Raw genomic sequence first — 144,179 nt, forward strand, 5'->3', positions numbered from 1 at the left:
TTGGCGCGAAGGAAATTATTTATTGGCAATTTCTTTAACTATCTATCAAATGTTAGGAAAACTTAGTCTGGTAATATGGGGATTATTGACATGTGTATTAACAGAATAAATGATTGGAAGAACTGAGCGTGAAGATTAGTTACTCCGTCAATTAGTTGTACCTGTCTATCTGCAGCCCCCCCACTCCATCCACGAACAGGTGGATGCTGTTGAAAATCGCAAAGAGCGAACACAAACACACAGAGGGAGGACAAGAGCAAGAGCTGTCATCCTGACTTTCAGATGAAGTGGGGGATTAGGATGAAGGTGAAAGCATGCTGAGGACCATGGTGACAGCAGATGAAGGGAGATAGCGCAAACTCTCGTGGAATTCACAAGCATTCATAGGCAGAGTTTGGGGGTTGGGGGGGCTTGAGGGGTTGCTACGAGAGAGCCGGAGCATTTGAGGTACCGTACATTTCATCACAAAATGTCAATAGTAATGATTGAGTAAGTTTTCGCTGCAGAGAAAATTGCATTTTGGAAAAGATCTGAAAGGTTAAATATGCTTTTCAGATGACAAAGTCCTCCAGGGAGCATAACAGATTGTTGACAATCCCTCTCTGTTTTGAACTGTTATGAAATGCACAGCATGTGTGTGTGTGTGTGTGTGTGTGTGTGTGTGTGTGTGTGTGTGTGTGTGTGTGTGTGTGTGTGTGTGTGTGTGTGTGTGTGTGTGTGTGTGTGTGTGTGTGTGTGTGTGTGTGTGTGTGTGTGAGTGTGTGGGACCAGAAACCAGGAACTCCACCAGTCACCACCACTGACAACACTGATATTAATACCAGAAATGATGTCTTACAAATTACAGCTTGTGCTCAGGATATTCTTGTGTGTACGCATGTGTGTGCGTCTCATATGTCGTTGGGGTGTTATGGCTGTGCAGGAATGTGCGTGTGTTTCAGTGTGTATCTTCTCCTCCCGGGTCTAGCTGCGGTGGTCCCGCGGCACCAGCCATTCGTCCTTCCACAGACACGCTGACTAGGCCAGCCTGGTCTCAGGTATCTCCACTAACCTCTCCTTTGTCCTGCCTTAAAATAGGCTCTTTTGTCTGCTGTTTTCTGCAGGTCATTGTGAGGAGCGCTTCTTAGTGTCAGCTTTAATTCACACTGTAACCTTAGCCGAGATGCCTCCCAACTATCCACGCTGCCTGCCTGGCATTCAGCTGCTCCTTGGAGAGCTGAGGCAGCATTAACCCCCCTTCCAATAACTGCACCCAAGGGACGACTTGCAAACTTTGTTGCTTAAATATTTAAATAGCCCTTTAATTGACATCCGACGGACCTCACCCAGAGCTCCAGCCTAAGAAGGAGCTCTGTGAACATAAGAGAAAATGCTGGTGATTTGAATATAGTACTTGTTTTATCAAATAACCAAAGCTAAAATTGATCACTTCAAATTGATCTGTGTTGATTTGGTTTTAGTGCTTCTGTCTTCTCTTTGAGGCAATTTTTTAAATGGCAGCAGGAAGAAAAGTGAGCTTGTTTTCAGTCAAACAGGTCGATTTCCTTACCTCTGAATGACACTGACTGCAGCTAAGCAGCTTGCATCGACAGTGTTTTTATAACCCTCGACCTTAGAATAAACTGACGTCCAAAATGGCTTTAATTAAAGGAACCTCAGTGCAAATTACAACAACAAAACCATTTGATGGGAATCGTGCAGTGGGTAATGTGAAATAGAGTTGCACATGAAGGAAATGCACCAAAAAAGTCAACATCGTGGTATTTTTCTCTTCGGAGCTTAACCTAAGGTCTCAGCTGGGGAGATGCAGCCCCTGGGCTCTGTCCGCCTGTCTACTCTGGAGAGGAGGAGAAACAACAGGAGCAAAGGGAAAAGAGACTCATATTAAAACAGCAAACATCATAACCTGATATCGGCACTCAGCTGGGGTCCGCTTCACTTCTGCAGTCTCTGTTTATCTCTCCTGGGAGGGTGCAATCTATCTATAAGGGCTTCCTTAAACTATCTCCATGGCTAAAAATAAATCAGAAATACAGTATAGATGCTGTCAGGAAGTTAAAAAAGTGATCCGGTGGAAATTATATCCTTGTTTTTCAGATTTCAGTGAGAAACATGTTAAGCTAGCTTTCTGGCCGAGTAACTATTTAGTGATGCAAAGTTGCAAAGGGAAATATCTAACGGAAAAACATTAAATCTCAACGTTGATCAGCTCACTGTAAATGTTGCCTGTAAAGCAATGTCCCACAATGTCAACCCTGTGTGACATCTATACTAATAAGACTTTATAGTCAAAATATGATCACTATTATTCATGTCTATATTAACTAGAGTCAATTTCAACTTGGTGGTCACATGTGCCACTTATCAGTCTCAAGGGATGAGTCTTGCAATTATCTAAATTATTGTCAGAAAAAATCCCATCACAAGACCAAAAGCTAACAAAGCATTACTCTGTAACTCATTTGTTTCTAAATACCTTCCCTGTCAGGCTGAGTAATGTCGTTAAACAGCTAGGTCCCGAAGTAACGGTAAACAAATCTGAGTATATTTTGCATTTGTTGGGCACTATTGGCCGCTGCGGATTAAAACACACAATCTGAGGCCTCTAATGAGGCCGATGCATTACAGTGGCCGTGTTCTTTGTAAATGAAGAACCATGTCACCTAAAGTGCGTAATAGTATTTCAACGCAATAGAGTGTATGGCAGAAATGTACAAGTTGCAGCCTTTTACTAAAGATACCAGGATACGTTTATTGTTGGTTTTGGTCATTTTGGTTTTGTCACAATACTTATACTGCAAATACCAAACAACAACTCTGGCCAGCTTTAATCTAGGACCAGCTGAATTCTTGCCACCGTACATATTTTTTTTTTGTTTTGTTCTTATAATATATAAACACAACCAAGTCAGGACATATTCAGCTGATTTTAAATGTGCACCAATTGTGACAAGATAGTAGATTTAGATGTAAATCAGGTGCCAGTAAGAAACCACAGCGAGGTAGAGTTTCCCCCTGACAAGCGAGAGCGGAGATGTCTTGAAGAATGGAGTGGAGGTTTGTGGGAGCCCGTCTCGGCCCAGTTCCCCTGCTCAGCTCACATTCTCCGGGTGAACCCGTGTCCCGGGGCCAGTTGGGCGGCACAGTCTCATGTCTCAAGTCCTCACAGTTCACTGGGCCCTTTAAAGTGAGCACACCCACCAGGGGCCCTCAGGACTACAAAAACTACAAACACTGGGCTGTCCAGGCTCCTATCTAAGGCACACAGATGCACACTTGCATGCACACACGCACACACGCACGCACACACGCACACACACACACACACACACACACACACACACACACACACACACACACACACACACACACACACACACACACACACACACACACACACACACACACACACACACACACACACACACACACACACACACACACACACACACACACACACCAACTGTTAACAGCCTATTTATCTTAGATACAATGGAGAGACAATAGCAAAGACAAAGATATTATCTGCATCGGTTGTTAGCAGCATGGGTTTGTATGTTTGCCCTGAAGTGGAAGTCAGTTTTCGGCTATATTCATCTTATATTTTTTATAACATTTCTTTTGAGAAGAGATCCTGAGATGGTTATGCGAGAGAAATGTCAGAGAGCGGATCAGTTTACAGACACGGCACACTCCGGTGAACATACGCACTGAGATCAAAGCAACCTCTTTGCCTACCGCAGTGCATCCCCAACAGATCTGACAAAGTGCCCCCATTGTGTGACCCTGACCCATTACTGATAATGGATCGCCTCCAGAACCTCCCCCTCGGAGGCCGAACCGGTCCAGCACACGGAGCTGCGGTCGGCGCTCCGAGGAGAGCACATTGATGAACACACATGATATGACTTGTCAACTTTCATGCACTATGACAGCCTCAAACAGACTGGGAGCAAAGTGGAGTTTTTCTTTCTCTTCGGCATCCCTCTAAAAGAATGTGACTCTTAGATCTCAACGTGTGTGAATAAGACTCCTTCCATCATGATTCATTTCTAAACACGCTTTTGCTACAACTCTGTAGTTATTTTAACACTTCAAAGACAAAGAACAATTGCCAAGTTTTTGATATTTATGCTACAGCAGCAATGCACAGGATTTGGCTTCTGTCCGAGCTATTTCTTCCACTTGCTACAGAAGAAACCCACTCATCTGTGACCGCTCAGTTGTTTAAAATATATTTTTTTCATTTAGTTAGTCAGCAAATTGTTCCAAATGCCAAATGTGGTGTCACTTTGTGTCATTATGACGTATGTAACCTAACTATTTGTACTTGAACAAATTAGTCATCAGTTTAAGTTTGACATTTAAGTGGTGTGCTTGGGTGTTTTGTTATTTAAGACAGCAAATATAGGCACACACCCATTCTCATGTATAAATATTTACACAAACACATTGTGTTCCTCTATTCTGCCATGTCCATAGCCTCAGGCATGTTCTCAGTCCCTCCCTCCCTCATAATTACTTTGGTGATCAAGGTTAGAGCAGTGGTAGAGCACACTAACCCTTTAACCTTCTGTGAACTCTCCCATTAGTCCACCTTGGAAGCCGATGCACGGTGTCAAACACTGTCGCCCACAACAAGACGCTGAATTAGTCTTGGCATGAATCTAAGAGACATCTCCAAAGGGCCGCCTGGGCCTCCACGTGAATCAGACGGTGCGGCATGAGACAGCGGGAGCGTTAGGGGGTCAAAAATGCAGCGTTATCAAACAACCCCCACTTTCCTCTGACCCCCTGCCTGGGCTTACAGAAACAGGACAGACTCCCACAACGCACCCTGCCATTCTGTCAGCCCGAGGGCTCCTCCAGACAGCTCAGGAATTCAAGGAGAGGGATCCAACAAGGTCTACAGCTGGGAGGAGAATTTCTACCATCCTCTGTTTTGGCCCTCTTATTGTCTGGCACTGGCATCCCGGTGTTCCCTGTCTGGCTTTGTTGTCCTCCCAGAGCAGTGTTTTGATATTGTTTTTGCTCAAGGGCAGCGGTCATGTGTGACATCTGAGTTTGACAGAAAATGCAAACAGCGATCATCATAAAAGTTCAATCTGAAAACTGTCTGACAAACAAAGGGATGAAAGGGACCTCTGTTATTAGCAATTGTGTTAATCATAATGATATCACCACACTGTTATTAAAGATATAACCACATCATTAGTTTAGCTTTTATAGTGTGGTTTAGCAGCTGTCCTAGCATCACTGTTTCCTAAAATGTACTTAATCTACATCGCATGGCCAGAACTTCTCTGGAGGCTTTGGGAGAACTAAGTGATCAGTCCAGGGGGCAACCATCTTTTACATCCTGTTCCAGCTTTGTTCCAGGCACTACACTGAATATCTTCCAGGGGGCACTATTGAGCTAAGAGACAGACACACATGAGCCAGAGAGAAACACTTAAGAAGGCTGAACATGGAGGTTAAACGTAAATAATCAAAACCCTATTGATAATTTTCAGCATGTATATATATTTTAAACATTTATACTATTTCAGCAGCTGAAATTAGTATCGGAATCCGCTTATTCACATCATAGCCTTCATCATTTCACTAAAACAACTTTGCTGAGATATAAGCTTGGCTTTCTTCCATAGAGCAGAGTGAAGAAGTTTGCTAAGTAAAACGCTTGGGTGCGACTGTATGTATCTGGGAGCACTGATCAGATCCAGCACACTCATAACGCAATAAATTCACGCCAAATTGTTGCTTAGCTTAAGAACATAATTGCTCATTTGACAAGCATGACAAGTCTCTTAAAGATACATTTTTGGAAGAGCTATAAATGATTTGACATCTCTACTCTTTGAAGTTGTAATGGGTTAAGAGAAAAGGGCAGGGGGGGGATTGATGTGATGGAGCTTTTATATTAAATTATATGAAAGAAAATTAAAAACCCAACAACAAAATTAGACAGCAAATATTAATTTTTATCTAGGGGACATTCAAATGGGCCTTGCTAGAAAAACCTGTTTAAATCACAATCTGAGGAGAGATAAAAGATTGAACCAATCATTGTCACTGCTGCATCTGAAAATCAGCTTGGCAGCAGCTCGGTGACACGATGAAAGGAGAGTCCACAGCTGAGGCCATAGTGTTGCCGTCACACAGACTTTAGGCTGCCTGATGGACAGATCAGATGGACTGGGCAGATATTAGGAGTGGGAGTAGGATATGACTGGGATACAGATGAGGCTTGTCAGAGCGGGGGTGGTGGTTGAAGTGGAGATGGGGGGTGGGGGTTCATATCCAGGGAGACTGGGCGAGCAGCAGTATGCAGGTGGTGGCTGGCTGGTGCTCCTCAGCTGGGCTTGCCGCCAGCTTGGCCCCTGGGTGCCCCGCTTTGAATTCAGTCCTTTGTGCTGCCCCAGGGAGGTCAGACAAATTCATGTCTCATCATACACTGAGATAGCAATGATACAGGGTAATGACTCAGCTGCAATTTCAACCCTGTCGCCTCGGCAGTAGAAAATATTCATCAAAACAGCTTATCTGATGTGTGAACAGCTTATAGATTGTTTCTTAAATAAATATTCTTATGTATTTTAGATGACCTTAATTGCATGTTTTTAATATGAGTTGAAATCACCAGCAACATCTTTGTATGCCGTCACCAAAAGCATATATTTTAATATAAAGACAATGTGTGTTACATGTGATATTTAATATAATCTAGACAATTTCAGCCTTTCGAATCAATTCATTGCTGCTCTGCTTGGTCAATTGAATTAACAAATGGATATTTTTTTAAGAAACCAGTCAAATATTTCCTCACTGTAATGTTGCCACATGCCAAACTGTTTAATTAGTGGAATTGTAATTTCAGTAAAATATGCAAGCAGGCATTTTAATCTGTCAGTAAATTGAGATTTCTTTTTTAATCTGATTTAAACGCTGACATCTTCTTCACTGATAAACTTGCCCGGATACTTCAACAGGCAGACAGCACACATACACACACAAAGTATTTTATACGTTTTTCTTTTCTTTTTTGGAGGCGCAGTGCGTCAGTGGCCTGGGTGGCGGCCTATTTAGACCCAAGTCAGACTAGTGGACAGGCTCTAATGAGAAGCAGGAGCAGTGAGGTGGGAGTGGGACTGGCTCTAAGGGAGGGTCACACGGGGTTAACTATCAAAGATGAGTGCAAACCTATCCCTGTGGAAAAGACTCAGAAGAAAACATCAGCCTGCACATGCTAAGCTCCCCAAACTGGGAGTTCCTCAGCCTAATTAATCCAAGACACAACCCCCCCCCCCCCCCTCCTACAACCGAAAAAATATTGTTGCTTTACTCAACAGAGGAGTGAATGCTTACACACTTTAATGTCATGGTCACTTAACTTGAAGACATTTCTTAGCCCATGCTGTTCATTTTGATCAACTTTGATTGTGCCAGAGAGAAAACAGCAAATAAGCTTTAAAGTAATCACATTATTAGCTGATCATCACTGGTTTCACTAAAAGAAAGGAAACATATTTGTGTATAAATATTGAGTGAAAAAATATCTCGAAGAAAGAATAAAGTACATATGGTTAACCTCATAAAAAAAAAAAATGTATCATTGGAGTTGGAAAGATTTGTGTGGGTATATTGAGAAACACCCAGCACATTTTGGCAAACCACATTGTGATAGACAGTTAAAAACCCCATTGAAAAATAAAGACAGATGTGGAAGTTAAGAATTAGGTTTGTAAGAAACAGTGCCTACAATGAAGTTGTCTAGACGGCTAATTTTTATGATGAAAAACGGTCCAATGTACAATACGCAACACAGTGAATCCTACCAAGTTTACCCCAATTTGTCATACGTATATTGCAAGAATCCTGCAGTAATTTAACCTTTCGTTTGGTTAACATGTAATTCCTAGTTAAGCTCAAAGCTAGAAGCTGTCAACACAAGGCTGATTGTTGCTACTGTTTAAATCTTTATTCTCAAACATTTTCATCAAGAAATTGAAAGAATTTAAATCAAACCTATGCATCATGTTCATTAGCATTGTAGATGTTTCTGCAGCTCACTTATGTAAGACTTGAGCAAGAATACAGCTGTTGACACAATACTGGTTAAACTACTGCAGCATTTCCGATTACATTTATTAACCAATTGCATCACACCTAAAACATTTCAAATGTTTTAATAATGAGAATACAGGCCGTAGCTACACATGCACTAACCTCATAGCCGCTATCTTAATTTGCAATTGATCCTATCTCCCCTGTTAGCCTCTTGCTGCAACCCTCGCAATGAGAACCCTTCATCACAGTAACACATTAGTTTCCCTCCACTTGTCCAGACAAGGATTTCACTGGTAATGGCCCTGTAATGGTCTACAGGTCTTTGGGCATTGGCTTTAAAGCTACATTATTGAACAGTCACTTCTTGACTGACAATTTGTGTACAGCTGACGAAATTGCAAAGCGGCAACTGGAACTGTCCGCTCAATCAGCCAAATTGAACCCAGGAACCGCCAAGAATGAGACTGATGAAAGAGAGAGTAAAAGCCTCGCAAGAAGACATGTCAGAAGGCCAGAATCAGTTCAACAGACAGGACTCTGTCAGCTATCACGATCTGGAACAGGCTAGCTTTCAGTTGCCTCGGAGCAAACACAAAGCTTTCTGTTCAGACATGCAGAATGTTTTTCGCACCTCCTTTCATAAAAAATATAACAGACAATAATCATTAACTGATTAGATTCGTAAGAAGACAATTAAGGACAATGTTTCCGGTGTCCAATTCTACGATACGGATTAGGAACCCCTCGTAAAAACGTGGCTTAGTTTTGACAGTTTACAACATTCTTACTGATCTAGATACGTAAGCACTCCAACAAATCCGCTCAGATTACTTTATTGTTATAGACCGGGGCTCCTCCTGCTGAGATCATTTACTGTTTTGGATTGTTTTCTGCAGGAGTCATGCTGAAATTCAAGCTCCCAGGCATCATGTATTAATCCGGTTTGATCACTGTGATGCCATTTGCTGGAGGATCTTTGTCGTGCACACTAAAGATGGCTGGCACCTGTCTCTGCAGATGCAGCCACTTCAGCGGCACCCCACGTGTACTTTGCATATTTATGTTTTAATTGTATTACAACCCGCATGGTCTATTAATGTTGTTCTGTTCCAATTGCTGGAGTGACACAAATATGCCATGTTTCCCGTCAGCTCTGGTTTGTTTCTGTTTGCTCAAACATGCAGCATAGAAAAGAGAATGTAAAAGGCTGTTGTGCTATTCTGCAAATTGGAATAAATAAAACTCACAAGTGCCTTGCAGTGTTAAAATAAATAATATCCGTGTGAATTGTAAATCATAGGCTCACCTCAAGATGTCATACCAGAATGAGGGGAAGCCAGACTCATACGTTTCTTTTTGGAATGGTTCATATTGTCTTTGAAGATGAATCACTTTGCACCTCCCTTGAATGACATTGAAGTGGTGTATATCTATTATCTCCTGCATCATCCGAGACAGTTTGAACACAAAGTGTGGACCGAGAGGATGGAATCCAATGAACCCAAGGCAAGTTGACGAGAAAACGTCAAGAAGAGACACGTACACCTTCAAAGGGCAAGCCACAGGCAAGGGTTTGTGGGTAGGTTTCTGCTGTGTACAATGGCAGCTCTCTGTCAGGGCTTGCTGCCTCCTCCTGAGCCTCCAGTTCCAAAACAGCCGAAGAAGAAAATCAGGGTCAATCCTTCAATCTGACGCCTGACACCACTGCTGCATGGCTCAAAATGCTCTTTTTGAGTCTGGAGTTATGAAATAATGAAACCATTTTATCAACATTTACAGACATACAGAACAACAACTTAAAGCAATATTCTGTCATTTTGAGGTAAAGCTTATTCACTTTCTTTCAGAGAGTTAGTTGCCGTAGATTGATACTACTCACGTGTTTTCGTTAACTTTAAGGCCACTGCAAAGATTACACTGCAGATTAAACTAGAAATATTGCTTTAAAACGTAATATTTAGATGCACTGGAAAGAGGATTTTAGTACCTTTGGAAAAAACAAGGCTAACTCTTTCCCTTTGTTTTCAGTATTTATGCTAAGCTATGCTAACTGGTTGTTGGCGATTACCTTTCATTTACTTTTAAGAAACGTTGTAATCTTCTTGTTTAACTCTTGACGTGTACCAAAACAAGACTATTTCTAAATATGTTGAAATATTATTTTAAACATGCTCAACAAATGATTCATGCTCATATGCATATAAATCAAACAACAGTAGGCCTACTCACTTTCAAAAAGGGCTTTTTTTTCAGAAAGCCACAGTATTAAGCTATGAATTTGGCAATGAAAGTATTTCATAACAGAGTTGTACTTATTCTATTATAATGCCCTGCTCAGTGGTTAGCGCTCAACGCCATAGAGCTGGTCACGTCTCGCTTGTCAGCAGAGGAAGTCAACAGAGAGGCTTCGTTGAGGCGGGCACCGTTGGTCTGATGACATGTATGAAGGTGGGGGCGAGGAACATGTGAAGTCAGATACTGCCGTACCATCATGGGAGTCAGCTAGTCGGTGCCCGGAGGAAGCCCGGAGGAAGCCCAAGACACGAGGACCCGGAGATTCAGAAGCCTATTCAGACGCGCCACAGCCAACGTCTGGCTGCACCAAGCAGGAGCTCTGAGAAACCCGAGCCCAGCGCAGAGACGCACATGCTGATATGCACAGCAGAGAGGAGTGCACCGGCTGTGGCGAGGGCAGAGCTGAAGCTGGGATTAGGCCAGATATTACTCCTTTCAAAAAACTCCACAGTACACGGCTGTGTTCAGCTCTGGTGGCTCCACTTAGCTGACTGACTGTAGTGTAATCAATATTTACTCATAACGGCCACACTGGGAGGTCACGACCTTTGGTGTTCGTGACTGGTTGTAATCTTGAGTTAGAGCTCATAGATCTATCAAAGAGAAGAAAAACATTACTCTCTCTGTACAATTACAATAGAGCGTTTAATGACAACAAAATATCTATTGCTTGTAAGATATATCGTAGCTCCGCTCCACTTAAATTCACAATCAGTGAAAACCTGTTTGCATTTTATTTATCTGTTCAAACCGTCAGTGAGTTCTTCTACTGGTGGCTAGGCCTTAAAGGTCACGCTGTGTTTATTACACCCTACAATTCATCTCTAAATCCATCTTCATTAAACACAGAGCAGGGACAATGGCCTTCCTTGCACTTTCAACACTTAACCTCACCATGCACAACAATATTGTAAAAGTGCAAATCTCTCTCCAAAATGGCCCCACAGTTAATAATTAAGCTGTGACATTTGGGAGAGACACCAAAAAATCCATATGGTGAAATTTACTAACCTTTTGAAAAGCTAGCCAGAGGAGGCTGTTCATCTGCAGGTTTATTTGGGTCGTTTTAGTCCTTATAATAAAACTGTCAAAACCACACCAAAAGGCCGGTCTGTTGGACAAAGGATGATTGCCTGCTGTTAACTGGAGGAGAGCACGAGGCTAATCAATGCACTCCAAATCAAAGCTCTATTAAGGGAGCTCCATGTCTCTTGGGGGGGATTGGACAGAACGACACAACTGACAAATGATATTCATATGTAACATTATGGATTATAATTGTCGTGATGAACTGGTAATCATGTTGGTTCTTGCTACAATAAAAAAGGTCACAATAGGGCAGAGTAGCAGAGACCGCTGTCTTCTGAAAACACTGATTATCAAGTTAGAACGGGTCATGCAGGAGGTCAAATGTGGCCCAGCGGTCATTAGATGATCTCTGTGCAATAGCACTCACTAGATACTGATTTACAGTTTTATAAAGATCGCTGGGATTGGGAATCACTAGATTGGATCTAATTTATATAAACAAAGAAAAAGTATAGACTTCATTTATAAATTGCAACCTGAAGGTCAAGCTTTATTTTCAGAGCGAATGTCTTGTAAGTCGTTAATGGCCTCCAGAAAGTCTCTCATTTGAGTCATTAGAGGAATATAATAAATAGGGCATACATGACAGGAAATGTGCCAAATACAGAATTCCTAGCAGTTTGGTTAAGCCCTCACTGGCTGTTGACTTTCAGATTTACTGTCCACACTGAACCCTCAGCGTACACTGCCGGTGATTTATAGCCTCACAGGTGAGTTCTGTCGAAACATCCAGGGCTTAAATGTACAGCTCAGGGCTCACCTTGTCCTGCACCGTGTCCCACAACCAGAGCTAATGTTTTTAAGCCATGTGTGAGCCAGAACAGACTGCCTCCTCTCCTCTTCAAGTTCATCCAGAAACAGAAAGAAGGAGTTACTCTGAATTCAAACAAGCTTTCAGATTATACTGATAAAATTCTCTTTTACATGCAAAAATGTTTTGGGGAGAGAGGAGTGTAACATAAATGGGGATCTTTATTGACACGATTAAATTGCTGGGTATCCTGAACTGCATTGCGCACTCTCGTACAGCTCTTGTGGTAAATATGATTACTGCTTTTATCTGCCTCAGTGACTGATTGAATTATTTCCTCTGGTTTGACATTTGCACACCCATGCTACACACTGATGAATACAAGTTGGTGTTGTTAATTTGCCAGAAGGTAACTTAAGTCAAGGAGTAGTTTTAAGCCAGCAGGTATCAGGTTACTGTGCATGTCATGAAGTGTACACATGTCAGTACTAATTACAAATCACCCTTTATATGTTCTGATTGCTCTATGCTGTCATTGAGTCCCTTTTCCAAGAGGAATTACATGTGAGCATACATGATTAATTTAACTACGCAGTATTACACCATTGCCAACCTGGAGCTGATATACTGGTTATAACGGCAGGATGTGTGCTTGAACTCAATTTTTTGAGAGCTTTATAGGATCTAATATCACTTTGCTGTTTGCTAAAATACTGAACCAAGGACTGATCAAATAAACACCATATTTACGTTTTTGTTTTCCATGTTTTTTAAGCCATACCTGGATGACATGTATGTCAGTAGGCAGACCACAACTTTAGTCCACATTGAAATATCTTAAGAAATATGGGATGGATTTCCATAAAGCTTCCAACAGACATTAATAGTTCCCAGATAATTTATCCCCCGACTTTTCCTCCATCGCTGCCATAAAGTTCACATTTGTGGTTTTGAATGTAATTTCTCCATAAATATGGTATGGCTAGTCATTAGCACCAACCCTCTTGCCCCCCTCAGACTGAGTGATGCAAAATTAAATCAACATTAATAGCGCAATCCTCCGATCAGAATTTACCCATGCAAAACTCTCCCATTAGCTTCAGTTGTGCATTATGTTGGATGCTAATTTACAAACATTAGCATCCTAACAAGCTTAACTATGGTCATCATGGGGAACAGTATAACTAAACATCAGCATGTTAGCATGCTAATATTTAGCATTTAGCTAAATGATTGCTGTGCTGAAAAATAAAGCCGAACAGAGCTGCTTGGGAATTCTATTGAATTCAATGCTACATACAATTTTACCACGTCGTATTTTAGTAGAAATGGGAGGAAGCAAGTAGTGTTTGCTAAAACATATCAAACCAACGAAACATAACGTTGTTTTATTTTAGGAATTTATTGCAGAAAAAAGGGAATTTTCCCAGTTTTTCTTGGAAAGATATTATACACGTGTGTAATTATTCTTTGATTTGATTAATAGACTTGAAATGTTTAGTTTGTAGCACACTGTTATACCTACATATGATAACATATCATGACATTGCTCAATTGCCAGATGAAATGGTAAATTCAAAGTCCACGGCGTCTTAGGTAGAGAGTGCAGGAATTGGATTCCAACATCAAGGGAGAGGCTCCTGGAGGTTAGGAGTGCTGGCTTGTGTTAGACCTTAAGGTCATCATTCCTTCGACTAATGCCCCTGGCATCACCTTCCTTCTTGACTTCAAACACCCTGGCTGCATTCCTAGACCATGTACCAATAAGCACTAATAATGCAGAAAAATGAAAACCAAAACAGATGGGTTCCAATAGTGGTTGGGATTACTGAGCCCTATCCAGGGCTCTATCTGCACCCCCTGGGCACTGAGAGGTGAATCCCATACCATCTTTTTCTCAGCACGGGAACAGAGGTAGGAGTTGGAAGAAAATGTTGCAATATGTTTACGCATGTACCAAAAGAAAATATACGGAGAGGTTCAAATGGTCACTGGAATACATATATTGGATCTGATAAATTCCTTGATTTTGGCATTTCTTTGCATTTTTATGAATTACAAGATTTTGTTTGTTACTATTCCACTCTATAAGCAGTGTCCAAACGTCTGTATCAATTGTGGTATTTCATGAAAATAGTTTCCTTCTGTGGGATCAATAATGTAACAGTAAACCACTGTTACTACATCTATGTTGGACAAACAATGCCTCATACCATGGCAGCCTTGTTTTGTACTGCTGACTGACACAATAAAGCAGCGCACTGCTGTGAGGACATGCTTGGATATTTGGCCGCGAACCCTCTCTATGGTCGAAACCGCAGCATAGTCTGTCATTTGATTATGCACAAGCCCTCAAGGCTCAAAGAATATGTGTCAGACGTTGGTTAAAAGTCTCCCTTAACAATTAACCACACACCATGGAAAATGCCCAACGAAAACACCCAAAACGCTCCCCCCGCTGCCACTGGGGACTAGCTGTGAACTCCTGTGAACTCTGTGAAATCATGAGAAGAAATCTAGACTGTACTGAACCCACATACGTCTGAGTGTCTTTGGCCCTTCCAAAGCAGCAATTAATTGGGCTTGGTTTGTTCAAAAATGTAAGATTGGTCTGTTATAAATGTGATGTTGAGAAATGACAATTGGGATAGGCAATTACATGAACAGTAAATTCAAAACAATGGGTATTTCAAAATAAAAGCGTGTCTCTTAATGAGTCACTCCCTGATTGATTTAGTGTGGAGTGATGTTGCTTTCTCCTCTGCTACTGTCTAAGATTATTCGTTTAGGTCATGCTGTGCTTTTATGGGGCGTCTGGTGAGAATTTTGCTTTAAATTACCCCGAATAACAAATCAGGCTCCCTATGTTTTTCATGGGCAGGGCAGGAGAAGCGAACAGTTAAGAGAGAAAATGAATCACAAACCTCCAATTGTGTCTCAGGTGGAACATTTCAGGATTTTGGTTATCTAATGAAAATATTGTCACTAGACTCATTTCCTATGCGGTGCCAGAACGGCAGAAGAGTAAATGTGTGAACAGTTTACTGAAGGTCGACTCTTAACTCGCTGTGAATTTGTGTGTGTGTGTGTCTGCAGCTCGGGTTTCGGCACGACTGTTTTCCTACCGAGGCCACACTTACCTCAACCTCTAAGTGTCGTCTTTGGCCGATCCACATCCAAGTGCCAGAGAACAAGCAGTGACATATTCACTTATTGGCCCCTTTTAGTTTGGCAAATTTAAGGTTTTGATCAGAAAAAGTGGACAGGAGGTGAGAAAAAGTCAGGGAGGGCACACAGGCGTAGAGTGTGGTATAAATGGTGAGTAAAATGCATCCAGGAAAATTATCTTTTACAATGTCTACTCCATGTGATGCTCTGTAAGAGCATGAGTCAAGTCAAAGCCTGGATATGTTGGGAACATGTACAGTTGGGCAAAAAAGTATTTAGTCAGCCACAAATTGTGCAAGTTCTCCCACTTAAAAAGATGAGAGGCCTGTAATTTTCATCCTAGGTATACCTCAACTATGATAGACAAAATGAGAAAAAAAAAAATCAGAAAATCACATCGTCTGATTTTTAAAGAATTGATTTGCAAATTATGGTGGAAAATTTGGTCAATAACAAAAGTTAATCTCAATACTTTGTTATATACCCTTTGTTGGCAATGACAGAGGTCAAACGTTTTCTGTAAGTCTTCACAAGGTTTTCACACACTGTTGCTGGTATTTTGGCCCATTCCTCCATGCAGATCTCCTCTAGAGCAGTGATGTTTTGGGGCTGTCGCTGGGCAACACAGACTTTCAACTCCCTCCAAAGATTTTCTATGGGGTCTGGAGACTGGCTAGGCCACTCCAGGACCTTAAAATGCTTCTTAGGAAGCCACTCCTTCGTTGCCCGGGCGGTGTGTTTGGGATCATTGTCATGCTGAAAGACGCAGCCACGTTTCATCTTCAATGCCCTTGCTGATGGAAGGAGGTTGTCACTCAAAATCTCACGATACATGGCCCCACTCATTCTTTCCTTTACACGGATCAGTCGTCCTGGTCCCTTTGCAGAAAAACAGCCCCAAAGCATGATGTTTCCACCCCCATGTTTCACAGTAGGTATGGTGTTCTTTGGATGCAACTCAGCATTCTTTCTCCTCCAAACACGTCTAGTTGAGTTTTTACCAAAAAGTTCTCTTTTGGTTTCATCTGACCATATGACATTCTCCCAATCCTCTTCTGGATCATCTAAATGCGCTCTAGCAAACTTCAGACGGGCCTGGACATGTACTGGCTTAAGCAGGGGGACACGTCTGGCACTGCAGGATTTGAGTCCCTGGCGGCGTAGTGTGTTACTGATGGTAGCCTTTGTCCCAGCTCTCTGCAGGTCATTGACTAGGTCCCCCCGTCTGGTTCTGGGATTTTTGCTCACCGTTCTTGTGATCATTTTGACCCCACGGGGTGAGATCTTGCGTGGAGCCCCAGATCGAGGGAGATTATCAGTGGTCTTGTATGTCTTCCATTTTCTAATAATTGCTCCCACAGTTGATTTCTTCACACCAAGCTGCTTACCTATTGCAGATTCAGTCTTCCCAGCCTGGTGCAGGTCTACAATTTCGTTTCTGGTGTCCTTTGACAGCTCTTTGGTCTTGGCCATAGTGGAGTTTGGAGTGTGACTGTTTGAGGTTGTGGACAGGTGTCTTTTATACTGATAACGAGTTCAAACAGGTGCCATTAATACAGTTAACAAGTGGAGGACAGAGAAGGCTCTTAAAGAAGAAGTTACAGGTCTGTGAGAGCCAGAAATCTTGTTTGTTTGTAGGTGACCAAAAACTTATTTTCCACCATAATTTGCAAATAAATTCTTTAAAAATCAGACAATGTGATTTTCTGGATTTTGTGTTCTCATTTTGTCTCTCATAGTTGAGGTATACCTAGGATGAAAAGGCCTCTCTCATCTTTTTAAGTGAGAGAACTTGCAGAATTGGTGGCTGACTAAATACTTTTTTGCCCCACTGTATGTACACAGAAATCAAATATATATTATAGATAACTCAATAGCTCCATGTTTGGAACTAATGTTATGTTGACGGCACTTCTGGTGGGGAAGGTAAGTGTTTTTTCCAACATGTCGAAGCGTGATTCATGATACTGTATATGATGGTTTTTTTTATCTTATCAGACATTTTTATAATTATACAACTTAGTTTAACTTATAAGTTATAACCTTGGTTTGTTTTTCTCTTTGTTACTACTTTGTTAACAACTCTAAAGTTACCGATAAAGTTTTCATGAAACTTATGTGACACATTTTTCATTTATGGGAAGGCCTTCGCTGAGGTCTGTGCCCTCTCAGTGCCACTCTTATTACTTTTAGAGTTAGGTTTCCATGGTGGTGATCAAAACATTATTATAAAAATAACTGTGTTGTCAGACTTGATGATATACCATCTTCCCTGTTTCTCCTTTCACTAATGAAGATCATCTTGATTTTTTATCCTGGACAATTTCATGTTATCTCAACTGGGTGACTACACACTTATATTTACTTTACCTATTGTATTACAAACAACACCATATGTACTGTATATACAACTCAGGCAATCATGGGTTTTTCTGTTTAGAACGGAAATTTGTATGTAAAAACATTATATATATTTTCGCAAACTCATCATATGAGAGGATTTATAGTTTTCAGTATAATTATCACATTTCCACTACGATGTCAGCAGCAGCACCTTCTGTCCTCGTATACACCTAAACACCTCTCTGTAAGCTCACCTGGCTTGCACTGAAAAGGGAGGGGTTCAAACCAATTGTACTGTCTATTCCGTGCAAACACAATGTGTGTGGAGCAGCCCCATCCATGTTTACTGTAAATGGGAGCCTTTGTCATGTCTGTTTACTCAACTAACTTTAATCCACATGTATACTAGAAACCTGGTGCAAAATCATTCATTGTCCACATAAATCTGAATTAAAGTTAGACACATATGCACACAGCAGGCAGACAGATAGTGAGTGTTCACCATGAAATGCTCTTCTTACATCTCCTACGAGGTGACATAAGATAATGAGGGCAAGGTAATAACAGTCGCAAGCACTTTTTTATTATTGTTGGGTTTGATCCATTTTTTTATTATTTTGCACACTCAAAAAAATCGTATCCAATTGTCTTCCAGACTAAAATGATGTCACTGCACAGTGTTTCAGGGGAAATTCGCCTACTGGTGTGACAAGTTAAGATAAATGGCAGTGTAACATTGCCAACAAGTCCAACACCTGGCTGTCAGATTGAAGACTTGATAGCAGAGATATACTGTATGTCCCAGACTGCGCTCACAGATATGACAATTTAATGCCCTCCTTCTGCGCAGCCAAGGTTATTAAACCCTTCGATGAGACTGACATTAGGACTATAGTGAGTCATGGTAACAGAACTTCATGTACTGTTTATCTGCATGGGCATGTGACTACGCAGACAGTGGGTGGAAGCTTGCCTGGTCACATTTAGGAGCTGTCAGAGAGATGAAGGAGCACCCAGATGGTACTTCCAAGCAGCCGCCCGACAGGCCCTCGGGTTGTAGGTGGGGTTTGCTCTGTAGTCGTGCAGCTGTATTGGTCTGTCACCTGAACTTCTCCCCGACTTCACCCTCACTACATGTACATGTTTCTGTCTTGGTGTTCTCTTACACACTAGTCATTCCTTGGAACTGTTACAAGTTTTGAATTATTATGAGTTCAACTGTTGTATTTACAAAATGTGCTGCATGCTAATGGTTATGTAAGGCTAAATGAACTTGCAGCTCAAGGCTAAAAACAACAGTGCTAACATGCTATAATGTCAACCAAGTCTCACGGCATTTCGTGTTATAGTCACGACATTTAATCTATTGATTCGTGTTCACCAACACGATTTCCCCATTTTTTTCGTGTCACACAGAACGATTTTAAAAGCAATGTACTTCTGGGTCATTCCAGAATTGGAGGACATTTCATGTCCCCCATATACAAAATCTAATAAACCATGCCCCAAAAGCTAAAACATGCACTTGTTGTGTTAAATATACTTGTCTTGAGACAAGATGCATATAAAGTTGTAGAAAAAGTGGTTCCAAAATATTATTTAAAATATCAAATAACTCTCGAACACCCCCTAAAATGGCCCTTTTCTCTTGTCCCAGCTTCTTGGTGACCAACTTGCATGTCAAATATAACATTTCAAATAGGGTTTTTATTTACTTTTGTTGGTATTATTCTATTGACATACGTCTCTTGTAATGGTAAAATCAATTTGATAAATCATTAACACATTTTAAATAAAAGTAATCTTGCACAGAAGGTGTGTCCCTCAACATGCGTGCAACCCTGTTACCGAAACCTTTTTAGCTTGGCAGAGGAGGTGAAAAAACTGTTTGTCACATGACACAGTGGAAAGTACCTCAGCAAGCCATGTGCTACTACCATGGGTAGACCAAAACTAAGTCCTCTCTTTTATTTGTAATATTTCCAATCTTGTCACTCTTGAAGGAGTCTGGCACTCATACAAACGCAACCCTGTTACTCACATTATGAGATTAAAACAAATTAATTTCAAATGTATCTTTCTTAAATATCTAGTGTGTGTCCATTCCTTGACAATAGCATTACACAGGGTTGCCAACTTTGGGTACCTGGCTGGAGTGAGATTTTGATGGGTTTAATTACACATATGCGCACTAAATGACTGCTATCGTGTCAGCAGCGGGACCTTAGCATATATATAGGATATATACAATATATACAAATACACAATATTGGACACAGACTATAAAGGGAACAAAGTTTAATTCACTAACGGAAGTCAAACACATGTTTGTTTCCACTGTTTTATTGTGTGCCTTTCGCAATAAGCAATTAATTGACTTATCGTACGATAAATAAAAATGAACTCGATAAATTGCCATTTACATGAGGATGTGACTAGCAGTTTGAAAGGATGTACTTGAATTATTATTATATATTATCATTATGTCAGTGGTCTAAAGTGGTCATACAACGGTGCCGACAATATTATCGTTTATCGCAATCATTTCCGGGAAAATGTATCCAACAAAAATAATTATCGTGAGAGGCCTATACATGAAACACACACACACAAACAAATCTACAGACTTACTCCAAACTGCCAAATATATTAATTAACACACTCTCACTCTCATATACTCTTTGACTCTATTCTGGCCTAGTAGAACAATAAGCAGCAGACTTTTACTTTTTTATAATTTCTACTGGATCTTAGATCTGCGCATTCGCAATACGGGTCGGTCGGGGATTGACCAACCGGCTCCCACTGCTCTGCTGTCTGTTAACGTTGTTAAAGAGCAACTTCCAGGTAAAAGACACCTGTGAATAAATGTGTAGGAAAATGATGAATACACTAGATTTTCAAAAAAATATACAGAAATATACACTACAGTGACATCTGTCCGTCGTTTTTGTAAGAAATGTTCACTTCCGCATAAAAAAGCCTCGGTGGGTGGTGGTGGGGGCGGATCGACAGCTCGAGCAGCTGTCAACTCAACATTATAAATAACCAACCAAAAACGATCGCCGGTTAATCTTGTTTTTGGCTTGAGAATAGTTTGGGCAGCGTGAGAGCGTGAGATTGAGAGTGAAAGTGTGTGTCACACGCCAGATGCGTGAGAGTTGGCAACCCTGCATTACATTGTGCAGCTAGCATTAATTCCTGAGGTAAAAGCTAAAATTAGCATTGATTTGCAACCCTGTTACTATAATTAGAGTAACAGGGTTAATTCTTCAGTGGAAAATATACATTTGATGCCTTAGCTGGGCAAATCACTTTTTATTATCTGTTTTTCCTACATAACAAAAAATAATAAGATAAAAGGTTCATTTTTCAAAAATGTTGGTGTCTAAATTGTCCTCCAATTCTGGAATGACCCTTCTATTGGTAGTGTTTTTCGTGCCTGCAACACGTACCTTTGTCCGGTCGGGTCTTGGAAGACCGGAAGCTGCGTGGTTCATAAAAACATGTTCTTACCCAGAGCCTCAAAAATACTGAAATCTTTTTTTCCTTCTAATATGTTATTATTTTCTAAATAACGCACTGTTATTTACTCAACAATAACACACAATTATCCTTGTTTTTATTTATTTGTTTGATTCCATAATCTCTGTTTTTTTTGCCTTCTGTCCAGAGCCATATAGAATAGAATACAATTCTATGGCGCTGCATCCGTCAGGAACTGAATTTCAAAATAAAATAACCGGAAACAGATACACAGCCACTGAACTGATTACCCAAGATCCTCAGCTACTTATGGTTTAAGCTCGATGATTTGGATTGTTTAGCCGCAATGCACGTTGGGATATGGTGTTTATGCAATATGAAATCCGAAAAACGTTTTAAAAAAAGAAAATAATACTTTATTCCGAATGTGCTTGCTTTTCTCTTTGGAAGTCATCACATAACGGCATTGTAATACATGGTTTGGCTTCATTAAATATGACACATCTGCCGTAGTTCTCTAATATAGAGCCCTGATTAGAAGACTTCCAGACAAACTGGAAGAAATGCCACTGAAACTGAATATGTGATGTGAATCATAAATATATCAGCAATTAAACAATATCTTCAATTTCTCTTCACACAATACGTCTCCTTGCAGTATCAACATTAATTTGGCTGACTTTTATATTTGATCCAATTTGTAGATAGGTTATATTTACACCATCAGCACAGCTGAAAAGGAATAGTTTTTAAATATATTGCTGATTTTCTTTGAATATAAGAATTTAAATACTGAGCCTGAAATAATATGGCAATATGTTGTAGAATTATGTGAAAACATGAATAAAACTACACATCTTCAGATGTTGTACATACATAAGTGTCCTACACTAATAATAAAAAGTTAGTATGGCTGTGTGTACCTTGTGTGCACCGCCTAGTGGTTAAAGCATGTTATTGAATTATTGTTTTAATGTGTTATATTTGATGAAAAAAATATTAAGAGTACATACTTTCATAGGGGGAAAGTAGAAGGTCTGTGATAGAAATATAGAATATAAAAAATCAAGAAGATACTATAAGTGATCTCTACAATAAAACAGTTTGTGCAGGATGTACAAATATATTAATAGGAAGATGTGCAAAACAGAAAAAACGAATTAACCTTTATTCAAACATTAAATAATACTTTTTTTTAAAGGTCTTCTTTTAAATAAGAAAAAAGCTTTAGGGGCATCTACAGATAAATATTAAGCCTGACAAAGTGCTTAACGTCTAATATATTACTTTCCAGCAATGTTAACTATGTTGAAGCACTTATTTTAACTGATATTATACATATTAATTATACTCTTATGTATGTAGAAAAGTATAAGAACTGTGCAGAATATGACAGTTTATTGGTGGAGGTATACACACACATATTGATACATGTCTTGTAATGCACTGTTGAGGAACCTGCGACCCAAGTTTTTCATTCATTGCATAACTTCAACATAGTTGTGTATATGATATGTCAATAAACCTTTGAAAATCTTGAAAGGGATGTGCAAAATATCCATTATATACAGTCTTTAATGAACTATTAGTAGAGAATAACGAGTAATGAATATACTTTGTAGGGATCTGCAGATACATGTTTAGTCTTCACAAGCACCAACTATCAAATATCTCGCCTGATTGTTGGCACTTGACAATCACCTTCTCTGAATTTTACTCAGGTGTAACTAAAGTCTGATTTAAGGGTTGTTTATATTTCACATCATTAATCAGAATCTGCAAAGTAACTAAAATAAATGTAGTGGTGTCTGCCGTGGTTTCGTTCCATTTCAAAATAAAAAATAATTGGATGGCCTACCTGCCTGTCAGCCTTCCATCTCGTGCACAACATTATCTCGTGTGCGCGTTCTTGTGTGTTGGAGGAGGGGCTCTGTAAGGAAATCTGAAGGAAGGGGCAGGTTTTTTTTCGGCTGCGTAGTTTCAAATTCTAGCGTATTCGAGCTGGTTTCTCCATTCTTACATACCTAACCTACCTTTAAGTGTAACAGCATAGTCTGTAGTTGGCGGTGCTTGATATGGAAGTGTTTGCTGCACTGTTAAAGGTTACTAAAGGTATGTGTTTTACATAATCTGCCCCGGGAAATGTAAACCAAACAAACACGGCAACCAGTTAGAAACTTTGTCTTATATTTCACAAATATGGTTGTAAAACATTTAGCCATGCAATTGCTGAATATGTCTTCATTTCCGATTGACTATGTTAGTTTAAACCTTTTTCTTGGACTTCCCAGAGGTGGTGAGTGCCATTTAAATGGTTTATGAGGTTAAGTTGACTCTTAAAATAATTATGTACTCAGTCGTGTGCTTTTGACTTTGAAAATGATAAAAAAAAAAAAAAGTTTGTTGCTCCAAATATAATGTTTATTGGTCATGATACCTCTCATAGCTATTTAGATCAGTTTCATATTTAAAACTCTTTTGAGAAACATAAATATTAGTATATATATTAGTATTAATCAATTGAGGTACAATAGCGCTAAACACATAGCACAGCGTTTAGTGTTGTGCTGTTGCCCATTCTCTTGGCACCATGAATGTCTGTTCCTTCATTTCATAGTAATCCATCCAATAGTATACTGACCCAGAGACTGACATTGTAATCCCTAAAGCCATGTTGTAAGAATGGCAAACAAATCCATAAGCATTGATTTGAGAATACATGTAAGCAGGTGATATTTATGAGTTCCAAATGTTCCCATATGAATGATGAATGAACCACTCAATGCCATATTTAATGTTATCAGGAGAAAGACATTGTTTATTCATCAAACCAGTCAACTTTGGTCAATTAGCAACTTTAACATTTTGAGAATGCACATATGACAGTGACAACAAAAGGTTTATGGTCTGTACGAAATAAATAGCAACATTGCTCATTTACAGCTTGGCTGAAGAAAAAACAAAACAAAAGGGTTAATCTTCATATTAAAAAGGCATACAGATGAGTTGTAACACTCATGATCTCACTAATTGCTCAACAAAAAAATGCTCTCCTTTTTAAATAAAGCTTTTCAGTTTTAATATGCACCTTCAAGAGCCTGTTATAGTTAAATAAATAGAATGCTTTCCATTTTGTAACATGCACATCCAATTTGCCTGGGGAAAGTATTTACACTTCACTGATCCTACATGTCCAACCAATTCTCCACCTTTTTTCTCCTAAACAATTCTGCCTCTCCACAAACTCTCATACATACACAAATGTACAGTCACTCTTGCAGACATGCTGCACCTATTTACTATTAACACAATATCTAAGCCTATGGAAAGTGATCAAAATGCTAACAGTGAACATGGGAATCCATGTAGTGTAAAGAAGAAACAGTCCAAATACCACATCTTTACCGGGGGCTTACAAAAAGATTTAGTTTACAACTGATCATGCACTGTATAAATTCACTGTGTGATTTGGTATTGAGAGTGTGTAATCAGTGGCTTCAATATCTACTTGTTTTCTTTAAGTGAACAAAGAAAAGACCTCCTGTGAAAGATAAGCACTCCTACCGAATAATCTAACAATATTTTTAGTCTTTCCCCCCAGGAATCGTCACCGTCCTACAACAAGTGGTTTTACTATCTTTGAGTAAGCTTCAGCACATAACCAGGAGCTACTGCAGGGTTTTTTCTGTCGTGTCCGTGTTGGTGTAGAAACTCCTGGCCATCACGCTTCAGGTTTGAGATGGGCAGTTTATTCTGTGCTGATGGGTTTCACTCTTCTATTTCATGATGCAAAGTAAGAGTTCTGCATGGAGTAGAGGCGGTCGATGGGGTTCCCCGCGCGGGCCTGCATGGAGTTGACGTCCGACGAGGCCATGAAGCAGTCACTGAGGCTGGTTAAAGACGTGTCGCTGTCTATGTCATGGAATGCAGAATCGTTACCTGCGGACACACACAGATAGCTGTCAGGCTGGTGGCAGAGGTGTCATTCAAAGAAACACAACAACACCCCGCTCTCACTGGAAAATCAATGCAACCTCGTATTTCAGATTTATAGCAGCGTTGGGAAATTATAATTACTAATAGTCACTTTGAGAAATGGCTGTTGTGTGTCATCACAATTTGGAGTGCGGTTTTGTTCGATATCAAAGCTCACTTTTTGCTGCCCTCGATGGGACAATTGCGGTCTATGAGGGCGCATGTAAACAAGGGGCATCCTCCTAAAAGATCTGGTTAATAGCAACTGCTTCTGCCTTTCATAAAACCTCAACATGTTATTTCTCTGGAGGGAATAGTTAACTTTATTACACTCTGGATCTTAATGATAGTGTGCACAAAATGGGGACAGTGTTTTGAGACATATCTTTTAATGCCTTGCCAATATTGTTCTTTTCCCCAAACCAAAGCAGTGATGAGACTGGGGATTTGGGCTCTTACTACCGAGATGAACTAAATGGAGGCAAATTATAAGGAAGTTATGAACTTCAGGAAATGGTCCCTTTGGGGCTTGTTGAGGACATCGCTCAGAAATGTGTTATTCCAGTTACATCCTGTGGACTAACACTTCAATTGACTGATTCTCCCTCGCCTCTTTTGCATTTTAATTATTACACGGAAATCAGAGACTTGTTGTTGTCCCATTAGCTCACACAACCCTTAATCATCATCTGGATTGCACTTTATCTCAAGCTGTCCACACTGACCACATGTTCTTACCACCATTGGAAAACATCAGCAGTAACAGGGCATGTCTCAGAAGTGGAGGCAGGGAGTTAAAACCATATTAAACATATTGGAAAATGAACTTCAAAACCCACTAGCTTATGAGTATGCTTGTGTTATCTCATGTGGGAGGAGAAGCTGCTCGTACGGCTCTGTGAGCGGCTTAAATCAGGGGAGCTGCGGCCTGAACACATGTCCCACACTGGGGAGCTATGAGGTTGATCAAGGGACAGGCATGTGCGTGATTTTTAGAGCAGGAGTGGGTGTTTCTTTCTTTTTTTGTTGGTAGAGGGGGGTTAGAGTTGGTTGGATGCTCACCATATGGGTTCATGTGGTCCCCGGGCATCTGGGGGGGGGTGAGCCCCTGTTGGAACGGGTCTGTGCTGTAACCGTTCTGATCCATGGCGACCAGCTGCTGCTGCGGAGCCAGCGGTGTGAAGGAGTTCATCATCCCCTCCATCCGATTGGACATTACCTCTGCAAGGTAAAGATGGGGAAAATATTAGAAAAAGAACCTTGGATGAGTCTGCAAATATAAAATGCAGCTACGCACATGGGCAAAAAAACCAGGGGGAAAACTCGAGGACAGCATTTTCAGCCTGGACATGTTTTTCTTCATGCCTGGGAATTAAATATCTTCAAATTCACATAAATCTGAGTTTCTGTTTTGCTCTTTTTCTGGTCTGAGATAGCCATAACTCCCTCCAAATACCTGGCTTGCTTGCCTGTTAGTATTTCCATGGAAACCTACAGTAGTCTTTCCTGTGGCTTCTCCCATAATTCCTTTAACAAACACAGCTCTTGGTTAACTGACTTGTGAGAAGGACACAAAACTCTTGTGGCTTCATCACTGGAGCCCATCCCCCGCCCTGCGCTTTCCTTTGCAGTGGCTTTGCAAAATGACGTCCGCCATTTATTTATTTTGGCTTCTGGACAGAATTTATGACTTGTTTTTGATATAAAGTGTTCTTGTTTACCCACAGTGACATATTTATAATGTGTCATTCAGTGTAATTATTCAATTTCGGAGCGCTCTTTTCCCACAACACATTTGATGACACCCCAACAGAACACAAGGAATAGAAGAAGCTCTTATTGTTGCTATCAGTGTTTTCCATGTTAATGCTGTTTAGCAGTCACCAGAAAAAGCACTGTAACTGTCAATATTTAAAATGATATATTGCATTGATACAAGAAAAAGTGTACCTAGAAATATTAGCATTCTGGGCAGAAATAATTAATGCCATAATCCATGAATGTCTCCACATCACATTGCATACTTGACAACCATTGGCTTCCACTTGTGACATCCCAAAATGTGCTCAAACTCAGATTTAAAATGAGCACAGATACACTTTCTTCTTTACAATAATCAAACAAACTGAGAAAAGGGGGACTTTGTGAAAAGATAAAAAAGTTTCCCAGAGAAGGAGATTTGAGACAATGAGCCTCCGTTGTGTGTGCAGGGTAAGTACAGTGTTGTACCTTGGCCAAGTCTCTGCGAATTCTGTTGTTCTTGTTGTTGCTGCTGTCTTCTGGCCAACTTCTTCATCTGAAACGGAGGAGTTAGAATTGTAAGGAACCCCCAAAACTAACATGCGCTCTTTAATTTAAAAAGGATGCTCCTCTCTGTTCACCCTCAAATGAACCGTACCAAATCTGTATCTGAGTGCACTTCATTGTCAAGTATCAAAGGTTTTCACAAGATAATAATCTGAAAAGAGGAGGGCGTAGACATTTAATGCGAGTGAGCGAGATTTGCAACTCTTTTTACATTTGAAAAGGAATGCAGTGATAAGTTTAACACACATAGTTGTGGTGATTTATTAGCTGGGCTCTGAGATGGAACAAGGCTGTTGTGTCTAATTCCTCCCGTGTTAGCAGCTCTCACCTTAGCTCTCTGGTTCTGAAACCACACCTGCACCACCCGAACGCTGAGTCCTGTCTCTGCAGCCAGCGTCTCCCTCACCTGAAAGCATCAAGAGAAAAGATTTCCAGCATCACACGACAAAACAAACCCCTCCACAACACACTGAAATACTTTGCCTCCTTAACATCTATTCCACATTTCCCCGATCAGCCTCTTTGATTTGCTTTGATTTCATTGAAGGTTGAATGAATGCAGTGGTCTTATGGACCTCTTGGTTATTGCCTCTTCAAAGCCTTGGACCGGGTGCAGTGCCTGTTTCAGGGCCCGGGCTTTGGAGGCAGCTCTCCTATCTCAGTATGACATTTGGTGCAGGCGGTCTGCGTTACACCAGCCTGCCTCGGCTAACACAGAACAGAATGCTGCTCGCCACTTCAAAGCGCAGCTCTGAGGTGGGGGAGATTTTTTTAATTTGAGAATTTTATTTCTGAAACTACTGTAGGGCTCGTGGTCGGCATCTACAGTAAACCTCCATTACCCTAAATTCAGACCATGCAGACCTTTTTTTATATCTTCTTGATGGGATTATTTGAGCTTTTTCTTACCTTTCTGCAGGGTTTTGAGGACACCTCGAAGGAAGCCTTGAAGGCCCGTCTCTGTTGAGTGGTCAGGATGGTTCGTGGTCTTTTGGGCCTCCTTGGATCCTTCCCATCATCCGACTTGCTCTGGCTTCCTATGCCTTTCTCCTGCTTGATGTCCAACTCCTCATCGTCACTTTTCTCTGCAGAGAGAGTCATTTTTCCATGTCATGAGTACAAGCTGGAACCGACTACACCCTTTCAGTCAGTGACAGTCTGCTAATAAATATATTCTCGCTTTATGCTATTTCGGGAGATTCACACACCAGAAGTGCATAATCAAAGGAGACACATGTGTTTTTGATACTTTGTTATCAATTTATTACAAAACGGAAAAGGCTGTATGTACGATTAACCTTACAGAAGTCTTGGAGAGCCAAATGAAATATGTACATATGTCACTGAGCCGGACTGTGCGCCATGTGTAATTTATTGCCCTCAGCTTTGTCTGATTTACACTAAATCAATCTCTGATAAGAATACTACATCAAGTGCAACATGGAAAAGGCAATGCTAGTACATGTGGGAAATGTATCTCCCATGAAACAGCAAGAAAACCCATTTTTTAAAATTATATTTCAGACGTTAAAATAATGACAACTTTCAATGGCTAGATTTGTACTGTCAGCAGCAGGATATTACAGTTTTGGGTAGTAGAGAATAGTAATCTTAAATCTTTGTCATTTTTATGCCGCTATCCTACAACGTGCCATTAAAACATGGTAATAACTTGTTGTTGTTGGATTTCTGTTATTAAAACAATTACTGTTAGTTTATTTGTATACATTAAAGTCAGCCTCACTGAAGCTATTACATCTAATAAATATAATGCTCTCCCAGAACAACTCATTAATTTAAGAGTTATTCTTAAGTGAAGACGCCGATTCTGTGTTTTGATTAGGAGTACGAAAGAGTACGAAAACAATATGTTACTTGTTACTCACTGCAGCTCGAGAAATGGGAGTATTCTTAAATATCTTCGCTTCCAATTAAATTGTTTGTGACGTGACATATAGTTTGAAATACATCACTTAGATCCGCATTAGTAGTGGGCAAATGCATCACTGTGTCAGTTGCCACAAAAGCCACAAAGTTCTGTAAACATAACATCAAAAATATTCAAATATCCATAAAAAAGGGTCTCAAAATCTAACCCAGCAGTGTTGTTGATGAATCCTAATGATCCTTTGGGGTCTGGGGGCTGTAAGGAGAGGCACACATGATGGCTCAGTATCTCCGGTTATCTGGTTCTGATAAGTATCTGTATTTTTCGTCCAAAACCTACATTTCGTCTGCGGCATGCCGGGGTTAACCACTGTTCATGTCAACATTCTGAAATCTGGAGACATGCTCAAAAGAGATGCCTGCGATGCACCGGGACACAACATAACGAAGAAGACGCAGAGCAAATATTCCCACAAGTTGACAAAAGTTGACACAAGCACAGATGTATTTGACAAATTCCCCCCGCTTTTGTGCATGTTTAAATGTGAGCCAGATGGTAGTGAACAGTGAGGCTTGGCGAGATGCCTCATTGTGTGTGGAGGCTATAGGCGAGGAACACTAGAGCTGATAAGAGCCGAGGCGCAGGCTTTCTGCAGAAAGGCCCCAAATCCCTCTGTCACTCACCGCGATACAGTGATTTAATTCTTTCCAGCACCAGATCCTGCCCACGCATGGAGAGCCATTAATACAGGGTGGATCGGCTCTGTCCTGTTTCCACTTCCTACTGTATCATACTGTAAACCCACGCTCCCCCTACAAAATCTGCCATTGAAAAGCTGCAGATGGAGCCATGTTTTAGAAGTTTTGACTGCCTGGTCTGCACGGGAGATCTCTTTTTAACTTATTATTTATTGACCTTTTTTGTCAACACATGGACTTTGCTCAAAATAACTATTAACGAACAAAGTTCTTTTAATATAAAGTTTAAATAATATAAAACTAAGAAACATGCCTTAATTAAATCTAAAATCTGTTTTTAATTGATTTTTAAATACAAGATAAATAAAAAATGGACAGATTAAAAAAAAAGTCCAAATCATTATCAAAAATAATGTAAAACTCATTTAAAGAGCAACTTGCAGGTTTTTTTTTTACTACATTTATGCTTAACCTTGCCTGAAAATTACAATTAAAAATGTTAATGCAGGACTTGATATGTTTTACAAGACATAAGGGCAGGAATTCAGAGGAAAAGGAGCCGTTTTGAGCTCTGCTACTAAAAACTGCTTTTTTTAAACGTCATACGTCAAATGCGTCATATTACGTCACATGGGGGAGTTAACTTTCTCATACTCGTTCTCTGCCCAATCCGCGGTAGTAGTTGGTAGTTGGTTTGAGCGGTTGTGATTTAGTGAGCTGGTATTTTTTCGGTAATTTTACATTGCATTTCACCATTTGTAATCATGGTGAGCTGGAGTTTGCAGGTTGCACAAACTCAAGCCTGTCAGGGCATCGAGTCCACAGTTTCCCTCACGGGAAAAGGACCGGAGCTAGCTTTCGTTCCTGGGTGCGTTCTGCATCCACCTCCCTGCAGCACATACTCTCCACAGCTTTATCAGGAAACCGTATTACACCTCTCTCCCCCCTTCGCTGCTCTCTCTCTCCCCCCTTCGCTGCTCTCTCTCCCCTCCGTTACACGGCACCGTAAGACGTAGTGGAGACGTGTGGAGTTGCATTAGGTAACGCTGGTAACGCTGTGGTGGCTGTACTGCTCCAGCCGTCTCCTTTGTGTTTGTTTGTTTCCCCCTGTCTGTGTTGTTTGTGTGTGCGTGGCGGCTGTCACTCCTGGCTCCCGGCTCAACCTCCACTCACCTGCTGCAATCAGCTGTGCACCCTCCCCGACTACACACCTGCTTTCCATCAAGCCATTTACAATGACATATCAACGGAGGCTCCACAACCTTTCTCCGCCAGATCGTCAAGTATCAGCCGTATCTCGCGTCTCTCCTCCGGTACACAGCACCGTAGTGTGGAGTTGCATTAGGTAACGCGAGATACGACTGATACTTGCGCATTAGTTTCTGTTATGGATCAGTATCAACAGTCCTGCCAGTAACGTTACTATATTATCAATGCTACTTTAGTTATAGCCTGATATATGATAGCTAACTTTACAATGTTGTTATGTGACGTTAGCTAACATTCTGTAGCTAACGCCGGTCACTCACCAAGACAGCTGCCCTGTTCTCCACTGGTTCTCCACACACCACAGCTCAATTTCTCTCCGATGGCCGTTATTTTTTCTAATCCTTGGCTGCTCCTGGTCTCTTGGACGCCTAGCAGGCTCATAATTATAATCATATGCATTCGAATATATATTTTCAACCTCTTCTGTGTCAAAACTAGCATTGTGATCCATGTTTATTCATACGCTAGACTGGCCGCTCTCCCCCATGTCACGTCACACGCGGGAGGTCACGTGCGGAGGCTTTTTTATGCGGAAGGGAAAATGTCTTACTAAAACGACGCCAGATGACACTGTAGTGTATATTTCTGTATATTTTTGGGAAAATCTAGTGTATTCATCATTTTCCTACACATTTATTCACTCGTGTCTCTAACCTGCAAGTTGCTCTTTAAAGGTGGGGTGGGTAAGTTTGAGAAACCGGTTCGAGATACAATCTTTGTTATATTCCATGGAATGCTCTTAATATCCCGATAGCAATGAATATCTTAAGTGCTTTGACAAAAAATCCATAAAAAAATGTAATCTGTGGAAGCCGTAGTAGGCTACTGTAAAAAGCACAACCAATCATTTTAGCCTGTCAGCCTTCCATCTGTGCACAAACTTATCTCGTGCCTTCATTGGTCATGTGCGCGTTCGTGTGTGTTGGAGGAGGGGCTCTGTAAGGAAGTGGCAGATTTTTTCCGGCTGTATATTTCGAAATTCTAGCGCACTGAAACCCAAAATGACCTACCCCACCTTTAAATATTAGTCATATCAAAAAGGGATGGATACCATTTTAATTTAAAAATAAATAAACTGAAAAAAGAAATGTGAGATCTATGAATAATCTTAAATATTAAGCAATTGAACAACTAGCTTAGGGAAATACAAATATCTCACCTCTTTAAGTATTACTAACTAAAATCAGTCACAGTTTAGATACATGATGGTGCATGTCTATGTTGGCCCCCACTGAGATGGAGCAGAGCATACAGAATACAACACGCGGGTGCCATATGATGGTGGCACCCCGGTGTTGTTCTCACTCTTGTGTGAGAGGGTGCAGAGCGCTCACCTGAGTCTGAGTCATCGGGGCTAACCGAGCTGAGTAAGTCCTTCTCCCTCTCGTAGTCGATCTTGCACAGCAGCTGGCCTTCCTTCAGGACAAACTCATCGCCCTTCCTCAGCTGCCGGTCGCACACGCAGCAGCAGAAGCAGTTCAGGTGGTACACGCACTCCAGGGCGCGCATCACAAACTCTGTAGGGGCGATTTTCTCCAGGCAGCCGCTGCACTTGGTCGCAAACAACCTATTGAACAAGAGAAAAAGATGATTAGAGCTTTCATCCTTTTGTAATTGTAAAGTTAGGTTAAAGAAATAAAATGCATTGTTGTTCAGTTCAGTACACTAAGGGTTTTGTTGCTCAAGCTTTCCTTGGTGTGTTTTGACCACTAGCTAGTTTCTAGATAGATAATATCGTGCAGCTACTGAAACTCTACTCTTCATGTGCTTCTATCACAGTCTAGCATTTGTCAGTACCCTACAATTGCTAAATGTGGCCACATTGGCTGCTGTTCACCTAAAGTTACTGATAAAGTAACTGTAGCCTTGATTGGTTATTTCACAATTTCAGATTTTCACTAAATAATTATTATGGCCAAAATAATTCACGATGACTAGACTTTTTAAATATCTATAAAAAAATGTAGAAATATAATTATAGGGGCATCGGGGGAGGGAGACAGAGCTGAAATGAAAGGACACAGACAATAAACAAGCTTAAATATAGATGATATTTTCTAATGTTAAGTGCATCTTAACATTATATAAATATATGCTTTTTAAAATATCCCAGTAATTAACTATCTGTATCACGACACAGAACAGAAACGAAAAGCCATATGATGCATCATTCCTGTGGCTTTATTTTGAGTTACCCATCGAGGGTTTTTGACAAAGAGTCAAATTGGCTCGCCCAGCCTGTGGGCAGCCAGGGAGGTGACTCCTTCTGGCAGCAGCTCATCTGTTAAAATGTTCTAGGGTGGGCCTGACACCACGTCATTCCAAAAGAGCCCAGTCATAGGCACCCAAACCCCCTCACTAGTATAAAAAAAGAGTCTGGATCGTGTTTCATTGCAGTAATCACTGAAACCTGATGATCCCAATCAAGCCTTTGCTGACAATGTACACGTTTCTTTCATATCCACAACACTCTAAATGCATCAGATATCATATCGGAGACTGTGATTCATTGCTGACTACTGGGCTGCCCTGGGCTCTGTTCATATTTCATCTTACTGTCTAAAATCATGCCCCCATGGCGCAAGACTGCCTTTATCACCATTTCCTAGACAACACCTCCATCTTCTTTTATATCCTTTCAGGAAGATGTTTGCATTGTTTTATTGGCGACTGAGAGGCATTTAATTTGTTCCGTGTTGTTCAGAAGAAGCCACATTAAGTGGAGCAAGAAGGCAGGGAGTGTGGTTGATCTTGTCCAGCCGTAAAGCTGGATTTATTAGCGGCCTCTTTGTTTGCCCTGGTCTGGAAGACAGCTGGCAACCGCCTATCTATTTGTGGTGAACATCTATTTCATTGTGCAAGGGAGTGAGGCAGCGAGAGGAGCAATTGACATCATGTGCTGGTTCGGGGCAGGGATGAGCGATAGTGATGAATATAATGTGTAAATATGAGCGGAGGGAAACCAAAGGTTGGTTTTGTTATGGTAATGTTGTTATAGGTGCTGATTGAGTACTGATACGGTGTGTGCCTGTGTGTTCACACATGTGTGTATGAGCAGCTGTATGCATGCTGGAAACAAGACAGTGTGGCTTTTGTTGTTGTCTATGCTTTCTAAAATGATGAATCATCCGATCAGCAAATAATGTCATGTTATTTGAATTACGTCACATCAATTGATAGGTTATTAACTAGTTTCATATTTTATGATCACCACCTGTATCTGCTGCAGAATAAACGGCAGTTATAGCCTCCAATTTTATTTTTTAAGCATCACAAAGCGGCATAATAACAGAGATATCAAAAGCTAGCACCCCTCAGGGTTCACACAATCCTTTAATCTTTCATTTATTACAATAAGTTAAGACGATTATTATTACTAACTATGGAAAAACCTCAAGGATAATCCCTTGAAAACAGAACATTTGGCATGTTTCTCAAACAAGCAGCGTTCTAGTTTAAGTGACCTGCCAACCAGGATCTGTCTTCTAAACAAACTTCCAAGTTTGGATGCCAAAAAACTAAAGTCAAGAACAACACTTACTCATAAAATGTATCTGACCCAAATTTAAAAAAGGAAATCATACATGGACACACTCATGTAAAGATAATATTCAGGGACTTGTTTCCTAGTTTTTAGAGGGATTAGTGTGCTACATGCTGGGATCAGGGGAAAGAGGTGATGAATCTGTCAAGACGAGTTCCCAGCTCTAACTCTTATGTTTAGCTCATGATTGCCGGCTTAGGACTAAGAAAGAGAGCAAAAGTTGAGGAAATGACTTGTTAGCGCGGGTTTGATACGTCCAGGGCTCCGCATTCACCTACGACCGCTCTCTCAAATCTTCTCATCTAGATGAAAACATTCTCATTCAGCCCTTTTTCCTTTCTTCTTTCTCCTCGCCGCGTCTAATCTTGTAAGCCATTATTTTTCTATTTCCCCTCTCTGTCACTTTGCATTATTTTTGGTGCTGTAATTCCTATTCGTCCCTTCTGGAATCTTCCTGTCCTGCTTTGTCCTCGGGTCTAATCCGGACTTTCTGCCTGTTTTCAGTCCCCGGTCCCCATTCTCCGCGGGATTCAGATGGAATAGCCATGCATGACGCCCCTTCTATGGCAACCACACCTCCACAGGAAGGCAACGGCGACTTTTCGGATGGGCAGAGAAGGCCTTTGAGAAGCTGGCAGCAGAAGTAAATCCTTCTCTAAGGAACAAGGAGAATTAGCAGGGAGCAGTGGACTAGGGATTTAACCCTACCCCTCTCCTTTGAAAGGCACAGTCAGTCCCACTCCTGCGGCTAGCCACAATCAAACAGAGGAGGAGTGGGGAGGTGGCAGTGGGGAGAGGAGAACACAAACTCCCTGAATGACACAAGCAGTGGATTGTGGAGGAGCCTAATCCCACTTTAATACCTTTCCAAGTTCGGCTGCTAAAGAATGCTCTTTAAAACAACACCACTGTGTGAGCAGTGAAGGTTGACCAGGGGGAGGCAAGCCATTCAGCCTCCCGAACATTACCTGATTAGTGGTTTGAGCACTGGGCCTGTGCGTAAGATGTAAATGATTATTTTATATATAGAAAAACATAACGTTAGTGGAAAAGGAGACTTCACAGCTCTCTGTAAAGCGCCACTGGGATATTACAGATATCAAAGTCCTGTAGGTGTGAGTGGAATAAGACTTAAAGTGATTTAGGTGAGCCTTTACCACGTTCTGACTCTACTTGATCCCAGTGACCCATCACACTAAGACCTGTATTCACCTAAAATCCACTTTCTGGACATTCAGCTGTTTGGGTAACATGACTCCCGGTGTCGCAGAGGCAGGCTCAAAGACACCACAAAGAAGACCACCAGCGGGACAACCCACGTCCCCCAGCTCTCGCTTTTTCCTCCTCCCACACCTGAGCGCACAGATCAAGTGATGAGACTCTTCCTGTGTGGATCAATGGCCGCATCACAAGCGGAGAGAAGTGTCAATATTTACCCTGGGCCTCCCCACAACTGGACTCATAAACGTAGAAAAAAAAGCCAATCTCAGCACATACCTCCCTCCCAGAGGAATCATTACGTCCCTCTTTTTAATCCTGTGTCCACATACCTGTAATCCCTTGCTGTTCTTTCTCGCGTTATCTATGGTTCTCTCTTCCTCTCAGTGACAGATTATCACACTGTTGAGGCTCGTAAAGCTACAAGCTGTGTTTTTAGCAAATGCATAAAAAAAACACAGACAAAAAGGAATAAAAACGCATGGAGACAAAAGCCAACAGAGACCGACGGTTATTTTGTCTGATGAACACTTCACCCAGGCCAAGTGCAGCTGAGAGACTTCTACCTCTCTGCTCTTCTTCTTTCCTCTCTTTTTCAGGCACTTTTGAGAACTATGCTCTCTCCCTTTGAACAGATTATGGGCAACTTAAAGTGTGACAACATCTTAAGCTCTCACCACATGTTGCCAATGATTTGCCTTCTACAGACATTACATTTAATGCTTCTGCCGCAGTGATAAGCATCAGGAAGACTGGGCGGGATAAAAGAAACTCAGAAGAATAAGGAGAGAAGAAGAAGAAGGGGGGGGGGGAGAAGTGGGGAGAGTATGGAGCTGCTTATGGCTCTCGATAATCATGCTACATTTAGCAACACATGCAACAGTCTCACCTACTCCCCTTTTTCTATTGAACAACACTCGGAGAAACACTATAACAATTAAGGGAAGAATAGCTCGGGCTATTATGTCACCGCATCCCTTCAAAGACAGAGGGGATGAGGATTACCCCGGCAGCAGCTGTAAGCTATTACTTTGAAGATAGGCTCTCGTGTTTGAGCAGGAAACCTGTGGCCATGCCAATCACGGCCGAGGTGAGAGATGAGGGCTGGGAGGCAGGTCCGACGAGGGCCTCCGGGCAGGACGAAGGGCATGTGGAGCACTCGGTCAACCGCGCACGCCTGATACTTCCTGACTACATTTCGAATCAGGCCTTTCCTAGCATTTGAGCATAGGTGATTTTGAAGTCTTTACAGAGTAGTTGGAAGTTGGAGGGAAATAGTTGATCACAATCCTTGCATTTATATTGTGTGTAAAAACCTTAAAGTAGTGGTGAACGCACTTTTTTGCCGGGATTTATAATTAAAAGTTTGTAACCAACAATCATTTATTCGATAGTCAGTTAGCTTAGCTTGGCATAAAGACTGGAAGATAACTCGAGCTAACTAAATAACCAGCATGGCACATTACCACCATTGGCCCTTTTTACACTTAGACTTTTCTACGGATTAAACAAATGAGATAAAGCACTTTAAAATAAATCTTTGTAGGGCTGTTTCCCAGTTTCCCGTCTTTATGCTAAGCTAAGCTAACTGTCTGCTGTCTGTAGCTTTATATATTCCAAACAGATGTAAGAGTGGTATTGATCTTCTCCTCTATTTGAAGGCAACACAGCCTATTTCTTAAGATCCCAAATATTCTGATATTTGACTACATTTGAATGAATAGCTTATTTTTCGTTCCAACATTTCAGGTGGGATCTTGTTCTCTGGAAAGAAAACAAACAAATCCATCTCAAAGAGGCAGAAAAAGGAATTGTTAAACAGCCACTTCTCAGCTCCTCGTGAGACACGCCTCGTGTGTGAAATGGTTCTTAGAATCAGCATCAAGAGCTTCAGAGCTTTAGAGGAAAACATTTGATGCCCAGATGTTGGAGGCAAACCTTTTAAATTCTAACATCATGAAAATGACTTTGTTATGTATGGTCCTGTTGTCCTCTAGAAGCAGCCAACACTAGACGCTGACCACACCGGTCTAAAAATAGCAACCTGAATTTAATACAAGTGTTTGATTGCTTGCAGAGGGACAGATGATAACAGGACTCTCCTAACGTTTTACTTCATCACAGTGAAAAAGCTTTCATTCTTTTTTCGCAATGAACTTTCAGTCCAGGTGAAAAGCCCAGTACGGAAAAGTGGGGCAGATAATGCTGTCTCTAAATGATCTCAGTAGCTGACCTTGTTTCATAGTATCAGCATTTCTCTTCGGAGCAAAGATTCATGGAGAGTAATGAAGCCAAATAAAAAGTGCCATCCTTCTGCTCCCAAGGGCCAGCTCCAGTCAGCTCTAAAAGCTGCTTAATCACCATCCCGTGCTTACTACATTAGCATAATAATGGCCTTTAAATTGAGGCTCTTTGTTTTTTAATTAAACTCCCAGCAGGTAAAAGTAAAACACATTAACGGGAGATGTGTACACCACTAATGGCCCAAAGGTGCCTTCTTCATCACACGGCTCTGGCCACAGGGTTCTGCTTGTTCCCCGCACTGAAGCGCAGCAACGGGCTGCCTGCGAGCTCACAGGGGAGGAATGAGACGAGCAGATTGCACTTGGCATAGCAAAGATAATAGCGGAGACGTGTTCGATGTGTGAGTGTATGCATACGCACCTGCCCTACATCTCAGAGGGAGCGCAGTTAGTACAAGCTGCTGAGCAGAGTTATAGTGAACACTGGGTTACAGTTAGTCTGGAGTGAGGTGTTTCCAGAATCGTCTATCCCACACGTCCGCTATTGTGAAAATAAATATGGCCACTTTATTTCTATGGCAGCATGAGCTCCTATGCGCTGGAATGTGCGGCTCCTCAGACGAGTCCCCGGCCAGACAGACATCCCAGGCATATCTGTACATAACGCCATACCGCACAGCTGCACAAAGAAATCCTAACCCTTAAGTCGTTATTCAAATGATCTCATTCCAGGAGGCTGTGTTTCCCAGATTACTCAACAGTTGAAATACAGTTTGGAGAGGAAGAGGTGCTCATGAGTATCCTAACTGACTCAATAGCCTAAAAGACATAGTGTGCAGATATCTCATGATTTTTAAAGCAAATGTGTGAAGGTGTAAATTACCCTGCTGTCAAACTAAATGAAATATGGGGAATATACTGCGTATGATAATGCTACCCTAACAACACAGTCCAAACTGCATGTTCTTGCAAAGCTCCAGGAGCGACAGAGGTATGCCAAGAATTGTCTTGCAGCTTCAAGCGACCCAAACGCTTCTCCTTTACATGTATCTGCTAATGAGCCTCTAGGAAAACAGCGTGGAAATAATCCTCCCCAGCCACACAGGTAGAACAAAGCTCATGGAGTGAAAAGGACAGTGTGTTGGGCAGCAGAGGAGGCTAAGTACACAGCTAAATACAAGAGTAAGCAGGCAGGCACACATGATGCTGTTTGGACAGCTGCTGTTCCTGAGTATGTAAAATGAGTGCAACATCGCATTTAAGCTCAGCTTTTAGAGCTCACAACAAACAATACTCCGAGCAACAGCATCAGCGACTGGAAAGATGAATGTTTTTTTGCATTCTGCTTATTTATTTTTTTACCTGTTCCCAAAGTGGAGTTGATCCCTAAACAAATAAATGACAGGACTGTGAATTACAAGGCTGTTATAAAGTGCTCAGCTCTGCCTTTTGTCACTCCGGTAAGTGAAGCAGTTTGTAAGGGCCATCACCGCTGGAGACCTGACATGTTTACAATGCGGTGCCTCTAAAAAGCAAGACGCCAAGAACAGAGGTAAAAAAAAAATCCCCCGTTAAGCACCCGTAAACTCTTCTGTAAAATCATCTGCACCCATTTTATATATTTCTTTACAATTCTATCGCTGGGCCTCCCTTTGCTTTGCCCTTTCCTAGCTAATCTGCGTGAGGTGAAGCAGAGCCCAACATCGACAAACCACTGCGAGTGATTGCCGCCTCAGAAAGAGCTGGGAGAGCTGAGAGAGTGATGGCTACAATACGTGTAATGGCTATCACATGTTACAGAGCTACGGCTGACTGTAACTGCCCACAGATACACAACATTTATCCTTATTTTTTACTAATGGGACTCAGGACTACAAATTCTCTTGAGGATATAAAAACAATTATGATCTCATGTCTAAATAACTAGTCCTCAAAGGGTTAATTGTGAAATAAGTAATGCTAAGATACTTTACTTTCTTTATTGTAAGAAAATAAATGGACTCATCTTACTAGATTCAGAGCTGGAACGGTTAAAAAACAACATTTGGATTGGAGGGCTTTATAATTACTATTGACCTAGAGGTTCTGGGTCTAAGAAATAAAACAAACAGTAATATGAGGTCTTCTAAAGCACAAGTCTGCAAATATGCAAAGACAGGGTCTGGTGGAGAGCATCACGCTTTGGCTTCTTTTCTCCGCTCCTAATCTGTGGGCCTACACAATATTAAGACGGCTTTGGAGCCACTTGTGACCCAGCTGTGCACTAATGAAAAATTCCACAGCTCTGTGCAGAGGCCAATGGAGCTTGACCCCTTTCCACCCTGAACCAAGCAATGTCCATCTTGAGGAGTTTACCAGGGCTGAAAGATACTGGATTAATAGGTAGCAAAGGAGAAAGGGAGACAATCTGGGAAAGACTGAAAAAAGAGCCCTTGTGTGTTTCCCCCTTCTTCTCTTCCTCCAATCTTTAGTATATTGGTGTGAAGTAAAGTGTTTGCCCAGGTTTTAATGGGCGAGAGATGATCTGGAGATCATTGTGATGGAGGCTGGTTGTATGAGAGGGCTCTATTTATTTAACAGAGATTCAGTCTAAGCCCAAAATTAGTTTGCAGGGGGAACAGAATGAGAGGCGACCGGGAATTAGAGGATGTTCACAAGATCCGGATTCATGTGTCTGTGATCCCACTCCCCTTGATTCTCTGTCTCTGCGTCTTAACCGAGACAAAAGAAAGAAGACCCGGCTGAAGTCTGCCGACTAGATATACAGGATATACAGTGAGCAATTATAGAGTAATGTACACCATGTTAACTACTCACATATAGGTCAATAAACAGTGGTCGTTTTTATAAGGATGTATATGTTTTGGTCTGGTATGTCTTTCATTATCTGTTCCTTTTGAGTTTTTTGCATTTATTTATCCGCATTAAAACATAATTTAATGAACACCAACTCTTCTCCTTTAGTTGCAGCCACACAGACACATAGTCATTCAGATAACATCTAAGAAAATAGCAAAGAAATTTAGAGGAAAAAAATACACAAGATTTATAATGGAAATGGTGCAAATAAAATGCCTCTTTGATGACAGTGTCTCATTTTAAGGGAAATAATGAGGAACAGTTTAAAAATAAGACATCACATCTCAAAATAAGATAATGTTGGCATTTGAAAGACTGCGTCAAATGAGCAGGATCAATACCGATCATTTCACCTAGGCCAATCTTAACTGCAAACTTAAACCCTCATCAAAACAAATGATAATAATCCTCGTCTATAGGAGCATCCAAATAATTAAAGCTCTTGAATTGCCACATACTTTAAAAGATGAGTCCATCTTTGATACCCCTGAGGGAATAGACTACAGAGCTAAATAAGGGATGGGGAGGGCGGGGGTGAGAGAAAATGAAAAAGGGAAAGCAAATGAAAAATAAACATTGTTATTGAAAGACAGGATGCTTTAAGACCCGGGGGCCAGGGATTAACATTCAGATTAGCATTCAAATAATATATTTGAATTTGTGATCAGCAGTCCTCTTCAAAGAGCTAAATCCCAAGATTAGCAGGTGTTATGCTAAAAAGCTGTGTTTTTTTGTCAGGAACGTAGCTACACTAGCCAAACAAATATGTCTTTCAGTGAGAGGGGGCTGGCATGGATGTATGGCTGTAACCATGGCGACGGACTGGTAGTTAGGAGCCTTGGAGAGGGTGCAGTGTTGGAATGTGTCAAACAGACAGAGGGGCGCACAGACGCCGCAGAGCAAACCAAAAACCTGCTGTTTCACTAAAGACCATCCGCTACATTACGGAGACCACCTACAAATTCCAGGGTTCTTTGGGTCGGCCGGGAGAGAAAGGTCATTTTGCATCAGTATTATTATTTCTTTTTTAATATAGGCTTTCCCACTTGGTATGATTTAAGAGCGCCTGGCTGAGGGAGTCAAACATAAAAGTGATGAATGTCTATTAGATGAATACAAAATGATAAACCTCTGCTAAAAGAATCTCATTGCGTTCAACAAAATGCCAAATGCTCCTCGTTGTATCTACCCCATCTCTCTTATTATAGAAATGTTTTAAAATATACTGGAAACAAGAGAAAAATCTACCACATTCTGTAAAAATGTTGTTAAAAATAAATCCAATTACATTTATCTGATGTCTTGTTTAAGGTATGGTATATTCATTTATTTACATTTATTTTTTATTAAAAGTAGACAATTGTTCTTTTATATTAAAGGATTATGGCTTATTAAGGATTATTTATATATTATAATTACATAGACTAACAGATACAAACGATATTTGTGATATCTGAAATACATATATATTAAAAAATATATATTATTTAAACTCTCCCTTGAATAAGTAGAGTAAAATGCTTCTAATTATTAGAAAATATAATATATATAAAATTACAATGGTATTATCTTATTATAACAATCATATAATAAAATAATATAATCTAGGAATATGAGTACTTGTATGTGTTTTTAAATACATAAAACGTGTTCAATTGCACTCAAGTGGAATAGTTCGTGCAGAAAAATGTATCTATTTAATTTTCACTATTGCTATTTTTACTTAAGTATTGAATCTAAATATCTTTATCACTGACCAAAGCAGACCAATTAAATAAAGGTATACTTGAACATTAACTGCAGACTCATATGCCTCCTTCATTTATATTTCTGTTGCTACTTGTCATTTATTTGTATTCTTTTTATGGTTATGCATACTCACAGATTAAAATCATAAACTTCTTTACTTTTTTCCCCTTGTGTTATCTTTGAAGAACCACCTGCAGCAATGAATCTGTTGATGATTTCAACATTGTTACCTACAATATGCATTCCACCCTCGGTGCAAAGAGCCCTATAAGAACAATAAAATAATTGTGTGGACTTGCTGCAACCTGCATTGTGTACGTGGGTGTTTGTGTGTTAAATCTTGAAAGGGAAATTCTCTCACAATCGCAGCAGCTAATGTTACTGTGGAACTATTTTGTTCATGTCTTTTGCCTGAGGAGGTCTGGCACAGTCGTCTGTAACCTTTTTTGCTCTTTCTCTCTGCTTTCCACAGCCGTTCACACCGCATGTGTCTGTCATGTGGTTGGTGGAGTATAACATCTTATCTCTCCAACTGGAAAAGAACAGGTTCGGCAAAATTCCCTTTTCTCCGCGTAGAGCCTTAAAGGCACAGAATGGAGGAGCATGGCACGGCACGTCTGGCCTCTCCACAAACCCAACCGACAGTATCTGCATGGCCCTGCGGCGCTAACTTCCAGACAACTCACACCCTTTAGTGACTGCATTGTGACCCCTAACAGAGCACTGACAGGGTTTGTGTTCCCTTTGCTTTATAAAGGACGGGACTCAATTAATTGACATTGTCGTGAAGCCCGCAGAGATACAGGTGCCTCGACTCGGATGATTCAAACATATAAAGCATGGTTAACCGGCATGATATGAATTCTCCAGAGAGCGTGATGCAGCTGTAGTTATGCATATCTCGCCTATCTCACTGGTGCCCCTGCCACTCATTGTGCACATGATCGGGCCGATATGGATGCGTATTTGTCTTTAGATGTGATGACAATGTCCCCCGCCGCAGTGACACCCGTGGCCAGCCCCTTCAGAAAAAGGAAAAAGGTTTGTATTCACCCTCCGATTTTACACTCTCTTTAGCCCACGGAGTGTCTTTGTGTGGCGGGGAGCAGTCCCATTCTCTGTGGCTGTCTGAAAAAGCAGCTGTTTCTATAATGCTGTGGCAGCACTTTATGTTGCAGAATGATAAATGAAGGGGAAGAGGCAGATCTGAGGTGCAGCTGAAGCGCACACACGCAGAAACAATGGCATAGGAGGGCCTGTGCACTACATGGATATGCTCTCTACCGCCTCTCTCTTTCAACACACACACACACACACACACACACACACACACACACACACACACACACACACACACACACACACACACACACACACACACACACACACACACACACACACACACACACACACACACACACACACACACACACACACACACACACACACACACACACACAGGTTAGACTCCTGGAGCTAACTCTTAGCTAGAGGTTATGAGAGCGTGTTGAAACAGGGGGGGCTAACCGACTGACACGTCCCACCAGTCCCAGTCAGACCCAGGGGACAGAGAGGTTGTGGTCCCCGTCCCACCGGGACCTGTCGCTCCTCTGGCCTCGGGGCAGTCATCTTCCTCTCCGCCACCGACCTAATGACAGAGCCTGCAGGCCTCATCACTCCACCCCCTGCTCCACGCTCCTCTCGCCCCGTTGTCCTACCCAGGTGCCTGTCAGAGGGGTGTCTGCTCCGTGACTGGTGTAGCCGCTCACATAAAGGCCCCCCCCCCTCCTCCTCCCGCCGTGCCTCCTCCCCATAGCCCCGGGCTCAGCCTTTCATTTTGAAGTGGCGCAGGCCAGCTCTGCACCAGCCTGGGCCCTCGGCCTGCAGCCTGCTCCATTGTTTGGCCTCAGAGAAAGACTATTATTTCAACTCAATTTACTGTGAGTAAACACTGAGCGATAAGGCCCCCTGTCCTATCCCTCACACACACACACATGCTTCTCTGATCTCTCCCTCCCTTACCGTGGGCTGTAATATACACTGCCAACAAATCACTGCTCTCTGCCCATTGCCATCACTGGCTTTAGAATGGAGCTTACTAATTCACTTTCCAACACAGACCAGAGGACAGGCCTCATGTGTTGCAGAATATGGCTCCACCACCGCGTGGCATTTAAAGGGGCTTGTGACCCTATGGTGGGCTGTTATAAATTCTAAAAAACAGCATTCTCACATCTTTACTAGACTATTCACATGCTAAACCTATTCAGATACAAATATGCAAGGATCCAAACTGGGATTCAGTGCTGTGAGAGTTTATTAAAACACAGCATTTTAATCACAGTCGGCATCAGTAATATCAAAGACGAGCCGTTTGATGAATGATCAGCTGAATAATCATGATGGTAGCTTTTTGTGTTTCGAAGACAATGGACATGGAGTGACTCACAGCTGCAGGAATGAGACATGGTGGCCAAGTGTATAGTGAATTAGACTTGGAGGGAAATTCTTTACAGATAAATGTGACCTTGGTGTAATTTTTCAGTCTGTAGCACCTCTTTTGCTTTGAAAAAAACCCCTGTTTGTTTGTTTTCCATTGTTTCACCACAGAAAAGCCCTCGATCCCACTTCAGTGTGAGAACCTGCACTATGTCTTAATTATACAGAATTATCAGGCATCTTTAAATAGCAGTCGTTTGCACTGTCTCCGCCTTATGTGGCTAATATAATTATTGGGAGCCTACTTTATCTTAGGCAGAAAGAGGCTGACACAGTAGCACAAACTAATGTGATAAAAGCTTAGCATATCACGGGTTGATTCGAGGATTTTAAAGGTAAGTGTTTATGACAAGGTAATAATGCCTCATGCAAAAGGCTGGCCTGTAAATTGGTTAGTTAAGGCATGATGGATGAGGGGGAGCCTAACCTTATTTCCAATAGAGCCTCTTGATTTCTAGAGCTGTGGATAATGAATTTGATTTAATTAGACCATCCCTCATCTAATTAAAAGTGGGAGGAATCTGACCCTGTGTGTAGTCTTAAAACGGGCCATTCTTCCAACCATATGGACATAAAGGAGCAAATTCAGCATTTTGAAAAAAAAATAAAAAAGCTTTGTTAAAGATTCATCACATTAGCACATAACTATTTATCCAACCCATCCATTATGAAATAAGTATCACAACATAATAAATAAAAGAATATGATTATTGTGTGAAATAAAAACAAACTACCAGCCAATTAAGAATGGAGTTGAGAAGATGGTACTAGGGATTAGGCAACAGCTATAAAGGTCCAATTAAAGTAGTGATTCATCATCAGATTATTAATGAAGCTGGTGAGGGTCCTCCGCAGTATTGGTAATGGGCTGCTTGGCCTATCTTCCGCCTAAACCCTCTGGGTAGACCTGCTCCTTACACTGCCAAGGTAATCTCTTTAAAGGCCAAGGAGACCCCGCCCACCCGGCCCCCAAAGGCTCCCTCTAGTTGCTCCCACCGCCTGCTATACTCTGCGTTTCACCTCACAGGCTTGACAACTCTCATTATGACTCCAACTTTTCTAGGCTTCACCTTGGAGAAAAAACACAAACTCTCTCAACTTGATCATTCTGACAGCCCCGGGTGTTGTATTTGTCATCCTTCGACTAACTGGACGTGCTCGCGAGAGCCGGGGATTCTGAGGAGAAATGATGTAAAAGTTCAAATATCCGAAGCCAGCTCTGATTCGCTTCCGGCTCAGATGATGTCAACGGGTGGGTGGGAGGATAATATCCCTATTAAAAACTGTTTGCGTATACTGGAAATCCTTACAATACTTATCATTGACAATCCATCCCCTAATGCCCCCTTGTAGGCTGAAGAACCACAACACACTAGCCCATAGATGCTTAGGTAGCCAACAACACTGCAGATCCAATTACCTGTAATACACACTTCAGTTTATCTCAGTCCCAGTCATTATCTAAATTGCCGACATATTATTAGGGTACCTGCTTGAGAAGTGTGTGTGTGTTTCTCTTTGTCTCCTAATAGGGCCCAAAGGGAGGGTTGTTTTGAATGTAACCCTCAGCAGGCTTTAAAGAAATAGGCTTTATAACTGTTTTCCAAAACAAAGGCATGCGGGAAGCACAGAACACTTCACCATTATGCACCAAACACAAACGTATCTGTCATGACATGGTGAGTGGTGGAATCAGGAGATTAATTATGTGATTGTGTAGAAAGGAGCCGGGCCCTCAGTTGGAGTAGTCCCTCATTACATTACTGCGGGCCTCCAGAGGCACCCAATTGACTTCGGAGGCACACAGCTCCTCCATGTAAGACCCACACTGATTGAGGAGTGTGACAACTATTAAAGGTTGATTTTGCATGCCCTTATAATCGTGCAACTCCAGCGTAATACGTGCAGGTGAGAACCAAACCCTTGAGGTTAAAAGCCCTTATTTTGTGCTCATTTGGCAGTCACTCTGAATTTAATTTGATTGACACTAAATCCTTATTCTCTTAATTATAACCACTCTGCGTTTACATTTTTTCTTCATGAGATTTTGTTTTTTCAAAGTCAACGTGGGCTAAAAGAAAAAGCTAAATTCCTTTGAAACCATAAATAATCCTGGAGCATTATATATCAAATGCAATTTATTTTAAAAGCAGCAGATTGCATTGCTTTTAACTGCCAACATTCCTCTTCAGATTATAGATATTAAGAAAAAATAATACTCCAAGAGGAAAGAACCTCAAACTGCCATCATGTGTTGGTTGCATCAAGAGTTAGTAGGGAATACTTTCCTTTTCTCTTTGTTCACCAGTCACTATCTTTTGTTCAATGTTGGCATTTATTTAATGAGCAGACCAGCGCTGAGACTGTCACAAGCCCACCAAGAGAGAACCGAAGGCCGATCGCACCTCGCATCATTCAAATCACGTCCATGCAAGTGAGATGTACTCCTGACACTGTCCGCTCCTCGGAGAGCGATATATGCAATTGCAGAAAAGCTGCGGCTAGAAAATGTCTCATCCATAGGGACGCTCACAAGCAATAACACACCATATGAGAGACAGACAGCTAGATTGAATAGAGAGACAGCTAGACAGGCAGAGATCAAGTCCAATCCCGCTCCCGTCATCTGGCTGTACGCTCACAGGTCAGGCTTAGATAATCTAATTCCTGGGCTTTTCCCACAAAAAGCCAAGTGCCACTCAGGAGAAGTGGCAGGGAGAGAGAGAGAGGGCTTTTGGGAAGTGGCTGTGGAGAGGGTGGTGGTGGTGGTGGGCTTGAATAATTATGAATCAGGGAGCTTAACCTTCTGGGGAGTTAATTTGAAGAGCACTGGGGATAGGGGAGTGGTACTCTTTATTTCCCAGGGGTGCCCCTAATGCCATTGTGAGGGAATGGAGAGATCAGGACACGCAGCAATATCGTGTCTGTTAGCCACCATATGACGAGCTGACCCCGGAGCCGCGCTGCACAATCACACCTGCCGTCGTCAGGGCTAATTTGTTAAACATATCAATAGCGCTCTGCTGGTCTTTTATCTGCCACACCGGACCATTGATTCAGCCGCCGCAGTGAGTGACAACACCCGACTCCCCTTTGACTTCACCGCCTCATCCTCTCCGCCTACACACACATCAAACCACTAGCGCTCTATAAACTGGAGTTTTTCTTTTTGGGCAAGAGAAAAAAAGTTGGATGATAATCAAAGCACAGATAAATAAATCAATTTAATATCCATTGGCACGCTTGCCAATCGGCAGAGATACTACCAACTAACTATTAACATCACATTGTTGTTCCCAGCCCAAATGCACAGTAAGCAGTGAGAGACACAAAATAAAAGAACGAGGGAAGACAAAGAGAGGATAGAGACACAGAGCGAGGGTTAGATAAATCACAGCATGCAGAGAAATGATACTTTGCAGCCCTTGGCTTTGCGAGAGCTGGAATTTCTTTATTTGCAGCGGGGGCCTCTGTCCGGGCTCTCACCAGGAGAGTCTCCTGTCATGTTTGCAAGCATGGAGGTTGAGAGATCGGTTGGCTCGCTGCTGGCTGGCAGAAAGAGCCTGTTGTGTGGCAGCAGCAGCCTATGGCAGCACAGGGCTCCACATCTGGATCCAGTTTGCAGGGAGCACACTCACACAGGCCTGACTCTGCCAAGGGGAATCTCAACCCTTTGATTCCTACTCCCATGGCCCGCTCTAATTGTCATCCCTCATTATTTAGTCAAAGGTGGAGGGATGAATCATAAACTATTACAGAGAAATGACATTTCCTGCTCCGAAAGAAATCCTCCTCAGCCTCACTCCCCCTCTCATCCCAGCTGATAAGGACAATGAATTTCAAACACGGCTGGAGTGCAAACATCTCTCAGCTCTGCTCATATCATTCATTCGGCCGAGAGGGTCTGCGTTATTCTGAAACCACAAGTGATGCAAGAAGGGAAAAGGCGAAAGTCGATTGATTTGAAGACAGTCAATTTGAGAGGGGATGTTAGCTGTCAGGAGAAATCAAAAATCAAAAATAAAAGCTTGTGTTGAAATGGGCACTCACAGTAGCTATTATTGGGATTAGTGGAAATAAAAGCAATGTGTTTTCTGCTGTCAAGTACATATAGCAATACAATACATGAGAACTTCATAAAGATTTGTCATGCATCAGAAATCGTAACTGTGTCTGCATTACAACGCTCATAATTGATAGCAAGTACAGACAGAATAAATGCAGTGCAATGTATGGAGCATCTTTGCATGGCTTGAAATAATCCTCGTATTCTATAAAGGTTATCATAAATGTAACCGACACTATAACTTTCAAATACCTGTTCAGAATACTAAAAAAAAAAAAAATGGAATCTAAATTCAAAAAACGTATCATTCATCGTTTGGAGACACACCAAATAGATTGTTCAATTGACAAAGAGTAAGATAAACCAATAATCCCCAAAAATATTGGGGTATCACAAACACACAATAATGCTATGCTCTCGTCACAGCAACAGACAAGTAAAGCTGATAATCTGGCCAGTAATGCCAGGTATGTGTCTGAGAGCACAGGGTCAAATGTGATCGGAGAATACGCCAAACATACCGCTGTTTTTGAAGTGTGTCATTGTTTGTTTTGGAAACTCAATTATGCGTGAATGTGTCCTGTGTTTACAGGTGTTTGAGTGTGAGACGTGCCCTGTGCTTTACCTCTGGAGCAGAATGTGTGTTCTACTTTCTGTGACACATGACAGCATCTGTCTGTCATTCAGCCTCTCAGCCATAGAGAACTGTAGTGACGACGGATCATTTAATCCTTTTCAAGATCATTTAATCTGAAATGGATAGGAAGTCGTGGGATAAAGCTCCTCAAATAAAGCTCTCCTCTATCGGGGCTTTCTCTACCATGACCAGGTTTCAGCATAATGTACTACCTACTGTACACTGAATGAGAGAGATGTGTATCTTCTCTCTCACACTGCTTTGACTCTTATTTGATAGCGGCCATCATTCACTCATCACCGGCTAGATGAGCCATTATTCCTAGTGAATGTTAAGCCTACCATCAGATTAAGCAGTCTCTGATTTCAGTACTAATTGTGCACGTCCACTTAAGAAGCTGACAGCTTGGCGAATGAGGAGGCTTGCAGGCCTCGGCGGCACGACACTCATCCATCACAGCCTAACCGATTGCATCTCTCTGAAGGCTCAACACGCTAACACCATTAGCTCTACTGCTGGGCATCTAACTAGCACATCACTCACACGGCTACATGCTAACAGCATTACGGCTAATGCTGCCCCTCTAACTAACACATCCGTCATAGGGCTAGAAATCCTACGGCTCTACAGAAACACGTGGAGCCTCTCTCCGAGACAATCGCCCGCATTATTTTCCCTCTGTTACTTCTCTTGCTCTGCTGCTAATACGCTCATTTGTCTCGGAAGACGCTGAATGCCACTGAAAGAAAGTTGTTTTGATTCGGGTTTCATCCTGCCCACAACATATCTGGGCGTATGGTGAGAATACGCATGCCTCTGTGAAGGGAGCCATTCAAATCCGATTATGATTTCATATTTCACTAAGACAGTACCACTAGGATGATTTTTAATTAGAACCAGAATCAGTAAAAAGAATGGGGCATGGAGACAATAAAATGAAGAATGCATTCATCCATGCAATGATTCTCAAGCTTTATTTAAGATCTGTGCCAATGTGCTAACAGCATTAATGAAGTTATAAAGAATTATGAGGGGAAATCAAATTTGCCTCGCCACTTGAGCGCCACTAAAATGCCAAACAATAAACTACCAGATTGCAAATTAGATCAGTAAAAATATCAAACACATTGCGGTGCAGGAAAATCCATAATTGCATTTAGTGCCTGGCCTCTCCTGGGGGAAGAGACACTAAAGATCATCAGCAGGCTACACGGGAGCCGCTATTGACAGAGCGGTAAAAATCGACAGGCTAACTAAATAAACACTCCAGGCTCCATTAAATATTCAACGGCTGAGATTTGACAGTCTAGCGTGCCTGCCTCTCCCCATCGCCTCCATTGGCTTCTCTCTGCAGCACATCTTCTCCCTGTCTCCCCTCCTCCTCCTCCACCCCCCCTCTCCTCTTCCCCCTCCTCTCCCCTGTGACTCCTGACAGCAATAAATGATGCGGTGCCTGAGGGCGCTGCTCCAGTGGGAGACCTGGAAGGATAGAGCAGGAGAGCAAAAGAAATAAAGGGTAGACAGCCTATGACCAATGGCCATTAAGCAAGGACTGAGACAGGACCCTATGACATCCGCTGACACCCCACCCCCTCCACACACTCTCATTCTCTCACACACACTGCTACAAACCTGATACACCACAGCCTGCTCTCTCCATTTTGTTGTTTATGTTCTAATACCACGAAGACAGCTGAGCCAGAAAGCCGTAAAGCTGTATACATAGAACAGTACGAAGGTGGTTTCCTCTTTCATTCTGCTAACTTAATCACAGTTTATCCCGCATCTTTGAAACAAAAGTGGCACCTAGAAGGGGGTGAAAATCCCCTCCACTCACATGCCATCTAACCTCCTGGAGCCCCCCCGACAAGATCATATGCATTCATCTGGCGAGCCGAGCCGACGTTATGCAAATGAGAGAAGACAGTGTTATTGTGTGAGGAATATCAATGGAGTAATTACTGTTCCATGTCGGGCTATTGGCCCTCCGCTGCCGCGCCCAGCCAGCTCGCTTCATCTCTCAGCCGCTTTCTCAGGGGAGAGATGAGCGGCGTGCTCTGGAGAGCAGAGCTAATAATGGCAGCACGGATACAGGCAGGGCTTAGACGAGCCCCGGGGTCCTGAGCCGCAGACTGCTAAACGTTGCAGGGGTCTCAGGAGAGCCCCCCAGCAAAGATGAAATGATTAAAAAACCACCCAACCTGACTGACAAGCTGACCGGCCACCTATAACTCTTCATGGGTTGGGTCAAACCACCAGCGCTCGCCTCAATCATAACAGCAGGTGACCTTTTTGGACATTAGCTGGCTGCCTGACAATGATTCTTAATAGAGAGGAGAAAGACAAAAAAGCAATATTGGCAGATGAGGAAATGTTCCAGTTAGCTAACCAGCAGAAATTTGCTCACTGACACACAACAAGTTGAATAACAAATCAAATGGATTGAAGGGATTTGTAAATGAAAGGAATTGATAAGAGGTAAATACAGAATGATCATGTATGTACTTTGCTTTCACTGTGAGTCATAATTATCTGGTCTGCCTTCTTTTAAGTGTCTTGGCAGCCGTCCAATGAAAGAACTCCTCCGGCAGGTAGGTGTCATTGATTTTAAAGCTCAAATTTGTTGGGGTGTTAGACAAAGCACTCCCCTCAACGTGTGAAAGTGTCAACTGCCTGTAACATGTCAACTTTATCCTCTTTTACATGTGAGGGATTGTCTAATAAATACAAATGCTAAGAGGCCACAAGTTCACTTGACGGGGAGAAGGCAGCGCAAAGCGGAACTTCAAAGCATGACGGCTGGTACAGGCCCTGGAGCTGAGAATTAACATACCAAGCAGGAGGAATGTGTCTCCCACACACCTTAGTGAAGAGCAACCTAATCACTTTTGTTTTCCAAAAAAAAGAAAAGAAGAAAGTCTCAAATTCCTTTACTGCATATTTGTTTGCAAGAAAATCAAGTTTTGAGACATTAGCACAGAATTCCATGTGCATCAAGCGAAGCTGAATTTACTGAATGATTTCACGTGAAAGAAAAAGTAAACTAATATCTAGAATGGACTTTCTTTTCTTCTTTTTGTTGATATGATTACAGTTTCATTTTTCATTTAAGTTAAATGTTAGGGATATGGCACTGAATCTTAATTATTTGTTATCAAGATGCACACATGCTTTAATAATATTTCAAGATTTTACAGGGACATTATTGCCATTTCACATCAATATTAGGATCCAAATAAAAATAAAAACACCTACCTTTCTTATTTAAAGAGTGAAACTTAAGGCTCCACCTTCATCTCCACACCAATTACTTGTATACAGTCCATTTGTTGTGCTACAATGGGAAAATGCTGATGTTTTAACCTCAACCAGATAACATCTTAAAATCAAAAACACATCTGTCTGCACTTTCTAAAAACTGTCATGATTTGGGGCGTTGTGTTACATGACAGGGGCCGGATGAAAAAGGAGGCTCTTGTGCTGCACTTGTACCTTCACGCCATTTCCAGGTCAGGTGCCCCCCACACCTCATTCATTTTAGCAGGCAAGGACCAGTTTATCTCCAAACTTATCTTCAAAGTAATAATTCCAACTTAAAGCTGCAGCCTCCAGCAAATGACTGGATAGGACGGGCCCGGATGGTACACCACGCCCACTCCTACACACACTTCACTGGAAATAAAACATGTCTGACCACTTTAGAAGGTGCTCATGAAGTGGCCTAACCTGATTTGAATGTGACCACATTAACATAATTCAAACATGAATCATCTTCCCTAAGATCTGAGAGTAAAAAGCGATTACTAATTATGTAATCTGGCTCTGAAGTCGGGGATTCAGGGTTTGTTTTTGAACCTCGCTAAAACAGTGGAGAAGCACCAGAGAGAAGCCGAACTGAGCCATACACGAAGCTCTCGCATGCGGCAAAATGCTTTTTTCTTAGGAAACACAGATAATCATTTTTACCAACAAACCAAGACATTTGACTGAGAATGAAAAACACAATTTTCATCTAACCGGTTGGAAGATAATAAAAGCTCAAAATAGAGTGCACAAAAAAAAGATATAATTAACATTTGTAATGTGAAATGCTTCTCTATCTTTATCGCAGGTATTGTTCTCATAACTTAAATGTTCTGTTTTTCCCAGTGATAAAGAGCAGCCCAACAGAAACCTACCTCTCCCTGACATGATTTCTGCATCTCATAAATCTAATTGTATGACTAACTGGCTCTTTTGTTTATTATTCCTGCTCCTTTGCCTAACGTCCTTTCAACAGAGCTTTGATCCTGCTAACCTTAAGGATCCTCACCATAAACACTTACCTTCCGAAGACATTTTTATTACCCCAAAGCTCGATGCCCGGCATCTGCGCCGAAGTTCAGCAACAGATAAAACTTGCCAGTTACCAGCAAGGGCAAAGAGTACAAGATACTCTTTGGAGGAATGTTTTTAAACTCCTCCATCACCCTCTGGTTATGGCTTTGGACTGTTGTGGTCTGTAGATTTAGCATGCAGAGACCTAATGCATGGCTTTTTATCTATTTAAACATGTGACTATCTTACCATAGTAAAATAAAATCCCCACAAAGCCCCATGTTTTGGATTGCAAAGGACCACTCTGATGTCATCCTAGACCATAAGAACATCACATTATTCCATTTCAAGCTTCAAATGGAGCTGATTTCCAGCCAGATGAATCAAAATGCATGCTATTTTCGGTAAGATACTGATTATCAAGATCTAATATGTAAACAGAAAAGCATACAAACCCTGCATGTCTGAGCATACAAACACATGAACCACCCGTGAACACTAGATCGCTGCCAGTGATGTTTCTTTGAGCTGGAGACCACAGGAATTGTTTATCACTGTGGATCAGAGTGACTAATCAGAAGCAGGCTTTTCTTCTTGAACCTGTGCGAGGTCGAGATGTTTCCTCATCTCACACTGAGAGACGTACGTGCCACGGCATGACCTACCCCTCTCCTCCTCCTCCTCCTCCTCCTCCTGAGAACGTCTCCAAACCAAGCCTCACATCCAAAGGGACACTCTGTGATGTTATGCTATCCCAGCAAGACTACAAACATCCCTGCTGTGGGGAAGTAGAACGCAAGGAACCGTGGCTTACTCGAGACAAATGTTCCCATTCGTTCTGGTTTATTAATCCCGAGTTCAAACTTAGGTATATCAAAGACACAAACGAATAATTAGGGGGAAATACAAAAATGAGCTAAGGGAACGCAATGTGATTGCTAGGCAAAGTAAGAGTTTCCATTAGCTTTTGCCAAAGTACCATTAAATGTTATGGGCTCATGAAGGCCCACAGAGCATGTTGGTCAGCACAGTGGGAGTATGACATCTTACACTGTGCAGGGCCTCATTCTGGACCATGCAGACAGCTTCAAAAGAACTTCACCGTAAGGAAAAACAGTCAGTAGGCCATAACCACACGGCAAAAAGCACAACTCACAACAACATAAAGGTAGACTGACTCAGCCTCGGGGAGAACGTTGATGTATTAAAGTTTGTCTGCCACATTTATTTGATACAAACGAAAACAAGCTAATCATAATATCCAGACGAGACTAAGTGCTGTTAACGGAGAGAAACATACTGACTCCCACAGAAATAACGACACAGAGCCAAAGTGATAGAAGTGATGGACCTCTGTTACCCATGAGGGATGTTTCAAAGCCACTCGAAGGCTTGTCAGTGCAGTTTATTACTTCCTTGAAATATCTGTAAAAGAGGAACCATTGAGCAAAAGAAAACTGTTTAAGAGCTGGGGGTGTAAATCTTTTTTTATGCTGCTGATCCCAGTGTTAGTGCCGCTTCCAGAAACCGCTCGCTGTTTCTCTTTCCCTACGGTTCCCTCATTACGCATCGTCTAGGAGAAATGGCTACCTTTTGTCTTTGCCTTCTCAAATATTGCAAAGTACAAGCGGTTTTCGAAGTTATAACTGCAGGGGCTGTGTCTGCCAAGAGTCTGTCGCCCCCCTCCACCCTTCTTTATTTCTGTGGCTGCTGGTGAAGAGAAGCCATGTCACAAAGCCAAAGTTGTGACATAGAGAGGCATGCTGTTGTAGTATAAACTTGATATGGATATTTGTGATACCGCAAGAACAGCTAACAGTGGGTTGTGATGGCTACTGCATGACTAACGCTCGCTAGTCAATGTTGATCAAGGAATCTTCATTCTGATGAGGAAACCTTTTTCTTCTCTCTGTATTTTCCTCCAGTAAGGATAGAGTGTGACCAGAGTACTGAAGCCCTCAATTCTCCCCCAGGTTAGGTTAGTTCCTGGTGGGATGTTTTTGTGAGGAGAGGCCACTTCTCTTTCTTATCTTCCTGTCATCTCTGTGGGACGGCAGGGCACGACTCCTTCTCTGGCTCCAGAACCACAGGCTTCCCCTGGACACCAAACCGCCGCTCCACACTGGATGTAGTCTCTGAGAGGCGGGTTGTTTAGGGTGTGTCAAAGCTTATTAGCGCCACAATGTTTGAAAAAAACAGAGCTGGGCGAAACACTATTTGCGAAATAGGTTTTTATGGGTTGTTTCGTTGGTCTTAAGTGCCAGCAGCGCAGGGTTTACCACACGAGGCAGAACATTTTGGACAATGACAAGGAAGTATGTGAAGGATTTTTTGTGATAGACGGCTAAAAGTATCTTAATTTTTCTGTTCTGGTGAACCACATCCCACCACTATTTGGATTGGATAAAATAAATGACACTAAACAAACTTGATACAACCATTATTCTGGGGAAGAAGTTGGTGCTTGTGTGTAAGGCTATCATATTACCAACCCCTAAATCAGTGGTTCTTAAAACTCGCACAGCACCTTCAGATGAACTCCTGTACCCCCTCAGTGACATTACCCATCATGCTTCAAATGTGTTCTTATGAATACATTTAAAATGTTATAATATTCAACTATTAATGATACAGAAGTGGATATAATATTGGCTGAAACCTGTATTTTTCACATTATTGAGCTGTTTGTGATTTGGTTGATTTAGTTAAGTAGACCCATAAACATCATTCAATAATTGTTATATAACTTTTAGCTAACACACCAGCCAGTTGAGGTGGTTCGGGCACCTAGTAAGGATGCCACCTGGGCGCCTCCCTAGGGAGGTGTTCCAGGCACGTCCAGCTGGGAAGAGACCAAGGGGTAGACCTAGGACCAGGTGGAGGGATTATATCTCTTCTCTGGCCTGGGAGCGCCTTGGGATCCCCCAGTCAGAGCTGGTTGATGTGGCCAGGGAAAAGAAAGTTTGGGGCTCTCTGCTGGAACTGCTACCCCCGCGACCCGACCACAGATAAGCGAGAGAAGATGGATGGATGGATGGATGGATGGATAGCTAACACATTCTAGAGTTTTTCCATTAGGTTCAGTTATTCATCTTAGTACATTGCTTTTAGCTAACTATTTGACTGGTTTATACAGTACTTTTAGCTATTTATTTAACAGTTGAAACATTATCTTTAGCTAAGTACTTCAACTGTTGACACTAAGCTAGCTATTTGAACTACTTTAAGCCAACTTTTCCCACTGTTTTTGTAATGCTTATAGATAAGATTTGTAACTGCTTAACCATTACTTTCAGCAAACCGTTTCAGCTTCTCTGCAACTAGTTTTCACATTCTCTTATTCACAAAATGTGGTGTTAAAATGTTGTATCTTCTAAATATGTGGATATAGAAATGGTAATTTCTGTATTTATTTATTTTTAATTGCATGAGCTACTCAACAATCTTTCCACAAACCCTCTGGTAACTGTTGAATTATCCCCTGGGTTGGGAATCACCAAGACATAACACTTAACACTGTTTACTGCCAGTAATGATGACTGTTTAGAAGCCCTATACACCTTATAATCACTATTATACAAGCAAACGAAGTATATGTAGTTAAATAGAGATTACACAATTTAAAAAGAAAGACAGAAAGCATAACTCTTTCCTATGTATGAGTTGTGGTTAAGCTAAAACCTATAATAAAATCATGAATGGCAGCGTGTGTGTAGATAGTCCCTCACATAGACATACTTGTGGGTAATAAGAAAAACATACAGTGCGTACTGAGGCGCAAAACCTGCATGCAGTGTGGAGAATGTTAATAAGGATTATGGCTAATGTACTTATAATATTCTTCTCAAAGGCCAAGGGTATTTTACCACTGTCTTTGAAGAGGCCAAGGCTTCTGCCAAGCAACACCAACGTTCATGTTGATGTTGTGGGAAGAAAGATTCTCTGTGTCAAATTTAAAACTCAAAAGAAAGTGCTGCTTACAAAATCGGAAACCTCTAAGAGGCACAGATAGAAATTCCTTCCCTGTCAGACAGAATGAGGCTGAAAGTGCTGTAATAATTTTCGAACATGTATGCCATAAAGAAGAGGGTGATGCCAGAGAACGTGCTTTGACCCTGCCGACCTTGCGCCTGCTGCCTGGCCTCTGGTTAGTGTAAGCAGCATCCACCTGAAAGCTACCAGAGGCCTTCATGTGTGTATGTGAAGTTTCCATGGAGAGATGGACCAATTAATCTGATTATAGTCACAAATCCTCCGACATGTGTAAGCTTGTCTGCAGCCATGTGCCGTACAGATGTGTGTCCATGTGTGTTGGCATGTTTGTACCTGTGTGTGTATCAGATAATGTGATCCACACATGGTGAGTCAAGGTATGGCGCCATGTACTGTACTATATATGCACAATATCAGAATTTTGGCAGAACAAATATATCACCCACAAGATTTTATAAATGATTTGAGTGACATTTTCAAACATTCATCAATATGATAAATGGGAATTGGGCTTTCCAGTAAGAAACGGTTGCAAGGGAGCTGTAACTGAATGCAAAGACACGCTGTGGCTGAGTAGCCGCTCCTCGGAAGTCGGAAAGCGACAGTTAAAAGTACCTGAAATGAAATACTGGGTGTAATAGTAAACCATCTGTCAAAGCTTTCGCGGTCTGTTTAAAAACACAACACCCGAGCACTTAAGGGTTTTAAACAGCCCCTTTTCATTGGCATGGTTATGAATATGCCTATTCTGAGAGTGATCCTTTCATTTTCAGACAAGGGATCTGAGTCAGTCACAGCTCGGCGTATGTTTGTGCCACTGACTGCAGCCTGCGCGGAGGGGCGGGTGGAAGTAGAACGAGGAGCTGACAGACAGGTCCTGATACTGCACTTCCACCACAGGCCAATCCCCAGCTAACCCCTGTGCTGACAGCCAGGATGTAGCACTCATCCACAGGCCACAGCCCAAGCTCTGGGGCCCAGGAAAAGGAGAGCACGGAGAGCAGGGAGAAGGCCGGCTTGCTGATGATAGAAAGAGGGGGCGGCCGGTGGTTTGGGTGGCACGCACTGCTTTCTGCCTCCGGAGCAGCACGACCAAGAGGAGAATCCACAGACTGCGTCGCCTGCCAAAAGCATGTCCAATGCTTGGCCGAGTGTCAGACCCACTACACACACATATGGCTGCACACATGCAGGCCCATTCACAGAGGAATGCTAAAAAACATGATTAAATGCTTAGCGGTGCTATAAGATACCATTGGATAAATTGTATTCAGAAACTGAAAAATAAAATAAAATAAAGACACATTCACGCCACAAACACTCAAAGTGACAATGTTCCTAAAACCAGATTTTCTGGTTACTTAAAAGTGAGACGATCCAGCTTAGACATAACATATGACTTCGCATTTCAAAGAGGGCTATTACTGACAGTACGAGTCACCGAAAACATTCATCCAGTTAAAATTGCGCAGGCAGTCCTAAGATACTGTGTAGTTTAGCCTCCCGAGATGTAATTGATAACATGACCCCATCAAAACTTCAGCTCTCTGATATTTGTTGCGAGTCTTAGAAGAACCCGAAGACTGCAGGTCAATAAATAATGTAGTCCTAGGCCGTGCTGCGCAGGAGCACAGAGGAGTGATGAAGGTTGAGAGGCCACCGGTGACCCCGGCTGCACGCTGCGAGAGGGTCCGCTCAGAGCCAGGGCTGTCTCTCCAGCTGGGTTCACAACACAACGTTGGAGCTCTGGTTTCAGAGCACGACTCCGGCCTGGGGCTGGCGCTCCCCTGTGAGGCCGGGCATGCAGGGCCAACGTTCAGGCAGACAGACACGCTAGGGGTCAGTCCACCCACCCACTCTCCGGAGGAGGCAGCGACAAGCACAGAGGTGAGCAAAGACTGATTGTTTTAACTGCTGAGTTTGGGTTTGCATGAAGCCTCAGTCATGCTGCAGCTATTTCTGTTCAATGGGGTTTCCAGCCAACTGGCCCAAGAGGCAGATTCTGTGCATGAATGATGTGCTCTGAGGCCATGAGGTGGAATCAAACAATACTACACTCGAGGAGAACATTTAGATGAATGGAGCAAACAACTGAGCCTTCACCTGCAGCAACACATTTTTCTTACCAAAGCAACCGAATAGAAAATCTCCATTCGCTGAGAGCGCTGTGAAATGCACCAAAACCACTGAGAAAAATCGTTATGTTTTATTCCCTTATTCATCCCTTTCATAGACACCTGATCATTTTGAGTCGTGGAATTTCCCAAGAAGACGTATTGTAGCAGCTTTCTGGGAAACATTAATATCCAACCGGCAGAGGAAAGACAAAGGGAGAGGAGAAGGGATCAGGGGGGGTACAGCAGGGGGGTGAGGTACAGACGATCAGTATCAGGGCACAGTACCTGATGATAAAATGCCTCTTCTATTGCAACACTTTCCAACCCCCCTTTGCCACCGGTTTCTGCAGAACATGACGTGTGTGTTACAGCTGTCCTGTGGGACTAGTGGTGGGTGTCGGGATAAGACCCTGGGATGGACAGTCATCTTCTCTGCACACACTCCCCTGTCATCAGGACTGCGCTGCACATTCTCCACATCTGCCTTGCCTTACACCTCTCAGCCCTGCACTTACCAAGCCCCCATCATATCTGCCTCCCTCCCACGTCTCCACTCCCCCATCAGGATCATCCAAATATTTCCCCTCGCTGCTTTTTGAAGCTTCCATAGGTCACGGGACCTCATGCACAAATCACGCTGGCTGGCCGTGGGGGGGCTGGTCAGAGAGGAGGAGAGTGAGTCCAACGCATAGAAACCCAATCCGTACTGTTTTCATTCGGGGGTTATTTTTCTTGCCAAGACAGCCATCACCAATCAGCGGCGGGTTTCTAACAGCGAGTTTAGGGAGCTCTCGCTGTGGATGCTGGCCCTGGCAGCCGATTTCAACCATATTCCCCAGCCACGCCAGGGGGAAGAGACGGAGAGTAAATTCAGAGAGCCTGACAGCCTGCAACGGTTTAACATGGGGGTTAGCCCCAAATACATAGCTCTGGGTTTATGTTGATGGATGGATAACTAAATCCATCTCATTGTTTGCAATAAAACATAGATGTTAGTTTTTACACTGTGCAACCACACTTGCCATGGTGCGGAATTACGATCAGGGACAAAATTCAGCCAGCCACCAGTTTTGGAGCTTGTATATTTCAGATGAATAATAACAAACTCAAATACACGAGGATAATAAAAGACTCAAGTCAGCTCTACAGTGTGTGGGCACAGGAGGTTCAATAACTAATGCAGAATGTTCGTAAGCCCTCCAACCAGGCCGGTAAACAGGACAGACAGAGTGGGATGAGCCAGTGAAGACCTTCTCTCCCTCCCTTCCTCCCTCCCACCTGCAGAGCACACCAGCTCAGGGTGAGAGGAGAATGCTGGGCAGGAATCTGCAAGTGCTGGTTAAAGTAATCACATTGGTTTCACTGCATCTGATCTGCAGTCTAACAGACTTCCAAACAGTTGAATGAGTAAATAAAGTGCCCCAGGGGACTCCCGCTGGAGATGGATTACCACAAGGGTGCACACACAAAAGGAGCTGAAGCCCCACAACCCGATGTGAGCCGCAGACAAAAGCCTAGCGTTGGACCTCGACCAGGGAACCGGCAAACTTTATTAATCTCATCCTAGACTGAACCTCCTGCTATTGCAGTCCCATGCACTCGCAGACCTGCTCTGCTGTGGGCAGGTACACACTCTGAAATACTTGTGTGTGTGGTTGGGCGCGTAAGTGGCAGAATATATGTATTTGTACATGAGATGGTGTAGTCATGATTGTGTGCATTTGCTTGAACAAACATTTCAACATACTGTAGATGCACAAATGTGGGTCTGTGTGCGCATGAGTGTGTATGCGTCCGCTCGAGTGCAAAGACCACATAGGATGAGTCTCATGCTCACTTGGCTGTGGAGGCCGGGTCTGGAGGGGACTAAGGGCCGTGGCATTCTGCAGTCCCATCCCACCCCGGCCCCATTCTTCCCTTTTTCTGGGCCTGACACAAATAAAAGGATTAGGAGCCCCCGTTTCCGTCAGACCCTCCATTGAAGACAAAGCTCTGACCAGCTTAGTGTCACACTTAATGATAAAAGTGCAAATCTCTGTCAGTCACTTTGGGCAGGAATACCGGTATTTGGGGGCTAATCTCATTTGATGAAGATTAAAAGGGGTGAAAAAAAGACAAAGAATTGTGGTTTGACTTATCTGTACAAGAATCTATACTGCTGAAATGCAGACATGCAGCAACTAAGATGAGGTGCTGTAATGTATCATTAAAATGAGGCATTGGGAAAAGGCTTATATTAGAGACAAAGAAAGAAAGGAGCAGAGAGAGGAAGCAAGTGTACACACACACACACACGCACATACACATGCGCCCACACCCTCACAGAAAGCTGGGGTGTATGTAGACAAACAGCACAGCTCTGCCCATTCCCAAGTACAGCTAGAATGTGTGACGTGAGTGTGAGAGTAAGCCTTGGGCACACAACAGTCTGAATGCAGCACTTGCCACTATGATGCCAGTCCTCTCAAGTGTATCTGTGAAAAGCCTACGTGTTGGAAAAACATTCCAGAGTGGGATCACATATACACAGTGGGGGCCAGCAGCGATACTGCGAGCCAGCAGCAGAGGCCATGTCTCAATTTCTCATGCACGTTCGACCAGGCTGCCTGGAGGAACAAGAGTGGGCTGTTTCCAAACCATAGAAGTAGAATGAGAAGAACAGATATGAAATGTGATCAAAATCCTGGGAATGTGCGCAATTATTATTCAAATGTTTTATTGGACACACCGTAAATGATATTCGGAATGAATAATTTCATTGCAGCAGAAATCCAACCAGTAAAAAAGAAAAGTGATTTAAACATGTAATCTGGCAAATTGAATTTGAAAACATTTGCTGAGTGTGTGTATTCCTCAGCTGGCTACTTTAAGACAGCTTTTACAGTATTTCACAGATTTAGCCAAAATCTAATTTGTAAATTGCATTTAATGGTTTGTGGTTGCCTTCCCTTTTTTGTTATGAAGAGTTGTCATGCTGTGAAAATAAACCTGAAGGCTCGTGGACTTGGTGCCAGTAATGAAAATCACTACATTGCCGAGCCGAGGGCTTTCTCTCCACCGTCACTGATTAGCATTCCCGATTGACTGACATGTCCCACTGGCTGCCTAACAGCCGGCTTTAGGAGATGAGGTTCAATTGTGGCTACCAACAAATTGCATGCTTGAGTTCCTCTGCACCCCTCCGCTATCATCCAGTGTAATGTGAGCACACCAGGCAGATCCCTGAGCAGATCCTTCTCCTCCCCTGAACTACAGCCCCCCCCCCCCCCCGCACAAAGCCACAGAGACCTCTTTCCACATCCCTCGCCACCAGTCCGGCCTCTAAAGTGGTGATGGGCATTACCGTGGCTGAGCCTCTGTGGCTTCCCAGAGCATCCTGCAAAGTGCTTTCTGTTCCAACTGCAGCTACATCGAAGACACACTAGGATACTTATAGCCCCCCCACACACACAAACACACTCTGGTCCGACTCATATCTAATAAAACATACGGCAGAAAATAATACAAAATAAAACTTGATTATATCACCTGATTTCATAACATGATATTTCACTTGAATAAAAATCATTAAGTGAATGCAAACGGAAGTATTTTGAAGCGGGTATAGATGTAGCTGGTGTACAATTTATAACGGCACCATTCATACACACAAGCATTGGTGTAAAACGATATGTTTAGATCAAATATTTATTACTCAAAGAGCTATTTGTAGGAACCGGAAATGACAACAAACTGAGAATCCAAGATGCGGCTAGTGATGCAAATAAATAGCACTCCAACAGGTCCGTTAAGGGTCTAAATATGCTGGGGAGGGGGGACAGTTAGCAAACCATGAGATGACAGATGATGCATCCTAGTACGCTGCTGGGACAGGCCGAGCCATGTTGACATAAAACCCAATACTTCCTTACCGAGGAACGGGGCCAGCTTCAGCTAGCTCCTTGCCGAGCACTAAAAATCCCAGCAAGCTGAAGCAATATTATCCGGCTTAATGTTTCTAACATTAGATTTGTCTCTCTGTAGAGGTCCATTTTTTATTCACCCAGGAGAAGTTGCTAAAGACACATTTGTATCCTTTTTAGGGAGAATAAAAAGAAGAAAGAAAGAAAGGATAGCTGAAAGTATAGCACAAAGGAACGTACTCCCCGAGTCCAGAGCTGCTTCTGAATACTTTAGCAGGACTGAGGACACTCTTTAATTAACTGCAAAACTACCCGGGTGCATTGACAACACAAAGTACATCCTTTTTTTATTTATATTTTACTTCGGTGTGCGTATGAGCGTTCACAAAGTACCAGGCCACACGGGAGTGCCCTACAGAGAGTAAAACACACACTCGGTGAGCTAACACAGAAACCCAGCCGTCAGCATCTATCCGGCACACACTGCTGCAGAGTCCCAAGCACAGCTAATTAAAAAACAACAATTTCACAGGAGGGCACTCCAAACAGTTCTAAAAAGCACCTCTCAGCACACCGGGGGATCGTCCCGCATACACGGGAGGTGAGACAGGTTCTGGGAGCTCAGCTTTTTATGGCTTCATCACACTGGCTTTTTTCTACTACTCACACTACCGTGACCTGAATTTTAATTTTGCTTACGGCATGTGAATTAAGAAATGTAGAACAATCTCCATGCGGACTTGTTTGGATTCTAAAATAACATTTTACAAGACAGTAAAGCAAATACAAATAAAACAGGTGTGGAATGTGAGGTCTTTATGCATAATGTAGTTTAGTTAATGTTATGTTTTGTAGATGGAGCCCATGGCATTTTCTAACAAGCAGTCCATTACAGGGGTGTTGTCGAACACTTCGGTCCAATGATAGGCCTTATTACATGGCTCCTTTCAAAGCATCTGCTTGGTTAGAGGAAAGGTCTCCCTGAGGAAAGGATCTCCCTCCTCCTAATGATGTATAATTGACCTCCCAACACCAGGGCACAACAAACTCTCTCAGGGTGGTGTAATTCCACTCTACTTTTTACATACCGCCCGTCTCGTTGGAGCTTGTTCCTCCTCTACTGCTATGGCTCCCGTCCAACTGACAGCTCTGCCTATTTGCCTTCAAATCTATATGACTTGTTCTCAAATACTCTCAAAATACATTGAATTCTATTTCCCTCTATATAAAAAAAAACATTCCATTTTTTTTTATCCCTTAATCTTCAAACCATCTAAATGATTCCTTTTTGCAAATTCACATAACGACAGAGAGGATAAACAAAGGTCAGCTGCATGGGGGAAAAAAGCAGAAGACAATATAATCCAATCTTGTTACTATATAATTGCACTGTATGGAGCGAGATGCGTTAAACTGTGTTGGTGGGAGTTTTAATAACACAGTACACAATTGTTTCCCCTGTCTGCACTTAAACCTGTTCCAAAGGTGCGAAAAAAACACTGCTTGCCAATTCCTTGATTTATTATAGCTAGTGAGAGCTGATTACGGGGCATGAATCAGCTGCTGTAGGAATGTAATTAGGCACGGAGACCTCTGTAAGGGTAGGAGCTCTCCTCACAGCCCAGAGCAGTTTGTGGCCTGACAAATGCATCTTAAATGGGTGTCATAAAAGTCAAAAAGGTGCCAATTACATCTTTAAGTATCCCATCAATGCAAATGGAATAAACAAGAAAAAAGGGGATACTTGTGTCTGTGTGATGGAGAAATCCTGCAGCTAGCATTTAACCTGGGAGGGGTAGAAGAAGAAAAAATAAGTAGGGGGAAGGAGGGTGAAGAATTAAAAGATGTGATGAATAACAGTGTGTGAAGCAGGACGTCGCCCAGCAGGTTGTTGTGTTTGGCTGGCCTGATCGCACTTGCCACACACAAGCTCATATAGCATTTAAAATAAAGCAGAGAAAATGGTCAGTTATATGCCAAATATGGCACAGTAAAAGCACATCAGAAAATAGCAGGAAAGAGTGGAAGAAAAAAAGATCTCTGTATGTTTATGTCCTCTCTTTTCTAACTCCAAACTAATTAAAAAAGCAAACTACAAATGGAGAGAGCAGTAACAGGCATGAGGAAGAGATCCTTCCCTCTGCCGGACTGTCTCAGCTTCCAGCCACCTCTGAGCCGTGACGCCGAGGCTCTGGTATCCCATAGTTACTGCTATGAATTTTCCATTGTTATCAGCCGACTACACTCCTGTCACAAAGCTGGATGAATGGCACGCATGGCAATAGATGTAACTCTTTGTTGCGTGCAAGGTATCTAGCAGAGAGCCATAATGTCCCGGTAATCGAAGTAGAATTGTTAAAAAGGCCGGACACAAAAAGCTGAAAATGTAGTGACAAGCATGAAAAGCGCTCATGCAATGAGAAACACAAGGAACCCCAGGGCCCCTCAAGGGCCCAAACAGCAACCCTCAGCATTGTTGTTCTTTTACTTAGCCTCAATATTTGCCTCACTATATCTGCCATCTCTGCAGGTTTTATGTGATAATTTACTAACTCAATTGACTAATTTATGTTACTCCATGGCTAATGCCTAATGCTTCTCCATATTTAATTCATTGGTGTGATTTACTAAAAACAAAAATCACAAGGGTATAATTTCTACTTTATTGTTATTTATCTATAATTTATGGAATTATTATTTTCGTGACTGTATTAATAATGTTTTATTTATTGTGTTGAAATAGATGAAAGGATCAAACTGACAATATTCACCTGAACACATTGCAATCATCACACTCCAGCAATTTAACACAAAATAAGTTTAATTTTCTTTAAATGTTTTCAAACTGTGAAACTTAAATTTAAAATTGAATTATGAATGCCTTCGAAGTTGTTGGAGTGTGTGTGTGTGTGTTGAGGTCAGTCGCGCGTGCAAATTCCTAAACTTCCAATTGTTTTATTTTTTTAAAATTCTAAATAAATCCCCGTTTGCGTATTTTGCTCGCAGGTACATTTAACTCAAATGCAGTAAAAAGCGAAGAAATATTTTTCATTAAGCCATTCAATTGTTGCCATGTCTTTTATGCCGCACGTAAAACCATCTATTAACCAATGAAATAAATAAGCCTGAAACACAAATAAAAAACAGCATGAAATAAAATAAAATAAAAAAAAGCCCAAAACCAAATGAAAAACACGATAAAATGACAACGGTAAAATAAGTTAAGCAAACTCAAAACAATTAGCATTCAAGGCAAATAAAGGCATCGGATTTTTATAATTTGGGTTGATGGGAGAAAAAAAAATCTAAAATACGCTGTAAGCACCATGAAAAAAAGAACATAAATTAAGTTTCCATATTTTGAAAGAATCGAAAACGGATGATGGTGATGGGGGAAGGCCACAGAGGCTAATGCAACCAGGAAATACCGGACTGAGGGCGGAATAAGAAAATACAAACCCGAGAATGAACGCCTGCACATTCTCGGGCCTGAGTGGGATCACATCGTTTTGTTAGAAATATGCTCGTTGCGCAGACACAAATGTGGAAATATCGTGGGCCAATATGACAATAAGAAAGCATGACGTTAGTTCATGACCGGTAATGCCGAACGTCCTCCAGCCATGCAGCGTGCAGCAGACATTTCCATGTCACACTTATTATTCAAAGGGTAGAACAATATAAAATAAGAGAAAGCTCAGATTGAATTTCACTTATTTACTGTGACTCTTATTTTTAGGATTTTACAGGAAACTTATATTTAACTCCGGCATAAGAAGCAATGTCAACAGGTTATTTATATCATACCTCCATATTGGTAGATATTTTTGTTTTACACCATTACATCTTGTAGAAATAATATGACTTCACACTGCATTTTTGCAATGTGAATGACCCACAAGGCCTCCAGGTTAACCAACTAAATCACGTTGTTATGGGGGGATTTTTGTTTGTTTTAAATCACTGCACAACAACCAAAGCAATCTGAAGAAATGCAGACAGGAACAGCATGAGATTGTGCTTACTGTTGGTAGTCGTGTTTGCAGTAAAGTTTCCTTTCTCTGAAGTAACAGCTGGTGGTGAGGGGCTGTTGACACACGGTGCACTGCAAACACTCCTCGTGCCATGAGGAATCGTTGACTCTCATCAGGAAGCGGTCAGAGATGGGACGCTGGCACCCTTCACACACGGAGGGATGGTGACAGTCAGTCCCTGAAAAAACGGAAGAGGAGTTTGAGGCCCGTCAGAAAACAGAGAAGGCCTGAGTCAAGGACTGTCATTTCGCGATAAAACTCCATAAAGACTGCGTATAAAGAAATAAACTAGGATGTATGGTGTCGTATCAAATTAAAAAGCTGGATTTATTGGATACATTTGAATTGTCTTACCAATAAGGGTGCAGATCACAAAACGACTCCAGCCTCTAGATGTCTTTTATAATTCAATTAAAATAAAACTACAACTTGTTCATCATTATCTGTAGTTTTATCCTTTGGCATGCGTAAAAATTAACTTTTCATGATGTCGGGAAACAAAAATGCAGTGGGCATTCATCGTAATGGCATCCAGACAGTAATAACAGTGTTGCGTTTCACTCTGCATAATTCAGAGTGATTTGCTGAAGTTTAATCAGAGGAAATAAGACTCACCGAGCATGACTCCGAGCGTGGCTTGTCCCGATCGCAGGGGATGATCTTCAATTTTTATGCCGTCCAGCATGATGCACGTCTCGGGCGGTTGTCGCGCGGAGAGGCGCTCCAGTGACACCAGACCTGTTGCAATATGATCCATAAGAATACGGTCAGACCTGACAAGAGAAATCCCGGGAACACAAAGCTGTCTGCAGGCACAGAGAAGACGGTGTGGGCTGAAACTTGTTGAAACCGCCTGAGTTTCCGTGTGACACTCAGCTCGGTGGAGGAAAAACTAGAAAAGGAGCTTATGAAATGCAAAAACTCGACTGAGATGCTCGCATTAGTTAAAAAGGTGGAGGAAGCGCACAGAAATCCCCGATGTGTCAAAAGAAGCGTGGAGAGACAGAAAGGACACACTTAACGTGGATAAAAACTCTCGACAGTCACCTGTTATGATCAGAGGACTGAGGAAGCTTTATCTGCTCGCCCTCAAGCCGACGGGAGAAAGGAAGCTGCACAATGTCTTCACGGAATAACAGTTTAGTTCAAGGCGGAAAGAAGAAGCAACCAAACTTGACAACAAATCCAAAAATACGAGAGTGTGTATGTAGATGTCCCGGCTGTAACTCTTTGGAAGCAACAGAGGCGGTTGGCTGGTTGTGCCCTGTCGCTGCAAAAGTCTGAGATCGAGATTGAAGCGAGTGGATCCTCCCACTCCTGCATGCATGGCTACACTTTTTTCATTCCCCCATTCACTGCCATTGGGATGCTATTGGAGAAGAGTACAGTGCGCTGCACACAGTCCAATAACAACACACACATGGAGAGAAGCGTAAAAGAAAGAGCAGAGAGAGAAGACTGATATTGTACACAGGTTTTGGCTCCACATCAAAGCCACAAAGCAATTAAACATGGTAATACAAATAACAAAAAGCAAAAACTTATAATAACAACACACCTAGAATGATTTATTAAGCGAAATGTTCCATTGTAATACTGTAATGGGATGTGATTATTTAGCCAACAATTCACTTAAAACAAATATTGAATTTAGAGGATTTACCTTGTATATTCATCATGAATTAATGGTTATATTTCCGCCACATTGTGACAAACACAGATCGGCATCACATGCCCTGCTTGCTCTTTTGTGTATTGTTTCCTGTGAAGGCTGCTGTCCCTTTCAGACGGTGCACCTGGCGATCAGCGGTGATAACAGCACGAGCCAGGGCCATCCATCTTTAGGGAAGGAACAAGCATTAATAATAGTATTACAAACTATTATAGTGATACAAAAAATAATTATAATATCAACAGGCTTTTGCTGTATTTATTTTCGCAGGATACCCGGCAACTGGCTATATATTTTATTATGTTGGGAATTTCAAATAAACCCAATGCAAATACAATACAAACACAAGAATAATTTATGTAAGATATTTATATTTAAAAACAAACATTTAAAAATGTATACATATAATTTATCGGTCTTGGAGGTTTAATATATGCATTTTCTAGACGTTTTTAAAGGTGCGGAGGAGGGGTGCACTGAGGCCTGTGTGATATCACATCCGTGCGATGCTGCATGAGAGACACATTGTTATTAAAATATATATAAATAGCTAGACCGAGGGATGGACACCTCGAAGACGGGACATATGAACACAGAAAGCAGTATGATCAGATCACCTCATAACCTTTATTTTAATTCGAATACAATAACCTGCGGCCCAGTTAAAGACAAACGACAGCAACAGTAATTATCCTAATAATACAAACACATATTATCAATATTAAATATTATAACAAGATGCTGGAAACGATATCAAGAACATTCTTAGTTTATAGTTATTGTAAGACAGACTTTTGAAAGGAATACAAAAATAAATGTATTTCATTTTCTTCAGAATTATCCAAAGTGTCTGCGCAGCGTTTACCTCCAAGCCATGGGCCTTTCTGTTGTTCTTGATGTCCTCTGTGGAGCATCCGGGCGATGACCTGTAGCCCAGTTTGGAAAACACACAGCAGACTGTTGGCGTTGCCCTCTGCCGTTCACACAGAGAATAGCTGAGGGTATCTAAAAGATACAGAGCAGTCATATTTTCACCTCACCTTTTTAGAATTATATTACTATCACATAAACGCTCAAAGCCTATATAAATAGAGAATAAATATTGAATTTATGTATTTTCTTTCATTAAAAGAAACACTGTTCTGGTAAAATCAGTCCATACCTGCCAGTCATGAAGTCATCCAACCCCGGCTTAGCTGTTTTTCTTCTATTTCCAGCACTTCTATCAGCATGGGGTCAATTACCTCCGCCAAGCACTATATTGGATTATCTTCCCACTAAGAAGCATTACGAGCTGAACACTATCAATACAAAATAATCAATACACTTTTATAAACATATTATGAAGCTCGTTTCCCCCCTGTTCTCCTCCCTTCCCCCGTTCATTGTGCAGTTTTCAGCAGGGTCACTGATGTGAATGAGGACATCAAACATTCATTCAATAAATCAATCCGCCAACTTTTAGCCGGCGGTGTTTTAATGAGCCTCTACATGACAGGCCCTCCCTCGCCTGACAAACGTTGCAGCAGGTGTGCAGTACCGAAAGCAATGGTCTGCAAAAGTTAACCAATTTACTTTAAAGTAACCAGAACTGTTGCATCCATCGGAAAGGTAAGAGACCATTATAATGCGCCATTATGGCAATGCACATTCCTGCAACAGGCTGTGATTTAGATTAGTTTCCATAGTGAGTGTGTTTACTCTCAATATTAGGACAGAAATATGAGGTTTTAAATGCAAAAAAAAGTAAATTATTTCGGAAAAGCGAGAATATGATGCTGCATTTGAGCGTAAATTATAATCGGATTTTACTAAAGCAGTAATGTATGCTAAATTGCAAAAAGAAAACGAAGGCATCTACTATCAGTAATGCCTATAGCTATTCATGTTTTAACACAAGTAATTCGCCATTATTAATAAATGTAGGCCTGTTGTGAAAAAATAAATAATTATACAACTGAAACTAAATATATTACAACGATGAATACATCCAATTATTAAATGGATTCGTTACTTTTAAATCTCAACCGAACAAACGCATCAATCAAATTGAATGATGTGTATAAACATAGACAATCTTTCAACTTTAATTACATTAACATCACGCTGTTTATAAGCCACGCAGGATCCATTCATTCTCCAACCCAGAGAACAACTCACTGTCAGGCCTCCAACACGCCCGCAGGCTATAATCAATGCATTGCAAAAATAAATAAATACAAATCAAAGAAAATAATTATTCTCAACATAAATCCAAAATATTTCAAATGAAATATGTGGAATTTAATTATCACTGAATATATGCCATTTATTTATTTGTTGTTGCTTGAGCTGAAATAAGCGTTTTATTTTTAAATGAGCAAAAATATAAGCATTTTAAAAATATACCAGTGAAAATGGGAAGAACTCTTAACATCCTCAAAGGAGAAACTGAGCAAAGACATACTGGCTCCCTAAATTGCATGGCAGGAGGACTTTGATAGTTAACTGACTTTGATCTTTTAATGAGTGTTTCTAAACTCTCCATGATGCTTGTTTTAAAGCTCGAATGAAAGAAAAGAAAAATCCAGGCTCCTTTCATTTGTTTGCCGAGTTGCACTTGAGCATCTTAAAAAACAAGAGAGCAGTTTCTCATGCTACATTTAACGAATGGAGAGGAAGTGGTGTTTATTATTCTGCTCTTATCCTGCACATATCGTTTGTGTAAAAAGGGCTTTCCTCATGAAGTCATCGGAGCCGCTAACCGATCCGGGATCAGCAGTGACGCTTATTGAAGGTTTGGACGTCGGCTATTTGCGAGAAATTAACTGTAATGTTATCTTTTTTTCTTCTTTTTTCTAAGTGTTAATGTTTTCTGCACAGTTGCTTTCCTATCTTTAAAACTGAATATTGTTATACAAACTGTGATTTCACACAGGAAGCAAACGCAGTGCACTGCTGTAATAACACATATGGGATGAGATGCAGGGCCCCACAGGCCTAAGGGTCCCTGAATACCAAAGTAGCCTACAACAACTGGTTTGGATTTTTAATTTAAATCACAAATATGGTCCATCTAATTATGTACATTTTTAAGCGTTATTTATATATTTGAATGATCTTGAATGCACATATGCACACAAGATAAACATTTGTTTGGACATCTCATCCCCTTCTTTGCTCTCACTCACATATTTCTGCTTTTATTCGCTTGGACCACACGGCCCATTTTACCGACACAGCCAAAAAAAATGATACTGCAGGATAATCCCAACTCCCCCAGGATTAGGCCAAAGTATAATACAGCACTGTCAACCCATGGCTAGATTTGTTTATGTTATGATTTATTGGATTCAGCTCCCTTTTTCCCCCCCACTGACAAATTTATTGAGTTCCTGACAGATAGCCTGACAGAGCCCTGTGTGACAGCGAGCTGACATACAAGTTTGAAATGTGAGTCTGAGAACTCTGTTTACCTTTATTTATGGAGTTTTTTTAAAGACACAAAGCAAAACTGAACTTTAATTTAATTTACAAGAGATTTAATAATAGAGCCCGGACTATAAACACTTAAAACAGTTACATTCAGCCTCAACCTGTAGTAGCCTACTGATATGATCACTGCTTTAAATAATTATGACAAATCAATAATTATGAATTGGAAATCATCTAAATGTACAAAAAACAACAACCGTTATAGATTTAATCAATTGAATGTTATTTATTGAAAGTTGAGTTGCTATGTTTGAAATAGGGTAAATAATAAATGTAATCTGATAGATTGACTTCTAAGTGTTTTTCTTTCTATTGTATCTCAAGAAAATACCTTAATAATCCCTAAGAATCACAAAGGAAAGCACATGTTTAAATCCCTCCATCTCCTGTTTGTGAAATATATTTAAAACGAATCCCTCAATTGTATAAAGTGCTTTGATAATAATAAAAGAAAGAAGGAATAATAATCATAACCATTTCATGAAAATCTGGTCAAAAGTAAAACTGGTTAAAAGGCATTTTCTTCTAAAAGTAGCCTATTCCATTTTCTGGCCATTTTAGAAAGTCTCATCATCCACATACTCTTAATAACACACTCTCCTCAGAAACACTGAGACAGTGATCCGGGAGTCAGTCAGATTAATGCTCCTGCTCCCCTGACTAGTCTAAACACATTAACTTCAGTTGTTTGCGGATGTTACCCGAAACAGCGAAAACCCACTATCTGAATTACAATATCACCCCCTGCTGGACAAACCCAGGCAGTACAAATCACTCCAATAACTTCTGTTATAATTTAACAATACCACAAAATAAAGAAATACAATTGTGTAAAGAATGGAGAGATGTACTACTACTGTAAATGATATACATACATTATTAAACAAATTAGCATTACTCTATTCTTTCAATTATTACCATGTTGCTAGTGTTTGTCAAACTTTCAACTCATTACTGGATTTGTTTTTAATAATATACATTATGTTAAAGGAGGTAAATGTTTGTCAAAATATGCTCTCTTATAATAAAGTAATAATCCAAAATGATCAGAACAAAAATAATTTCAGTATTTTTTTCATTCTTTATCTCAGACACTATAACATACATGCAGGAATTCACATCATTTGTATTACACATATTAACTTCCCCACTTAATTCTTATGTAACTACTTTTTACGATGATAATAATTCAAACACCATGTCCTGAATTTCCACTCCTGACTTTGTATTTGCTGTTATTGAAACAATTCTTAAGATATAAGTTATCCAACGTTTTCTTAAAAAAAGTTTTTAAAAAAAGGACATTTGCCTACTAATTATGAATGGACGTTTTTTTCTTAAACCTGTTAATTGGACATCTCTAACATTGAAATGCAAAAAAAACGTTTACAACAAAGTGTAATAATAGATGTTTAACTATGTTTTTAATATGTTACTCATAGTATTTGCATTTGTATTTAGATGTAATGTTCCTCTCCTTAGGTTGTGTGAGTGTGATAGTGTTTTTTATTTGCCATTTTTCGTCCTTTTGTCCGGCTATTCATCTTGTTAATCTTGACTTGCATTGTGCACTTTTTGTTTTGTGATCAAATTAAATTAAAAAAACATATGTACATCATAGATTAAATATACATGTATATTTTTCTCATATAAATTTGTAGATGAAAAGATGTACTCAGCACTTTCAGTATAATTTGTCTGCGATAACGATGCCTTTTCGCTTTTGGTTCAGTATTCTTAAATCTGTAATGACAACCATCTTTCGAAAAAATATATACCTACATTTGCAGTAAAAAAAAGTATATATTAATAGTTAAACAAACTTTATTTAATTTATTATTATTATATTATATTATTTATTATCGTAAGAACTGTTTGTGTTTATTCACCATTTCCATATTATTAGACAATGTCAAAATGACCTTTCTCCTTATCATATTTTATTTGCTTGAAGTTAATTACATTTTTTTCCACCGCAGCTTCTTGTGGCTAAGTAAAGAACACTAAAATGTAAATTAGAGTTTTTTCTGAATTGTGTCATGCAATTAAAAAACCCAAACAAATATAAAATGTTTTGTTAAAACCCAACGAAGAATTTTATTTTTTCCAGGGGATTATCTTCAAAACATTTAAAAGAAAGTGGTTCAAAGTTGGATTGCAGATGGCACCAGATGATACTTTATGAAAGCCAGCAATAACACAATCTGTTGATCCTGTGATGTGGGGATCTCCCCTTCCCTTCTGTTGCACTTCACACACAGACGATGGCCCAACAAGTCTGCATGAGAGCCTAAGTTCTTTAGACACATGAGGAACAACTTATTGCAAGGGAATTTAAAGTAAATTAAACCGTGCTCTTCAAATGTCACACACCCACATGAATTTGAACTTTCTCTAACTCTTCAATGAGCGGCTAAAGAATATTAAATCTTTCCCAACAAGCACCATTTAACATCAATCACAGAGGTGCTGGGCGGAGGAGCGACACGGAAACACAACAAATGTTTGGCCTCTGAAAAAAGGATACAAAAAAATGTTGGTTTGTGGGTAAAAGAGACATATAGCATCATGTCACAGCGGGATACGTGGCATTTGTTGTAACATGTCTGTTTCCATCGTTAGGAAAAGTGACTTGAAAGATTTGCAGCTCCTTTAATCAGACGATCATGGTATTCAGTGGATTTGTCTCCGCAAAAATAATGTTTCCTCTGACGGAAAAGAAAGTGGAGGCTTCAGGAGGCCAGGAGCATGATTTTAGGAAGTGTGCCATTAACAACAAGCGTAGGCCTTCGCCCGCCGCTCCTCATGTGGAATGTATAAGTTCTGTGGCCGCTGAATAAATCGCATGTGCTCGCAGACTTTTGACGATGAAGTAGTGAAAGATATTCTAAAAACATCTATGCATATGCTGGCTGATTTTGAGCTCACATTGAATGGTTTTCATCGCAAACAAAATGTGGGGAATCAATAAAACCTGGTTCCAGCATCAATACATGTGTTATATGTGCCGTCTGAACAATGACACGGACAAAAAATATGAAGCAATAAAAAACATTCAATATAATCAAACATCTGTATATGTGTGAGTTTTGTCCTCAGTCAAACACGCTGGATGTGTTTGGTGTGTACTGAACGCGAGAGTATGCTTGTGTGTGTCATTAATCGGCTGCACTTCAGAGAAAAAGGTAGAAATCCATCCAGATGTTCTGCAGCTGGGTGGATCTGGTAGTGAAGATCTAGACAGCATCTGTCACAGGCCAACATTTCTAATCTGTCCTGAACATTAGGCAGAGAGCACTAAAAAAACAACCGGCCGCATGTGCCGCTCAGTTCACAATGTGCTGCCCGCCGGCTCGAAAGTTTGGCCTCAAGAAAGTAGAAAATAAACCGAGAAAAACTAAAAATATTTATAAAAACTATGAAGTGAAGAAGCATTTTTAACTATTCCTCTGTACTGCTTCTGAACCCTTCTCCTGAGTGCGGCTGCCAAACTTTTATAAAGCTAAGCGAGGGCTAACTGAAGTTATTAGGGCAGAGTGCCTGAGGCTAAAGACCAGCGCTTTGAACTGGAGGGTCCAGCAGAGCTTAGTGAGGTCAAGATCTGTCACACAGCTAGCAGAACTAACATCGCACCGCTCTGGACCCGCGTTTTCTTCAAAGAACTTCAGCTGTGCATTAAATAGAAAGAAACATTTTGTATTGGAGCTACCGTTTCGCAATCCTATTTATATCATAGCAATTCAACATGTAATGACAGACTACAGACGTTGAAAAAATCCAACCTGTTTACACAAGATGCAACCCTATAAACACACTCTATATTTAGTTATAGCTGTTGCTGCTACCACAAGATACTTCTTGAACTTTTGGAAGTTTACTTTTCTAACGTTGCCATACTACAGCGTTTCAGAGCTACCTTGGATGTGTTAAGCTAACATTCTCAGTTAGGGAACTGTGGGAATCACTCCTAGCTGACCTTGATGGTCTCTAGATACCCCCCTTCCTGGGTTCATGTGCCTAGTTACCAGTTGGTCAACCTCGTGCCCTGTGAACTGACCCTGTCCTCCCTGCGAGGTTTGAAAGAAAAAGAAACCCAATCCTTCGGGGAGCGCTCCGACTAACAAGAAAACTGCTGGCCCGAATCTCTCAGAAGTGCTGTGTTTTCCCACTGGACCACTTTCAGCTTAATAAACATCTTAACTAGCCAGAGGTCCCACGGGAGCTGCTGGGAAATCCTCTGGGCAGCCAGAGCTCAGGAGTTGGCCCTTTATTGCATCCAGGTGGCTGTTAAAAAATGCTAGCCGGTCCTAAATGTCCAATAAAATGCAAGTGGCACCTTCGGGGGTGGACAGGGTCAGTGCACCTGTCTGTGGACGAAAGCTGCCCTCACTCCCTCTTGTCCAATCAGTTTGATGTCACACTCTGCACTGTGTTGTGCCACAATCATACCCAAGGTAGCCTTTCTGAGCGGGCCTAACACACACCGGCACAGGGGCCAATGAGGGACTAAGCCAGAGCAGTCATAGAGATGCAAACTGACTAAAATAATAAATAAAACAACCAAAAACAGATTCAAAACAGGCACGAAGAGACACACAACTACGTCAAAGAAGAAAAAATGACTTGAATTATATACTAAGCGGGACAAAAAGAACAACAATGACATGCAAAACAACCATAAGGAGACACAAACTGAACCAAAACTGATGCAGAAACACCCACCAAAAGTCACAAAACAACCACAAAAGATGGTCACTTTGTCTTTGTCACAAAAGACAAAGTGACCGCAGAAACAGAAAAAAAACGACTTCGAGACACAAAAAACTACAAGCATGTGTTAGCCATGTTTGTAGTTGTTCTCGTCGGGATGTCTTGCTCCTATGTAGGCGTGCGGGGGTCTTTAAAATGTCTGTTCCCAGGGGCCCATTGTCTCAAAATCTGTCCATGGCTGTTAGCGAAACTATCTTCTAAAACATATTCAGAAGAGAAAGACCATTTTCCTGTTGTCATGAGGTCCCCATCCGATGAATTCCAAACCTTTCATCCTGTTGAATAAATGCACAGCTAACTGGTAAATTAGGGGGATGCTAGATGTAATTATGCCCAATCACTTCCCGTTTGTTTACGACCCCTTCACACGTATGTGAACAGTGGCAGCAGCCTCCCTTCATCTGCCCAGCCTGTCCAAAGGGAGAGTTAATTGTCCCGCAGGTTGTGGAGAGACCTGGACGGTGTATTGGGCCTTTGATCTGACTTGAAAGGAGTTAATTGATTTCTGTGTTACAAGGGAAGAAAAAAAAAAAAGAGATGCTTGCTGGTCATTTCACAACATGTGCAGGAATATCTGAGAGGGGAAGGGAGGGAGGGGATGAAGAGAGAGATCACCTCACACCCGACTCCATCCTTGCTCAATTACAATAATTTGACTCACATGGGCAGGCCGCCATGGCGGAGAGAGAGAGGGGAGGAGAGGGGATCCCTGCTCGGGGAGATCACTCATCTTACCTCGAGCTGTGGTACAGAAAGACAGATTTGATGTGAGGCTCTCCTTGGAGCGCTGCCCAGGGGGTTGTCAAGGTGGCGGGTTCCGAGAAGACCACACGTCCAACCTCTCACTCTGACATTTGATGATGTCAGCGTAGAACAAGACACTACAGACTGTAGGAGGTAACTGGTGAATGGCAGAGTAAGTGTTTCGCTGCCTGTGTCTCTGTTTCTTTCAATATTGATTTTTCTTACAAAACCTTTCCTGTTTAAGGTCATGGAAGGTTTACCCTGTCCCAGCATGCACTTGGCCGAAGGAATCACATTGTGTTTCCTGTTTTTTCTTGTTATGAAAATAGGAATAATGTGAACATTAGCCTTTACATCTTCTGTCAATGTGATTTGCTGCATCACCTGCCTGAGAGTCTGTTCACCACGGGTCCAGGTCTGGTCTGTTTGACAGGTTTCCTGCCTTCACTCCTTCACCTCTCTCTCTCTCTGGTCACCCCTGCTCAGGGGGAAACGGGGCTGTCAGAGGGAGAGTGGCAGGCTAAGCCTGTCTTAACACAGCACCTCAAACCACCTCATAAATACAGGCTTCCTTTTCCAATTTCCAAGCGGCCCATCCACCTCTGTCTACATGCTTACACACTGCTCCATGTCATGTGCCGGGGTGTGAGTTTAAAAATGACCACGGGACATCTGGCCGACTCACAGAGGGTGGGGCTTTGATGTGTTGCTCTGCAGTTCAGCTCGACTTTGTTGAGCAACGCAGTACTGGAGATCCTAAAGAGCCTGATAGGCTAGAGATAGCAAGGGAGTTTAAAAGATGCTTTAAACAGTGAACATGTGTCACGCTGAGACACAGAACCTCATTCAACTACTCCTCTAGCCTCTAAACTGCGGCATAGTTTACAGACTTAAAAAGAGGCTGTTTCCATTTTCATTTTAAAATGTAGTCTCTGAAAATCATCATTATTTTCCATATCGTAAAGTGGAGTGAAAGTGAAACCATGTGAGGCAGCTTTTTCCTGGGTGATGCTGGGCAGGGCTCATGAGGGAGTTGTGGTTCACAAAGCTCCGTGCCCATCTGGAGACTTTGGCTGCACTGCCTCTCTTAGTATGAACGCAGAGCTTTATGTAAACATCTGACCTGCAGCACTAACATCAGACTCTACCTGCTGAGAGCAGAAGTACAACGCTGCTAACACAATACTAAAGTTAGGAGTAGGTTCTGCAGAGAAACGTTCAGGTTAAAGCAGGAGATATTCTATATGTTTGTAGTTGTCAGCACTTCTCATGAAAAGACCAAAATCAACAAAGTGGTTGTCCGTATCTAAATAAGTTTCAACCCACACTTGTCAGTAGCACCCAGCCCCAACACCACTTGTTCCTACTGAATAAGTAAATCTTTTAAAAAGGACCAAGAATATATTCTTTCTTTTGGTTATTTTGAAACATTACTCAAACACGAATAAGTCGTTTATTTGTGAGGACCTTTTATCAACTTTTGATTTGATGTGCTGGTGAGCATTTACAGCAGCACGACAACGTTTGGGAAATAGACTTTAAAGACATTTCAGAGGAAATTTCACTCAGTGCAACGGGGCCTCTTGTTGCTGAGCTTTTCGGAGCTCACACAGAGGAATAAGCTACCGTCTATCAGGCTATGGCTAGACAATATTTGGTGTTAGGATTCCTCCATTGTTAGTTTTGGACTTTTCAAGGGATTTTTGAATAATTAAAAAACAATAGTATATTGTCTCATCCTTCATGATACAGTTTTGCAGCTTTTCTAAATGTTGTTTCGACTTAACACATCCCCTGAAATGAAATGATATACTATATGCTATGAATTCACCCAGTCTTAACACTTGAAGATGTGAAACTATAATCTAAAGATTTGTAACAGGGATTTAAGAGCTATTAAAATAGTGATATTTTTAGTTTTTGCAAAGTTTTTCTGGAGCAAAGGGGAAAAATGCAATGTTGCTTGTGTGTGTGTGTGTGTGTGTGTGTGTGTATCTGGATACATATGGCGTACTGTATATATGCACTTTATGCGCAGCGGGGGGGGGGGCTGTCTGAGGCTGTCACTGTGCTCTAGGGCATCACTGACATAAGTGTCACCTTCATGAAGGAGCGTGAAAGCTGTTCCCTCTGCAGAGGATTCCTCAGACCGTCGCTCTGATTTCAGCGGCAGAACAGAGGAGTTAACGCGAGCGCTCCTGGAGGCTTGTCATCTGCTCTACGCTTCATTAAACACCTGTGAATACCAAAAGTCATTAGGAATGTTGGTCAGGAGGAAAACAAATACCTGCATTGTTAGCAGAATCCATAAGTTCACAAACTTAGCAGGAGGAGAGCGTAATTAACAACGGGGACATTAATCCATTAATGAGTTTCTAATACTAATTACACCTGCAAAAATGTGCAAATGGGTTCTGACAATTTAATTAGTTGCAAATGACACATGTGAGCTGGAGTGAGAAGAAAGTGATGTTCTGGTATCTAAGTGTAAACTCTGCTTCTGGATCTGGCAGCAAAGTGTTGTTTAGTTTGTTAAGAAGAAGAAAAAAAACACCTAATTAAAGAAATATATGCATGAAATGTTGGATAATTAGTAAGTTAAGGGTTGCACATTTTAAAGTAGTGAAAAACAACTTCCAAGAAAGGGTCACTTTTTTCTTCTGTTCCTTCAAAACAATTCTCGATACAGGTGTAAATAGAAATTACAAATATAATAGTCACTAATAACGTGTTCACAGAGCTGATCTGTTCTACTCTTAAAGACCTGACTCAGGAGAGCAGTCACTTCTGATGTGGGCGTGCGTCGGGGGGGGGAAAGGCTCCTGCGTCTCAAAGCTCTGCTCGTTGGTGCCGCACGCTGCTCATGAAGAACTTTGTGATGGAGAGATACCTCTGCTAGAAATGAACATCAGAGACCTGTTTGCGTGGGATGAGGCTGCTCTTTCTGTCCTGCATGACTGGGACTCACTGTCAGCACGGTCCTGTTTTACTGATAAACAAAATGAGAGTCACAGCTAACAGACTTTTATGAATTCATCTCAAGGACATTTATTAGCTTGGTTTATTTTAGGCCAGACACTGATGTATTTGAGCGACAAACAAAAATCTATTTCAAGATACATAACAAAATCTTCTCAAATCTATTGTGCACAGCTGTACATTATAAAAAATACATTTAGTACTAAATCATTTAAATAAAATCCATTAAGGTAAAAATACCTTTTTCTCTTAAATTACATAATATACTGTAGTTGGTTTTTTTCTAAATTATTTTACAAGTATTCACATGATCCTTTCAGTCAGTAGTGTTTCAGTCGTTGTGTGTCTGTCTGGCAGGGTGAGACCGCAGCGTCACACAGCGATGCTCCGCTCTGTGCTGAAGTTGTAGTAAAACTGCATGAGAAGAAGAAAAAACAAACGATTAATACAACATGTGGTAAAAACAGCATAAAACACAATTTACCTGCACCATCTTAATACCAAATAACTGAAGTATATATATGTTTACAAAAGTAAACTGAGCACAAACATTTAAAAAACTCTCTGAATGTTCTACACTGATATTAAGTTGAACAATAGCTTAAACATGTATTGATTAAATACGAATTTCTTATAGGCCAAACATTACCCCGACAGCAGAGTGATCGTGAGAGGGTCGTCCAGAATTCACATTGAGAAAAAAACGAACAAACACTGCCCCCCTCTGGCGAAGCATGGGCATTACTCTTTGATAAGCAAGAGGGCTTCAAACTATAATGCTCAACTTACTGTATGTGGCATTAAAAGCAGAAAAAGGGAATAATGTTTGTTTTTTCACTGTTTCTATACATCATTAATTAACTTATATTTATTAAAATGATGATTTACTTAGTAGACATTTTAACTTTTGTTGCCAGAAATATATTTTGTCATTAACCTAAATATAAAAAATGGTGTTGATATTATTCAAAGATATCGCACAATTGCTTTCAACCCTGAGAAAGACCTATAGGAAAGAGGCCACAGTGTGACAGATCTGCAATAATAATTAGAATGTGTTCATTGCTATTACAACATGCAGTGCTTTGCCTTCAGCTGAATTCACTTTCCAAAGCAATTGCTGGCCTCAAGTTACATCACATTGGAAATATTCTTGAGTTTTACAAAGTGACAAAAACAGAGATGTTACATTTGGGAAAATGAGAGCAATGGAATTGGATTGGTATTTAATATTGTGAGATAACCTGAGTCAAGGTATTATAATCAGTATCAATGAGAAAGCAGTATTGGTGATTGCCCAACATTATTAGCAGTTCCAAAAAGTACTTAGACTTGTATCTTATATATTATCAAAATCTATTTTATGAATTAAAATGATTGAAAGAAATACCAATTTATTTTGCAAGTGACTGGGGAAATGTAATGATCTACAATAACTAACAGTCTAATGTTTGATTACATATTTATCAAACTCTTTATAAAATGTCACATTAATGATTTTGATGTGGGTGTAGTTCCACTTTCTGAACAGTGAGGTTTTGTGAAACAAAGTAGGGCGCACTCACCAAGTTCGACTGTTGTATTACTGCAGCATAGCACTAGGTGATGCTGTATGATCACTGAAATAAGTTTTCAAATCTCGACCAGAAGCCATGGAGCCAAAGAGGCTCGGACCGGGCTCTCACAATCACAATACCATTGTCCTGATCCTCATATACTTTAGCGGAAGCTGCAAGTTACGAAGCAGCCTGTCACGTATCACAAGACCTTTAGTTGAGCAGAAATGTTGCCCCCCACAACACAAAAATTCTGTCTCAACATCTGGCACGGTAAATAAATAATCGGCACGTGTATGTGTGTGTGCTGATGATGGATGGGGGAATGGGGTGTTATCAGGGAGAGCATGTATCAATGTCTGCCAGTTTTATACACAGGCTGACAGGACAGTGACACACAAGAACATGGGCGGCAGTCACCCAGATGAGCCCAGCTTCATTTCCTGTCCCTGCTCCACTGCCAAAAATATGTGACATGTTGTCTTCATTAATTCCACCTCTATTTGGAGCTCTCCCACTCACACCTCTCACACAGCCCTGTACACCACTGCCCCTCCATACATTCACACAAGCATGCACAGAAACACGCATACTGTACACACTCCCTACAAACACTGAAGGCCCATCATACATAGGTGCTAATGAAAATCTTGTCATGTGTGCACACACACACACTTCCTTTCCACCCTAGCATGCTCCCTCGGAAAATCATTAGCCAGCCGCCAACAACATTTTTCAGCAGAGCAAACTACATAAAGATGTCACTTTAAATCGCGTACTAATTAACACTTAAAAAGACACAAATTAGATATGCGTGGCTAAAAGCAATTATAATATCCGCAAGTTTTGTGAGTCATTTGGGAAATGAAAAGAATGCCTAATTGCTGGAACCAACATCATCCGAGACATGGCTTAAGTGATGCCTGTTAGGAAATGGTCTTATCTGCAACTGGGGCTGTGATTACAACAGTTTTCCTCAATTACATGTGCATATGTATAATTCTTGAAAGTACATCTCTTTCATGAATCTATATTTTTTTAATGGGTTTAGAAAGAGGCAATTAGGTTCTTTGCTGAAAATGCCTCCGGTTTCTAAAGAGGGGGAAAAGAGCTCCACAGTTTAAGCATGGACAGTGACCTCTTCTGGACAACAGAAGAAGAAGAAAACGGCTCCACAATATTTAGAAATGAGGGTACTGATTGATCAGATTGAACTGATATTCTATATTGTGGTTTTTATGTTAAAAAATGTGTCTCTACTTCTGCAGAAGCCTTGATAAAGGAGAGAAGCGTGGACACTATGTGTACAGTGTACAACTGATGTAGAAAAACAAGCAAAACTAGACAAAGAACAGAAAGAAATAAAACACGCATCACTTTCTAAAAGAAACACCTCTGCTGTCCAACGTGTTTGCAACAATCTCACCGACTATATTCCCCCTCTTGTTCTGCAGATATCATCGAGGGATAATAACAAGGGGAGAGAAGTAAGAATAACACAATGGTGAGGGATGCTTCCACTTGGAAACTAATTATCAAGCTAAGCTGTGACTTCATCCTCATCAGCCTGGCCCCACCATTAATCTTGTGCTGTCGTCCACTTCACTAAATCCTGTGTGTTACACTATCTCACATTTACTTCATCAGCTCCAGCGCGGCTGTAATTAATGATTTCTCATGCCCCTTCCCTTCCCTTCCCCAGCTCAGCTCACCATGTGTCCTCCTGCTAATCACACTCCCTGAGAAGGAGAGGAGGAAGAAGGAGAGGAAAAAAAACAAAAAAAGACAAGAGCATATATGAGCAGCCAGCCTGTCTCCCACCCTGGAAAACACACTCAAACACGTACACGCCATTAATACCTTCGCTGACAATGAGCTTCATTCAGATGACCATATGACAAGATGGCGACTCTGTGTGATTTGGATAGTATGTGACAGAAGACAGAGGCAGAGTGCAGAACAGACACCCGGTTTGATGAGGGAGTGTTTGCTCTGTAACACATCTCAAACCCAACAGCACCTGTTCTTTTACAGTGGTCTGTCACTTCCTGGCAGTTCTGATACCAAGATACCGTGCTAATGAGAGAGAAGGGGGGGTTGTCACTCTCTTTAAAGCACACACACACACACACACATGCACGCACGCACACACACTCCCTTTCCTTCTCCTGCTCTCACGAACGCACAGGCTGCACACAGATTTTCTTCCTACGGATGCCTGCAGGCTACAGTGTTTCATCAGAAATGGGGAGTGCTTTGTGGAGCTTTTATTTGCTCTGCATGAACTTTTTCGCTACTGAAAATGAAGCCGATTGGAAACTTGAAAAGTGAAACATGCAAAAATCTGACCGGAAAAAAGCTCCCTAAGACCTACAGCACTGTGCGAGGTGCTAGATTGAGCTGTTTGAGAGAAGAATTGGGGAATAAAAGTCAAGTGTTTTTGGAACAGGAGACGAAGCTTTTAGGAGAGAATGGCTGCCTCGCCTGGCCATGCTTTTATTCAATTGGGGCTTAGTGGAGCCAACAGGGCCTCGCTGTCTCAGACACTTAATTACAACCCCAAGACCGTTTGCTTTGCATTCTGGGCCAGCGGCGTCAGTGGCAGCCGAGCGTTGCAGCCTCTACTCACTTCCTCCTCGATCTCTGCCAGGGATTTGATCGTAATGCCCATTAAATTGACTTGCTGCATCTGAAATCAAAAGCAGGGAGAGGAGGAGGGAGAGGAAGAAGAAGAAGAAGAAAAACACACAAGAAACATGGCGGTTAGGCTCATGGCTAAGTAAGCATGCTTAAAATCTTTAATCCTCTCCCTCTTGGTGTCAATACAAACGGGGCTATAGTGACAACCGCCGCCAGCTAGCCAAATGGACTGCATTGAGCCAGCTCTGCCTGACTGCACACATTCATCACTCAGTCTCGAGGAACAGAGAGGAAAGGAAGGAGAGCAAAGGAAAGGAAAGGATGGAGAGGAAAGAAAAGGAGAGGAAAAAGAAGAAGAGCAAGGGAAAGTAAAGGGAAAGAGAGGAATTTGAAGCGAAGGAGTGGAAAGGAAGCAAAAGGGAAGGAGAGGAAAGGACCAGGAACAGGAAAGGAAAGGATTAAGGGCTGTATACTGGACCATAATACACAACAGGTTGCAGAACAAGTAGTTGCAGAGTGACTTTCATGACCCCTCTCATATTATTTGAATAATGCAATAATTAGCCTTTTTGTTCCTCAAAGAATCTTTACCTCTTTGGGATTGTCACAAAACTTTTCAGCGATGACAAAGGGCACGCCGTCCAGAGCTGCAAAAAAGTAAGAAAAAAAAAGTTTAAGTTTGACATAAAATACATATTTATTACTCCCTATTCTTGTTCCTTAGTAATTCCATAAAACTAAGCACAGGTTTATAAAAAGGCAAAGCTATCAACATCCCTAGCCCCCCCGACACCTCCCCTCCCTCCGTCTACAGAGACAAGATGAAAGGCTTTTATTCGGTGCTGTATTTGAGCACCTCCACTCTCTCCTCCAACCCAGCCCTTTCCCAACCCTCCTCCACTTTAATTACTCTTGATTATTCCTGATTCCATCTTGTCTGAGAGATGTTCACCGCGGAAACAAAGACACAATCACACAAGGCACAGAAAAGTGGAAAGAAGAGAGACAAAACATTCACCAGATATCAAATTTGCATGAAAATAAGCCACACTGTTCAGCGGGCAAAAAGTGGATTGAAATGAGGACTTGCCAAGAGCGTGGTGGTATAATTAGCATTTGACCAAACAAACGAGCTTCAACAGAGCTATAATTAAGCAGGCCTGTAATTAAGTGTATGCCCTTTATCATAATGATCGTGGTTAAAATGGTGTGATGGCTGCCAGTAGATTATTAATGGTGTAACCCCGTACTGCATGCATCCTGCACTGGAATCAAGGTGTCACGACTGTCAGGCTAGAGAGCAGCCCTTTGTTTATAAAATACATTAGGGCCCAAATTAACACAGGGTGACAAGGGACACAAAGCCTCGCGTTTCCAGACTGAAGGGGAAACTGCAGCTGCTTGGCTTCATTATAAAACTCCCAAATCTGGAGGCACAAAACTTCCTGCCGTTGGCTTCGACACGAGCCCCAAATATCAAGAGGCCAAGCTTCCAACTAGTGTTCTTTTACCCACAGTCCATCAGGCTGCTGGCACGGGAAAAGGAACTCATAAATGTAAGCCGAAGCTGTTCATGAGTCATCGTTTTGGAGCCGACACTCCTCTTGGCCTTTCCTGCTCACAGCAATATTCCAAAGTAGGACATTCTAAAATATCCCTCACGTTGACACTTATGTGACTTGCTTTCCTTTCTTGCTTATTACACAGATCCATGGTTTGGCACTTTCCACACAAATGTAGTACAATGTGATCTTTGTAATCAAAGCATGACCCTCACCCTCATGACCACAGGAACGCTTGTCTAGTTTCTTGGCTTCCACTCATCTCCCACAGATGTAGTCATAACAGGAGTCTACAGGCACGCTCTAGCAGGCTATACTTAGACAAAGCAGTGCTTTGAGCTAATGAAAATGTCAATAAAAACAATGCTAACATGTTAAGCAGGTTAAATTATATAGCCATGTTTACCATGTCACTTTAGGTTGGCAGTATTTAATCATTTGCCCCAAGAGAGGACAGCTCATGCCTAATACCAAGTATTGTACCAATGTAAATGTTGACCTGATGATGGCGCTACATGACAAACAAGGGATCATCAAAGTTATCACAATTCATCCAGAGGGGGGCACGAGAGCTTGTACCAAATTCAAAGGCAATCCATCAAATAGTAAATAAGATATTTCACATAAAAACAGAAATATCAACATCATGGTGGAACCCGAGGCGAAAGGAATCACCAAAATCATTACTTTTAATCGACTTGGAACAATTGATGTCTGTAAGACAGTTAATGGCAATCCATAAAAAGCTGTTGAAAAAATTCAGTCTGGGTCGAAGAGGTGGACCAACCGACCGACCGACACTGTCATCCCTAGAGCTACTAGCATGGCTAAAAAATGCTAGTAGTGAAATGTTTAGCTTCGTTTTCCACCCACGAAAGGCTGTTCAATGCCCCGGCCTTGACAACTACATCCCTGTAAAGCCTTTGGATACATGGCCATCTAAAGCAGAAAGCAAACCAAGGTGGGACCAATGACTTGTTTAAGGTCATAAAAACAAGTGAACAAACACGCACTACCGTGTCGCTGTGAGCACCACAGCCAGGCAGAGGCAGGCAGGGAGAATACATTTAAATCAATACCCAGCAACGGGAAGCCGAGATTGTAGCTGCTGATGGATCTGCGTGGCGCGGACAGATGAATGCAGAGCTGAAGGCCACAGAGTTTCTTTATTGCTCAAGGATTACATTTAAAACCAGATCTCACTTTGTATTCCACCACCATCTATACTAGAGAGGCTATCTTACATCCAGATAAATGGAGAGGCGCAGGTGATGACTTGGTGGTAAGAAATGGATACCACGGTGAAATCCGGAGGTGCAAAGGGCAAAAATAATGTAAATCCAATCTTCTGACCAGGAATCCCACTATGAAGCATGTTCGAGCCGCTCAAATGGCCAGGCTACAGTCCATTAACTCATGACTGTATTGCAGTGTAGGGAATTGGGTGGTTTGGAGTATGTGAGCGCAGAGAATATGAAAACATCTGGCAGGAATTTTGGTACGATGACTATCATGATGATGATGATGGTGGCGGCGGCGAGCGCAGAGGTGGCGTTAAGTAAGGAGGACCCTGTGGCTTGAGTGATTGTAGTGTAAAGAACGGAGTCAGCACGGGCCCCGTGTGGATCATCGCCTTATTAATGGCTCCGTCAGGTGCGATGAGCAATGGCTGCATTGTCATCTCCAGCCCCTGGGCACAGATGAATGGCTGTTTCAGGGCGGGAAGGGCTCCCTCGTACGCTGGGCTGAGCCCTAATCCCTCACTCTTCCATTGTTGGATACACTGTCACCCAGGACTTCAGCAGCGCCATACATTGCATTTCCAGGGTTTCTACCAGACATGGCCGCGCACACAGGCTTACATACAAAACACACACACACACACACTGAGCTGCCATCCAGACACAGTGACGACTGATTGAAAACATGCACGGGTGATCAAGCGTACCCCATTTGACCTGAACTCAAGAGTAACACTTTAGGAATGTTGATGGACTTTTATTTTACACTTCACTAATCCAGCAGAATAGCATTGATCTCTGTCTACTTTGATTACCAGGCTGAATCTGACTCGCACCTGAAATAAGTGGGAAAGCCACGGCCAGGGGAATGAGCCTCTTTTACGTTTTGCTGATTTCTATTGTCCAGTACGATCAAATAATAAGAGATAATAAGCAAAGCCGCTGGTTTAAGCTCTATCTGGAACCGACTGCATTTTATATTCCAAACAATTGGATGTTGTCTCCTCTCTTTGTGTAGCCAGGCTAGACATTGCCATACCTTTCCTGTCGGCATGACTCTCAATTTGAGGCGGATTCTTTATGCAGACCATGGAAATGCTATTCTAGTTGCAGACCCTGCTCTCTGTCACCTCAGCAGATAATGGTGAGTAGATGAACAGAGAGCTGGAGGAGGACCCCCTCTGCCCACTCACAGCCCTTAGCCCCTCTCTGACATGAGAAATAGTGCCCAGGCCTGACAGCATCTCTGAGACATATTGTAGTTTATTTTGTCGCCCGGGCATGCCATCTGTGCCATTCCAATAGAGGGTGTGTGTTCAGGCTGCTGCATGAGAGAGGGTGCGAGGCTCCGGGTCCCTCAGTAGCTCTGCAGCCACGGCAGGTCATTAGTCAAATTGCCTAATGAGAGAGAATACAAATGGCCCCCTACCCTGACAGGAGGAATTTTGGAGGTGTCAGAGCTCCTGACCCGTGCTATGAGAACAGATGATAGCGAGTTGCTATTTTCAGATTATTTTAATGACTATGGCTCTATGAAACCCATTCTTTTTCTTTTATCTTTTTCCCTGCTTTCTCAAGCCCTCTCGACAGACGAGGAGCGGGGAATAAAAAAAAAAACTTTTCAATGCATTCAAACTCTCGCTTGCAAAAGTGGAAGTGGAACTTTTGAATTATTTAAATGTTTACTGGAGAGTCAATTAACATTCTAAAAAGCGCAATAGGTTGATACTAAAATAAATGCCGCACTGAAATGACGCTGAGGGTTTCTGATCATCTATTTGTATTTGTTTCTGCCGGCTGTGCGCAGCTTGCTTTCCCAGACTGACTCTGTGGTTTGTGTGTTTGTGTGCAAGCTTCTGTTGAAATTCTCCTGACAGCGAGGCATTTGGTTCATACTTAAATATTAATTTCATCTCATCCAAATGTAAACAAATCTAAATGTTTCTAATGCCAAGAGTAGTATGCAACACATCTAGCGGATGGATGTGGGTATGTTTACACACTGCAGGCTGGGGCTTCTACACACTCATGTTTACAGAGAGAAAGTGAGGAGAGAAAACAGAAAAGCGGCACCAAGGGACTGAAAAGAGGTTGAATCATTTTACACAAGCTTGCCGTCCACATTGAATATTTTTCAAAAGAAAAGGTGCTGTATGTTCTTATGACATATTAACTCACTTTTGTGAAATGTTAGAGATGCATCATCAAACATTGTGAAAAAACAATAACCATATCAAATGTTCTCTACAGTCTACTTTGAACTGCAGGGCAAGAGCAGAGTATTACCACAAAGTGAACAAACACTTTTTGTTTTTAGATCAGAGGACGACCACCATAGAAGGGAATTAGATTTTAAGCAGTGGTGTTCAGAGACTACTTTAAAAGCAGATGTGTGTTTCAGTGGTTGGCGTCAACTGAGGATTTCTCTACTTTATTTTATTTACTTGCAGTATTATTATTATTTTTATTGTGTTGCACTGTTGGAGGAGCCTGTGACCTAAGATTTTTATTGTCATAACTACACTGTAGCTACTGTATGTACAAATGACAATAAAAGCTAAAATGATCATTTAATAGGTTTTCATTCATTTCAATTTATGAGGCTGCAGTCATCTGTAACCTTAGTTGAGCTACTGTAGAATTGTAGTTGTGCACAGCTCTTGATTTATTTTATTCTTTCTTATGTTACATGTTAAGTACCCGTTATTGACAAACCATCTATTTATATTGTTTATTTCGGTTTTGCGTAAGGGTCAGCCAACATAATTTCAGTGGTGTGTAAATGGTTTACTGTGAATCTGTGTTTTCACTTTATTGCGCGCACAAAAGTTACGTTTTATATTACCAGTAACACAATGAAACATAACCTCAACATGAACTCTAAAAAACCAAACAATAGGCAATGGCATATAAAGTAAAAGAAAAATCCAATATTTAAAAAAAAGATTCTTCACAGAGGGATGCAAAATGGCAAGCTTATGTAGAATGACCCACTTACTTTTCCATCTGTGACAAGCAGTCCTTGAAATGTGGTAGTGGGTAGGGAGCCAGGAGGCAGCCCCAGTCGGGCGCTGCTCCATCAGTCTTCCAGAAAGTGGGCAGAGCCAGCAGCACCTATGGTGAGCCGGCCACAAACACTGCTGCAAAACACAGAGTGCTCCGAGGAGGTGTGTGCTATCTTCTCTAAAACAAGCACTGTCATGCACATATACAAGATATGCAAGCTGTTGATTGTGAAACACCAAATGTTAGGTACCAAAAGTCTTCAGTGATCTGGTATAATTACTAAAACTGTATTCATTGTTTTTAAAAGCGGCCAGTGCTAAATGGCTTCTCACTAGCTATTGAGAGCTCTGGTGGAATTAAATGGACAATCAGACTTTAATCAGCGACACAGTGTCTTTTAAGACATTGCCATGGCACTGGCATTGATCCCCAGCTGTGGCTGCTGGTAAATGTGCAGCAGAATGTGTGTATAAATGGGGTACGCCTCTCTGGACAAGTGTAAAAGCTGGCAGAGGGCTGACAGTAAATTGCATGTGCCGGATGGGACACAGCAGAAGGCACAATTACACAAATCCCCTCTTAATTAGCGGTTCTGTGGGCAAACTAACCCGTAATGATGCGAGGGATGTGGCGAGCCCCAGAAATCCTAACAAGAAACACTCACCAGCACTGGAGACCGGGTCATATGGCCTCGGTTCCCCTCAAGTTGCGACTGACTCGTGATCTGTTTTGATCAGCGCAGCTGCAGGAGAGGATTCCCACGTCAGCCCGCTCCCCTCCACCCCTAGCCCTCGCTGAGCTGCTTGCCCTCTGGACTGTGGGTAAAGCAGCAGGCCCTGTGTGGTTGTGGTGGCATTATTAAGTTCTCCATGCTCACAGTACCAGGCAATGTAAAGTGGCATCTCACACGGTGAGTAATGAACTGTGCCAGAGTGGAAGCAGGAGGGATGACAGCCAAAGAGGCCTCCTTGGCAGCCACTAACCTGGGCATCCACCAATTTATCATCCCCTAGAACCAATCCACCAGTGCTGCGCTGCCATTTGTCATTAATTATGCTAATAAGGAGACCATTACTCTCCTGATGAAACAGGCCATTGTTATTAGTACAATGCATTTACAGTTTGATACATATGCATTTGCTTATTGTGTGTGGATTAGTGGAAGAAAGACATTTTGGATTACTTAAACCAAAAAATGTAAGCACAACTACAGAGTAGCCCGGACTTTCCTGTACACACTAATTAAGTATATTAAAATGACAGATACTATTTAATAACCATGCACTATTCCTTGCACCCTAACATAAAAAAGGCCCCAACAATATGTAGACACTGATGTGTGTGTGAACTTTTTCACAGCCGACTTCATGGCTCTAAGCAAACCAGTCTGAGCAGAACTATTTAATATAGCTTCTGAAAGCCCCAGATGCCCTTTTCCAAAACGACTTCATTCCCAGAATCTCATTGTGCTTTCTAAATCACACCACAGTATGTATTAGAAGATCATTAATTACAAACTTAACAAGTCAGCAGAGCCATTAAAAGATCTTTAAGGCATATTTGACCATAAATCTCCTTAAACTATATTTAATGACTGGATTTTTGTGAAATATTTTTTATCAAGTTCTAATTAGATGTGTGATAACAAACCCGGCTGTACATGGGGCAAATGAGGGAGCCGTGACAGGCCCATCCATTGGGGCTGTCCACGTCTGGACACTGAAACTAATGGAGCACTGCTTCTATCTCAGGGATGGATAGAAAGCAATGAGGGATGAGACTCCAGAGTCCAGTCCGGCCTGCAAATGCACTCATTTAAAGTCTCTTATTTGACTGTAATAAAGGTTCAAAAATGCCTAAAGGCCTCAAGGCTCCAGTCAAAAATTCCATTACGATTCATTCAGGATTGATCCCCAAATACTTAATGGCACCGTCACACTAGGATCGATCATGTTTCCAAAATAACCTGGAAAGTCTAATCGAGTTTTTTGACATATCGGCGGGGCGAATGCCAACAGGATTTTCTTGTAAGGGTGTTAAATGTGTTAAAATCTGAAAGTGCTTTTTGACTGAGGAGACAAAGATGAATAACACACAACAGGTTGGTATTTTAGTTATAAATTAGACAATAATGTTTCAGAAGTTTTTCTAACTTTTTTTCTTCAGAACAGAGTTTCTACATTCAACTTCTTAAGTTATCTGGACAATTTAGAATTTAGAAAAACTTGTTTGTTTAAACACATTTTTCCAAATTAACAACAAAAAAAAGACTTGTTTTGATTCTGTTTTCGATACGACAAAAAACTTCCCAGTCGAGAAATGTACATTAATGTTTTTGAAATACAAGACATTTCTGACAAAATGTCACTTTATGACACTGCTAAAACTCCCATAATGCATTCCTCACTTTTTTGTTTTTGTATTTTTTTGCTTTCTTTCGACCAATCACATCTGGTGGGATTTTTTGTCAATTGTTTGATTCAGTTTTGCAGTATTCATGCCAAAAAGGAAGGCATATAAGGTGCTATTTAAATGTGGATAATGCATTAGCAGCTCAGACCTAAATCTAAATTTAGAAGCCGTCAAATTATCAAACAGAAATTCAGCACTCCGCCTTCACAGCATTAGCTGAGTGGAGTAGTAAACAGTGTGAGGAACTGTTTGTGTTGGTGTGTGTATACGAGTTTACATTAGGTGTAAATACTATTCCCCTGCAGACCCCCCCCCCCCTCTGTGTTTAGCCTTTTGCTGACCAGGGGAATTAAGAAGCAAAAACGTGGGTTTTAAGAGCGTTCCTTTCATGTCTTGATGTAAGCTTTGGCATTACTTCAGACATCAAGATCGGTTTCATAGAAATCCCATTCCATCTAAAGTAAAAGCTCGGCAGTAAATCTGCCGATACTCCCCCATAACACTTCCATAAATGATTCATTCAGCTCGGTTTAGCTGATGCAAAACAGAATGTTAGTGAGTTGTGGATGGAGCCTGAGCTGCGAGAGCAGGACCAACCCCGCTGCTTAGTAATTTCATCAATCTCTGGGAGAAAAAGAGAGGAGAAAGGAGAAAGAAGAGAACGGCGTACACTAATAATAACTTTTGTGTCACTATTCAGAGGTCGTGTTTTTTAATCCCTCAGCCTAAAGAATTGTGTTATTCTAAAATATAACCCCAGCGGTGCAGAAGCGGTTGAGATCCATCACGGTGTGAGATAAGAGCCGGCGGATCGCCTCCCTCTGCACAGCCTCGCCCAGAACTACACAGAGAGATAAGATGGAACTTTTGTTTGAAACCTGATGAGAACCCTCTTAATGAAAGTGCGCCGCCAAAAATAATCTTTTTTCTCCATGTTAGTCAATCAAGAAATGGTGTAGTTTGGGGGAAAAAGAGGAGAAAGAAAGTAATTTTGCATAATCAGTGAGCACCATCTGGAACAATTAACCAAATTCCACAGAACTCAGAGGATCAGTCATATTGGCTTATTAAAGATCCAGAATTATACAAGTAATAAATCCTTGGAAAAACGAAGCGTACCCCTGCCTGTCACGACTATTTTAACTTCAAATACAGTGGAATACTTGATAAGGCTGAAAAGAGGAGATTAATATATGCAAATTATGTCGAGCATTTAAAAGCCCCCCAACAACTGTCCCGTTTTTTTTTTCCCTGTCTCTTATTACAGGGCTTTATGTTTTATTCATACACCAACTCACCTGTCATTTCATAAGCTATAATATTATGAGGGTATTATTAAACAGCATAAAGTGGAGCTTTAATTGGAAAGCTCCATTGCATTTTCCAATTATTTGCAGCAAATTAAAAGCAGATGCACATAGTTTAATAAGAATTCTAATATTGTTTCCTGAAAATCAAAAAATCACTGTCATCCTGCCAAGATATTTTGCAAACCCAAGTTAATTTTGAGCCTCCTATTTTTTCCCTCCGCCTCCTTCCCTCTGAAGGATGAACTGTCTAGTGTCTGTTAATTGAAGTTCCTCTAATGGATATGGAAATAATTGCTCTCCATATTACGTTAGATCAGGGCCAATGTCAGGATTTCTTTTTGATTAATGCAATAGATATGTAAATGTATTACTTTTTATTACGTTTACCTTCTTATCAGGTGGATGTCTGCTGAATACTATATATGTTGTTCTGCAGTTAATGACGAGAGACTGCAATGCAACGCGTCACACAGCTTTATTTGAGAGTTTCGGAATTTTTTCAACACTATCACATTTATTTATATCCAACATATGCCTTTTAGACACATTCCATGATGCACGTTTAATTACCTTTAAGCTATCCTGTTTTTCTGTCAATGTATAAATAACAGACCTAATTGGCAGAGGGACTTGGCATGGATCAAAGCAACGTGGTGGAGAAAAGCAAAAGGTTGGAGCGGCTCTGCAAACTTGATAACTTTTCAAATGAGCTTGAACTGTCAAGTGAAAGAGGGCTGCAAAATAAATGTGAATTAGTTTTTAATATTCTGGTAATAAATGTCAAAGCGCCTGCACATCACATCTGTACATGATGTGACTGCGGATGACAGATTTCCCAGACATGTTACCTCTCCTCCCCTCAACTCTTCTTTTTTTTTTCTATTGGGTTTTTGTTTTGTTGGGAAGTGACGGAGGGTTTAATCAAGAAAGCAGGCAATTCATCAATCCTAAAGAAGGCGCCTGTACAGCCCTGACAGAGCGCACATGGTTTTAGACCAACTCGAACCTGGCCAGCTGTCAGCCCACACACACGCGTGCACACGCAGACACCCACGCACCCCCCCAACCACACACACACACACACACACACACACACACACACACACACACGACAGCTACCAGCGCTAACAATTAACACACATAGGCTGTCGGCTACGACCTCACACTTGGTCCGCAGGCTATCACATTGTTAATGAAGGGAAGTTGTGTTCTCTCACATGCACAGTGTGATGCTGTGAGGCTGATGAGTACACAGTCTGAAGAAATTAAAGCCAAGAACCATCTCGGGCTAACTCCATTATCCACTCTTCTTTCAAATCACGCAGGGACACATGAAGGTAGAAGGAGGCAGCTGCAAAGGACAGTTTTCCGGAGGTAAATGATGACTGCTGGCAACGCACTGTACAGTATGTGCATGTTCTTCCCTGTCACTCAAACACCGTCCCTGTGGATGTATCGCACACCCGATGCCACGAAGCACTCAGCTGTGTGTTAATGTGTGCTCCTTCAGGGCCACACTTTGCACACTTGTCTTGACTAACTTATAATATGACTGTCACGGCAACAAAATGATGTATTAATCATTTTTTTTAAAACACATTTTTTGGGATGGGGGCATACAAAACTAAAAAAGGAGAGAAAAAAATATTTTAATAAGTAATTTTAAATTCTTATATATTTAAAAAAAAACGTTTATTTAGCATTTTAATCATGTACACTTCAGCTATTGTTTAATACCTAGGCTTGTGTTAATAAGACAGGGTGTAAAATGGCCATAGCCTGGGTGTGCCTCTGCCTGAGCAGCAGGAGGAATCTTCACCACATGGTGTCTCTCTCCAGCTGGATAAAAAGCTGCCTGCCTCGTTCTCCTCATGCGAATCACACGCTCTTTTAGGGCGAGAGCGTCTCAGCCGGCTCTGACTCTGTGGCTCTGAGGCGGCCGTGGTTAAATCTCTGCTTCCTAACGAATTAGCCTCTCTTCTGTCTTAGTCCTGCAGCATTGTGCTTTAGTAGAGTTTCTCTCCTTGACAAAGAGAAGGAAATTCGTCCAATGCATTGGTACATATGTAAGTATGGCATGTGATGGATCATCTTTGACATCTGTTAAATGTTCTCGAGTGTAATGCCGAGCTCCTTTGGGAAGTCACGTTCGCACAGATAAGCAAAGCTCTGTACAGTATCCATCAGTGAGGAGATCTAGACATAAAGCGTTTGGAGATAAAGCACCAGAGGAGCCGCCTTTATGTCCACATGGTGATGCTATTCAGTGGAGACAGAAAGCCCAAGAGTTGTTTTTTTTTATAAAAAACAAAGCATTTCCATGCGGTACAATGGCCAAAAGTAAGCATTCTAACGACCCATGTTTTTATTGGCTGAACAAGTTGACCCTGCCTGCCGTCAGCTTTTAACAAGCTCGCACCAAAGAAGTACTTTTTCTTAAAGCTGGTGGACTAGTCATAAAAGTCTAAATGTCATCTCAAACTATTTGTGGTCAACTTGAACAGACAAAAAGTGACGTCTGCTCGTGTTTATTTGGCGGTTTTTAAGCCATGATTTTAATTTTGACTTTCTTTTTAATGTTATTAAATATAACATCGCTGTCACAAAGGGCTTTTGTTACCCTGGAACGTGATGTCATTTTTAAACTTCATGAAAAATAAACCTAAATATACAATTCTAAATACAAGACTAAATAGTGCTGACTTGGATATATTTTGAGTGTGAAGTATTTACCAGTCATGGTGTTGTTCCCACTGCTCTGGGGCTCAGAGTCCTGCCGGGTCGGGGTCTTCCTGTGCCCAGAAAGAAAACAACACGGTTTCAATAAACAGGTCAACATTATTTTCCCAGACATTATGGTAAAACATGTAAGGTGCCATGTCAAGTTTCTATTTAATGAGCATTATTATGTTCCCAGACATATTGCCCATACATTAGAATAGAATGTATTTAGTATGGAAGCCTTGAACTGCCTCCTTACACTAAGGCTTTTTTTTTTTATCTCAGATCAAAACTGAGCACTGAAATACCAGGATGAATCTAAAGAGGAGAAATATGGTAAAAGTTAAAGCGTGCCTCAGCTGCCCAGGGGCTTGAACAGACCGTTAGCGGGGGGGGGGGGGGGGATTGAAGCAGGATCTTGTACATTCTGGAGGAACTGAGAGATTCCATTATTCAAGGGAAGTCTGCTTTTCTTTTCTTTTTTTACGTTTCATGGCCTTGTATTACAGAAAACAGCACAGAATGCACTTTGTGGGCAGTTGAAGTTAACAAACCATATAAGATTGAAATCCTCATCAATCAAGCTATCATGAATTACACCCTGTGACTCACCCCTACGGATCGATAAATCCACAGCAAGCAGGAAAAAAAATAAAAAATTATTCACAGCTTGGAGGGAGCTGCATAACATGACATGCTCTGGAGGTAAAAATGAGCTCCGGGATGGCATTATAAAACAAATGATCTTATAATGATAATGCAAAGTAGTTGGCAATATCATTTAAAATGGGAATTGCTTTGATTGGAGGACACGCAGGCGTACGGGATTGTTGTTGAAGAAAAAGAACAAGCTAGACAAGAAGAATAAAACGATGTTGAATTATGAGAAGACACAACAGATTCTGGGAGTGAGCAGGTGTGGAGTCAGGAATAATGAGCCGTGTTTTGTGTACTGTATCATGTTCTGTATTTGGTCTGTTTATGGAAAACATAATAAGTCTTCGAGGGGGGTGTACAATTCTTGAAATTTAGGACTAAAGACAGATCTGCATATTCCACGAGTGTTGTGCATGAGTTGTGTGGCCTTATCTCTTCGCGTGAGATAAATAAATGCAATCATTTCCATCAAGAGCAATAAAACAAGACTTCTGACAGGCAGTGGTATTTATGAGCTGAAGCCTGCAACTCAGATTTATTTGCAATGAAAGGGTGGACTTTTCCCCTCCTCATTTACATCAGCATTTGGCCATGTTAAATCCAGGCCAATGGTGAATTTTTAAAAAGGTTGGCATCAATCTTGTGGGAACGATTGCCATATTCAACGCAGACTTCTTTTACCTTTCAAAAGGTTGATTCCACTGCTCAGGAAGAAAGGTACGCATCTCTCAAAGCACAAAGACATCCCAAGGACTGATACAGTGTGTGTGTGTGTGTGTGTGTGTGTGTGTGTGTGTGTGTGTGTGTGTGTGTGTGTGTGTGTGTGTGTGTGTGTGTGTGTGTGTGTGTGTGTGTTTGTGGGGGGGGGGGGTGTGGGGGTTTAAATGTCCTTTTGGTCTGTTCTGTTAAATTAGTACGCAGAATAAACAAAGAGAACAGAGAACGAATAAGTCTGCCGATTGATCTATGCATCTGAAAACCACAAAGTACTTAAAGCCCCAAAGACTTGATGTAAAACCAGGGAATTGCGCTCATGAAATAATTTTTCTACAGGCAACCTCTAGGGTTTCTTTTCCCATCTGTTTGAAACACAAAACTGTCTCAATCCAAATTGGTGATTTCTAAATACAATTTTAGGTGCATTGGAGAGGGTAACATATGGCAAATCAATTAGACATCTAATTCTTAAAACAAAAACATGGCAAGTGCATTTGCTAATCAACAGCAGTGTCGGCGCTCCTATTATGTCAGCCACTGGAGTTTTGACAACAATTAATCCTCATTTCAGGCAAGGAGAGCCATATTGACACATATTCCTAATTTGAATATTCAATTATAGAGTAGTTCCTCATCAAATTAGAGTAAAACTGGGAACACGGCCTGAAAGATTTACACAATTACGAAGCAGATCAAGAGTCTTATGTTCCCATGAAATCTGCCGCAGTTAAAATCATATTAGCTCTTCGAAGCAAACCACGACACTAAGGATTACTTGACAACACCAATTACAGTTCAACAGATTTTTTTAGTTCTTTAAGTTGTTCCGTGCGGGATAAGGAAAAGAGTTGTCTCCGTTACGGGAAAAAAGTGGGAGAGTCAGTGGGGACAGACGAGCGGTACTCAGCGTAGAAGTAAGATGAGGATGAGAGTAATATCAGCGCAGCGATACAGAAAGCTGAGAGCTCTTGTTTTGACACACATCCAGCGTTTCCCGTGACAACATCTCCACACCTTCCTCTATGTGCCAACAGTGCTGCTTTGTGGGAGCTGCTTTCTCACCCATCATTATCCTCCTTTAAGCTCTGTGTCAGGTGTTGAAAAGAGGATCTCTCTGAATTTGGTGGCAAATCACCGCACACCGCCCATCAGATCTCAGCTGATCACTCGATCATTCTTGGCACCGCGCCACGTCCGTTTGCTTGATCCACGCTACTTTTTCGGCAACTTTTTCCAAACACAAGAAAGTAATGAGTAAGATTGAAGGGGGAGTGATTGTTCTTCAACACTTCTGAGGTGTGTCAGGCGCACACTGACAGTCGCGGTGTCTCTGTCTCGGCAACAGTCGCGTGCGGCGGGAAGTCTTGGTTAACCAGCAAGCAATGAAAGCTGATACAATACTCCTGCAGAGTGTCACAGGTAAAAGACAGCGCTATCTGAAACATATTGATATGCATGCCAATTCTGACACTGATGACTCTCTAGGCTTCAAGGAAAAGCCGACTCTAGTATGAAATGATAAAAAAAAAGAGATACTCAGCCTTGGCATTTTTATCGCTGTACAGTTTGATTTAAAAAGTGTCCGTGTGTACAATAGCCTATTATTCTAAGAGAAATGTCAAAAACCTTGATTCTGAGTGAAGCGAAAGGAATTGCAATATTAGGACGAGGCTAATTTATGCTAGCAGTCACTGTAGAGGTCAGATATCAGCCTCAGCAATGACAGTTTTATCAGGAGAACAAATGGCAGCGTCGGCCAGGAGAAGGAAGGAGGGGGATACTTTACTGGACACATTAAAAGGCTGACCGGATGGCGCAGGTTTCCCACATTATAAAGTCGGCTGATACGCTCCGTCTTGACAGAGAACAAGCCAAAGTGGTTGACATCAAGCTGCAGCTATGAATCAAAACAGAACGCACTGGCTGGGTGAGGCGCTTTAGACAAACTTGATAAAGGGACATTAAACACACAAGGTTCAAATGCAGCAGCAGCTTGTATAACAGGCCTGTACCAGCTTTAGTGGTTCAATATGCTGAGACAGCCAGAGCCAATAAGAAATAAGTATTGTAGGTTTAGCTTTTATCCTCGATCCTACTTGATAAAACAATTCCTTTTTTAATTCCTCCGATTCTTTTTGCAAGGTTGCAGGGTCTACCAATTAGAATTAGAAAGGTCCACAGCATTAGGTCTATAACCCTTTTCACATTGATACCAGCCAAAGCATAAAAGTATGATGGAAAACCAGTGGGGCCGATAGGGTCAAGAATTCTTTATTATTATATCAATATTCTTTTTTTAGTACTTCCCAGCAGTATATAATAGTAATCACTTTATGATTGAATCAATTCAATTAATGGGATCAAGAAAAAACGCTGGCCATGGATAGATGAATGGACGGATGGATAGCCAATTAAAAATAATTAATCAATTAGTCAATCAATCAGTTTTCAATTTTCACTTTTGTCTCTATAAAAAAAACATTCATAACATTGCTGGTTATAAAATGATCTGATTTATCCTTTAAGTATTTGATTGTTAGATGGAACAAAAAGACAATCAACTTGAGCTGTGTCTTTTCACATGGGCGTGTTTTCCTTACAAATAATAGAAATAATCTAAAGGGAGATTGATTATTAGTTGCAGGCATAGTTCTTTAAGTACATTTAAATGTTTGCTAAAATCAACATTAGAACTTCTTAAGTTCTGTAGCTAGCTGTAGTGGTAATAGTCGCTTTAGGTTGTTGCCACAATCCTACTTATTACTTTATAGGTGATACAAAACAAGAATTTATTTCTGACTTTTGTAAATCAAATCCCTTGGGAAAAAAGTTCTTCCTTTTTTTTTTTAACTTTCCAAGAGCTACAGGGATCCTGTTTCCAGCTGACAAAACAATACAAAAACAATTCAAATACAACACCTTAGCCTTGATGCAATGACTCCGTGCATCCCATACTGATGCAACAGCCTGCAGTGTGCTGTGTTCTGCAGCTCTGCACTCCTGAAAAAAGCTGATTTGCGGTGAACGTTTGTACACAACTCTAACAAGCTCTCGCTGCCCGAGGCGGAGAAACATTGGAGAGGGATCACTGCAGCTTTCAAAATGATAAGGGTCATTAAAAACTTAGACATTATTGACTGTATTTAAAACATATTTTCCACTGACTGTAAAGAGCAGTTAAATTTAAGAGGTGCTATTCTCCAAAGGCCATAAAGTTGTTATAGATAGCCTGAAGGAGGTATGGAGGAGAGGATCTTCTCTTGCTGAATATGAATAAAGTATAGTGGCGTGATACTACACACAGTTACACGACTGTACTTACTTGAGCAATCAGGGAGTGTTACGGAGATGCTTATAAATCACTGCGTCAAACTAATCTGTGACTTCAAAGAAACTACAGAAATATTTATATCTGTGTGTATGGTTGTCTAAAGTGCATGTTACTACACAGAGAGGATGCCAGATAAATAGTCAAAGAACTGCCGCTGTCTAAATTGCCCACAGTCCCGTCCTTATGTGATGGAAATGCTCTCAAAAGAAGACTCTCTGGCTGTGGAATGAATTTTAATGTTAATACAAAAACAGCCGCCTGTGATCTCAGCAGGCATCAGGAGGGGGTGTGAGTCGCTCCGAGGTGCAATTTATTCCAACCTCTGAGCCTCGCCAACTTGAAAGCGGGCTTCAAAAGAACGGAGGATTACCGGTAAGAGTCGCTAAGGCGTACACATGGGCCTGAGCGCTCACCATCGCTTCGACACATCAAAGATTATTGACCATCAATTTCCCAAATGTGGACGATTCGCACAACTCTGCTCGGTTTGAACTTTTGGTTCCGAATTCACGGCTGTCCATTTGAATGATCTCATCCCGCTGGGTGGCCGTGTGAACAGAAGCTCTGTGTTGAATACGCCTGCTGGCAAACACCGCTCCGGCCTGTTGTGGCTTTTAAGTGGCTTTTACTCAGCCCAGCACAGGATGGCAAAGCATCGCACTTCAAGCTGGCAAACCCATCAGCGCCCCGTGCCAAAGCCCCGCTCTCCGCAGCGCCGCCACGCCGAAGGAGTCTCGATTGTTTATTTACAATTTGCTGTGGAAATCCCCAGCTCTTCAGTGCGATGAATAATTGAGCTGTTTGATCTGGACACAGTACAAAGAGGTTGCTGCGTTCACTGTGAGGCCTGAGGCGGAGGAAGCCTGAGCAGCATAAGCAGGGGAAGGGGACGCACGCGCTCCAGCATGGCGGAGATCTTGGAGCTCTCCTCCCTTCCTCCGCAGCTGTCGCTCGCTCTCCGGGCTACATCTCCTCCTCTCTGCACACAGCAACGCTCCTGTCACCGCAGTCAGAGGAGCGACCTGCCTCCGCCTCCCGGGACGACCCGCAAATAGCAGGAGTTTAGCCCTCATTGAACTCGTGTTCTTGTTCAGGGGTTCCTGTCTAGTTTGCCTGTCTCTCCTGTTCACCCTCGCTACCTCGTTGTCCAGCCACAACCTTTTTACGGCAGATTGCCCGGCAGTGATCAATGACTTGTGTCTCCATTGTCGTACGCGTGGTACAGAAGCGTAACAACACCGGGCGTGAAATAAAAAAAAGAGAGAGGAACGCAGGAGGAAAGTTGAACTTCAAGAGGCACTGCAGAATGAAGTGGCCTGATGTTACCTTACTGTGTTGGCTGGAGCGGCACTGTCAACTTCACTGGACGTTTCCTGGGACGACTGATGCTGAGGAGCGTCACCCATTCGGCACCACATCAACATACTGTTGATCTCACTGTGTAAAGATGAAGAAGAGACATGCTGATAGTGTTTGACTTTGAAACAGCTAGTAATCCTACAAGAAGATACAAAACATCATGAATGTATTTATATCCAGTGCCAAACAGCTCACCCTATACTGGTGTAGTTAACAAGATGGTACTTGGACTTGGCAACGATCTGGATGTCATACACAGCCGTCACAGCAGCCGAACGAGGGATGATTTTCAAGCAGAGCCTCCTCTTCCTCATGGCAGTTTCCTCTGATGAGTCAGGTACACATGAGGGTGTCAGACAGGAATTGCCGGTTGCGTAATCATGTATTAGTTTCACGCTAAAAGAAAGAAATCTGTACACATTTTTAACCTTAAGGAGAAATATAGATATATTCACATCCCCCACTTGTGCTTTGCTATTTAGTCATTATCAGTCTTAGAATAAGAGATGAGCTAATATCAGCTCCTGGGTGACTTGCTGTGCTTAAAGGGAAATAACTGGACAGCAGAAAGCCACAATATCCACATGTGTTATTATAATTTGTATCATTTTAGTAGGTAAGATGACAGAGGCAAGTGAATCCTCCATCAGCTTTAGTGCACAACAGGGATTTAAACAGGATATTCTAGATAGAACCTCATACATAATGTCACATGTATACATTAAACATGGATTCACATAAAGTAATAAAACATTAAATTACACCGCAGCCAAACAAAACATAATCTCTTTTCTTCATTCTGGCAAAAAAAAAAAAAAAAAAAACATTGCCATGCTTTCCTATATTGCATCCGTGCCTGGCTCATTTATTTCCCCTGCAACAATAGAAAGTGCAGTGTAAATGCAATGATAATAAAAATAATAAACAAGCTGTCCTCACTCCCCACACCAAAATATTATTACATTTCCAAGGCATGGATAGTGAGGGGGAAATACATAGCACTCAAAAAGCACTAAAGCATTGGGGAATGCATTTCATTAATATTAGATAACCCCCATCCACTCGTCCTTTCCCCAAATAAATACATAAATAAATAAGCTTCTCATAAAGAAAAGCACAGCTCCAGCTGAGATAAACAATGACTCATGATTCTCTTCTCTTGTACCTCCAGGGCAAAATGTTTATTTTATTCCCACAGTCTGCCATAAATTAAGCTAACCTGCACCCATAAAACATTCACTATCTCAGGCAAAGCTGCCCCCGAGGACCTCCGCATAAGCTGGTCGGAGAGTGAAAAAAACAAGAGGAGGGGAGCGGGTCTGCGGCCGGTATTGACTGTTTACTTACTTGTGTCCAATGTTTCTTCCACAGGTGTGAAGCCCTCTGGCAACGTGTCCTTCATGTCAATCAGCTTCATGTCCACAACAACGTCAGCCCCCTAAAACACAGAGCGCAGGCAAGACATTTAAAGTCATGTATGCAAATCCAACTCCTAAAAAGGACAGAGGGCTTGAAGAAGAAAAGGTTAGTCATTTTTTCGGGGGGGAAGAAAATGTAGAGATAATAGAGTCAATGATTTACTAAAAGCTCGAGAAGTCTCTAAAGAGAAGGGTTGACAAAATAGCTGAAGTAATTACTCTCTAATAGCTCTTTTTTTTTTAGCAATGAGAGAATGCATCTGTGAACTTGCAATCATTCTCAACCTTTTGGCGAGAAGCAGTGGGATGATGGGAGACAGAGGAGGCAGTCTAATCAACAGAATGGGACTGGTTAAAAACAATCAGGGACTGTGTAGTTGACATTTTCAAGCATGACTCTTCCCTGCCTCCCATTACATTTTCATTTTTTGCCATAATAAATTGCAATAATACACAGCGGCAGTAGAGAGTGGGGCGAGCCAGGCGTGACTTGATGCGTCCGAAAAGGCTGGATTTCACTGCTACTGTTGCCCGACAGTCATTACCATTAGACATTTTGTATTCATAGTTTTTATACTGACTTAAGGAGGAATATGGATGAATGTTATTACTATGCATGGAAGCTTTTTTTTTTCTTGTGTTTTCCTCTTTTACTGGAGAGATTTCTTCCATCAGGGCCTGACAAAAGAGGATTTCCACCTCCAACCTAGAGTATGATAAATCACAAACTATTTACTCCCCCCCCCCCCCCCCCATAATTCAGGGGCTAATTTTACAGAATCTGTTTTTGTCATAGACAATTACAGTGGGAGCTCCAGTGAGTGGCAGGCAAAATAGCCTTTGTTGATGGCTCTGTCATGTTTTATTTGTGTCAAAGTCCCTAAAACAATGTGGACACACATTTTAAGATAATACACAGGAACTAGGGGAAGGCTATTTGTATGCTGTATACTAAACTGAAGACCAGATTGAAGTCAGGGACGAGGCAGCCGCTGCCAAGATACCTGGCATTTAGAGGACATCCTATAAGGAAAAAAAAGACTTGATTAAGTCCTAAAATTGAGCTGATGCAAAATGATAACAAAAATGCAGGTTTTGTTTACACCGTCGCCATTATCTTCCTGCAGCCCATGGAAAATAATAGACAGCCAATAGTAAGCTGTATGAGCGAGACAGGAAGGTGTATTTATGGCAAGGAGCAGCTGACAGCCAGGCAACAACACATCAGCTGTCCAATACAATTGACCCAACAGTATTATGAGTAACATTCAAAGATCAAATCAGACACAGAGAAGTAAAGGAGGCTCTATATAAAGCACTGCTATAAGGGCTTTTTGTGGAGGAATGTCTTACGTTAATAAAGAGTGTTTTTATATTCACAATTATATGTGCCTCCGCTTTCAGGAATCGCTGATTGGTGGTTAGCATTTTCTCTACAGGGACAATGTTGATAGAATAAATTGGAATAGTTAAAAAAAAAACAGCTCATTGTTATTTCATGAATAAACATAAATAATACCCTCAGGAGGACGCACAACATGAAAAATATCTCAGAGATATTATTCATCTGGAATATGCATGCAAATCCATTATATTTAAAAGTTTAAAACTGCACTGCCAACGCTGGCCTTTTTAAAAAGGGGACTTTCACTGATCAAAGTGCAAAGTCTATTTAGATATTCAGGCGGTAGAAAGCAGGGCTGATAACTGCTGGCAAACAGAAAAGCTGCTGCAGACGATGTGTTGGTGCTGAATGCACAGCGAAAGGGAGAAGTTTATATTTACACTTACAGTCTTTCTGGTGAAACAAAGGTAGCGAGTGACCTTGGATTTGAATAAGCCGTCCTTCCACAGGTCAGCGTCAGAGCCATCTGTTGTTTGTGCAACCTACGTGAAAAAAAAAAGGAAAAACAAGGAGAGAAGAAAACATGCAGGAGGTGGGATAAAGTTAATGTATGTATGCCATGAGCGTGTTGCTTTTGCCTCTTCCCTTGCATACTAGCCTTAATTAACGCTTGCCTACACTGGCGCCCCATCTCATTAGTGCTCTGCGTGGGTAAAGAAGTCTTAGCCTCCAAAAAGACGGCTAAAAATATCATCCCTCGGGACCAGGCTGATTAAAGATACCCGGAGAAGGATCTGCTCTAATAAGGAAACCAAACTTCAATGTTCTTTTGTGGGAAACAGCCGGATTATTATGAATGTATTTGTGTTAAAGCCAACCTTAAGCAACACAGAGGTAAACTAAGAACACTGCACCTTAAATAGTTGTGTTGCTCTACTCCCTGTGTGGATTCTTTCTATTATTTAATGAGAAAAGTCTTCTAAGAAAACCTTACAGAGGATTTAAAGCCATTGCATGTGTATGACTAATAAGTAAAAACCCTAAACTGTTCAGCCTTGTACAATGGACTCATTTATGGATGTAAATGCTCAGTGAAAAGAAAAGGATTGCATCATGTTGACAGCATGTAGGCACCACAATTCAAGCTCAAGGTCCAACAGCACATTGCTATGTAAATGTAGGTATGCAGGGCAGAATGATAAAGCAAAACATAACCTCTTCCATCGTTCGGGCAAATATGCTGGGCTGAAGCGTCATGTTCCATTGGCTATCATGTGAGAATCGCCTAGATAACTGCCAGGGTTATTTTCTAAAGGGATCCTTTACAAAGAAGAGTCAATCTAATGAGGTTCATTCAAATGAAGAAGTCATAGATCTCTGCACCCACCCACACACATTACCCCCCCCTGACAATAATGATGGATGACCCTGGTGACTGGGTGGGGGGAAACGTGGCACGGCGGGGAGATTCATGAAAACCCACCAGTGACTAGCTGGGATGAGAGCGGAGACTAGAGTGGGGAACAGAGATGGATAGTGGGATGAGACAGAGAGAAAGAGCAGAAGATGAGGGGAGAGAGGGATTGCGGGGCGTCTCCAACAGCAGTTCCAAGAAAGGTCCCAGAAGGAGCCTATACATCACCAGCCTCCCTCTTTTCTTTACAAGACAAGCCGTCTTGGCCACTTTTTCCAGGTCAGTAGCCAGCGCATCCTGTCAGCGTAAACAAAGGGCTCGCTTTGTGAAACCCAAAGTCAAGTTGAGGAGTAACGAGGGCACGGTCCTCCTCGGAGGCACCTCAGGCATCATCCTGCCACAGCCGCCGGCAGCAAGGATGAGACGCACGTTGAATGTGAAATGGCAACTGCTGAGCCACGGCACGGGAAAAAAAAGGCATGTGTAAAGTTCCTATGGCTCCTTTAATAAATGCACCTGGCACTGTATGGCTCCATCATTAAACAGACTACAATGAGAAGAATGCCACGCATATGATAAGAAACGTCACGGCTCTGATATTGAAAAACGTTTGTTTTATTTGATTTAAAATGCAATGACAGATTGAACTGCCACTTACTCAAATATAAAGCTGGCAGTGATCTAAAAGCCCACCTATGAAACAAGTCTTTAGGGGCTGCTGAAGAATCCTATGAAGGATCTCTGGAGACAGACACCGCCGGCAAGTTACTACGATGCGCTGAGAGGCACAGCTGTGAATAAAAATATAGAAAAGGCATACAATCAGAAACCTCTGGGGAGTGAAAGCAGGTGGGGAAGACATAAGAGAGGTAGAGGGAAATATGCTAGTTCCATCAAAGAGAACAGAAAACTGAAGAGAGAAAACTGTTATGGATAACAGTCCATAACCTCTGCAGCTCATCCAGAATGCAGCAGCTCGTCTGGTCTTCAACCTTCCTAAATTCTCCCACACCACGCCGCTCCTCCGCTCCCTTCACTGGCTTCCAGTAACTGCTAGAATCCACTTCAAGACACTGGTACTTGCGTACCATGCTGTGAATGGTTCGGGCCCTTCCTACATCCAGGACATGGTTAAACCGTACACCCCAGCACGTGCACTCCGCTCTGCATCAGCCAAACGACTCGCTGCACCCGCACTGCGAGGGGGACCCAAGTTCCCATCAGCAAAAACACGTGGGTTTGCTATCCTGGCTCCAAAATGGTGGAATGAGCTCTCCATTGAAATCAGGACAGCAGAAAGCCTACACATCTTCCGGCACAGACTGAAAACTCATCTCTTTCGACTCCACTTCGAGCGATAGAATTACTAACAAAGCACTTACATACTAACAAAGGGCTGGCTTATCTAAAGCCAGTTGAGTAGCACTTGAAATGTTTAGCTCTATGAAACCTGATGTACTTATATGATTCTGTTTCTTCAAGGTTGTATCTTGCTGGTCGAATGTACTTATTGTAAGTCGCTCTGGATAAAAGCGTCAGCTAAATGAAAGGTAATGTAATAATTTCTCTAAAGTGGGACTAAATAAACTGACTATATATTAAAGAACTACTGCAGCAGTTACTGTGGAAATAAAGTTCCCTGACCTTCAGTTATAGTTTGGAGGTTTTCAGAAAAGTGCTTAATCTCTGAGATTTAGATGAAAAGTCTGTGCTTTAGGGAAGAAGCTAACGCTAAAGTCGAGGGTTTATTAGCTTAGCTTAGCTAAACACTGGACGCAGAGAGATACATTTGTGTAACTCTAAAGCTCACTTATTATCACTTTGTGGGACTTGGACATTGTTATTGTTTGCCTGTTTGCCTAGCACTTCTGTGCACTTTGTGTCTGAACAAAACAACTCAATGTTTTGAGTTAGGTCTACACAAGCTGTTTTTCCCTCCTTCCACTCATCATGATAATCTTAGAGCAGGTTTGCCCTAGCTTTGGTCAAGAAGTAAAGACTTGAGAGTAGAATCTATTTTCCTAACTCTTGGCAAGAAAGCGAATGAGCTTATGTGAAACTATACCTTTTAAAGTAAATATTCTCACTCAAAAACAGACAAGCAGCTACTGGGTTTGTATGCCTGGGCCTTCAAGCTAATCATCAGCTAGTACTAGGCTTCTTTAAATGAACCGTAATTAAATGACTTTTTGAGGGTAACATGTCAAGCTCTCAGGTGAATCTGAAACACACACACACATCCCCCTGGCAACCCTCTAGCACAGAGAGTGAGAGTGCGTGAGTCTACTCATGGTGTTTGATGTTGGGTGGCTGCTGGTGCTTCAGCACAGCTCCTGATCCCAGTGGAGCAGTGTTTGATCTGGGCCTGTGCTCTCTTGTGTTGGAACAACCTGCTCAAGTAAGAGCAAAAGAGTTAATCAGCCCTTTGATCTGCTGTATAAAAAGTATGGTAAGTATGGTAAGCAGTCAGTATTAAGGCAGATTTCTAAAAGAAGTCTAGTGAGAAAGCGGGGGAGAAAAAAAATCAATAGAGCTTAATATCCTGAGACTTCCCCTGCTCAGCGCTACATTAGCACACTGATGCCGACTGATGATATTTTTGTTTGTATCTGGAGCCTGCAGATGAAAGACCACATAGTGATGTTCAAAAGATGTTCTTGAAGATGGGACAAATGCATTTAAAATAGTGCTTCAGAGTCTGCAAGTTATTTTCTTGGAGGTTAACTTGTACTTGACTTTTCATTCCTGGATAAGACTAAGATGTTTTATAACATTAAAGGATATGTCCTTTTGTTTGATTATAATTTGTAAAAGGAAATCTCAAACAAACAGAAATATATGACAATATGTGATAGTATCAAGTACAGGCTTCAAGCTATCTAGCGAACCTTTGCTAGTCTAGGACTTACAAAAACTAGCCTGTAGCTGAAGGTATTCACACATAAGATTCATCTTCTGGGCCCAAAGCATATTTGTATCAATTGTCATGGCAAACAATCCGATGTTTGTTATTTTTGAGGGGGATTTTTTCCGTATATCTGAATCACAAGTCCAAAAACAGAGTATCATATTGTCAACAGATCGTAAAGACTTTTAAGCCAAATCTGGGTAATTTGGCTGTAGAAACACAATTGATTTGACTTGAAAAACGAATTATCACTCTATATCATCTCCACCCGAGGTATAACTGGCTGTCCGGGACATAACTAAATGTAACATCCTTAAAGCCACACCACAAGCATTGTTAAAAAGAAATGCAAAAAAAAAACTTTAATGTTTAAATGCTGCCATGCATCTAAAAATGTTCTATCTATTTTAGCCAACAACCGTATTGGTATTTTTCGCAGTGCTTTGGGTTCATTAGATATATGTACACCTGTGTAAGCTTTGCACTAATCGTCTATGTTTTTGTAGCAGGTTGTTTTCATAATCCAAATGATTCAAACGACCTAATGAAGTTGATGTATGAAGTGACGCAAGCTGACACAAATGAGGCCTTTCATTCTTTGCATTTGATTGCCTTCACTTGTAACATGTCTAGAATTCATTATCTTGAGTACACATTATTTCCAAATTTCAAACCGCTAGTGTATCCTGGGTTAACAAAAAAAAAAGAATTAGATTTGCTGAGCATCTAATCCCGAGATAAACCAGTGTCATTAACAGCCACTGACTAGCTTTTAGCCCTGCAGAGCATGCACAGTATTTGCACATCAGCTGAAATGTATTGGCGCACTGGAGCAGCGGCGGAGGAAGTCTGATGGGGTTTATCTCCGTTTGTCACTACCGTGTGGTGCGTACGCGGCTTCCCTGCCAGTGGCTCCCTTCTGATGCCAACCCACCATCATCTGCCAGAGATTAGAACAAGCTGGGTGTGTAGGGTGGAGCAGGAAGAGATAAAAACTGGGGGAAGAGGGGGGGTTTGGGGCGAGGAGTGAAAGCTAGAAGAAGAAGTCTGAACAGGAAGCAAGAGAGAGAAAGAAGGATCTGCCCTTGAGGTTGTTTTGTGCTTTGTTTAACTTCTAGTTGTAACCCCTCACTCACTTTTTCACAAACAAGAAAGGTTTGAATAAAGCAGCTGATCCTGCACTACATCCTTACACATTGCACTTGGTTAAAATTGAAAAATTGGGGTAAACTTAGATGACTCTTCTTGGCATTAACCAACCATGATTACATATTTGCCTCTGGTGTGTCTGTAATTCTGGTGGCAACCAGCAACAATGTCAGGAAGGGAATCTTCCTAATCATCAAAGTAAACTTTATGAATAAGTCATCTAACAGCTCTAACGAAAAGACACCTTGGAAGGCTGCCAACACCCTGGATCTGAGATATGCTTAGTTACAATACAATAAGCTACAACAATGACAAGTACAACAAACAGCAGAGATCCATGGCAAAAAAGGCGATAAATATAATATATACAGCTCAAATATTTTATTTTACCTTTGGCTTTTACAGAAAAGGAGATGCAAACAACTTTATTGGCCTAATCCAAGCATATTAAATCAAACTACACACTTCCACACAAATAAAACTGAATACTCACAACATAGTAGCCTTCAGGGGCCTTACTGAGGGAAGTGATTACTCCAACTGCAGATATGGGGTCTTTGGGCAGCTGGTTGCTCACTTCAGACATGTCAAAGCTGTGTTAAGCAAACACAAGAGCCTTATCACATGTTTTGCATTTACCGTAACCAGAAAAAACACATTAGAATGATCCATAGTTTTTTCCTTTTGGAAAAAAATATAGATACATAATTAATTTCATAAATATTCAAAAGGAATTTGGTAGAATAAAACATAAAAAACTGCACTTTGTGACATACAGTACAGGGAGTATTTTTTTAAAGGTTTTAAATAAATATGCAAAATGCAGATAGTGAAACACAATTAGGATGCACCCTTCAGGGTCATTAAAAGGAGAACAGACAAAGGTTTTTCTTGGCTAAAATGACCACATTATTGACTTCTTGATGATGCTTATTAGGATCTAGAAGAAAAAGTGGCCCCTTAATCCGGGATCAAATGACAAGTGAGACCAATGACAAAAGCTGCATTTGGAGACCACCCAATGGCTTCACCAAATCACAAATTAGGGGGAGCGATCACATATTTTCAAGGAAGTCCCAATCAATTGCTATCTATTCCTGTCCAAGGGAATTTTTCCCTTGCATACCCTAATGGGTATGCAAGCCTTTTACAGGGTAAGTGGCTTTGCAATGGTTCCCTTATGCAATTTTATTAGATTAGGTTTAAAGCATTCTTGTACTAACTGACAAAGTTGCTGCATTCAATCTTGATGTTTACGGAATCTATTGCAATTAAGCTGATCAAATTAGGGGATTTACTCCAGAAACAGCTGTCTCTTTAACAAATGCTAGATAGCCGTACTTATTCAAATGAAACAGGATAGCAAATTAGCTAATAGAAAGAAGGATCTCTTTGTAACATTAATTTGTTCAAAATGAGCTTTGTTTTCCAGCACAACATCAAGGCTCATCCAGGCAGACCAAATAACAATCCATCCAAACTTATTTCCAGCTCCCAAGTCAAACTGTGTTTCCTACATGGTTTACAATACAAACATTGATGGTATATCTGTTATTCTTCACTCTGGGTAAAGGAGGACTACAGCATACACTTTATCTAAACATGTATGAGAGATAGTACAGGCATCTAAGCCTATAGAACAACATATATGTTTAACAACCTACACCTTAACATTGCCACCGTGTTGAGAAGATATAAATGCAAGTTGGTGAAAGTTAAGCAGTGATCATGTCATTTATGAGTATGTGAGCTACACTTAGGCACCATATCTGTTTACTAGGTAGCTAGCTAACATCTACTTTGGCTAATATACACATGCTATGAGCATAACTCAAAATGTATTGTGATTATTACATCTTTAACTATTAATACAAATATGCATATAATAATGTGCTGTCAAACAGGAGTGGTATGCAAATGTACAGATTTTAAACTGAATGTTTGTCCACATTGTTACTCTGTTCTCCTTAGTTAATGCTAATGCAATAATAAGCAGCACGTCTCTCATTTGCTGCTTGGTAACTAACGTAGAGATCTCCGGACGCTAGCTTGAAATGGTAAGGCTTACCTTCGTGTTTTATTTCAAACATCATCAAATGTTAGCAAAGCTTTGTAAAAGTGGTCAGAAATGTAAAACCTCTTCGATAGTGAAATGACATTACTGTATATGTCTGTTATACATGTTTCACGGAGGTCCACATGGGTAACTGTGCAACTGTGTATTATCGCCAGTCTATGATTATCGCTCATACAAATGTTTGTTTGAGTAAATAAATAATCAACGTAAGACCTCTAGAAACTGTCTGAGCTGTTGAAAAGATAATCCAAAACCCACAATACAAATCATTTGGCATTTGTTTACCTGATTGAAACGTGTCCTGCTGTTAACTTTTCAACTTTGGACCTCTTCACCCCGCGCTAATGTAAGGGAAGTAAACACATCCGGTACTACTGATAATAAATGATTAACCATAGGTTAAATCACCTTCTGTGGCCAAAGAAAGACAAATCCATGTACTTAGTTGACTTATTACAGTGGACCCTTACCAGTGGTTGCATGTAATTAATAAAAGTTGCTCAATTGCTGCAATTAAGTATAGTTCTGGGTTTCTTCTACTTTACTTGAGTATTTCCATTTTTCTGCTAGGTTGTACTACTCCACACATTTCAGAGGGAAATATTGTAATTTTACTCCACTTCTTTTATTTGACAAATGGTACCTGTTGGATAGTCTATGTACTACACATGTTCTCAGTACTATCTATTTGCTCCATTTTGATGATTTACATCATTGAAAAAGGTACATTTATTTGTACGATATAATATGATTTAATATGATTAAAAAAGAAGAAATTAATATTATAATAATAAAACACATTTATAAGGGCCATTCTGCCAAATTAGTACTTTAACTGCACTTTTGATTCTTGAGTATTCAGTTTATAATACTAACTTTTAACATTTGAACTCAGGACTTAGTATGTTTTAAACTACTCATTTATTAGTACTTTTTTACTTGTATGTGTCTGTGTTGTTGCAAAATGCCATGCTTTTTGGTATCATCACTGTAGTCGCTTTTTGAATATAATTGTAATATTTACACTTATAGCTTGAATATGTTGCTGATAAAAAATCACAACATGCTGCTCAATGAGTGCAGCACAGCAGCATCGGATACTTGACGTCTAATACAACAGAAGAGTACATCTTATGAAAGCACCATCGGAAAGCCATATGAATGCTTAATGTGACAATTGACTTTGTTAGTGTGAATTATGCACACACCCAGAAAAAAAGGCCCGGGCCCACAATGCCATATTGACTCGTGGGTGTATTTCTTTGCAATAACTTTTGAGATCCAATTTGGCTATGGTAACTAAATTAAGGTTGTTCTTCACTGAATGACTATCATTACATGGATGTATCTACGGGTCACGCCTCTGACAGTTGGTTGTATCTCTAATCATCACATGTCATTACTGTAATCAGATAAAAGTAAGATAAAGAGCAATGTATTAGCTTAGCTGTAACATTAGGATGTCCATCTCCCCGAGCAAAAAACATGAAAGCCTCTTTGTACACCGTCCAAAACACCATGGGGCGACAGATGCTTTCCCATCGGCGAGTTATTATTTCTACCTCTATCAAACCAATCAAATAAATTATTTCATTGTGCAAGTATTATCCTAATTTATTCTAATCAAAGACTTGTTGCTCTCTTTTGTGACATGGTGCCATATGCCAGCAGGCGTCTTCATTGGGGCCACACACTGTGAAATGTATTTATGGGCTAACATGGCTGCACATGATGTGATCAGTTTTCCCTTTTTTACATTTTTGTAGCACTTCTCTAATAAGGGAGGAGATGTTCAAATGACCGGCAACTTTCACCATCTCCACACTTACCGTTGATGTTAATTAAAAGGGTAAAATCTGGCTGTTATTAGACAAGTGTTCGTTTCTAATTTTAATTTGTAGAGTCTGAGCAGACGAACATGGCACTGCTTGTTTTAACGGCCTTCTTATGTTATATTCAGATTTTAGATGTCTTACAGCTTTACAAGTTTCTTTAGCCTTGTAAAAAACTGTCCATCAATTAGAAAGTGGAGATAATAATTGAAACCAAGGATTATTGAATATGATTAATGGAACACCTATAAAGAAGACACAACACACTAAACAGTGATATTCAGATTGTAAGACAGCAGCATATGGATGTTTAGCCTACTGTGTGTCCATATCATATACAAATTATTGTACCAATAAAATGTGAAATTAACATTTTTTCCACGATAGTAGAGTTTGTTGGATACTGTAACACCCCCTCATCACTAACACCCACCTCAAACACACGCTTCTACAAACACATGCTTCTACCTCAAGGTGTTGACAACCTACTAAAACAGGCATGCTCAGTTTATGTAGAATTTGAGGCAATGCTGAAGTTGATAAGACTAAATCTCAGGTGTCAGTGAAAAAGAACGATGAAGAAGGTAAAAAGAAAAAAAACCACACACACATTCTCCGGCTGAGAAGGTGCACACCTGCTAAAGTAATGGTCTAATTATGGAATAGGTGATGAAACACTCGTCGAGAGTCTGGAGATATCAGCAACACATGCTAACTGTGAAAGCCATCAGCTATTACAGTGTTTTAATGTGCGGCACATCGCACGCTGAGGATTGTGGGGAAAGATGAATGATGGCTGTGGCAGATTTCTGTGGGGGAGCAGACAGTGTAGGATGCATAGCATTGCAGCTGGCATTTGGAAAAGGTTCATTAAAACTGGGATTTCTTTGTTCACGCATTGTTTCATGTATGCTTTATGACACATCTTAGTTAAAGTCGACCCCATAAACACTGGATCATCAGATCACATGCAAAATATCGCACACCTATTCTGGTAACAATGTTGTAGTTGTGAGTGGTAATCAGTGGATGACAGAAGAGCCCCTGGACCAAAATGATACCTTAGTGACGACTTTGCACCCAAATGATAAAAAAAACAGCAAAGGTTTTCTTTTTGTGCGTAAAGGTCATTCACTGTGTTCTGTAATTTGCTGACACTAGTCTGGGGACCGAAGATGGAGATTTCTGTGTTGCCACCCCGAGAGTAATAATATCCCTATCTCAACTTGGGAAATCTACTGCGCCCCAATGTTCCCATCACCCGTATGAACCCATTATGGGCTGTGTAGAAATCTGCAGGTCTCATTTCATATATGACCCTCATCCCCCTCCTCCATTTTCTGTCTACACATAAAGAAATCCCTGTGTCTCCTGAATAGCTTATAATAACAAGCTTTAAGAAGCTATACCCTTAGTGCCCCCATAGGATACGCCCTTGCAAGACTCCATAATATCATGCTTTTTTTCTAATTAAAGGTCAGTTTTGTCCAGTCTCATTGTTGCCTTGGCTGAAAAATCTCCTGAAACATAATGGCTTTGCCAAATGTGATTTAATTTTCCATTTGTGCCATCTGTTTTCTTGGCTAAAGCACTAAATTGCACAAGTTGAAAATGTGGGAACTGTCGGATTCAGTTTGTAATCCTTCACTTTTGTAGTTAAAAAAAGAGGAGATGTCTTATCATCCCTATAGCCTTCCAAGACCAAACACTAGGTCTTGCTTTGACCTATGCTTTGACCTATGGTGCATTTTGAGAGAGTGCATGCCCATGTCATGCATATAGAGACAGTCACTATACTGTAGCTAAAGTCATTTCCTTGGTAGTATTTTACATGCACTCATCTCTGCTTATACTTTATTGCTCAACTTATCATTACACGAACATCCATACACTCACATTCATCTACGCATGCACACCACACACATATACATACATACACACATATACTTTCCTCCGTCTGGTGGGGAGTCTGGACTGCTCCGACTGACTGCGCCTCACTGCCCTTGTGCAGTGGTGTGCCAGTTGTGCCTTCCCCCATCGCTGTGAATGCCACCATCTGGTGTGCCACGTGGACATCATAATCTCCCCTTAATTACATTAGCAGTGCAATCAGTTACTGCATTACAAGGCCGGGCGAAGAGCTTTTAAATCTTGGAGGAAATCATAAATAATTGCACTAAGTACCCAGCGCCAGATGTGCGTGCCAACTTGGCCGGCATGAGATAAATAGTAACCTCAACAACAGTGTTCAATATCTACTCTGCAAAAAAATGTTGGGCAGTATGATCCCCATGTCTTTTGCTCCCACCCTGTCCTTTCCCTTTGGATTCTCTCACTTCGTATGTTAAAGCACACAGACAGGTTGGAGTCCATTGACTTTATGGTCAGCTACCTGTTGCTGCAGTGTGACTGATGGCATCCAGGAAACAGTTTGAAACAAGGTGTTTCACAGCTTCACCATTCGGTCCATTAGCCTACTACACCCTTCAGTCATTCCTCAGTCATGTGTCTAGATGTTTTTGAGGTATCTAGTGCTGGAAATTCTATATAGATCCTGAATAGTTGAGTTTGGTGTGTGAGTGCAGGGTAAAAATACATTACACATGATGAGCCACCATCATGTCTTTTGTCCTTGGAGGGGATGTTGCGTTGTGTTGCATGGTACTTTTCACTCATCTTCCTGTCATGTTCTCGGCTCCCAGGGCGGCTCATACTGACACACATCTCACTCACTTCATTGCCAGCTTAAAAATCTTCCACTTACCAACTGAGGGCCACTTTCCTATGTCAGAAAGAAAACAGTGGTCACCAAAGATTTTAACAGTAACTCTAAATAAAATTTGAGTCAGTGGCATTGATAGACATTTTTCCTGTAAAACATCTTGACTCGTTAAGCAGGAGACGCAGGTGTAGCTAATAACGCTAACGAGTAGGACAGTAGCACAGCCCTGCAACTGGCATAATTAAATTGTATGCAGCCGTCGTTAATGTAATTCAATACACCTGTGCTATTCCTAAATTGTCTGCAGTAAAAACAGTCTATTGTAGTTTACACTGCGGAATTATATGAGAAGGACATTTCTGCCTAGAGTCATAACAAACTTTCCACCAATGGATCCTTGTGAGATTGTGGAAACAATACCCTATTGCCCCTTTCATTGATAAACTTAAACTGGTACATCCCCCCTTAAGTATTAGATTTAAAATGCTTCCCCGTAATATATCTGTGAACCAGTGCTCATAATTTGATTTCTCTTAATTTACATATTCGAATGATTGTGTTCACAGGTAAACACATCATTGGCATCATTGAAACAGGATTTTGCAAATCATATTCTCTTTTCAGTAAAGTCATTTAACTTTGATAATAGGATGTTATAATCAAGAGATAGCATACTGATATTATTTATCTGTGTTGGACAGATGCAAATGTAATTTGTCTTTCAATTGAACTGGTTGAGATGATCTCATTCCTAACTTGTTTTATGATATGGTAAAACATTTACATTTGAGTTCTAACAGTGTGTAGCATCCACATACTCTCACTGTAAATAAGATATGAATTCATAAAAAGGCCCCTTGACAATCTATCTTCAGGGTGGATATATTGATATTAACATTTACAATGCCCATTTCAATTTGATCTCAATCTGGCCTTCAAAGTGCTATTTAAATGAACGGGTGTCTTTTCAACTAAACAATGTGAGGATGGGAAAAACACCGCAGAGTGAAGAAAGAGAATTACAGATATTGACTAAATATGTCTTATCATTTATCATAATTTCTCCATCCACTTTGTCACGGCTTCAGCATTTAAGGAAGATAGATGACACAAGATGTTGTCCTCTCTTTCATACTTTCCGTGCTCTAGGAAGTGTGTCCAATATGGACTTACTTTACCTCTTTGCAATTCAGTTGGCATGCGTTTGTCACCATCGCGACATACCGTGTATTCCATGCATGTTTTCTACTTGCTGTGTTACGGGACATCTGGCACACAGACCTTTAACCTATATGATAAAGGATGCGTTTCATGAGCAGCAATATATCTTACTAATAACAAATATTTAGAGGGCAGCGTGTCAAATTACTACACTGGTGTTTTAGTTGACTAAGCGGTTGATATATGTTATTCAGGGAGTTTTTTGAAGGCGCCACAATGTCAATGTAGTGTCATTAGGAAGCAAGGCGTTGAAAGGTGTGGCATTTGCGATTCTGTGTCCCTGTGGGCTTTCTGCTGAGGTGGTGGGCTCGGCAAGGGCGACCATTAATATCTTAGCGGGAATATTCCCATGGTGAGGTGACTGTTTGGAGAAGGTCCTGCTCCAGATCAGACACCTACAACATGAAAGTTCAAAAAAGTGCTGAGCGTGAGCACGACTAGTAGCAGCCATCTGCTCCCCTGCTAACTAATGCAAAAATATCCACAGTGGACAAAGCTCCAGGAGGGGTGTGATCTACTGTTCAATGTTTCTTCCAAGAAAGGGCTTTCTCTAAAATTAATCATATCACACATATTGTATCCAAAGACTGGGACAGCAAAGAGTTATTAGTTTAATAAGATGTAGTGATATGCTTCAGCTATCACAACAGTTTATTCCCTGTTCTTGATACAGAGATTTCCACATCTATTATACACACAGGACTTTGTCACTCAGCTCTATTATATTTGAATGTGTTGTTTGCCCCGGTGCGGTGATTTAGAGGGAACATTTGATGAGAGCTAGCCTGGTCCACCAGGGAGCCAGGCATTTTATAAGGGTATAAATAATCAATGACACTGCATCTGTAATGGCCTGTAATGCAGTTTGTTAACTCCCCCACTTCAACCCTCCCCCACCCAGTGTGGCACGTTTGTTGCTCAAACAATAGGAACGGATTGCCAGGGCTAATTGACAAGGCAGGGGATTCTCTCTTTAGCTGTCCGTCTCTCTGTGTTACTCTGACGGCCCATGGCTCCTCTTATATCAGCAGGACACATTTTTGTTTTGTTAAATAGCTTTGAGTCATGGTTAAATACTTGTGAACAAATGGAAAATATTCAGATTAAGTCCATATAATAACCTAGGAATGCACAGTCAAATGGAATTAATTAGACTTTGTTTGTGTCATTTCAGCTTTTTACAATGATGTCTATGAAATTTAGATCAACTTTTATTGATCAATTTTTCACGGGGTTAAAACATCTGCCAAAAAGTTCAATTTTGTGACCTCAAATGCCATAAAACTAGCACACGTGTTCAACTTTGTAATTATTATGGATAGGGAATGTGAGTTTAAAGAGAGCATTGTAATATGTGCTGATGCTGATATTCAAAGACATACACACTCAGCCTTCACTGTCACATCCATGTCTCATATTTCACACAATTCCAGAGTAGAAAAAAAAAAACAAAATACAAAATATAGTCCCCCGTCTCCCCCCTTACGCACACACACACCCACAGCTGAACATGATACATATTTTGAGTTTCACCCCTCCCCCTGATCTCACCCATGAGCCTCTGATTTCCATTATTATTAATATCTGCCTGTTTAATTTTCAGCTCTGTCATAATGTGTCGGCCTAAACTACAAGAGACAATCCCTTATTGATTACTTTCCCAGCAGCCCCGGCGCATGCCCCAGCTGATCACGCCTCTCATGCACAGACATCTCATGCATTTCAGATAATAAGCTGCTGCTCTGGAGTTGAAACAAATTGGATGTGCAGTCAGTCACTGTCCAAGTGAATCATGTTGCAGTCTGTCAGTGGACTAGGCTTGGATTATCATCTTACCCAAGCGAGGCAAAAAAAGGAGAAAAAATGCCATGAGCACCTGCCATGGTGGCAGGGTGGTATATGTGAGCATAACCACATTGTTGCTGAGTTGATTATTGATCACCCAGCATGCTGTTGTATATCATGTACATCCATGCTCAAAAGTTATGTACACAAATAAAGTAACTTCTCTTGAAATGCCAACCAAAGCATGACAGAGGAGGAAAATATATGACTTAAATCCAAGAAAATACTATTGGACATCTACATGTGTAGTTGTCTTAGTAATTGTCCCTCATCAAATCTCAAATGGACGTACTGTCTAATAAAAATCTATTTTTGTGTCATTAAATCCAAATACAATTGCTCTTTTTCTTTATTTTGATCAAGTTTGACATTTCAAACAAACATACATTCCCTCAGTTTTCATGGTAAATGTGCTTTAGGTTATTGTACAAGCAAAATACTGCCTTTCAGTGTTGGAGCTGATGGCATTAAAAAAGTAACCATGAAACAAATTCGACAAGATATGAATGGAACAAGTCGTTAGTCGTCTGAATCAATGAGTGGTAAAGGCCTTATTAGAAGCAACTTTTGTTTACATGACAATTTAATGTAATACTAGAAATTCTTGACATCAACAATGTTTGTCCACCACATTTTCCGACCTGTCAACAGCAATAAGGATAGCATGACAGCACTTATGAGCTTACAATAGAGGATGCTAGAACACCGTGCTCCGTGCACATGTTGCACTGCACACGGACATGGCATACACTCTGCATCAACCTATTTCCAACAGCAAACAATGCTGTATTTACTTGCTTTTGGAATTTTTAACTAGAAGAAAATAAAGCATCCTGTCACCCTGGACCTGCCTCCTTTTCAAATTCACTACACTTTTGCGTTAAAGAAATCAAAAAAGGAAGTTTTGGGAGTTTCACGGGTAGACAGGATTAATAATACATCAGGATTATAGAGCCCAGACTGTGCTGCACTGACTTTAATAAGTCCATGGAGAGAAAACAAACCCAGACTATGAAAGCAACCACACTCTGACTGAAAAACATCTGCATTTAAAGACCAATAAAATCTGCATTTTTACCCTCAGCGCTAAGTATAAGTTAGTGGCTAATGATTGAAATGTATACCAAATGTACTCTATATGATGGCTAACACACATGGCTGCTTGTCTCAGATTTTTCACAAACTATATAAAAATAATGGTTTTATTTGGAAAGTACACCTGAGCTACTGTGGTTTGCTGCAGAAACCCTGAGAAGTAGAATAATTGGCACCCTAGTGTAAGGCTCCCTCTGTTTGGTGCCAGCTGTTTAAAATATGGATGATATTGTTTTCATTGCTGGGTTTTCATTGAGTTCCACTTGGTCCGTGCAGTATAATCCTCTGACTCTGACCTTTTCTGCCATGTGGGAAAAGTAAATAAACAAGGCACTGATGTATTTCCTCTGTTACCAGAGGAGCTGAGCAGCAGCTTCTGTTGATCATATTCAGGTGTCTGGATTCAGAAAGCTGTCTGCTGCCGCTTAAGAAAGAGTGGTGGAATGCCTTTTTCTGTGGAACAGGCAGAGAATAATGGATGATGTGGAGGAAGAGAAGAATTTATTGACAACTGTGATAGGTGTATAGCATGTGTTCCCAGGCGTAATCCCCCTGCTAGCAAAACTGGAAGCTGTTGACCATGAGATGTTGTATTCCGTATGTAGCTCCTCATGGAGGACACAATACAACATTGAGAAAACAAAGTTGAAGACAAGTCCAAGTATGATTAAAAAATGCATCTTTGATACACTGATTTGAACAAGATACAAATACACTTGCAATAAACTGCCAGAATTGAGCAAAGTCCTGCCAAGTCCTGTCATAAGTTTCCAGTACATTGTTCGCACCCCCTCGGATATGACATATCTGTACAGCGGCTATACAGTACGTGGATATCACACTAATTCCAGTCTCATTTCATTATTCCACCCATGACCATCGCTTGTTAACTCTTGCATAAATACATAGATAAGAAAATGATGAAATGTAAGTCAAGTCTTTCTCGTTCTACTGTCTCCTTAAATCATGCACAAATGTGATAATTACCCGCACTAGGCCAAAAGGGCCCATCACTGCCACTTTAAATCCAATAAACGCCATGACCTGATCACTATAATTGACCATCTATCAGGGTCATTGAGGAGTCCAATGTTGTTAACCGCTGCTTATAATCCTTCTTGATCATTGCTAATTACAGAAAGTGGGAGAAACCAATATTCCAGATACCCAGAGAGCAGCTGCCAACCATTTCAGTAAGGTAGGAGGGGACGTGAAAAATGACCTACATTGTGATTTAAGCTACATATGTTTATTACTTTGAAAAACCCCTGAACACCTTTTTTCTTTATCAATGCCTTGATATAATTATTTGAGTTTATCATAAACCCAATTTGTTGGGCTAAAATTAGAACATTTGATTAATTTAAGATGAGAGATTTCTGTTTTTGTGTTTTTGTTTCAGCTCTTCTCGGAGGAGTTTGTTCATAAACCAATTACAATGTCTATCAAATCTGATCACACCTGCTGAAAGCTGCAACACTAATTTTGAATTTCAGTGTTTCTTACTTATACTTATTTCATGTTTTGAATACATTACTCTCAACTAAGTTTTGAGGCTTTAAAGAGTTTTATATTGTAAGAGCTCCCCTGCATCAGCACCAGTCTGCTTAACATATATTTGATTGAATTTGCTTAAGTTAAACTTTATTTAGTAAATGAGTGAATTTAAGCTACAAATGTATTATATTGAAACACAGTTAACTTGGTGTAATACTATAAAGGCTTGTTAAATAAGAAAGAGCTTTTGATTTACTCAGGGGAGAATGGCCGTCTGGCCATGAATTTCCCTCAGCCCTGGAACGTTCTGTGAGTATGAGCAGCAGTCAAATTTTACACAGATGTCACGTATAGACGACCTTTAATGACATTTTAAATAAGCCTAAATATGCACATACTATAAAAGCATATTGCTACCTTTTAACAGTTCACATTTCAAAATTACATTGCCTCTGCCAGCGTTTGCACTCCATATCTTCCAGCCTAGCATTGTTACCCGACTGTTCACTGGGGCAACAAGTCATTGAGAAAATGCACAATTTATTGAACTTTTATGGAAAGACCCTTACCCCCTTTCACCACCGCACAATTAAGTAAAAGCCATATAGCCCTTCAGTTACCCTTTTTATAGTAATTCATTTATTACTCTGGTTACAGAGGAGATGCCTCTCCTGCCACAAACACCCTAAAACATGTGTGGATGGCATGAGGATGAAATCCACAATGCACTGAAGGGCACAGCTTTCATCAAGACATTCTTGCTTTTCTTCATGAGCACATAATAAAATCTATCATTCCGCTTTTACAATCGACTTGTTTCATTACAAAGTTGTACATTTTATATCCACGAATGGGAATGACACAACCAAGGCTCATTAGGGTATTTCAAAATGCTTCCCCTTGATAGAAAGCATGCCTTTCAGATGGCTCGTTTCAGCGAGGGGGAGCACTAGAGGATGTACGGACAAAAAGAAGACAGAAAACGATGCAACAGACAGAGAAATGAAAGGTAAATGAGACACAAAGATTGAGTGAGTGGTCGAGAGCCTGCTATAGTCTCTCCTGAGATCAGTATGATGATTGCACCCACATTCCTCTGCAGAGCTTAAACCCTTGGAGGCTTTTCCAATGTGAAAACCTACTTCTCCTCTCTTTATAGTACAACACTTAGGCAGCGTACCACTTCTTTTTTTTCCACCCTGAACATTGCTCACATCGCTGTTCCCTGAAGCTTGAAAGCACAACATTTCTCAGCCAGCAACTCCCACTGGGACTAAAGCCCAGAGATGGAAATGCAAAGGAAATGTTTTATTGGACAGTTGCAGACAAATAAATCTAAATATGTATTTTGGTCATGTTTGTGTGCCGACTGCTTCCTGAGGGAGTTGAAATGATTATATGACATAAATAACGTCCCTCTAGCATGATATTAGGTCATATGTTTACATATACGGACCTAAGGTCAGGGAAGAAAATAATTCAAACGCTATTTCTCTTCTTTTGAAGTGAACATTGTTTTGGTAGCATACAGACATGGTGCTCAGAGCCATGCTTTCCAGTGTGCACAGACTATTAATGAGAGATGGAACCATACAGTCGGGTAAAATATACATACTTAAGTGGATAAAAGTCATAGCTGTGTTGAAGCCTGCCAGCGAGCCACAAATCAACCTGTCTAGGGTGTGTGTGTGGAGGGGGTGGGTGGTGGTGGGTCACCCTGAATGAAATGGTTTAGGCTCACTGATCTGAGAGAAGGAAAGTCAATGGGAGGTGTCAATGAGAGGGCAGGCGGGGACTTCTGCAATCACATGGCCGATGATTGACACGGCTTAACCTGGGGGGCTGTGTGAGACGTCGACATAGTGCAGCCCCTTAATATGGCCTCTGCTGACGTTGCCTCACAGTGAGTTATGGGCCAAAACTGCAGGTTGTGTGACCCAAAGTGCATCTCTTTGACAATATAGTCAAACAGGGAAGTTATAGGCTTTCATTTAAATTGTGTGGGTTTGTTTTGATTCACTTAATTCTGTGAAATTGTAAAAGAAAAGGTAGAAAAGAGCATGTATTGGGAGTGAAGAAATATATTCCAAGACTGTTCCCAGCCTGCTTTTAGATCACCAATGTCTCGGCAGGCTAGCATCAATGCCTATTAGTATTGGCATATCCACTCTAATTGATGATACTTCCTCCCACTTTTGGTGAAGTTGATGGAAATTGTCATCTCAATTACCATTACAAAGCTTCTCAGAAATGCTCGACGAAGATCCTTTTTTGTAAAGGACATTGCGATGATTATGGTTAACATGATTATTATATAAAAAGACATGCCGGTAAAGCATTGTTTTTGTTGTTTTTATGGATGAAAGAATAACCTTATATTGTAAGGGAGAGATGCTATTAAGCTATCTGCAAAACAATATTTCCAAATTCCATTTGCTTTTTAGTGTTTCAAATGTTTAAATATAATGCCAATATTTGGGCAAAATCTTTCCCTTTTCTGCATCTTAGGACTCCACTTTAATAACAAAGAAGAAATACTGATGCACTTTAACTTCCCTCTGTCTTTAAAGGCAGAGCAAACTTGGGGAAATAAAAGTGACGTCCTGTGGCAAACTGCACTTCAGAGAATCCAGCCCTCTTTTCTTTCTGCCACATGTGACAAGTGAGCCGTGCAGCGTTGCAGAATTATATATCTGTGTGTCTAATTATTTCTTTTCAAGTCTATACAATAAAAGACTGCATGCTTTTCTCTTGCCTAGGCTAGGACAGCAAGAGGAGTGCCCTCCAAAATATTCCCTCTCATGCCTCTGACATGCACATCTGTCTGCACGTCAGCGTGGCAACTTTCTCGACGTCTTTGGTTTTAATGAAAGAGATCTGTGAGCTACAAATGCAGTAGGTGCTCTGATGACACATTTCAAATCCATTGTGCAAATAGTATCTCTCAGACTTTCTTTTAATCTTTATTATTCACTGCTTCATAGTTCAAACTACAGTGAGGACGTCAGACAATTGCCCATGTACCGCACAGACTCTATTGTGTTAAATGTGTGTTACACTTGCAGAATAAAAGGCATTATTTTAACAGCAGCAATAGTGGAATTATTTGCATTACATACACATTTTTTTAAACACATTTTGAAATGTTGTGTGTTTATTTATTTTTGTAAGTGGACAATTTCTCTTGTGTTTCTTGCAATGAAAGATGGCTGTTAGAAAATTCTTCTGCTGCAGTGCGGTCACAAGGGGGTAGCATTGACACAGTTGTTTAAGCCCTTTAGCAGGCAGCCCAGCACCAGGACAAACTGCCTTTGATGTAATTGAGGTCTTAGACCTCTTAGAAAAGCATATATTGGTTTGTATGTGGAAATGTTCAAGGAACAATGGATTTCCATAAGTGGATGTAAAATCGTATTTGGAGCATCCCCGGCATGCTAACCACTCTCTAAACAATAAGAAAAAGGACTGGTTCAGGATGGGACGTGTAATTCCAAGGCACTTACAGGCTGGAAATGGAATCGAATGTAGCATTAGGATTAAATGTGTGACTAAAAGACACAGACTCGACTAGTTTTGGGCCCTTTCTTGGGTGATTCATTCAAATACATTCTTAGATATTCTCAGCTCTCTACAGTGGTACTATACATCCTAATAGAAGTCAGCAAGTAGCATAAAAGCACATCCTTTTGTCTGTCTTTCAGTGGAATAAAAAAATATTTGTTGCCGTTGTTTAGAATTACAAGTAAGATCATTTATTATTTTCTTGATTTTTTTTTGAGGAAAACAGGAGAATTATGACTTCCTACCTGTATAGATTAAGCTGTTAATTATAAATCATTCCACAGCCACACAAGAATTCCCCTAACTAACATTTTTCTCTTTCCATCTTATCATCCAAAGTAATACTTAAGAGTACGAGTCTGGCAGGGACTCATAAATAAAGGTTACCTATTTACATATTCAGTTTATCATGAATATTGCATACTCTGTACATAAAAATTCAAATGCAGTGTTTATGAAATATGATCATGCAGCAAATGTGAGAAGACACCGGGCACAGCCCATTCATACACAGAGGGGATTTAGAGCAGCCCTGTGTGATTAATAAAGAATGAAATAGACATTAGACCTACAGAAATGAACTCCTGCTCAAAGAATTTTAGTTTTTCTCTCAGCTTATTTTCCAAAAATATATCCAATGCATGATTATTTTTATTAAATATATTTGAAAAAGCCCTTACAAAAATTGATATTTGATAGTCTTTACTCTGGGTTATAGATATTTTAATTACTTTACGGATATATTCAAATTCTTACCTGAGGTGGTATATCAACCTCGCAATAATTCAGTGGAAAATGACAGCTACAAAACAACTTTGCTTTACTGACTTCTCCATCTCCTCTAATGCATGATTTGACATACAATAACTAAAACAAATATCATGGAGTTCTAATGCCTTATACCGACTATTAAGCTGATGCATATTAGTTCACTGTGCATAGTAAAATACCAATGTTTGATCAAATAGTTCAACCAGACACAGACACACACCATGTAAGAAAATCAGTTTGGTTTAGCCTGAAAACGGCTGAGGGGAATAATGGCATAAAGAAGCAAACACTGTGCAGCAAGTGTCTCATCTCTTCTCGTGAACTAGTTAACCTGAAAGAATACGATCTACAAATGTGTTTCAGCAAAAGCAAATTACCTGGGTTTTGTGGAGGGGAACTAATCTCTCCAAGCATGACACTGGACAGGAAAGGCCTCTTACTGTTATTATGATGTGTCGGCTTGTGTTAGATGGAGGGCCTTGATGGCCGCATCAGGAAGGAGCATTGAAGCCCCTCTACCATGACAGCCCTCTGATGGATGCACAGGCGGTGGAGGGGCAGGGGAAGATGGAGGTTAGAAAGCTGGGGATGAGGCGAAGAAGGAGGGTGATATGAGGTGCTGTGGGGGTTATATACAATAGTAAATACCTACAAATCCAGCGCATTAGCAGTAGGTGCAGAACCCCAGATAACATTAGCATGCACAATAAAGCTTTCAATTGGACAGGCCATCTCCGATACAAAATAAAGGCCCTGTGTGGTGAATTTTCAAAGCCTATTCCTTGTGACCGGTAATGATTTGTTCTCTATATGAAACCGACCGATGATAACAGCCGTTTGAATATTATTATGGAAATCATCATATCTGTACATTAAGGCTTCACACATTATGCAATGCCATATAGATTATAGACATCATATAATAATGATGTACAACTGTTAACTAAGATGATTCTGAATTATAAAAGATACCAATCGTGGCATCATCTTGTGTTTTCCTGCAACGTATGTGTTTACCAATATTTTCTTAAATATTTGATTAGCAAAAAAAGTCAAAATAATTGTTGCCTATAATCATGGATTTAATGTTTATTACACAATTTAATGATAATGGTGATTTTGGGGAAGGAAGTGGGAAAAAAATATGTCAATAATGTTACTATATTTGTTTGTATTCACCACTACACATGTTTTAAACTAGCAATATATATTTGTTTCCCTTTAATCATGAAGTAAATATTTTTTGCACAATGTCATGGCTGTAATAATAATAATTACACCGTGGGAATTTACTGTAGATTGTTTCCATTTATACAGAATACATTTTGGCTGCTTTTGGGTCATAATCTCCCTTTCACAATAGAAGCCCTGGACATATACATTGGACCACTGCTTAACAGAGAGCATTTAATGATTAAGCAACTTAACAAAATAGTATATTCCCAGGTGGCAGAACAAAAAGAGAACGCCAACTGTTCAACTCTACCTAACCCATTGAGAGAGGAGGCAAAGGACGCGAAGTGAGAGTGATACAACCAATTATAAAAATAATTATACTTAGCCAGATCAGTAAGTAAAAACTCATGCCTAGGTAATACTACAGGTATTGACTTTCTTAAGTATAGGTCTCAGTTCATGGTTTTTAGTTTCATGGGATTGTTCATGTTTTTCTTAGTGATTTGAACAACATGCTGCTAGTGGTAACCATGTTGCAAACATCTATGAACCACAAGGTCAATCTACTTCTTCTTATAAAACTCAAAAGACAAACAAATATGTAATCATGTCTGTCGGGCAGTTTTGTAGTTTTATTTGTACCTTATTTGTATGTTGGGGGGGGGGGAGTTATCTGTTTCTGCTTCAACAGCGTTTGCTATATGACATTAGTAGCATTGTTGCATTTTGCTGGTAGGGTAGAACTTTAGACATGCACTTGTTGGCGTTTTTATCCTTCCTCCGAGAATGCTCTAACAGCTGGGGGGGTCTTGCACATAGTATCCATACTTAAATATTAATATCAATATTTTTCCCTATGTCAGCAGGTGGTAATTTGAATTCTGGTTTAAGAAAAGCAGTTTCGGGCTGCAGGTCTCCCAGTGAACGTCGGTCCCTGGTTCCTCCTCATCTTGCTCCTTTTGGTGTCCCGTGAGACAACGGCTTGGGGAAAGTGTTGTGGAGAGAGATGGCGCTCCTCCTTGGCCTGGTAAAGATTGGGGGTGCCGACTCACAGCGGGACAGGTGTTCTGAGCAGCACACAGGGGAGCCTCACCAGGCTGCAGTGCATGGCCTATACATCCATCTCTGTACCTGGGGAGATAAATGGAAAAGTGTGACCCAAACAGTCCAACACCATCCCCATGGCAGGAACGTGTTCTAACAATGGGGAGCGGGGCGGGTTTCCCATATCATTATTAAGAAATGAGACACACTCTGCAATTAATTCTAACCCTAAATGAATGTCTACTGCTTGCAGCATTCCTCTCTGTGGCAATAGAAATAGATTAATAGTGCAGAATAGGGAAAATAATCGTCTTTGCTAGGATGCTGCGTTGATAGAAAATGGGCTTCAATGCTTGGCTCATTTCTTGATCAACATTTTTTGTCATCTTGCAAACCCCACTTTTTCCAGCCTTTATTGTATAAAATGGTGTGATCTTTCCTCTGCCCTTTGTCTTGGAAGAAAAATTAATTCTCATTTGCATTACCACGTCTAAATGTCAGCCACCGATATTTTGTTAGACATTAGTAAAGCTGGCAGCGAGAGGCGCTGGATAATTGCACTCAGCCTAGCAGAGGGATTTACATAATTTCAGATAGCAATTAAAGAATCCTTGGGAGTTTTCATCCTGGCCTCTCTCTCCAGCTCACTCCTACAGCAGTACAAAAGAAGCATTCGTTTACATTAAGCTCCATGCTCCTTGCGGTTCATTTGCATGAAATTAAAGGTTTTCATGATCTTGAACAGCGGGGTAACATTTAAAATGCTGTTTTAAAGCCCTCACCTTGGAATAATGAAACGCTTCTGTTTTTTCAGAAGGCAGTGGGAGTTCACTAACTGCCTGTCCACAGCAAAACTTTTCCATTTTCTATTCACTCATTCAATATTGTATGATAATGCTTTCAATTAATTTAAATACAACTTTTTTTCCCTATTTCCAAGGTCCCCTTTCTTTTTGATTCTGACCGTCACTACCTCCAGCTCACCTCTCATCGAGCCCTTTAAATATGACATGATGAAAGAAAAGTAGCCCAAAAATGCATCACTCAATTCATTTTTTCCTAACAACAAAACATACACTAAAACCTACTTCCTGCCCCTTTGCAAGGATAAACTAATGCAGGTTCTTTCTCCAGAGCTGTGAAGATAAACCTCTCATGTACAGTATCTTTAATTAGGTCCCTGTGGGTCCCGGTGCTATCTGCCATGCTGATTAGAATGAACATTAACTTGCTTTAGCCTTGAATCTGATAATATACATCCGTGCGTGGTGACAAGAGTGCAAAATCCAAATGGACATCTTTTTGCAAACAACATATTCCACTGTTTCTGAGCATAAAATATGTCTTTGAGCTATTAAAAAATATAACTTTCATGTTAGAAGCAGAGCCTCATTGCTTTAAAATCCGTCATGCCTTCTTGCCGTGGCCTGGATGACACATTTGATACGAGTATGGATCATCAGGATTAGTTCAACCAAAGCCTTCTCTTGGGAGGTCTGTGGCTCAATGTGCATAACATCACTGTCCTGAACAACATTGTGAGCCAGCTCTCGCTTGTGTTCTGTTTTATCAGTATGCACCATCCAATAAAACAGAGCTATAATCAAAACAAAAAAACTCCTGATGAAAGGGTGGGTCTTTGTTAAGACAATAAAGCTTTGTCACAGAGCTCAGAAATAAATACAAAGCCTCATCTGAACAATACCCTTCACACTTCTTCCTTGATTCCCCTTCCGTCCTTAAAGGCATCACAGAACATTTTCACACTAGTCGTATACCGCTGTGAAATAAATTGTGACAGTAACTCAATATGAAGTGAAATAGCTGAGAAAGCCTTGAGTTCACTTGCGCTGACAGTGCTGTTTAATTCCATCTTGTGCCAGCCTGACATTTCTGCTGCCACTAAATATTAAACATGTGTACCCGTTTCATTTGCATCTGGTAATGAGGTGGGAGACAGCACCCAACTGGTCAGGCCTCTCTCTCGCGCTGTAGTGCGTCTTTGCTACCTCCAACGCAGTCACATGGACAAGGGTAAACCAACAGAAAATGTTTGAATGGAAAGGGGGTTGAGACAGAATGGAATAGGAAAAAAGGGGGGGGGGGGGGGGGGGGGGGGGGGGGAGTGAAGGATAGAGCACCCTTGTGTTTGTATGCTCTCCAGAATTCAGAAACCAGTCTGAAATGACCCCAGCTATCAAGCAGTGTCTGCTCTGGCTGACATTTCTCCCTGAATCTTTTAAGATGCATCCCTTGCTGCAAAATGCATTAGTGGAGAGAGGAGAAACAGAGGCACAAGAGGAGAGGGTTAAATGTGATTGCTCTAAATGTCATCACATCTTCATAATGCAATATATATTCATGATCTGGCAGTCCAGGGGGCCAGACATCACAGTTGTGTTCTGTAATTCAAATGTTTTATCCCAATTTTGATACCGCATACAATTCTGGGGAGACATTTCGGAACCAGGGTGTGCATCTGTTTTTTTAGGCATTACAGTATACATTGGGATGCACCGGTATGCCCATATATAATGGAAGCTAGGGCTACCATCAGCCATATACAGTATTATTGGTTTATCACAGAAAGTTATCGTGGTGGAGAAAGTATTACCATCATTTTATTAAAATGGCTGGAATGACTATTTGAATTTCTTTTGGTTTTCTGTACAGTACAACATCTTGAGGATTTTTTTTTATTATTTCAATGCTCTCCCAGCATCATTTTCAGATACAGAAATATCCAAAAATCAACTGTACACTTACAACATTTATTGACTGGAGTAGGCACATATTTGTTAGTATAGCAAAGTAATTTGTATTGACAACTGTCCCAGAACTGTCAGTAAAAAGGACCAATATAATGGATCAGTATAAATATACTTTTGAAATATTATATGGATACATCAACATATTATTATTATACAAAAGTACTGTAAAGGTAGTTACTTTCCACCACTGGACACTAGGCATATTAAAGGAAATATTTCTTAATAACATGTATATTCATGACCTTGTTCACTTTTTATTAATATTACATTACTGTAGGCTACTTAACAAAGGCGTATTTTTATACCCTTTACGCAGAGGTGCCCAGTACGTCGACCGCGGTCGGCAATGCTGGTAGATCGCGAGTCATTCATAAAAAAAAAAATCCAACTCCGTTAAAATACACATTATCCCTCCTCCCTTGGCCTCCCTGCCACTTAATTCAGTAGTTAATAACACGATAAACACGAAAAATCCAGACGAGATCTCTCTCCCCCGTCTGTGTGCGAGGGGGCGGGGCAGTTTACACACACGCAGCTGCTACATTCAGCAACACACGGCGGGGATAGCGGAGAGAAGCGCTCCAAGGTGTGGTTAAATGTTACCCGTCTTGAGGTGGACAATGCTCGTTGCTAAGAGTGCAATAAGAGTTTAGCATGTAAGGGCGGTGACACGAGCAATTTGTCTAAACATTTAGCAAAAGTGCACCACATTCAGACGGAGGAATGCACCAGGTTCGACTGTCTTTCTAGTAGCTCTGTAGCTCCATCCACGAGTAACGTTTCCACGTCAGGTGCTATGTAAGCTAGCAGCAACACACGGAGTTAACTCAATGATACAAACATGGGTTAATGATTACAGGTAACTGAGTTATTTATTTTGTTAAAGTTTCAGCTATTCTGTTTACAATTCTGTCAAAACATTGTTGTTTCTTTTGATGTGAAACATTATTTATTCAATTTAAATAAAAAGCAATGTTAATTTTGTTCACAATTTGTTAAGTTAATTGAATAATATATGTATTTTTTAATCAAGTATTCATCTTTATTGTCTTCATTGTTAGTTTCCACATGCCTAAAACAACCTCAAGCTAAATCTAAAAGTTGATGGCTAAATAAGAGCGTTTAAGAAATTGTGCAAGGCATACAGTAGTAGTCCGAATAGTCGTTTAATCGTTTCATTAATCGATAGATTAATCGATTATCAAATTAGTCGTTTGTTGCAGCCCTATTTTAGTTCTCCCATGTATAAATAAAACATCTTATCAGCAACCCTTGCAATTTGGGATTTTATTTTTGGTTGGTAGACCTCGGTGAGCTGGTCATTTCAAAAGTGGCTCACCAGCCAAAAAAGTGTGGGCACCCCTGCTTTACAGTATGTTATCTGCATTGTGCTCCTTAGTGTTTTGAAAAGAAAAGCCAGGTCTTCTGATGTTCTTGAAATGAAAGCACCATATTCTCTTTCCTCTGTCAGACTCTCATGACAGTGTACAGCCATAAGCGCTTTGAAAAGAAATGTGTGAGGAAACTTTACACATTGATTTTACTTGTATGACTTCCTTGGCACAGATTTTATTTTTTATTATTTTTGGAGCGAGTGTCAAAAGGAGATGTACTTCTGTCATTGTTCGGCATACTGCTCTGCAACAGTTAGAGTTAAGAGACACCCTGCCTCTCTATGAGGGCTTGTATTGCTTTCATAATATGTATCAGATATGTCACAGGAAATCAAACCTTGATCAAAACAAAAGCTGACTGTCGAGGAGAAACAGGGAAACATCAAAGAGCTTACAGTAGAAAGGCAGGGGTGGTTGAAGTTGTGTGTGTGTGTGGTGTTGGTGGGGGGGCTTCCCACTCCTTGTTAATTCTCTTCATCAGAGCTGTTAAGCACATTCACCAGTCGTGGAGAATTGTGTCCACTCCCGGGCCTCCGGTGGGACTACGTGTCCTGAGGTTTACTGTTGCTAGCTTGTCATGTCCGCGTCAACAGCACTTATCGCCTTCTGTCTGAGCGCTGAGACATTTCCCAGGCATTTAGCTGCCTGTTTGTCTTCTCTTGATTTCCCCTCCAAATCTGTCACATATAGTCTTCACCTGACACCTCACAGAGTGCTCCTCTCTCAAACACTGTCAAAACAGGGAGATCCAACAGGAAGAGATAGCAGCAGGGAGCCACAGATTGCCAAATGTTATACACTGATCAGGCGCGGCAAATAATGACCTGCGTAGGCAAAAACAGTCCGGGATAATTTACTTCATCAACTCGCTGACTGCTATCCACATAAGAGAAAAATGGAACAGTTTGTGTTCACAGTTTCGCACTTCATTTGGACTCTGAGTTATCAAGTGCTGCTTTATTCCTCTCACACATTGTTTACTTCAATAACACGGAGTCCAGAGTCTTCACGTCACCGAGACTCTTTCTGTAAAAGAGTAAAAGCACTGGCATGAACACAATGCACTTCACAGTCAAGGCTTGGCGTAGAATCAAATGCTTCTCCTTTGTGCATTTTTCTCTTCCTTGCCTTTCTACCATGGCGAAAACCTCTTTCTATTATTTCAATAAGCTCTTGGTTTTAATACATTATTGATCTTAAGGTTGAACTACGGGCCACTGCATTACCAGGATTCCAAAGCCCATCATAGTATGACACTCATGTACTTGTGAAAAATTATACCAATTATGAAATCAACCAACAACTACCTCAAAAAGCAATCAATTGTCACATTGGAAAGCATTTTGTCCCACGATGCTATTGGCTTTGTGGTTACACAGAAGGAGTGGGCACTGGATGTTTAATGACTTCCAAATACTGATTCCTCTCTTCTTTTTTTTCAAACACTTATTACTATTCACTCTGAGATGGTTTTGCTCTACAGCGAGCTTTCGATTACGTTATATGCTCTATGTTGAGCGACTGTGTGCCAATAAGACAATAGCATTTGCCATTGATTCGCCTTAATGAGCACCGAAGGCTCAACACCACCAAGTGCACTTAAAAGCCTGCATTAAGGCTATGAATTATGATAAGTATACTACATACCAGTGCATTAGAAAGGATATATTCATTCTAATTCTGCAAATGCCACAAAGCAAGCTGAGAAAAGAAAGCCATTTCTAGAGCCGCTAAAGTGCGTTGGGGCCGGTGGCTGAGTGCTTGAGGGGTCAAGTGCAAGCCGTGTCTTTGACAGTGGCTGCCTGCCTGTGTTTCCATATCACAACGTTCAATCATGCAGTGCCCTCGTGCAGAAACCTTTAACACAATGCTCATGAATGCAGGGGAGCAAAGCTTACTGTCTGCTCCAGCACCAGCAACCTATGTGGAAGCGTTTGTTGTAGTCAGTGGGTATTTGTCATTGTTTTGTTTTTGTGCTTAACGCGAGTAAAGTTGCACATTGCAGAAAAAAACAGACAAGCAATGCTATCCACATGCACTTCATGGGGTATGAAAAACTACAATTAAGGTCACCTTTATTGTTTCCAATCCGGAAATCGCCGGTGTGACATCTAAATGACATTTTAATGAAAGTTTTAGACAGGTTATTTTGAATAGTTTCCTAAAAGATGCAGAAGGTTGAGCAGTGTTGAATTGCAAGTGTCTTCAGGGGGACGAGGGTGGCTTGACGGGCGTACGAAATCTGAGCAAAATAAATGAAGTGGAGATGGTAATACAGTGTGTTATAGTGGAGAGTGACAAGCCCGTTCCTCCCATGAAGCAGCTGAGCTGGCATTAAACAGACAAGACATCCCGTTCAGTCAGTTATCAGCCCAGGAATAATGAAGGAACAGGCCGGCAGACCAGGACGAGTCACCCTAGTCAGCCAAGTGGAGAATTTAATTTCGTGCAGGTTTCTCTGCAGCCAAGCATTTCCCCCATCGGAGGTCCAATGGTGCTTGGGTGAGCGTGGACAACTCAGTGCACCCGACTTCGAGTCTCTCCGGCACTGACAGAGATGTGTGGTGATGGATTTTAGAGTGGCTGGGGGAAGAGGGTGGACTTGAGTTTTGGTAGGGCTGTTAAAGAGGGGAGAGGGCGGTGACAAGCTAACTTCAGTTAAAAGTAAAAAAACGATCAGTCGTGTTCCTCATTTTCCAGAGTATGGGTGCGTTATTAAATCAGAGACAGTGGAATGAGAAATGTGTCCTGTCTGACCCTTAGATATGTAGGAAGGTAATAATATTGACTGTGCTCAATCTAATGTCAGACAATATGGCCACTTGGACACTAGATTTAAATATAATGACGGATCTCTCCCTTTAATAACTAAACATTATAGTTTTCTAGCGCTGAATACTTATCCTTTATTTAGTTATTATTCAAAATGTTACATTAAGGAGTATTCTTAGACGTTTGCTTTGGAAGGGATTGCACTGTTTATAAGGTTTAATGTATAAAAAATACAACTTTGCGATAACCAGTGAAACATAACAATGGGTTATATATTAGTTTCAAATTGCACATACACATACTGTATCCAGTCAAATAAAAAATATCTGCAGAAAATTGATTAAATCACATTTGTATCACATTTAATAGGCTGGATACCATTTTAAATGTTCATGGTATCACATGCATTACATTTCCTTACATATGCTAACAATCAAAATGTTCTCCCATTACCTCCATCAGTAATGTTTGTCTTTCTGTAAAAATGTCTAACTTTATTCAATTGTATAAATATAATTGTAATATTTGAAGCATTTATCTTTTAAACTTAATTGTTTCACCATGTTAACATCTTTTTGAGCATGAATTATTTCCAGTGAACGTAATGAATGGGTTTTGTTGACTTTATTTCTTGTTCTCTCTTGACATCACAACCCCCCCAAGGTCTTTATCTTGCCCTGTTTGTGGTCACATGATCCCGTGTAGCATGCAAAGCATATCATATGAATGGTTAAAAAGCTGACAACTGATGCCCTATAGCCTCTGCCCACCACCCTTAGATTCCTGTGCCCTGCAGCCATGGCAATGTGTTTCCTATTATGTTTTTTTTCTTGCAGATGTGTAATGTCCTGCAGGCATGTGGAAAAACACTGGCATATCCCAATATAGATGGTTTTTAATTTGTGATACAACAATTGCATCAATTGTTTCTTAAAAATGAATTATACTGCACTCTACTGAACAAGAAATTATATATCAGAAGTGTGCGACACATATACATTGTAAATACCTTTTGCTTTGTCGCATACATGAAGTCAGTCAGGAAGTATTTCTCTCGGTAGAGAACGTTACTTTTTGCTAGGCAGATCTGTGGAATGTGAAGCCCATTCATTCCCCTTTGTAGACCTGTGTTTCTCTTTTGTTTGAAACTGGCAACACTTGGTGGTTGTCTGGTGTAAACTCTTTGAAAAAAGTGAGATATGACCTCTTTGGCTGTGCTTAACATAACAGTTTGCCAATTTAAAGTGTACAGGCTGTCTCCTGGCAATACCTAAATTAAATAAATTGGAATCTGTGAGACAGCCATTGTGTGTATATGAAAACTATTCAGTGAATGTCTCCTAACAGAGATGTTTGCCAAACAAACCGCCAGAGTCTGGTCCAAGACTGTGCAACCAAAATCAGTAGCATAGCCCAAAAATCAACCGGAATGAAAAGACATACTGAGCAAGGATTACTGTATCACTGCATTCAATAAAAGATAAATGAATAAGACTTCAATGGAAATATTTTATCTTCAGATTTAAGTGCTAGATATGAAATTCCAGTATGTTGCAACAGATGATTAACATAATTTAACTTCAAAGCAAAAAACTAAAAACTGTACAAAAAAGGACCACAATTCAAATTGTAACACAAAGGATTTTAACCTGTTTTCACTCGCAAACTGATAATTAGTCTTACTGTTATGGCCACAGCCACACAGGGTAAAACAATTAAACTGCACACTCACCTTCAGTAGTTTTGCGTCAGTTCAGCTGCAGTAGAACATGCCCATTGTTAACACCACACATTTGATCTAGATAGAAAACTCTTTATTTGCTTGTATACTGACATGATTTAGTTTATTTTCAAACATTCTAACAAAGCTAACACAAGTATTTGTTTGTATTAATTACTTTCTTTCTCTTTGAGTTTACACACGGCATCTATTGCACGTCTGTCCATCCTGGGAGAGGGACCTCTGTTGCTCTCCCTGAGGTTTCTCCCATGTTCCCCTTTAAACTGTGGGGTTTCTTTGGAAGTCTTTCCTTGTACGATATGAGGGTCTAAGGACAGAGGGTGTCGTATTGTCATACTGATATTCTGAACAAACTGTAAAGTCCACTGAGACAAATGTAACATTTGTGATATTGGGCTATATAAATAAACATTGATTGATTGATTGATTGATTGATTGATTGATTGATTGATTGATTGATTTGAGTTACCGTGGCCATTGGAGGAGGTTACTTCCTGGTTCAGCAAAAGGTCGTGGCTGAGCGCCGAGGACTCCAATTGGGACAAACCAATTGGGACAAACCACCTGCTTCCATGTCAAAAGGAGGATTTGGGTTTGTCAGTGTCCTGTTTGTATTCTGTTAATCATAATTACCCCTTTGTTTCAACTTGGTTGGGCCAAGCCACTATATAGGTTCCTTGGTTTGTCATTGTAGCAGGTCCGTTTGTTGAGTTAACACCTGTTAAGTTGATGTCATGTTTATTTTAGGTATTTTCTGTTGACCTCTTTTATAAGCCAGTTATTAGAGATTATTGGTTTCTTTGGATTTTTGGGTAAATAAAAAACCCCCAGTTTATTTAAACAACTCCTTTGTCCTGTTGCCTTCCTGCTTGGTCCCTGACACTTACAACTGTGATAGTTAACATATGACTCAGTTTTTGAGGGATGTGTTTGATGCTGATGATGGTTTATTTTGCATTATTAATATTTGGACAACATGTTTTTTACAACTACTGCGTCTGCCATTGCACCCCGAACACAGAAGAAAAAACATAATAAATTCTGTCATATTTCATTAGTTTCCTTCGTTTTTCCTTGGTGTGAATCTCCCCTCAGAGCGGTTTGAAAACGCGGAATCCGAGACAATTATTTTACTCAGCACAATTGTAAATTTCCCTTATTTTGAAAATGCTCACTTTGATAGGTGTTAAATTGTTCTTTTGACAGCTTCTTCTCAAGCCAAGCACTGGACCCAAGTGTTGTCATTCACCCCTGTCCAAGTTTTTTTGTTAGTCAGATCATTTGGGTATTGACAGCCATAAATGCCATAAATAAGAAGCTGTGAATAATCTTAACCATATTTAACATTTATCGAAATTCCCCTAAAAATGTGCCTACAATTTCTGACCTTTGCAAACATACACATTTTTCAGCTGTCCACATTGATCCGAGGTATCCAAAGATATGTTCTCTCTTATTGCGTTGCATATGGAAACAGGATGTGAGCCACGTAGCCCTTACATTTGGTTAAATGTGTTGTATTTTCATTAGCTATGCCTTTTGAACTTGTGGAAAGATAGGTTTTGGCTCATGCAGCTGAATGAGGCTCTCTTTCTGTTTGATCATGTGGGCTGTCCATCTTTCTGATGGCAGGGAAATATCACCTCAGACAGCAGCAGGATCTTTCATAAATGATCCCATAATCTGGGATCGTGCTTGGCTTTAGAAAAGACTGTGGCTTACAATATCGCCTCATTCATTCATTCAATATTTCATCATGCTGCGTAGATAAGGAGGACCGTTCTGGCAAATATTGATCTTATCAGGGGGAATTAAGGAAGTAACTCAGATTTGTTCTATTAGTAGTTATCAGACTTCTTTTTTTATACTTGTAAAAAGGATAAGATGAGAAATAACACTTGAAAGCCTTCTGTGCTGTGAATCCGTTCAATGGTGTTGTTGCCAGGCCCAAGTGACAGCCAAGCTTTTGTGAACAAACTGTGTTTGTTAAATGTGGTATACAGTATATATACATCTTTACACTAATGTGTACTTATTAGTCGGCTGTTGCAGATTGAAAGGCTGACTTCACACCAACAGTGACCACTCATTTGGAAGCAAACCAAACGCCCGTGGCTGTAAAGACCTGCCCAGGGTTCAGCTTCTTAAAGCGGAAATAATTGCAGAGGTGCACGCTCCATTAAAAGCAACTATTTAACACAATAATCATTCAATTAAAAATCCTGTGTAGCAGCTGCCATAGTTGATTTGGATCAAAGGAACATGTTATTTGTGGTATGAGGCAAACTGTTTAACCAAGGGCCACAATCTGGTCTTTCTGCAGAGAGAATTGTACCTGCAGACTGCATTATTTGTCACTGTGATTACATTCTACAGGAGGTTCTGTACTTCTATATTTATGCCAATAATTGAATTAAAGACTTTTTAGAATGTAGTACTGGTTATAAAATATATGGGAGAGCTTCAATTACGGAAATAACTATCTAAATGTACTGAATCTACTATAACACGGACTCAAACTGCACTTGGTCAGTGCTTGCTTTTTTTAAAGGAAGACGAAATCCAAAATTGTCATATAATAATATATATTTGTGTGTTTGAGCAATACAGAAGAAAGACATGTGAAATATCCTAGCTTGTGCTTACCAAATACCTTAATTCAGGTATTCAAAAAGCCTATTTAAAAAACCCATATGACTCTGAGATGATGGAACCAGAAGGGCAACAATGGGGACTTATTTCTGTGTTTAAGGACTCATTCCTGCAGTACTTTATTGAATAGCTAGATGTGTCCAGTGGCCTAAGTGAGCAATGGATTTATTTTTAAAATATCTCTATGATGTATGTTGGATTGTTATCTGTGCACGATGCAGTTTTTCATATTGGGTTAAATTGTGGCAAAGGATATGAATTATTTTAAACAGGGAGAAAAATACAAACTACGATTTCAGAAAGAAAATAACCATTCACCCATTTTACAGTTACTAACCAACTGGCCTTTTAAAGTGGAAACGTCAGACATTAAGCTGCTGGTTTGCATGCCAGCACATTCTTCATTACAGCGATGGCTTTGTGTTTTTATCTTGTTGGATGCCTTTTGAGCAAAGGAGCACATTACATCGAGTCTTTGTTTTATTGTGTTCAGCAAATTAATAAATGAGAAGCACAGTGGGAAAAATAGATATGAAAATGTGTACTTTGCATTATTGAAAAGCCCATCCACTAAAGGTTACCAGCAGCTATTGTAGTACAATCTGTGAAATGTAATTAGAGTGTGTGTGAGAGAGCAGCACAGATAAAGCTGCCTCTGCCATTATGGACTCCCTCATAACATTTTGCCTCCCCGTGAAACTTATTCTCTCTGAACTAATTTTGCATGACATATTGCATTTCTGCTTCAGCTATCATGAGGCTACCTGTGAATTAAACTGGGTTTGCGATACAGCAAATTTCCAGATTACATTTTGGACATGCAGATATCTCATATTTACATTACGTACTAACTGTTATTGCTGCTCTCTTCGTGTTGATATGTAAGAGATGAGATGGATAGGGAAGTGGAAGTGTTGTAATGAAGATGCACAGAATGCTTCATAAGGGAATTTAGAAACAATGAACCCAAATATGAATTTCTTTAAAATGTAATGTTTTAACCTGAAGCTTCCATTTGTATTAGATTGACAGGTCTATATAAGGACAACTACAGTAAAATGAAAAGAATGTCATTGCTTTTGTAAGCGCTGGGTATATAACTCAAATGC

General features: G+C 41.0%; 2 protein-coding genes across 7 annotated transcripts; both read right to left on the minus strand.

Annotated features, from left to right (window-relative positions):
- Positions 1-23,989: 23,989 nt before the first annotated feature.
- On the minus strand, positions 23,990-82,095 carry lmx1bb (LIM homeobox transcription factor 1, beta b). Of its 5 annotated transcripts, XM_079686760.1 has the most exons (11): positions 71,349-71,508; positions 71,052-71,191; positions 70,178-70,353; positions 69,130-69,252; positions 68,506-68,692; positions 32,671-32,903; positions 28,391-28,566; positions 27,810-27,887; positions 27,404-27,470; positions 26,237-26,395; positions 23,990-25,138 (listed from the first exon to the last, which is right to left on the minus strand). In XM_079686760.1, exons 3-11 carry the CDS (start codon positions 70,191-70,193, stop codon positions 24,981-24,983), a joined length of 1,197 nt encoding a protein of 398 aa, XP_079542886.1. In that variant the 5' UTR covers positions 70,194-70,353; positions 71,052-71,191; positions 71,349-71,508; the 3' UTR covers positions 23,990-24,980. The 5 variants fall into 5 exon arrangements, with proteins under 5 accessions (XP_079542886.1, XP_079542888.1, XP_079542887.1 ...); XM_079686762.1 differs by lacking the exons at positions 70,178-70,353; positions 71,052-71,191; positions 71,349-71,508 and adding exons at positions 81,275-81,410; positions 81,939-82,095; XM_079686761.1 differs by lacking the exons at positions 70,178-70,353; positions 71,052-71,191; positions 71,349-71,508 and adding an exon at positions 81,275-82,095.
- A 122-nt stretch (positions 82,096-82,217) lies between these two features.
- Positions 82,218-115,344, minus strand: LOC307042712 (multivesicular body subunit 12B-like). 2 transcript variants are annotated; one of them, XM_079686764.1, is made up of 10 exons: positions 115,262-115,344; positions 113,393-113,492; positions 107,875-107,970; positions 106,013-106,103; positions 104,861-104,990; positions 104,633-104,743; positions 98,614-98,672; positions 86,941-86,996; positions 86,339-86,398; positions 82,218-82,567 (listed from the first exon to the last, which is right to left on the minus strand). In XM_079686764.1, the coding sequence occupies exons 2-10, from the start codon at positions 113,483-113,485 to the stop codon at positions 82,526-82,528; spliced, it is 738 nt and encodes a 245-aa protein (XP_079542890.1). In that variant the 5' UTR covers positions 113,486-113,492; positions 115,262-115,344; the 3' UTR covers positions 82,218-82,525. The 2 variants fall into 2 exon arrangements, with proteins under 2 accessions (XP_079542890.1, XP_079542891.1); XM_079686765.1 differs by lacking the exons at positions 86,339-86,398; positions 86,941-86,996.
- Positions 115,345-144,179: the final 28,835 nt, after the last annotated feature.

The sequence above is a fragment of the Notothenia rossii genome, assembly GCF_949606895.1.
Source record: "Notothenia rossii genome assembly, chromosome: 6".
Lineage (NCBI taxonomy): Eukaryota > Metazoa > Chordata > Actinopteri > Perciformes > Nototheniidae > Notothenia > Notothenia rossii.

What these genes read in the sequence shown, in the direction of transcription:
- lmx1bb (XM_079686759.1), bottom strand. Translation starts at nt 69,271, where the DNA reads ATGGATCATATTGCAACAGGTCTGGTGTCACTGGAGCGCCTCTCCGCG. An exon ending in TTCGCAGAGACTTGGCCAAG is followed by an intron (nt 26,396 to 27,403) that starts GTACAACACTGT and finishes TTTACCTTGCAG; the next exon opens with AGGTAATGTCCAATCGGATG. An exon ending in GGACCACATGAACCCATATG is followed by an intron (nt 25,139 to 26,236) that starts GTGAGCATCCAA and finishes GTGTGTCCGCAG; the next exon opens with GTAACGATTCTGCATTCCAT.
- LOC307042712 (XM_079686764.1), bottom strand. Translation starts at nt 113,485, where the DNA reads ATGTCTGAAGTGAGCAACCAGCTGCCCAAAGACCCCATATCTGCAGTT. An exon ending in GCTCCAGCCAACACAGTAAG is followed by an intron (nt 98,673 to 104,632) that starts GTAACATCAGGC and finishes TTCTGGGCACAG; the next exon opens with GAAGACCCCGACCCGGCAGG. An exon ending in TTTGTGACAATCCCAAAGAG is followed by an intron (nt 86,399 to 86,940) that starts GTAAAGATTCTT and finishes TTTTGATTTCAG; the next exon opens with ATGCAGCAAGTCAATTTAAT.